Below are 130843 nucleotides of genomic sequence, written 5' to 3'. Positions count from 1 at the left end.
AATAAACAAGATGATGATGTCTTGAGACAAGTTTTTTTTAAAGGTTAACAGTGAGGTGGCTGAGAGTTTTCTTCAGACCAGAAGGACTGCAGCTTCGACAGCTCCAGCTGACAGACATCAGCAGACCTGAAGGACGGCTGCAGATGTGAGCGTTGGGTTGTGAGAGGGAGCTCAGGTGTTGGTCAAACTCCCAGATGACTGAGAGGTTGGAATCAGGACTTTGTCAAGTCTGATCTTACTCAGCTCACTTTAAAACATGGTTGAGCCAGATTTATGTCTAAAGGCCATTTTTACAATGTTTTGGTCAAATTTCACGTCATAAACAGGAAAGTTTCATTGTTATCAGCCAGGAGGGCTCAAAGAGGAAACAAAGATGAGCAGGCAAACCATCAGGTAACAGAGGTCATCTGAGGCTTTGATGAGGCTCGACTACAGCAGCTTAACAGACACAGAGTTTCAGTTGGTGTCAGGAGGAGAGAAGGACTTCAGATAGATGAGTTTGATGAGGCCAGAGTGAGTTAAAACACTGGAGCTGAAGAGGCAGGACTTTGTTCAGGCTGTTTTCAACAAAGGAGGTTAACTATTGCACAGAGTTTCAGCAGACCAGAAGAACTGCAGCTTCTGTAGTTTCAGAGGTAAAAACTGGCTTTGTAGGAAGTGAAGGAGGTCGTAAACAGGAAGACAAACTGTCAGCTGACTGAGTGGGAGACAGGGCTTCAACCAGGTTGGTGTCAGTAGGGCAGGAAAACTACTGACCTCCATACAGTCAAGTGAGAGCTGTGTCTAATGAACCCAGATATTCAGTTACCAGTTAAGTCAGGCCATGGTCTACTTTTTTCAGCTGTTTCCACTGAAAGACCAACACAGATAGAAAGAAACACTGGAGATACATGACTGTGGTCAACATTTAGTTTTTTGCTTAAATTCAACTTTTTAAGAATTTGCTTCTCATATCAACTCCAGCAGAGTTTTCTTGTGGATCAAAGAGTGAGAAAGAGAGCAGCTTTAACTTGGCAGGGAGAAGTTTGAGGAGGCTGCAGTCAGAATATGAGGCAGGGCTTCATCCACGCTGACAGACTGAAAGACTGCAGCTCATGTGGTGGACAAGAGGTTCCAAACAGGTTCAGGTGAACAGTCAAATAATGGAGGAGGGGGAGGCAGGGCTTCAAGACGAACTACTGATCTACCACTGCAGATATAACGGAACAGCAGGAGAAACATTTGAAGGCATTCGATGCAAAGCCGAAGTGTTGGTGTGAAGTTTTGTCCCTGCAGTGGTCAGTGTGTAATCTGACAGGAGGGCAGGATGGAGCGATACATTACCAGCATCTAACAGGCAGGTCAGACCATGGTTTAGTTTGATGGGACCTTTGCAGCTTCAGGCTGAATCCATTTACAGGTGCAGTCATTATGTTTCAAGACTTGTGTTTGTCAGGAGTTTCCTTGCCTGAACTACATCAGAGCAGATTTTTATAGTTTCAGGAGGAAAGAAAAATGGTGTCATTTTCTGCCAGAAGATTGAGGATGGAGAGGCGGAAGTTGTTATTTTTCGACTTTTCACTGCAGAGGAGGACTGACACACTTATATCATCAGACAAGAAGGACTGCAGCTTCTGTGGTCGGAAACGCAAAAGGTGCTGCGTAGAAGGAGTTGAAGGAGGCCGTGAACAGTTTGTGGAAAACCATCAGATGACTGAGGAGTGAGAGGCTCTGTCCACGTTGGATGCAGACACAGTTGAGAGGTGGGAGGAAATTCTAGCATTAAAAATGTCCTCTATGGAGGAGGAAGTGCTGGAGGGATGAGGAGAGGTGTTTCCCTCTGTCCTGCAGAGGTCACTGAGCGTATCACAGCTGACTTTGGGCAAAGGTGGGGAACATCCTGGACATGTCACCAGGATCTTTTCCTCTTTTATCTCCTTTTTATTTTGTTTCCATCTCCCTCTTCTTTTCTTTTCTCTTCTCTTTTTTTTATTTTTTTTATTATTTTTTCTTTTATATCTTTGTTTTGTCTATTAGGAAGTCTTCTACTTGAGTCCCAAATGGACTCGCAGTTCATTTTGTCCCAAACTGTCTCTTTATGAACAAACATACCAGCAGCTGCAGCTGGAGTGGTAATAGAAAGAATAATAACACACAACAACAACAAATTCTGATCGTTTTAAAAGTGAGCAGTTATGAGATGGTCGGCTGATCCCATGTCGGAGGAGCTGCATGTCAGACACATTTCTTATCCTTGATGGCTACACTGCCATGTTTTAAACATATTTTAAGGGCTGGTAGGGTGTTGTGTTCAGGCTGAGCAGCTTATTTACATGTAACTTTAGTTTCAGTCAGGTCTGTCCATCCCCAATGTTCTCTGTTAAGATTTTACTTTCAGGGGAACATCCGACCCTGAAGAAGAGAGGCCGGTGATGCGGCGTGTCTCCCAGTCCCAGGTATCAATAATCATGCACCATCTAAAGTGAGGCACCCACCATGTCCTCCTCAAAGCTGCGTGTTGGACAATAATATCTGTCCTGTTTCATCTGTCAAATCAGGTCTTGTGTTCTTGTTCAAGAACAGGAGACATTGTGTTGCACACTGTGTCTGCTCACAGTGTCAACTCGGCCAAGTACTCGTGGCTGTGCCTGCCTTAGGTTGTCCCCAGTTTCTTCAGGGGGATCTTACCCGTCATCGGCGAACTAGTCTTCCATACTTGGCCTGCTTTGATTTTTCTTTCAAATATTCTAAATGTTTTATTTTAATCTTTCTATCTCCTGTCAAACCAGGTGTTTCTGCACATTGTACAAAAACACCAGTGACAGCGTTCATGCACACTGTGTCTGCTCACAGTGGCGACCAGGTCAAGTACTCGTGGCTGTGCCTGCCTTAGGTTGTCCCCAGTTTCTTCAGGGGATCTTACCCGTCGTAGGCGAACCAGTCTTCCATACTTGACCCTTCAGATGTGATATTACTCTATTTGGTGTCGTCTGAACAACCAGGAACATATCAACAGCAGCTTTGAGGAGAATCTGTGACGACCTGATCAGTGCATAATGAATACTTATGGGACTTAGGATTCTCCCCAGCAGCCTTACTTCCTTACTTCAGTGGTCGTATGTATCAAAGAGAGACATGTGCCTGGTTTTCTGTAATGCTTTTACATTCATTTGTTCTTATACGAGTATGTCATGTTGAAACATTACTTCACGTTCAGTTTACTTATCAAGAACATTTTCAAACATATAAGCAGGAATTGAACTACCAACCCTGAACCACATCCACCCCTGAACAGTGATGAGCTGGATTCAGGTCTCGATGGGTAAACAGGAGGAAAAAGCAGCAAGTTCCTTCCCATTGAAACTCCAACATGTGACTGACATGCAGGTTCCCTAACTGGACTCCAACTCGCTCTCTCAAAACTGATGTCGTAGTTTGTTATATATTTTTTTTCCACATACAGAAAACACTTTATCCCTGTAAATACTCCCTCAAATGTAATGTGTGGAAAACTGCTTGCCCGGTGTATCTAAGGGGCCCGAGTCCCTCCAATCGAGGCTCAGCCTGCGGACAGTGAAGCCTGTAACGGCCCCCGTCACACCAGGGCCCGGTCCTCTCTGGGTCGGGTTGTTTTGGACTGCAGCCGAAAGAGGATTTAAACTCCATCTAAGACTAAATACTGGCATGAGATCGACAGGCGACAAGAAAGTTGAAAAGAGAGTTCAAGAGGGCTTGAAATATATATATATATATATATATATATATATATATATTTATTTATTTTTTTTTTTTTTAAAAATTTCACTTTTGATGTTCACTTTTCAAAACACTTTAGTTTTAAATTTGCTCAAACTTTTTTCTACCTATTTTTCTGTCTGTCTTTCTGATTTTTTTTTTTTTTGTCTTTTTTTTTTTTTTTTTTTATAATTTTTTTAAAAATATTGTTTTCATTTCTCTTTTTAAAGTCAAGGTGAGGGTAGGTTAGGCTCTGTGCCCGGATTGGGCCGGTACTCACCGGTACACAGTACTGACAAGGTTGGGTGAAAGGACAGTTTGTAAGTTAGTCAGTTCAAATGTAGGATGTTAACAGGTGGTTGCAAATGAATTTCTAGGAGGTTGCTTAAGTTTTTTTGTTTTTTAAAATTTTTTAATTAATGTTACTCATTTACTATTTTCAATTTTTGCACCCGAGTGCGTGACCTTCTGAAAGTCTTCAGTTTTATTGTGAACCTGAACCTGCTACCTTTTGGCCTGGCGTCCACTTTTGTCCGTTCCCCAATTAGTCGTATTCCTCTGTGATACTGTCTCCGCCGTTTTTTAATCTTTTGGGTAGAACTGTCTTCTGAAAATAAGAGTACAAGAAAGATTAAATCTGGAGTCCAGTTGTAGATTTCACCAACAGGAAATATTAAACAGACCACAATTGTATAATTTGTTGTGTGTTAACAGAAAATGTGTCGGTCAGCTATCTTTGGGCTCAGCTCAGGTTTTCTGATATCACAGAACTGGCTCACTTTTAACTGAGGCAGATCACCGTGTCTCTTCAGGGCAGGCTTAGTTTAGATCTTATTGAGAACAATAATTGTTTAATTCATATCCAAATAGAAACAATTTGTTTTAGGGGGAGTTTAGAGTCACCTGTTGCTACCAAAAGAATGTCATTTCCTGGTAAGAAAGTCCAAAATTTAAGAAGTTTATTGAAACTTCATTTACAACTGATATCCAAATAGAAACAAACGATTTGTTTTAGGTGGACTTTAGATTTAGAAGTTTTAGAAGCTCCATTTTAATCTGCTGAGATCTACTCATGTTGTGAATTTAAAGTGAATTCACTTGATATCTTAAAACAAAATGTCAAAAAAAAAAAATCCAACCTATCAGATGTTATCATGAACAATTAAATGTGCCTGTATGAATACTTAAAGACACTTAATGTGAAAGTATGACAATTGATTTTCTTACCTCCAACTTCAATGTTGTGATCCTCCTCACGGCTCTTGTTGATGTCGTTGATGAGTTTCCTTCTCCTCCATTTCAACCACTGAAGGTAAACTCCTGTAGTCCAGCTAACATTTGGAGACTTGGACTGACTTCTGTCTGCCTCTTGTATGTGCTGACCGTTGGTCTCCTCGTCCTCTCTCTTTTGAATTTGTCCTTCCTCCTCCTGACCATTCATTTCTTTCTCCTCCTTCTCCAGTTTTTCTTTCTCCTTCCTCTCCCTTTTCTCACTTTCTTTCTTCTCCTTGTCCTCTCTTTCTCTCAACTTTTTGTCCCTCTTCTGCGTCTCCTCCTCTTTTTCCTGAATTTGTTTCTCCTTTTTCTCCGTCCTCTTCAATTCCTTCTTGGTCCTTTTCTCTCTTTTCCTTTCCTCCTCCAGTAATTCAATCTTCTTCATCTCCCTTTTCTCTCTTTCTATTTGCTCCTTCACTTGTCTTATTCCTCCCTTCTTCTCCCACTTCTTCCTTCTCTCTTCCTCCTTCTTCCATTGTTTGCTGTCTTTCATGAAACCTGTAGTGTTTAAAGGTGGGTGTTCAACAGATGAAGGGCTCTCACCCCTCTGAGTTGTTGAAAGTTGGCGCTTAACAGATGAAGGGCTCTCACCTCTCCGAGTTGTTGAAGGTTGGTGTTTAACAGATGAAGGGCTCTCACCCCTCTGAGTTGTTGAAGGTTGGTGTTCAACAGATGAAGGGCTCTCACCTCTCCGAGTTGTTGAAGGTTGGTGTTTAACAGATGAAGGGCTCTCACCTCTCCGAGTTGTTGAAGGTTGGTGTTTAACAGATGAAGGGCTCTCACCCCTCATAGTTGTTGAAAGTTGGTGTTTAACAGATGAAGGGCTCTCACCCCTTCGAGTTATTGAAGGTTGGTGTTTAACAGATGAAGGGCTCTCACCCCTTCGAGTTGTTGAAAGTTGGTGTTCAACAGATGAAGGGCTCTCACCCCTTCGAGTTGTTGAAGGTTGGTGTTCAACAGATGAAGGGCTCTCACCCCTCCGAGTTGTTGAAAGTTGGTGTTTAACAGATGAAGGGCTCTCACCCCTTCGAGTTGTTGAAGGTTGGTGTTCAACAGATGAAGGGCTCTCACCCCTCCGAGTTGTTGAAAGTTGGTGTTTAACAGATGAAGGGCTCTCACCCCTCCGAGTTGTTGAAGGTTGGTGTTTAACAGATGAAGGGCTCTCACCCCTCCGAGTTGTTGAAGGTTGGTGTTCAACAGATGAAGGGCTCTCACCCCTCCGAGTTGTTGAAAGTTGGTGTTTAACAGATGAAGGGCTCTCACCCCTTCGAGTTGTTGAAGGTTGGTGTTTAACAGATGAAGGGCTCTCACCCCTCCGAGTTGTTGAAGGTTGGTGTTTAACAGACGAAGGGCTCTCACCCCTCCGAGTTGTTGAAGGTTGGTGTTTAACAGACGAAGGGCTCTCACCCCTCCGAGTTGTTGAAAGTTGGTGTTTAACACATGAAGGGCTCTCACCCCTCCGAGTTGTTGAAGGTTGGTGTTTAACAGATGAAGGGCTCTCACCCCTCCGAGTTGTTGAAGGTTGGTGTTTAACACATGAAGGGCTCTCACCCCTCCGAGTTGTTGAAGGTTGGTGTTTAACAGATGAAGGGCTCTCACCCCTCCAAGTTGTTGAAAGTTGGTGTTTAACACATGAAGGGCTCTCACCCCTCCAAGTTGTTGAAGGTTGGTGTTTAACAGATGAAGTGCTCTCACCCCTCTGAGTTGTTGAAGGTTGGTATTCAACAGATGAAGGGCTCTCACCCCTTTGTCTGAGCCTCTTCAGGATGTTAAAAGGGCTGATGGTGTTGGTGCCTCCACGAGACAAAGAGCTCCCATCCCTTTGTCCGTGCACCTCACAGATCATGGAACAGCTGGTAGCACATGAAGAACGGCTCTCACCCCTTCTTCCATGCTCCTTCCAGATCTGGGGAGGGTCGAGGTCTCCAGGAGATGAAGGGCTCTCACCCCTCCGAGTTGTTGAAGGTTGGTGTTCAACAGACGAAGGGCTCTCACCTCTCCGAGTTGTTGAAGGTTGGTGTTTAACAGACAAAGGGCTCTCACCCCTCCGAGTTGTTGAAGGTTGGTGTTCAACAGATGAAGGGCTCTCACCCCTCCGAGTTGTTGAAGGTTGGTGTTTAACACATGAAGTGCTCTCACCCCTCCGAGTTGTTGAAGGTTGGTATTCAACAGATGAAGGGCTCTCACCACTTCGTCTGAGCCTCTCCAGGATGTTAGAAGGGCTGATGGTGTTGGTGCCTCCACGAGACAAAGGGCTCCCATCCCTTTGTTCGTGCACCTCCCAGATCATGGAAGAACTGGTAGCACAAGAAGAACGGCTCTCACCCCTTCTTCCATGCTCCTTCCAGATCTGGTGAGGGTCGAGGTCTCCAGGAGATGAAGGGCTCTCACCCCTCCGAGTTGTTGTAGGTTGGTGTTCAACAGACAAAGGGCTCTCACACGTCCGAGTGAGGTCCCGCCAAGTTGTTGAAGGTTGGTGTTTAACAGACAAAGGGCTCTCACCCCTCCGAGTTGTTGAAGGTTGGTGTTTAACACATGAAGGGCTCTTACCCCTCCAAGTTGTTGAAGGTTGGTGTTTAACACATGAAGGGCTCTCACCCCTCCAAGTTGTTGAAGGTTGGTGTTCAACAGATGAAGGGCTCTCACCCCTCTGAGTTGTTGAAGGTTGGTGTTTAACACATGAAGGGCTCTCACCCCTCCGAGTTGTTGTAGGTTGGTGTTCAACAGACAGAGGGCTCTCACCCCTCCGAGTGAGGTCCCGCCAAGTTGTTGAAGGTTGGTGTTTGACAGACGAAGGGCTCTCACCCCTCCGAGGCGTTGAAGGTTGGTGTTCAACAGACGAAGGGCTCTCACCCCTCCGAGTTGTTGAAGGTTGGTGTTTAACACATAAAGGGCTCTCACCCCTACGAGTTGTTGAAGGTTGGTATTCAACAGATGAAGGGCTCTCACCCCTCCAAGTTGTTGAAGGTTGGTGTTTAACACATAAAGGGCTCTCACCCCTACGAGTTGTTGAAGGTTGGTATTCAACAGATGAAGGGCTCTCACCCCTCTGAGTTGTTGAAGGTTGGTATTCAACACATGAAGGGCTCTCACCCCTCTGAGTTGTTGAAGGTTGGTATTCAATAGATGAAGGGCTCTCACCCCTTCGTCTGAGCCTCTCCAGGATGTTAGAAGGGCTGATGGTGTTGGTGCCTCCACGAGACAAAGGGCTCTCACCCCTTTGTTCGTGCACCTCCCAGATCATGGAAGAACTGGTAGCACAAGAAGAAGGGCTTTCACCCCTTCTTCCGTGCTCCTTCCAGATCTGGGGAGGGTCGAGGTCTCCAGGAGATGAAGGGCTCTCACCCCTCTGAGTTGTTGAAGGTTGGTGTTCAACAGATGAAGGGCTCTCTCCTCTACGAGTTGTTGAAGGTTGGTGTTTAACAGATGAAGGGCTCTCACCCCTCCGAGTGAGGTCCCTCCAAGTTGTTGAGGGTTGGTGTTCAACAGATAAAGGGCTCTCACCCCTACGAGTTGTTGAAGGTTGGTATTCAACAGATGAAGGGCTCTCACCCCTCTGAGTTGTTGAAGGTTGGTATTCAACACATGAAGGGCTCTCACCCCTCTGAGTTGTTGAAGGTTGGTATTCAACAGATGAAGGGCTCTCACCCCTTCGTCTGAGCCTCTCCAGGATGTTAGAAGGGCTGATGGTGTTGGTGCCTCCACGAGACAAAGGGCTCTCACCCCTTTGTTCGTGCACCTCCCAGATCATGGAAGAACTGGTAGCACAAGAAGAAGGGCTTTCACCCCTTCTTCCGTGCTCCTTCCAGATCTGGGGAGGGTCGAGGTCTCCAGGAGATGAAGGGCTCTCACCCCTCTGAGTTGTTGAAGGTTGGTGTTCAACAGATGAAGGGCTCTCTCCTCTACGAGTTGTTGATGGTTGGTGTTTAACAGATGAAGGGCTCTCACCCCTCCGAGTGAGGTCCCTCCAAGTTGTTGAGGGTTGGTGTTCAACAGATAAAGGGCTCTCACCCCTACGAGTTGTTGAAGGTTGGTTTTCAACAGATGAAGGGCTCTCACCCCTACGAGTTGTTGAAGGTTGGTATTCAACAGATGAAGGGCTCTCACCCCTTCGTCTGAGCCTCTTCAGGAAGTTAGAAGGGCTGATGGTGTTGGTGCCTCCACGAGACAAAGGGCTCCCATCCCTTTGTTCGTGCACCTCACAGATCATGGAAGAACTGGTAGCACAAGAAGAAGAGTTCTCACCCCTTCTTCCGTGCTCTTTCCAGATCTGAGGAGGGTCGAGGTCTCCAGGAGATGAAGGTGTCTCACCCGTCCGAGTTGTTGAAGGTTGGTGTTTAACACATGAAGGGCTCTCACCCCTCCAAGTTGTTGAAGGTTGGTGTTCAACAGACGAAGGGCTCTCACTCCTCCAAGTTGTTGAAGGTTGGTGTTCAACACATGAAGGGCTCTCACCCCTTCGTCTGAGCCTCTCCAGGATGTTAGAAGGGCTGATGGTGTTAGTGCCTCCATGAGACAAAGGGCTCTCCCCCCTCCAAGTTGTTGAAGGTTGGTGTTCAACAGATGAAGGGCTCTCACCCCTCCGAGGTGTTGAAGGTTGGTATCCAACAGATGAAGGCCTCTCACCCCTCCGAGGTGTTGAAGGTTGGTATCCAACAGATAAAGGGCTCTCACCCCTCCGAGGTGTTGAAGGTTGGTATCCAACAGATGAAGGGCTCTCACCCCTACGAGTTGTTGAAGGTTGGTATTCAACAGATGAAGGGCTCTCACCCCTACGAGTTGTTGAAGGTTGGTGTTCAACAGATGAAGGGCTCTCACCCCTACGAGTTGTTGAAGGTTGGTGTTCAACAGATGAAGGGCTCTCACCCCTACGAGTTGTTGAAGGTTGGTATTCAACAGATGAAGGGCTCTCACCCCTACGAGTTGTTGAAGGTTGGTGTTCAACAGATGAAGGGCTCTCACCCCTACGAGTTGTTGAAGGTTGGTATTCAACAGATGAAGGGCTCTCACCCCTACGAGTTGTTGAAGGTTGGTGTTCAACAGATGAAGGGCTCTCACCCCTACGAGTTGTTGAAGGTTGGTGTTCAACAGACGAAGGGCTCTCACCCCTACAAGTTGTTGAAGGTTGGTGTTCAACAGATGAAGGGCTCTCACCCCTCTGAGTTGTTGAAGGTTGGTGTTCAACAGATGAAGGGCTCTCACCCCTCTGAGTTGTTGAAGGTTGGTGTTCAACAGATGAAGGGCTCTCACCCCTCCGAGGCGTTGAAGGTTGGTGTTCAACAGACGAAGGGCTCTCACCCCTCCGAGTTGTTGTAGGTTGGGTTTCAACAGACGAAGGGCTCTCACCCCTCTGAGTTGTTGAAGGTTGGTGTTCAACAGATGAAGGGCTCTCACCCCTCCGAGGCGTTGAAGGTTGGTGTTCAACAGACGAAGGGCTCTCACCCCTCTGAGTTGTTGAAGGTTGGTGTTCAACAGATGAAGGGCTCTCACCCCTTCCTCTGAGCCTCTTCAGGATGTTAAAAGGGCTGATGGTGTTGGGGCCTCCACGAGACAAAGAGCTCCCATCCCTTTGTCCGTGCGCCTCCCAGATCATGGAAGAACTGGTAGCACAAGAAGAACGGCTCTCACCCCTTCTTCCGTGCTCCTTCCCAATCTGGGGAGGGTCGAGGTCTCCAAGAGATGGTTTCTCATCCCTTCCATCGTACGTCTTAAAAGAAGAGTAGATGTCTCCTGAAGACAGAGGTCTTAAAAAGGAACGTAGTCTACGATGCATGCTCTCTTGTTGTAACTGCACACACAAACACACACAGAAATCAGTGCTCTGATATTCATTATTTTTCATACAGCACACAGAGAAAATTATTTTTTTCTTTACTGACTTCCTACTTTGACTAAACTTTATAAATGTACTCAAAATAACTGAGCAGAATTACTCTGGTCACTGCTTTTTATTACACTGCACATTAAGAACAAAAATATTCATTCAGTCAACTTATTTTTAAATAAAAAGCTGCCGTGTGTTCTAAAAATAGATTTCACAAACAGTTAACTCAGACTCTGAGTAAACTAAACCAGAGATATAAAACTGATCACAGTTAGTTTAATAAACTCTGAGCAGGTTCTCTCTGAATTAAGTTCAACTTTGACCGGACTGTTGTGCCAGATTAACCAATAAAGTCACGGCTGCTTCGTGTTTATAAATGCGTGATTCATTATTTTAGCTTTTTTTGGTCATTTTTATCATTGTCATTTCATGTTTAAGTTATTTTCCCACAACTGGACATCAAACTGCTGTATAGTTAGCTCTCAGCATCCACTTCTAGTAAACAATATTTATTTATTTCCCTGCATCAGAGAAATGACATCATGTTGTTTTTCAGAGTCGAGTGCTGATTCACTTCAATTACATTACATTTTTATCCATGTTGTGTCAAATCAAAACAAAAGTCATCTCAGAGATCTTTACATAGTGAAGTCCTTCCAACAGAACCACATTATCAAAGTCAAGTCAAAGTCAACTTTAATGTTAATCCACCATATGTACAAGAAAGATAGAGATTAAAATATTGTTTCTCACAGTCCCACGTGTGCAAAATAAAAAGATAAAACCTGAAAAGTATAAATATGTAACAATAAAAACAATAAAACAGACAAGAACCACAGTGATGCTTAATATATATATATATATATATATAGTGATGCGCAATATATAACACTACTATGTAGTGCAAACACGGGTCCATAGTGTAAAAGTTCAGAGTTCAGCATCCTGACAGCTTCATGATTATCATCATTATAGAGAGGAAGCCAGCTATTCAACAATTTACACCTTCAGTGCATTTACACCTCCTCACACCAACAGATTCACATCTTACTTCAATGTTGTTTGAAGTTAAATAATGAAAAAAGTCATTTACTTGTGAAAGTAATGCTGGAAAATAAATGTAGTCTTTACACAACACAACACAGAACAACTAAACAGAAAGGTTGAAGAACAAATGAGTTTGATCTCAGCAGAAAAGCACAAGATGTCTTACCTTGTCAAAGGTTGATTTGTGGAATGTGGTTGGAATTCTATCCTCCTGCAGAGAATGAACATGGTCCATTGTGATGTCATCGTCGTCATGGACAGCAGAACTGAAATATTCTCAAACTGATGTCACTCAATTAAAAAAACAAAAACAAAAAAAAAACACACTCATTCTCTTTCACACCAAAACTTATCCTGCAAGTCCAGGAATTTAACAACCGACCGTCTGGTCCCAAGCTGCCCCCTCTATCGTCCGGACCCTCATTAGTGCTGTTCATTCTGCAGCAGTGGTGTAGCACCATCATCTGGAACCTGTACATGCAAGCAGCCAGAACAGTACTGCTCAGTAGTTTAGTGTCGGGGTCTTTGAGGCCGCTGGACCCAGAAACAACAGGCATTTGCTGTTTTACGTAAAGGAACAAACCTTCCTCTGCGTCAGTTTTCATTTTACAGTTTATTTTTAGACATAAAAGACACAATTTCTAAACCACAAGAGAGTTGACCTGATGCTCTGCAACCTTAGAAAAACAGCTTCTTGCAGCTTTTATATCGGGCCAGGTTTCATTTACAGCTTCAGTTGAGTTTCCAGCAGAACTTGTCAGGTTTTGGTGTGCGCCCTGTGGATGGATGCACTGATGGTCAACAGTTTCAGAGGGTACATTTCATTGCAGAAAAGCCAAAGACGACAGTTTTACTACTGACAGCAGCCTCCGAATGCACTGCAGCCACCAGACGTTTGACTCAGGGCTGTTATCCTCGTCTTTTTAAACTGAGGAGGAAAACCTACTTTCTACAATATAACCAACAACTGAACATGAGTTCAGATGATTTCTCAGGGAGTTATTCAAAAAAAACATTACAGGAAATGATCCCTTCACTTTAAGAAGAAATAGAGAATTAAACATTACAGATCAATGATTGTTTTTTCATTAAAACCCTTTACACTTCATTTATCAGGTCATTACAAATGTACAAACATGTTTCCCAAAAAGTTGGGACGCTTTGTAAAACCAGAATATGATGATTTGCAAATCACGGAAATCCATATTTAACTTGAAATAGACCAAAGACAACATGCTGGAACTGAGAAATGTTATTGATTTATGAAAAAGCTAATCTAATTTTCAATTTGATGCTAGCAAGATGTTGCAAAAGGGTTGGGACACGGGCAACACAAGACTGGAAAAGTTTGACCATCCAGCTTGTTATCGGCACACAGCTGAAAAGATAGCACCTGTAATTGTAGGAGGGTGCATTAGTAAACATGGCAGGGGTAGCTCGCATGTTTGGGAAGGAACCATCAATGCTGAATGATGTATTCAGGTTTTGGAGCAACATATGCTGCCACCCAGACAATGTCTCTTTCAGGGAAGGTTTTGCTCATTTCAGCAAAACAACATCAAACCACATTCGACACGTATTTCAGCAGCATGGCTTCGTAGTAGAAGAGTCCCGGTGCTAAACTGGCCTCCTGCGGTCTGACCTGTCCCCCATTTAAAACATTTAGTGAATCAAGAAACTAAAACTACGACAAAGGAGACCCCGAACTGTTGAGCGGCTGAAATCCTGTCAGACAAGGATGGGACAACATTTCACATTCAAACCTCCAGTAACTGGTCTCCTCAGTTCCCAAATGTTTACAGAGTGTTGTTAAAAGAAGAGGTGATGCAACACAGTGCATGCCTGTTTCAACTGACATCAAAATCAAAATAGCATCTCTGTTTCATAAAACAATAACATTTATCAGTTTCAGCATTTGATGTTGTCTTTGGTCTATTTTCAATAAAATATGTGTTTATGTGATTTACAAATCATTACACTCCATTTTTACTTACATTTTACAGAGCGTCCTGACTTTAGCTAACGACATCATGTAACTTGTAGAAAACATCTATTGACTTTGTATTTAATGAGACAAGTCGAATGGGAGTGTGTTGGAGCCAGAGTGTTTTTGGAGCCAGCCCCTTGTGGCCCTCACCGGTATTGCAGTTTAAGTCACTTCCTCACTGGCCTCACTTTTCAGACCTGGAAAGTACATTCACTTTTATATTATTTTCATACAGTGTTAGAGAAGTCACACAGAGCAGGAGAAATAGAGGCTGATTAGGAAAAGAGCCTAAGAAAAATACACTTCAAGTCCCATTGAAATCAAATATTTCAGCGTGTGCAGCAGAATCTTGTCATGAATAAATGTATTAATGCTTATGTACGTACGTGGTCACTGGTTAGAGACACCCTCCTTTTCTAGTTTCAACATGAAGTTTCACAGTTCAGATATAATGGACATCTATTGAAGACACTGTTCAAAGCTCAAAGCTGTGGGAATAGTTACGTGGCAAAAATTTGGCTAGAACCAGAAGAAGAGGTTTGACAAATAGTAAGTGTGCCTCGAGTGGCATGCTGTTTGGCTGACGTCACTCTGAACTGGACTCTGATGGAAATGTCACGACCCGGCTCAAAACGCCGTGTCAAAAACGGAGGAAACGCAGGTGGAAGGCAAAACAATAATGAGATGATTTAAACTAAAAACAAGTTGACCCAAAAACTAACGGAAAATACACGAGGTCAGCAGTGACCTTTGTTTGGTACGGATGGCTGAGTGGTGTGATGTGCAGCTGTGCTGAGTGACATGACAAAACATGCGTGGGGAAAGAAGAGTTCCACTCGGTCCGAGGAAAGGCAGAGTTTGATGAGGCCAGGCGTCTCCAATCAGACTGATGGACAGCTTCTGCCACCTAAGACATAGAGCTGGAGCAGACTAGAACATGAAACAGGAAGACCATCACAGAAACTATATCATGAACAGAGTCATTTTTTTATGTGTTTGCTTTTTGTTTTTTTCCTTGTCTGACATCCGTGTTTAAAACGAGGCACACAAATGTTCCCGAATCTCCCGAACGACGTGCTTTCATCCACCTCTTCACATTCAAGAGCTACGCAGTTTAAAAACGAGTCCTTTTATTTTCACCAGTTAAAACAAACAGTATCATACATTTTTTCTTCTCTTAGTTTCCCCAAATTATTTCAAAAACATGTTCCACCTCACGTCTTTCTAAAGATTTTAGAAACCAGTGGGAGCATGCTGAAGAGGATTTTGGAACGTCACTTCTGAGCAGCTGGAAATCGACTTTGAGAAATTGAATCAAATCCAGGCAAATACAAATCAGGAATGTCCAGGTTTATCATTTTCATAGCTTCCTCATGGCATCTTTGAACAGTGGGAGAAGGGACAAGTGCAAAGGGCTTATAACACCAGCAAATACTATACAGATAATACAACATATCAGTCATGATGCATCCGTGTGCTGCAGAAACCTTGTTTGTCCATATTGTGACAGTTGGTGTTATTTCCAACATGTGGAAACTAGTTTTACACCTGTGGGACAAAGACAAACTACTGCTGATGAATACACTGATAAATATCAAAAATGCATAGATGTTAGAAAATAAGGATTCAGTTTCAATTTCAGCTTCTTGTTGTTTAACAGCACTTCGGCAGTGACGCTTTCTGCAGGACACACTGTCACACGGCTGTTCTGTGCTTCTCATAATTTCTCCATTAAAAAAAGCACAAAACGTGCTTCTTTTTACCTGGAAATAAAACCGTTTCCTGTGACTGATGTACCACCGCCAGCACAGTGCCATGAAGTCGAATGTTACTCTTGACGCCACTGGAAATACGAAGGACTACAAGTGCAACTTGTATTTTAATGAAATCTACAGATCCTATTCCCAAATGCATTTAGTAACACTTTTAATGAAAAATGTTGTTTTAGAGCTCAGCGAAGGTCTCAACACTTTGGCACCCAGGAAAGGCAAAAGCAAGAAGTAAATATTGTGATTCAAAAAAGTTTCAGAGGCTCCAGTTTTTACCGCTCAGACTGGAGGCTTTCTGTTTACTGCATCCTTCAGCTTCAGACTCACCACCATCATGAATCTCTCCATGTTGTCTTAGCGTTGTGCTTGGTCCGGCTCTTTCTCACATCACTCCTTGACGTCACTGCTCGCTGGTGACTGAGCCTTCTACTATTTACTGTGAAGTGATGTCTCAGTGAGAACACGCGTGGTGGACTAATAACACACTAACTATCACCATCACTATCTAGTTTGCCGTCTGCACCGAGTGGTGAATAAGTGAACGACACAGACAGACAGCTCGAATGCCACTCATGTTCAATCAATGTAAAGCAACGAGACGTTCAAGGACCGAACCGACTTTTTGGATCGTGGAAGTAAATCCAGCTCAGCGTCAGCAGTGACAAGTATTTAGTTTTGGACAATTTGCCAAAATAACCAAATAAAAAATAAACTGTATTAGTGTTCAAGATCACATCATTTTCATGAGTTGTTTTTTGAACCGGATATTTGTCTTTGATCGTTAAACATAACTCCTCCTGTAAACCCAAAAGGAATCAAAAATAAAGGGGTCGCAGTCAAATGTCATCTGGCAGCTGGAACAGCTGTTGTCTTTACACTGGAATGGTTTAGTAGATTTCATGACTTCCTAATACATTAAAGAAACACTCACTCACTCACTCACTCACTCTCACACACACACACACACACACACACACACACACACACACACACACACACACACACACACACACACACACACACCACTCAGGTTTGTATGAGCTCGCCATCAGCTGATAAAAGCCCATTTTGTCTGTATTCATCAGTTTCAGAGTTGTATCACATTATTTAGGAAGCGTCTCGTTCGGTGTGATCGTCTCTTTTGTGCAAAGACCTGAGTGATGTGCTGCCGGCTTTGTTCACTGCAGCGTTCAGGACTGATGCAGCGTCTGTGAGGTGCAGATCGGTCTTTGTGGGGAGCTTTTGTTTCAGCCAGCCGCCGACCGAAGGACGGAGTCGCAGGACGTTGTCCTCCAGTCAGTGCTGAAAAAAAAACACAGGGACAAGGGGATAAGGGGGGGGGGAGTAAGAGGACAATCAATTTCTTTCTGTAAAAAAACGTTGTCCACTATTCAAAGTTCTTCCTCTCCAAGTATCAAAGTGTCCCGTCATGGCAGCTCTCGGTGCGAATGGGAAACAGTGTAAAGTACTTTGAGGCTGCAGAAGTGATGAAGCGCTCCGTATTTCCAGACCATTTAACACACTGTAACAGATTTATGAATTCTCGTGGGTCCCCCATCTTTTGTTAAAAAACTGTAACTCTACAAAAACATTGTCATCTCCTGGATTCGAACCTCGTCATCCCACGCGTCAGTCTGTGACTAAGGCCACCTAACGACCCCTCCTGCTTTTCAATACTGGCAAAAACTGACCTCGGTCACATGATCCCACGTCACATGATATTTAGGTCTGTGTAACTTTCACACTTTCAAAAGGTGTAACTTTGACGCCTAGGATTTGCCGTCATCATGCCCTCATGCTTCACGCTTTTAGTGGTCAGGATGTTCTGCACGGTGCAGACGGTGTTTTAATGTCCAAAATACAGAAATGAATACTTAGACACGGCAGGTTTGAAATTCAGTGAATAAGTAATGGAGCCACACAGTGTGACAACATGCAGCTTTAACGCAGCTATAATGCTGTTATTGACCCCCTCTAGCAATGAAATCAAAATAATAAACATTCTCCCTCTGTGTTTTACTCCGTGTCGGAAAAGCTCGGTAACTATGTGCTATAAACTTTGACATCACCGTTCCTATCCCATCAGCCTATCCCAGAAAAACAGACAGATGCATGCTCTCATTCACACCTACGGACAACGTAGAATCACCAATGAACCAAACATGCATGTTTTTGGATGGTTGGAGGCAGCAGGAGTACAAGGAGAAAACCCACTCCAATCCAAAGAGAGACACCCTCTCGCCCCCCTCCCCCCATCTGAGGTGGATTGTAAGGTGGTGAGGGCCACCTGGTGGCAGAGAGGAGAACAGTCAGTGGATTTCATGAGGTTGAAGGATACAGCGGTGCTCACAGCAGCCGCAGTGTGAAAGGTGGTAACTTTTAAGTGCTACCACCGGACATACGTAGTAGCTTGTTACGCTGACAGTGAACTGCTGTCAATCATCTTGAAGCTAACAGCATGTGACTGGTTAGCCTCATAAACCACATACAAAAAAGATTTGGTTAGACAGTCACTAAGAATGAGCCAAGACCAAACCCACCACTCCTTCAATGGATTAAGTACCAGACCTATAAGTGGATTACACATAGCAGGGCTGGGTATTGTTTCAAAATGATCAATACCCAAAATGATCAATACCCATAATTTGATTTTCATAACACTTCCTGGAGGACTTTTTTTTTTTTTAAACCAATGTTACAAAAACCCATTTGACAAAAATAAAATTAGAACAAATCTTTAGTTTTAGTTATTTTCTGTAGCTACAATTTACAGATATCCCCTGAACACCTCCCATACATGTCTCCAGTCCCCACTCAGGCAGGCATGTGGACAGAAAGGAGTTTGAAAAGAGTGACATAAGGTGTTAAATCTATTCAAGTTGAAACTAAGTGGTTTTAACAGGGCAGCCGGCCCAAGCAGAGATTATACAAGTGAGAACTGATTACTGTGTAAATGTAACAGAAGTTGTGCTGTTACAACAGAAACATGTTGGTGTGGTTGGAGCTTAAATATTCAACAATGTATAAAAAAAAATGTCACAGTAGAAAGTGTTGAATCAATTTGGTCAGCCCCATTAAAGTGATAAAGTATGGAACAGCACCACACACTGTAAAAGTGTTCGTAGCTTCCGGGTCGGAAAAATGAGGCGGATGTGGAAGCGCCTTAAGCTGCGATACCACCGAGTGCCACTACAGGTGGGGGGGGTTGTCTGTTTGATTGACAGGCCTGTAGTGCAGTCAGGTTACAGCTATCGGTGGGCGGGACGTAGCATCCTCGGGTTCCTGAGGGTCTGAGATCGACCTGCTCTGTGTTATACTTTAAACATACATAAGGTGGCTTCACGAACACTATGTTCTTTTGAAAGTTTTTCGAGCACAGGATAGAGGGAGGAAAATGGGGGTCGGAAAACAAACTTTTATTATCCCTAGTCGCTGCCGTTTTCCTTTACGGAACCCTACAGAATTTCTTAAGACTTCCGTCTCAAAGGCTGACACTTCAGCTAAGTATTTATGGGATTATCTTTCTCTCAAGTCACATAATCTTGACACATCCTTCGCCAGCTCTCTAATCCCCTCACTGACTCGAGCATCATGAACACACACAGTGACAAAACTCCCAGCATGCAGCTGGGATAAACACATGCAGAAAAACTCATTTACACAAGCATTTGAACGGCATTCATCCCTGACAGAAACGGTTAGACCCACACCTTCTACGCTTCCGCCCTCATCTCTCCCACATGTGCCGCCTCGGAGCGTCTCACTTGGCAAAGCTTCGAACATTGACTAATCTACTGTCATGAATTAACATATGAAAGAGCTCTGAATTTAAACTGCTGCTGCCGCTCTGCTAAATATTGTGACCCCTGACTGGAAAAGCAGCTTTGGGAGTAAAAGTAGTGACAACATGAGCTGCAAAATGAGAAGCAGGATTATGTTAGAGCGCGTGCGTGCGTGCGTGCGCATGCGTGTGCGTGCGCGTGCGTTCTGCAGTAGAGATATCAGGCTGCAGGGATATTTTAAAGTGATCACAGTTGGGAGTGTTTTAAGCCCGTGTGAACACTTGACCCCGCAAAACGCTTCGAAATCCCAAAAACCGTTGCAAACCAAAATTTCGTGCAAATGGGTTCCCATTTCCTCCACGTGGATCATTTTCAAAATGTCGACGTTGTGGTACCAGTTTGTTTCTGATTGACAAAAGGACGGGGAAATGAGCACGGACACTACAGCTCTGGGATTTGTACCTTCACTTCGAACGACAGTCCCACTGATTTCTGAAGCTTCGCAGTCATTAGTTGATGATCATTAGTTTTGCAGGTAAATTGGTCCAAACTTTGAGGGCGTAATCCATCCAACAGGTGTTGGACAGAGAAAGGGGACCAACTGACGGACAGAAATTCCCTTCTGGAAGGCCACACGACCAGTGTTGCTAAAAATAGCTCCCATGTAGACCTATTTCAAACTCTGCTTGCTATAGCCCTTATGAATCATTCATTTTCTTCAAGACTGTTAACGTGCACAGTATTGTCCTCAGTATATGTCCTGTATAGATTCGCAGGTCCCAATTCCTACAATGTAGCCCCCCACTAAACTTATCTATCAGCTGATTTACAGTTTGCAGTTGCTTTTATCCAACTTTTCATCTTTTGTCTATTTGCTTATTGCTGATTAACTTGGAACGTGTCTCGAGCTGGAAAATCTCAGGTTATCCAGAGGCAGCTGGATTCTTCACCTCTCATCTGAAAGGCTTATTCAGAGGTGACATTCAGACACCTTCAGAGTCGTTTGGGTCACCTGTGAGTGTCCCCCCCCCCCCCCCCCCACTCAGTCTGTTACAGCTGAACAAGCCTTTCAGATAAGAGCTGGAACGTCGTAAAGAAACTGGGATAAGACGGAGACTGGCCATGACCCGAATGAACGAGAATCTTCACAGATGTATGGAGCTGGCAGTTAGACCGAGATGTGTAAAGGGAACAACAGATGAAGCACACAGTTGTAAACTGGATTCTCTGAACTGTGCTGAATGTGTTGAAATGTGAGCTTCCAGATACGAGCTGCTTTATTGCTTTCTCCCCCACAAAGTAACACACCAACAAGAGCTCACATCAGGAAGAGCAATGCGCCGCTGCTGGAGGAGTTTGTGCAGCTCACACACATCTGTGGTGATAAAACAAATCAATTATTCAAATAATAATGAACTAAAACAAGTTTTTTATGGCTTATTAAATCTAATCTCCTGTTTTGATGATGAATAAATCATAGCTATGAAAAACAAAGTGAAGTAATTAGTGCCTCCACTGAACATCGAGGCCCATTGGAGAGCCGAGTGCTCTTTTCCCGCACGGAGGCCCAAAACAACGGGAATCAAAATGAGGACAACTGGCGATAAAAGAAGACAATACACGCAGACAGTAAGTCGTGTACACACAGAGTAAAGGAGGGAATGAGACACAAATACAGGCGGTTTAAGTATGACAGGCGAGATGGATCTGAGAGGAGGAGGCTGCTCTGGGAATTTACTTCCATAACATGAATTTTTGAAAGGGTGGGGGAAGGTAGCGAGGGAAGGAGGGGGCCGACGGCGTGGAAGAGGATGCGGCGCTGAGTGGAGATGGATGGAGGATATTTATATGCTGCCATCCCACTGGACGGCCTCTCCGTGCACTCAGAGAGGATAAAGAGAACATTAGCCGAGGAAGAAGCTTCTTCGCTGCTTTCCCTCAGCAACACACGGGTCTTTAAGTACTCTCAGAGCAACGACGTGGCTTTTGAAATACAGGTTTTAGTCAATGCTGGTTTTTGTTATATGGTGAATGATTATCGTCCTTAAACTAAAACAATGACAAAGAAGAGCTCTGCGGTCATTTCCATCTGTTGCTTGGGAGAATTTCAGAGTCAACACCAACACCAGTGCAAAAGGACAATAAATCCAAACAACATGAAGCTCTAATGATTTATATTTGTTTCCTGAGGATTCCTATTTTTATTCTGGTCCAGTCCAGATGACGAGTGAGACATTTACGCTGCGTTCAGCTCGTCCACTCACTCACTCTCTACAGGGTTTTCTACTCACTACGGGGCGAAGAGCAGATGATACATTTCAGACAGTATTTCCATGTTCTGCTGCTCCGTTGATGCACCGTAGACACGTAAATATTGTTATTTTTAAGGAAGTACACGTTGGAATTGACTTCCTGTCACAGTGCACTTCTTCACAATGTTGGGAGGAAAGTCTTCAACACGTAACTGTATTTCCAACTTTCTTTGGCTGCGCTGCATCCACCTCCAGAGGCATGATGGGAACTGCAGCTGTAACCAGGCTAATTCTAATACTATTATGCTAATTCTTCAATATATTCCTATATATAGGAGAGGCTGTGGCTCAAACGGTAGAATGGGTTGCGCACTAATCGGAAGGTTGGTGGTTCAATCCCCAGCTCCTCCTGTCCACATGCCTAAGTGTCCTTGAGCAAGACACTGAACCTGAAAAAATTGCTCCCGATGGTGTACCGTCGGTGTGTTGTAAGTCGCTTCGGATAAAAGCGTCAGCTAAATGAAATGTAAAATAATGAATTCATTGTGAATGAACGTTAAATGTTTGAGGGAAACACTGCATATTGTTCGAACCTTCCAGAGAGTTCCTCAAATAAATCATGTCGTGAGCCACAGGTTGGAGACCCCAGCTTTAATGGGATATGCTGCAATGCAGGGAGGCTGTGGCTCAGACAGTAGAGTGGGTTGCACACTAATCAAAAGGTTGGTGGTTCAATCCCCAGCTCCTCCTGTCCACATGCCTAAGTGTCCTTGAGTAAGACACTGAACCCTAAGTTGCTCCCGATGGTGTACCATCAGTGTGTGAATGTTCTCCTGATGGCAGCACCTTGCATGGTGATCTGTCTCATTAGTGTGTGAATGGGAAAACCATGTTAAAGTGCTTTGAGACCAAAAGGTGATAAAGCGCTATACAAGTACGGACCATTTACCATGATGGTAACACGATCTATGTAGGGTAGACCTTTTGTCCGCTACATTTTGATGGGCCACATGATTAGTTCGTGTTGCACTACGTAAAAGATAAAATTTACAGTTGAGAATTCAAACAGCACTACAGAATGTGTCAGCAGGGAACTGACACTCAATATTCATACTTTATAAAAACACTCAGTTCAGGATCGTTACACCCACGTTCAATTTGACTGATCCAGCTGCTGTTTCTCAGACCAACAACTCAGCTGAAACACCTCCCACACACACAGACACGAATCGGCAGCTTGATGTTTTCATCTTGCCTGAAAATACTAAAATTAATATGGATTTATGAATCCGAGTCATGGACACACAGAGACGAAGTAAACAGACAGACTGGAGGGAAATAACAGAAACGTCTGACTTATAACAGAAATAGAACAATCACACACACACACACACGCACACGCACACGCACATAGCCATCTCACGCCTGTACTTTGTGTTTCTCGGCTCTGAGGTGAATAAATGATGTCTGACACCCAACAGGTGGGAGGTCCCCGTTCACAGCGTACCTGGGATCAGCGGCTCCTGGCGGCTCCCCGTTAGGCAGGTAGGTGCTTCCATGTGCTGACGAAGGCGGTGGGGATCAGTGAATAAGGCACGGTGGTGATGGAGTTCCAACTGTCTGACGTTGGGTCGTAACAGTCCAACGTTTTACACCGCTGCGTCCCAAAATACCCGCCGACCACGTACAGCTTATTTCCCGAGGCCACGGCGTGGCAGCTCATCCGCTTGGACGTCATGTCGCCCACTCGAGTCCACTGGTTGGTTTCACAGTCAAATCGATAAGCGGACGCAGCGGTGAACTCGGTGTCTCCGCCCATGATGAAGATCTGGCTCCCCAACACAGCAGCTGCCGTGTAGCGCCAAGGCTGCGGGCATTCGGCTGCAATATTCCAGCGGTTGCCCACTGGGTCGTAACACTGGACCTGGAAATAGAAGACAGGAAATGATGCAGCTGACACCCATCAGGTCCAGCTCCTCCACTGACTGTAGTAATGCCTTGTCTTCCAGATGACATACTTCCCTCAGTACACTAACAAATACTGATCTTACATGTCAGGACTCTTACTTGTGTAGAGCAGGAATTTTAACAGAACAGTGTTGTTTGAAAATCCCAAACTGCTGTTCTCCACTGACTAGAAATAACCTCATCGTGTGAACACATCATCCTCCAAAATATCTGCAGCTTTAATTATTTTATCCAGAAATCAACATGTTTTTCTGTCCTTTGTTTAACACACTCAATAAACACACTGATCCTTCTGTCCAGCAGCAGCAGTGAAAAAGAAACACTTTGTGTTCAGGAACAGCTGCAGCTCCTTAAATTTGAAGATTCTCTACGTCGGTGGCCCCGCCCCCTTCCTCTACGGAGCCAAGATGGGGACCGTTTAGAGTGGAAAGTGTCCAGAGTTTCTCACTTCTTTTTTGGAGCGTTTTGAGTGCATCATCCTGGTACTTGTAGTGTTCTGATGTTTCTGTACTGACAGTGTGAACACACTGATGCACTCAGAATAGTGAGAGTAAGTACACAAGTACAACATCTGGAACACAAGTACAACATCTGGAACACAGCATCGGTCTGTGGTCAAAGATATGAAATGAGGAACATTTCAGACTGTTCAGTAGGATGTGGAGCCTTTTCACTTTCCTCTGGATGTCTTTAGTACAACATTGAACATAAAAACACAAAGAACATTTAACAACAAGTGTTTCTTAAAGATGAAAACTCTCAGTCGAAGATGGACTCGTCACCTTAACACGACTGAAATGAACCCGTGTTGGTTCGGTCATTGTAACGTGTCAGTTCGTTCTATAGCGAGCTGCAGAAAGACGCCTTGTAAAGAAGGAGGGAGGTACGTGTGGAGATGCACCCACCTTGGAGGCCTTGTCTCGGTGTATGGTGGTTCCCCCGAAAACAAAGAGTTTGAGTTTGGCACTGACCACCGCTGCGTTACTGACTCCATCTCTTAGAGGAGCCATCATAGTCCATTTATTACTGAGAGGGTCGTACCGCTCCACCTGGAAAACACGACACGGCAGAAACACAGGATCCATGTTAAACACACGAAACACTTCAAATTCGGATTTTTAAAACGGAGTTGTATTTAAAAAAATAAAGACATTTTAAAACATGATGAGTTGGGTTTGTTTTAGAGGCCAAATCTATTTTACTGCATATGTACATGCACAAGGTTTGGATTGTTACATTACATGTACATGTACACAGTAATCCCCTTGGGGATTAATAAAGTAACTACCTAACCTACCCTAACCTAATACATGTATATACGTCATTTGATCTTTGGGGTATTTGAGCCTTTTTATGGACAGTTTTGTTGCAATACATTTGAACTGCATGTTTAAAAATATAAACTTGATTTGTATCAAATATTTGTTTTTTCTTCTTCTGTAGCAGTTTGATGGATTTCACATGACATAAATATATGGTTTCCGGTAGGAACATACATGAGTTTTGCATATAATCTGGTGTTTACATATAATCCTATGTGATTGGTGCATCTGCCACTGGAACATCAGGTGTGTCGAAGTCGGGGGCGGAGCCACCAGCTGCACTTCACATAAATCCAGACCGCCACATATCCTCAGATCTGCCATCTGCACGCTGCCATGTCATTACTGCATCACAGTTGGTGTTACTACCATCCAGCCTGATATATCCTCAGTGTTTCTGCTCTTGTTTTTGACTTTGCTGTGACTAACTGCATATGTACATGCACAAGGCACGTGGGCGGCACGGTGGTGCAGTGGTTAGCACTGTCACCTCACAGCAAAAAAGGTTCCGGGTTCGAATCCGGTCCTGGGCCTTTCTGTGCGGAGTTTGCATGTTCTCCCTGTGCTTGCGTGGTTTCTCTCCGGGTTCTCCGGCTTCCTCCCATCATCCAAAAACATGCACCTCAGGTCAGGTTACCTGGCGCCGCCCTAGTGGCAGCCTGCTGCAGCATCTCCCCCCTGAGAGCCCCCCTGCTGTAGTGAAGAAATTTCCCCTCGGGGATTAATAAAGTGTATAAAATCTAAAAAAAAAAAATCTAAGTTGATCCTTCATCTCCTCCTATAGTCCCGTCCTCTCTGACTCCGCCCGGCCTCAATGCCTGCTTGAGGCAGGTGAAAAAAATTATGGGATTTAATACTTACAAATTAAACCTTTAATGTGGCGAAGTTGAGTCAAAGTCAAACCAGCAGAAGAGATTTCTCCTCATAACATCAAATTACAAGCTGCACATACTTACATCCTGGTAATTAGGGTCCTAACTCTTCATTCATAGATAAATTAGTACACAGTAAAACTATTTTCACAAAGTCGTCAGTTATTTTCAAACCTGTTTTAGAGAGACAGATGGAGATGCAGGGAAAACTCCAGCAATGGCTGTGTGGCCTCCAACGACGTAAAGGCTGTTTTCCAACTCGGCTGAACCATGACCGAACCTGAAGAAGACACAGAAACACGGAACGTGTGTGTGAGAGACAACGACTAGACCTTTCATTCAACGCTGTGGTGTGTGGTGTGAGGCGCCACATCAGGATGTTTAAATTTCCATTTAAATGGTAAATGGTCTGTACTTGTATAGCGCTTTATCACCTTTCGGTCTCAAAGCGCTTTAACATGGTTTTCCCATTCATACACACTAATGAGACAGATCACCATGCAAGGTGCTGCCATCAGGAGCACATTCACACACTGGTGGTACACCATCAGGAACAACTTAGGGTTCAGTGTCTTGCTCAAGGACACTTAGGCATGTGGACAGGGGGATCTGGGGATTGAACCACCAACCTTTTGATTAGTGTGCAACCCACTCTACCGTCTGAGCCACAGCCTTCCTTTGGTTTGGACAAACTGCAGTGGGTCTGTAGCTGTTAAGTTTACATGTCATAGTACATCTTTAACTTAAAGACTGGGAAGTAAATTCAGAGACTTGCTTCAACACACATTTTAAATGTTAGAAAATAGTATCTGAAAGCACATCAAAGGACTGAAACATGTTATTCTGAATTGTGGAGTTAAACCATGAAACCGTTTCTCATCAGTTTTCAGGTCTGGAGGTTTTAGGCAGAGCTGAAATGGCAGCTCCCACATGCTGCTCTTAGAAGGTTTATTCAGATCAAGAAGCACAACAAAGGAACATTTAATCCTTCAGGTTATCAGAATAACTCAAATTCCAAATCACCAAACTCAGAGATACATAGCTTGAAAAACTCTAATGTGAAAAGAAACTACAGCCGTCAAACGAATGTTGTGAAGTCAAATCTTAAAGCTGCATAACATGGAAATACTCAAGTAACCTGAGTAAATGTACTCGATTACATTCCACCTCTGTCAGAAGCCCAGACATGTGATACAGGTCACAACACGCGTTATGTTACCTGTGTTTATATTTCTACTTTTTGTTTTTACCAATGTGCGCTGAATGCAGCAGAGTCCGAATATTCTGATACATTCTGGAACCGCCGACAATAAGAAACTCTGACAAACAATTTGCTTCTTGTGTCTGGTTGATGTGTGACCGCTGAACTTTGGTACACAGCAAACTCCAACCTCAGGAAAAACAATCCCTCTGATTGTTGTGCAATGAGCCAACATCCATTTGCTTTAGTTGCTTCACAATTTCTCAGTCTGAACATTCAGCTGCAGAGTTGCAATCTCATAAAAGGCATCAATGCGTCTGACAAGAAAGGTTAGAAAGATTCAGACTTCATCAGCTGCACACAGAACGTTATAATCACTTGTATGGATTTTACTCAAATGTAGGCTTTTACTCCAGTTTATACCACTTCACATGAATTGTTACTATTCTAAATGAATTCGTACAACTCTACATGAAACATGACGACACGTAGTGCCCAGAGTACCATGTCGCTCACCTGGCTATTAGCATGGGAGCTCCTTTAGACCACTCCTCGTGGACCGTGTCGTAGATCCAGACGTCTTTGGACACGCCGTTCTCCGATCCTCTTCCTCCCGTCACGTAAACCTTACAGCCGATGGCACACGCGCTGAACTCCTTCCTGGGGCTGGGCAGGTCAGCCTTCGGTATGATCTCCTTGGCTTTATGGTCAACCTAAAAAAAAAAATACAAAAAAAATAAAAACAGTCGGCAGACACACTGCGTGAACAAAAAGGAGAGCTCAGAATCCAAAACAAAATGTCCACAAATTCACAGATGGGATGAGGAGGTTGGGAAATAAATCCTCAGAACTTGTTTTCCTGATGTTCTTATGTGGTCAAAGAAGTGCAGCTCAATACTGAGCTCAGGAACAACAACAAAAACAAAGCGACGTGCACCTCAGTCTCATGAATGCATCTGTGTCTGTATTGCTTTAAACTGGGAGAACATGGGGACCAGTTAAAGTAGCCTTAGCGGCTGACGCTAGTTTAGTTTCTCTCCATAACTTGACGGTCAGCATCTTCTTCTTAAAGGAGTATTGATGTGTGTGCTTGAGGATGCAGAGTGTATAACACCGTAAGACCGTTAGAGAGGGTTTGAAGAAGAGACACACACACACACACACACACACAGAGATGAAGTATGCATGTCTTTCAGTGCTTCAGTCCAAACCCTGAGATGTTGTAGACTCTGGATTTGTTGTTATGGTTACTGGAGTGCATCTTCCACCTCGCTCACAGCTTCAGTTTTCTGATAACAGTCTGTGAACTCGGCTCATATAAGCATTTGCACAGCCACTGTAAAGGGCGGACCAATCAGTGACCGGTGTCGATTGATAAGCAAGTTTGTCCCACCCCTCCTTCACTGGGATTGGACGGCTGGTGACAGTGCAGCGTTAACATTTTTCAACTCTTGCTGAACGAAAACAAAAAATAAAATAAAATAAAATAAAATATTTTAAAGAAGAAGAAGATGCTGACCGTCAAGTTATGGAGAGAAACTAAACTAAACATTATTCTGCACTGAACGTTGCAATAAACGCTTTTAAAAATATGCTGTACTCAGGAAAAAACCCTTTGCTGGACACGGTAGGTAGTTGCAGCGGTGGCAGGGTGTCGGCCGGTTTTGGCGCCTGCTGATTGGTTGAAATTAACGGCCAGTAGGATGGAACGACTGCAAACAATTCTCTGGCGGGTCGCCTGACCCATATCCACTCATGAAATTGGGTCAGGTTCGCACGGAGCTACCAGGACGTCATAAATACAATAGGAATGACCGGATATCAAGATACAGAGAATTAGATCAGTGATTAAAGTGAAACTAATCCTTCTGCTAAACTCCTGCAGTCACTTTGTGAATGAAGACCTTTAGTTACGCTTTGGTTAACTCAGTCATGTTTTAACAACGGCTGCTCTCCACTAACTGAGCTGAACACATGATGTCAGGGGAACCAGCCGTGTCTATTATTTATTTTTTACCTGATATATCTTGTCACACATGAAGGTCTGGCCTCCCAGTATCAGCAGTGTGTGTCCTGCCTTGCGAGGTCGAGCGCAGGGGCTCGTTACCACTCCGTCATTCTGAAGGATTTTCTTCTTGCATTGCATCGCCTCCTCCACTATTGACCTGCAGAACAGAGATGAAACACGAGCCGAGAGATGATGACACGTCTGTTTATCTTCCTCGCAGAAAGCACTGCTGCTAACGTGACCGCATCTGCACAATACTTCTTTTTCTTTCTATTTGCAGTTCTGTCACATTACAACAAATGTGATCAACCAAAAGTCAAAAGTTAGTTTAAAGTTGAATTGAATTGAAACTGCATTCACTGTCCCTCTTCTTCTGATGTGCATTTATTAGCGTTCTTTGTTAATTACTCTTTGTTTACTCCACAGCTTCACCGTCTCTCGAGACATACTAGACTCTGAGCCTCTGCAGCAGTCTTAAAAATAATAATAATCCATTAATGGAAAAGAAGCAACGCTTTTATTCTCTTAGAGAAGAGCAGAGAGAGAACTAAGAAGACAGTAAAACTCTGCCAAGAAAAAAAGTTTCCCTCCTCCCACCGCTCAGTTGTTAGTTTGTCATGTCTGTCCAAACCACAGACTGAATAGAAAAGTGTTTGTAGCTTCCAGCTCTGAAAAATGAGGCCACTGTGGAAGTGCCTGAAGCTGCAATACCACCGAGTGCCACTGGAGGCTGGTTCCAAAAAGCCTGCGGCTCCATAGACTCCCATTCAGCTGGTCTCACAAAATTCAAAAAATATCTCCACCAGTTATCTCGGAGTTGTTAGCTAAAGTCGCTCCATTTCAGTTTTCTGGCCGTCCATCTGAATATAATCCCGTCAGTAATTCGAAAATAAGCTTCAAAAAGATGTGTTTTTGGGGGCGTATCTGTTTGATTGACAGGCCCGTGGTGCAGTCAGGTTACGGCTATCGGTGGGCGGGACGTAGAATCGAGGGGTTGTTGCAAATATGGATGTTGCTTGCAAAGAAGCTACAGATTCTTTAGAATCTAAAACTTCATGTTTTCTAATGTGAAACTGAGCAAAGTGAAAAAAAGGGAACACGCTGGAGACGTGAATCTCGTCGACACGGACTCATCAGAACCCACCTGCTCCTCTTGTCAGCCATAACCAACTCTTCACAAGCCACGGCCTCCAGCAGGCACTCCGACGGCAGCAGAGCCAACCGGATGCCCCGCAGCAGCTCCGGGACGTGAAGCCGTCGACCGTCCAGGTCGTAACGAACCCACCGCATCACCGAGTTAAACACCACCTGCCACAAGTCGGACTCGGTCAGTATTTCAGACGAAGCACTTGGACAGCTTCGTCATTGTTGGCTTTTATTACGATGGATAAAACTAAACTACCATGGTAATTGAATTCTGCCTTTTACCCTCGTGTTGTCTTTGAGTCAAAATGACCCGCAGCTGTGTTCAACCAAGTTCTATTTTATTTTCATATTTTTTGGGATGGCTGTGAGGATTTCTTTAAAGAATGATGACCAATGATCCCAAAAAATATAAAAATATAGAAATAAAATAGAACTTGGTTGAACACAGCTGCGGGTCATTTTGACCCGAGGACAACACCAGGGTTAAAAACTCACCTGTTCATCTTCGATCTCCAGCTCGTCGCTCAGAATCAGCTCCAGCAGTTTATCTTTAGACAGACTGTAGAAATCCTCCGACTCTCTGACCTACACAACAAACATGTTTGACAGCTGAACATTGACGACTTCTACATCTCCTGTGATCGTGCTGCTGTACTCGAGTGACGATGCGGAGATGAAGACTGAGAGGGTCCAACTGCAGGCTTTCATTTTGTACAATCACAATAACTTTAAAGTCACGCCAAAGACTTGGTCACAGATGATGAGTGAAGAGATGATGGGGACTGTAAAACAGTTTGCATCAGTCGCGCTCGGCAGCGGAAAATAAAATGCTTCACTCAGCCTTTTTTCTTTGTGAGCTGTGACGTCATCTCTTAAATCACACATGAAACAGATTCTGTTATTAAACCAAGCATTTTCCTTTTGAAACAAACACGCCAGCTTTGTTTTCAGTTTCTATATCCAACAGCAGTAAAATCTAAACGCAGGGTGTGTGTGTGTGTGTGTGTGTGTGTGTGTGTGTGTGTGTGTGCGCCTGAGGATCCTTCACCTCTCGAGGCTTCATCTCAAGGAATCTCTGCAGGACATTACTGAGAGTGAGCGGCTCTGCTCCATCATTTCTAATAAAGTTAAAAGGCTCCACAGGATTTCTTTGAAAAAAGATCTGACGGTTTTTAGTCCAGAGAGCTCGCGCTGCTGGGAACGAAAAAGTCATTACTTAATGTTGTCCAAACTGATTTCAAATATAAAATACTGTCGTAATGACACATTTTACTTCTACAGCAAGCCCAGTAGAAGAAAAGCTGCCTGGAGGATGGTGCAGGAACAGAAACTCATGAAACAGGAGGACTTAAAAAAAAAAAGAAAAAAAAAAGAGGAATGTTTGACCTACAATCACAAAGTTACCGTTTCCTCGTGGCACCTCGGGCAGCACCACCACACCCAGGTCATACAGACGCAGTCCAACTAAACACACAGCTTTGAAAGGAAAAGTTCCCTCCTCAGGAAGTAGACAAGAAAAATCTGTCGCAACAGAAAACACTTTCCCGCATGTAAAGCAGGAACGTTCGTCCTGATGCAAGTCGAACTTCTAGAGAAGAAGAGGCGCTTCTCACCGTCTCGTAGTGTAGGAGACACATCCTCCACGACAGCTCGTACAGCCTTTTACACTGGTGGGCGTCCGACAGCAGCATCATCCCCAGGCAGTTGGACGAATGCAGGTTTTTCTCTAAAAACTCTGCCGCTGCGTCGCGTATGTCGTGAAACTGCAACATGTCGCCCGCCTCCAACAACGACTCGGCGTTCTCCTCGTTTATGATGACTCGAGAGGAATAGGCAAAGTCCAGCAGGAGCTCCAGGACCTAGCAGAGTGGAGAATGAGACATTACAGCAAGAAGAACAAAGCAGAAAAACAGGAGTTGTGTTTTCACATAAAAACCACGGTGACACTTTCAATGTGAGGTTCAAAAACTGCTTCCATACAAGTGCATGACACAAAACTATCCTATTCTTTGAAATAAATAAATGAAATAACAAATTTCCCGGAGGACGAAAAACCTTTTGAGAAACTGAAGGACCTGAACTTCAAACTAAATTAGCTCCTGACGGACAGTTGCAGGTGCAGAAACTCGACTTGCTCTGATTTAAAGGAATGAACTTCTCTGCTCGGTCAAACAAAAGATCTGGAAGCTGCTTCAACTTGTGTACGACTCCATTCCTTCCTGGCGGTGCCACATGTGTTAATATTACAAAGAGGAAGAGACATTTCTGAACTTTAAAAGCAAAAAGGTGAGCCTCGAGTACGAGAGCGAGTTGAAAGTCAGCAGTGATGAGTCAGCAAAACACACCAACGAGACAAAATGACATTCTGAAGCAGGAGAAAGTGAAAAATCAAAGAGTCAGCAGATCATCTGCGCTGGAAAGAGGCACTGGAAAAAAAGGTTATTTAATTTAAACATATAAAAATGATGTGGTGGGCTTATATTTAATTCCCTTTTATTTTATTGCTCCAAAATGTTGCCAGTTAATATAAAACCAGGTATTTATTTTTAGCATTACACAAACTTTTCCAGTCTTTTGTTTCCCGTCCAAACCTTTATGTAATGTGTTGCTACCAAAAGTTTAAAATGAGCACATATTTTTCATAAAACAATCAAATTTCTAAGTTTCAACATTTGACATGTTGTCCTTGGTCTACTTTCAAAACCGTGAGTTTACAATGATTTACAAATTATCACATTGCTTTTATTTAAGTTTTCCACAGCGTCACAACTTCTTTGGGAAACGTAGTTGTATTTTTAGCTGCGTTTGTTTGTTTGTTTACATCCTCATTAGCCATTGCATAGCAGCAGCTACTCTTCCTGAGGTCTTTATAATTTACATAGTAATAATACAAAGAAACTTTATAACAACTCATTAAAAATACACAACCGGAACACATCGTTTCACCAACCAAATAAAAAAGTAAAAAGTAAATGCCACACAGACAAAGACAATACAAAGGCCTGCTTGATTGAATCTACCGTGATAAACTAGATAAATATCATCATTTAACAGAAGACGCCCAATGGGACGCTTGCACACCCCAGAAAGTGGTGCTCTTTAGCATCTTTTTAAAACTATATCGATTATTTTGTTGTGTATTTTGTTTGTTGCACATATTTTACTTATTGACAGTGTTTCCCATTTTAGTTACGTATTTCTGGATGTGCTTGTCCCATAATAATTGTGTGTAATAAAGGCATGTGTAACGGGGTTAATAACGCTTCCACCGCATAAAGAGGTGCGTTTTCTGAAATGGTGTTCTGTCCCTTTAAGAGACGTCAGCGGCTGCCGTGAGGGAACGACGCTCGCTGCCTCATTCCAGTTCAACCTGTACATGAACACGTTTATCTCAACGTGCACAATTTGCTTTGGAGTTTGTTCAGTTTTGTCCATATTTTTTTTATTGTGACTTTAATGCATACGCACCTACAAGAGTTTGGACGAGGACTTGTGTAACTGTAGTTTTGTATCCTCGTTAAGCGTCTTCTATTTCTAGCGCGATGCCTTTGTGAGGATCCACGTTCCACAGCAGCCACCGGACGCATTTGTGTTTTATGAAATTGTTGGCTGTAAGCCCTGTTCAACCTGCACACGAACGCCAATACAAATCAATCATTCCTGGTCTGTGGTGGTTTTTAAAACAGCCACAGTGCAGGATCACACTCGAACCCGTTTGGTAACGAGATGTCTTGGTCAGAGTTTGAACACAAACTTAAAACTCTCTTTCTACCACGTGCTGAAACGCAACTCGTCGAACAGCATCGACACAACAGGAAGACGGGCGGTCGGTGCCCGGGAGCAGCGGCCGTACCTCCGGGTGGATGCTGTCGCTGAAGTTGACGTCGCTGTCCAGGCTTTCTCGTAACCCTCCGCTGAACATGGCCTCGAAGTAGCGACTGCATGCGGCGAGGACTGCCCTGCAGGACGCGAAAACACACAGCCGGCCGTCAGGCAGCGGAACGTCTGCAGGTCGCGGCAGCAGTCGGTGTGAAAAGGTATTTGCAGAGAAGTGTGTGGCTGCGACTCGTTACCTACCTGTGGCAGGGGAAGGAGCGGTCGCCGGCCCACAGAGTGACGTCGGTGAACAGGCTCTGCTTCCTCATGGTGTTCAGGTGGGTCAGGACGCTGTCGGGATGCGACGGCTTGTGGAACAGCGAGATGTTCATGGAGCCCGTGCTGGTGCGGGATTTGCGGTTCTCGTGAACGGTCACCGACATGGCCGCTTTTGTTTGGCACTTCCGGGGAGTCGCAGGGGAAAAAAAAAAAAAAAAAAATCTCTCCTCCTGTTCAACGGCAACGAGGGCAGAGAGAGAGAGAGAGAGAGAGAGAGAGAGAGAAAATATGTCACATCGAACCAGCAGGGAATATTCACCGCGCATGCATGTATGCATTTTAAATGGTCGACAACATGCTTGATCTACTTTCACAGTTGAACCTGGAAATCAGGGCGCAAAAAAAAACCAAAACTAAACTCTTAAGACACATTGACATGAAAGAACGGAAACATTCAGCGGTGTCTCAACAGTGCAGGTACTCGCATGTTAAATACTGTCAGGAAGAAAAAAATGCATGACTAATACTCGTGAATCAAGACTCTGCCCTATTTACTCTCAATTATATAATTATTCGATTAAAACATTTCCATCAAGACAAGAGTTACACGCTCAATGAATATAGTGTCAAACCAAAGCCAACGTTTACAGAAACAGTCATTAAAAACTTCAACCCTTCTGGTTTCAAACATCATTTGCAGAGATGTTCCCTTCAAAACCTGAAAATATATATATATATATATATATATATAAATAAAAAAAAAGTTCGCTCTGAATGAATCCAATATTTTTCCTTTTGGTAATAAAGAGCTGTTAATGTTGCCCTGTAGAAAACGGGCTCTAAAGATCTAAAGTCTCCAAAGGTTTTACTCACATGGCAAAACGATGGATGCAGGAAGTTTTCTGTCTTCCATGTCTCCCTCACCTGTGTCTGATCACAGCGGATCATCTGGATTTAAAACTTTGTAGGATTCCTATCCGTCCATATACGTTCACATATTAATCAGGACACGGCAGTGCTATTCTAATTCCTCTGAACCTCTCTGGATGCGGATGTTTCAACTCTTTGACAAGCTATTAAAACCCTGCTGTGTTGTGTATCTACGGCGTCCAGATCCATCCGACCAGCCTGCACATGTACTTCACTGCTCACTCACCGAATGCACATGAACCAGATATCTACTGACACCGATGCATTTTCTAGATTTAATCATTACTGGCATCTGTATTGCCATTTAAATAATGCCAGTCCTTACTGAGATCTCTGACTGTGCTCAGGGACGGCAGGTTGGAAGTGTAAAAACGGAGCACAACACCCGACAGACGATTTTCCGAGCTCAGTGCTGACTGATGGAAACTGGAAGAAAACGGGTTTGATAAGTTCCACATCTTGAGACGAGAAATGAAGCACCTCTGTAAATGAAGAGAAGACCAGCATACAGTCTGATACCGAGTGCAGTCAGTGACGCAGTTGTGACGATCAGCTGTCACAAATCTACCTGCTGACTCATAAACAGGAACAGGAATCATCTTCACAGCACCGATTAGCAGGGATGCCGTTTCAGCAGCCTCAACTCGGCTTTTGTGTGTGTGTGTGTGTGTGTGTGTGTGTGTGTGTGTGTGTGTGTGTGTGTGTGTGTGTGTGTGCGCGCATCAATCTACATTTGCTGATGTGCAGTTTTAGAGCAGAGCCACAGCAGATCAGTCACAGGGTGTAAAGAGTATGCGTGTGTGCACGTGTGTGTGTGTGTGTGTGTGTGTGTGCGTGTGCTTGGACTGTGCTGTGAATGTACAACAATGGATGAGCACATGCATGTGCATTCAGCTGCTGTGGACAGCAGAGCGCCAGCTTATTCATGCTTTTATGCCGTCAGCCAATCACGTGGCAGCAGTGCTCCAGACTTCCTGTTTTAACTGGTTGCACTTGTGCACCAAATTTTCTCGTACAGATGCACCTACATTTTTCAACACGCCCCCTTGGTGCTGCAATAACCTATTTTCGCCTGGCGGCACTACTCCCATACACATTAGTAATTCAAAAAATAACTAATATATGTATGCAGTTAAACCCAAAAATATTCATACCCATGTAAGATTCATTTTTCAGTAAGTTTCATCATCTGTAAATGACTTAAACAAGTGACAAGAAGATTGGAAGAGATGTTAATAATAAATCCGAAAATGTCCATGTTTTTTGATACACTTTTTTACTGAAATAGCAATGTCCAAAATTCTCAGCGTTCTTATCAACTATAAATTGAGAACAGCTCATATGCAGTAGTTTTCTTGGCCATTGCAAGTCATGGTTCAAACTAAAACACTGAGTGAGGAGCCCAGTGTGGCTGCTTTACATTATGGACATGATATTTTTGTAGAAATGTAAAAAAAAAAAAACACAACCAAGAAAATAGTTTTCATTTATATTTCTAGCACAATGTCTTAACATCATGTTTCACTTGTTTTTTTGCTCAAATTCACTTGGCATTAAAAAATTAGACATGGGTATGAATGGTTTTGGGTTTAACTGTGTGTGTGTATCCTCTCTAATCATTCAAATAACAACAGGCAGCGCATAATAACAACAACAAAAACATGACACTGTACCATACGCTGCCGTAGTTAGACAAGTTTGTAAATATGGACACATTCTTGAGTGTATCAGCTAAAAGCTGGCAATTCAAAGAAGGTTGTACGCGCCGACAGAGCGGCTGCACGGGCACTCAGCGCGCTCAACACACAGGAACATCACGCACAAACTTTGGTTTGGTGTGTTTGTGCGCTGTTGTGTGTTCCTGCGTGTTGAACGTGAAAGGTTCCCTCTGTAGCGCGGAGTTCTCTCTGAACACCCGGTCCATCCATACTAGGACGTCGCCGAGGCGAGACGCAACACCTGTGTTTTGAAGGGACTGGGAGCTGACGCTCGCGAATCAAAATGACTTCACGATCGGCACTTCGCTTCCCCGAGAGCCAAAGATGGCCGTTTTTCTAGCCGACGTCCTTCTCCCCGAGATTCAGCTCCTGTTTCTCAGAGCGAACGCCTCGGCGTGGCGCCTCCATGTCAGCGATCACGTGTCGGGTCGGAGGCAGACATCCGTGCGTGGAGGTGAAGCTAGAAGCTGGGAGAGAGGCGGAGACAGAGAAGAGCTTTTTTTTTTTCTTTCTACTTTACGAGACACAGAACTGGAATTCAAGCTTCTCCAGCAGTCTGTGAAACAGTATTTGACTAAACGACGTTGGCAGTTGGTTGCAATAATGTCCGATACAATACTGGCAGCTTCCACGATTACTAAACTTGCTTTGCTGGTGATGAATATGAATTCAAATATAAACTTTTCATCTAACTGTGACACGTTTTGTACTAAATATAATATATCATTGCCAATAGAATTAGGAGTCCTGATCTCGTTCCACAAAGAGTCCCAGAGAAGCTGAGTGTCTGCGATAGCCGTCCCACGAGTCTCCGCTGTGACGAGCAGCTGATTGCAGTGCAGAACTGATCCAATTAGCTAAAAGATGAAACCGTCAGTCCGGCTCAACGCTGTAGAAACGCCCGGCAGCCCAGAGACACAGCTGGACGTCTTCAAATGGCTCCTTTCGTTAACTTAAATAAAAACAGCTGTGTTGTACCACTGTGTTAACCTCAATAAAAACAGAATGTGATTATCTGAGAATCATATAAACCCATGTTCAAATTCAAAATAGACCAAACGCAAAGTATCAAATGTTGAAACTGAGAAATGTTATTGTTTTCTGAAAAAAAAAAAAAAAAAAATGCTCATTTTGAATTTGACGGCAGCAACTTGCTTTCAGAAAAAAAGTCGGGCAACGAAAGACTGGAAAAGTTGTGTAACGTCCCCAAAAAAACTAACAACTGCTGGAACATCTCAGCTGGAACTGTAATCAAAGTCCTTGTTGATTAATAATTCCTGAATTGATGAAGTGAATATTTTGACATGCAAACTCTCATATACCAGGGGTCCTGCTGTCCCGCTGTCGGGGACCCCTGGTGGTGAAAATGGACGAATGAAAAAAACAAAACAAAAACAAAGAAAAGTTCATTAGTGCAACATAATTAAAATTAAATTAATCAACAAGCTGACAACAACTGGTACAACAAACTATTCTGACAGGAAGTGTTTGGATCACAAGAAGTACTCAACTGAAGCCTCAAACTGTTCCCAATGACAAATACACATACTGTTACACCGCCAGCTCGCACGCACACACACACACACACACACACACACACACACACACACACACACACACACACACCTATCTGGCAGTAGCACAGCTCACCAGTGGAATATCAACAGAGCCGCTGAATAGACGGAGTCCTTTAAAGAGACGAGCCTTGTTTACCCACAGCTAGCATAGCTGCACTGCTGAACCTGTTGCCCCGGGCCACTCAGAGAGTGTGTGTGACACTCAGAGTGTGTGTGTGACACTCAGAGAGTGTGTGTGAAAGAGAGAGAGTAAGTGATTTATTTCTGGAGAACATTTCAAACCGTTTTTAAGAAAGAAAACGCTGTTTCCCGTTTCCACTCGTGGACCAGAGGCCCGGACTCCACAAAATAAGATTTACGGTTATCGAGGCAACTTCAGGTTTAACTGGAGGTTTTCAGGACTACTAAACCGGTTCATTTCTTACCAGGATACATCGCCATGGTAACTGATGCTGCAGAGCATTTCAAGATTACATTTATGTTCAAGATAACAGATCGAAACGCACAAAAGCACTGATCAATCAGGTCTCTCTGAAAATGTCTTCACCAATCGGAGAAGATCTCGCGGAGCGAGACGGACCTCTGAGGACGACCTCTGAGGACGGACCTCTGAGGGGCGGGACGGACCTGGGAGGCTGTGGCTCAGACGGTAGAGTGGGTTGAACACTAATCGGAAGGTTGGTGGTTCAATCCCCAGCTCCTCCTGTCCACATGCCTAAGTGTCCTTGAGCAAGACACTGAACCCTAAGTTGTTCCCGATGGTGTGTGAATGTTCTCCCGATGGTGAACCATCGGTGTGTGAATGTTCTCCCGATGGCAGCACCTTGCATGGTGATCTGTCTCATTAGTGGGTGAATGGGAAAACCATGTTAAAGCGCTTTGAGACCGAAAGGTGATAAAACTATACAAGTACGGACCATTTACCTCTGAGGGGCGAGACGGACCTCTGAGGGGAGGTGCTGCTTTCAGATGGATTATCTCTTTAACTTCCTTCCTCGTATTTTTCAAACACGATAGTTTAGTTTGGTTCTGAATTATGTCGCTCTGATATCAGTACACCTGTCCGTGTTTGTGATTGGTCGGATGCTGCAAACTCCTTCTCTTGAATGTGAAACTCCGAGTTGACGTCGTTGTTAACCAGCTTTGTGTGACCGCTTAGTGCAACCTGGTTTGTTAGGTTGTGATCAAAAAGAGACGGCGAAGATTTGAAGTAAACGCTCGCACACTCTGAACGAACAAGGTCTGGTTTCAGCCGGCGGGAGGCAAAGCGCGGCGGGTTGGCTGATAAGAAGAGTAATCACAGTTTTAGTGAGCACATGTCGAACAGCGCTGACCGGCTCATCATGCACTTCAGAGTGCAGCGCGACACGCCGGTGCTAAAACCAGACATGAAGACCTGAAAAGAGCAGTGATCCACAGGGAAGCAGTCCGCAGTCCCTCTGCACCCTGACCGGAGACAAAGTCCTGCAGGCTTAGCAGAGGTCAGTCGAAGCAGCCCTGCAGCCCCGATTCACATGCTGCAGTCCATTCTGTAAACGCTGAGTCAGCTAACCTGGATAACAGCCAGCCACCGACGAGCACGTGAGGCAGAGGCAACTAAAAACCGAGTCATTCGGGGCTGTAGATCCAGTGACAACACCGTTCATTGACCTGATCCAGAAGACGCCCAGCAGTCAGCTGAGAGACGGAAATACAACTTACAAACACAGAAAACCGGGTCAGAGGTTTGGGGACCAATAGCCTCCCGATCTTCTGATCCCAAGTATTGCGACGAGAGTGGAAGCTGCTCTGAAATGACGGCAACATTTATCGTCTTTCCTTTCTGTCCGACGGCTTTACGTCACTGAGGTTTCCTTCTTCTTCTACAACATTAACGGTGCATGAAGACTCCAGCTACACAACCCTAACATTCACTTTAACAGCAGACACAGTCCATCCAGCAGCTCACACGGACTTAAACATACATTTTAACGCTTAAATCCAACATAGTTGCAGAGTTTACATTCATTCTTGTTTTTTCGAGTATCATGAAATATTTGGTGACTGATCTGAAATTTCAGTGCTGATGGAGATGAGGATCAGTGTTGGGCTGATCCAGGCTTATTTCAAATGATTGTTTATTGGCCAATAGAAACCCGATCTAAACGTGACCCTGTATTAATCGGACTCGGCTGTGTGCTGACTGCAGCCTGGCAAAGTTCAAAGAGCCACTTAGCTTTCCAAAATCCATTACTTCTCCTCGCCATTTCTCATAAGCAAAGATCAGAGGAGAAACATTCAGGAAGCAGCTTCCCAACTGAGCAGCTGATCGCTGCAGTTTAGGATAACTTAGCCGTCACTAATGAGCCCTGATTAACCTGATAATGGATCCAGATCTAATCGGGTTGATGTTGGTTTGTGTCTCTGGAGGTAAAGACGCATTACTCTGTAACACTGCTGTGTTTCTGTAACAGAGTTATCCTCTCCAGCAATCTCCAACTTTTCACATGTCAATAATTTAGGCTGATTGGCTCGATAGGTTTAAACCTGGACCTTTTGTAAATGAATCAACTGGCTCGTGAGAATAAGGGTTACTGACGAGTGTCTGGGCTGAGCATCGAGTATCGGGCAGGATGTCTCACTGTGTGGAAGAGACTGGGATCAGTCTTTTATGTGGAAGGTGCCCAACGGGCTCCGCAGCACCACCATTAAAAACAACCCTGCGTTCCAATATCAACACCATCGTACTATTTAGTACTCCAGAAAAATATTCATTACGTCCCGGTACATAGTATGTTAAACGTAGGATGCCAAAAGTACCAGGATGTCCTCCTACGTCCGCTCGTATTTTGCAGTCTGCAGGTCAGCATGCTACTACGGATATGACAAAGAGGGTCAAAGTTCAAGGCACATTTTTATGATGAAGTAGTATGTCCCCACTTGTACACATACTGCATCCAACAGTAGGTACTTTGTGAGTGTAGCTGCAGAACGTACGAAAAGTAAAAAAAAAAAAAGAAAAGAAAGAGTATGCGATTCAGAACGCAGGAAAAGTGTCTGGAGGGAGATGAGTGGAAGACTTTGGAGTACAAAGGTGTTTCTGAAACACATTTTTATGTAAATCTGTGTCTTCCTTTTCCTTAAAATCATGTCTCTGAACATTCACCATGTTGTGAGGATAATTGGACAAAAAGGATTCAGTGTTAGCAGCAGAAGACATAATGTTATGAAGTCCGGCGTTGGTTCTGAGGTACTGGGACTTCCTTCACAAAATGTTTGTGAATTCAACATCAGGTATTTAACGCCTGAACAGTTTATGATGTTGGATATGAACTTCACTGCTGTAATCATCAAAACAGAAGGAGCGGACTTCACCTCTCCTCTGATACGATGCAAAATACTCAACTCTGTTATGGTTCAAAGTAAAATGGTCGCCACAAAGCATTTCTGTGACGCTCCATTTCTATTTGATTTCTTTTGTGAGTGTTCACATTTTAACTTGACATTTCCACAGCACTTCAGCATTTTCATCAAATGTTCTCCGAGCCGCGTCCGACAAGTGTTTTAAGTGTGCACACCGAACGCAGCCCGGCCTCTCCAACGGTTTTACTTTCTCTGTAATGGCCTCGGAGGTTATGACATGTGGGATTTTCAAACGATCAATAATTCAGAGCATCTCAACACTTGATGCTTCACTGAAGGTCAGAGCCAAAAAAAGGTTCAGTTAAACGCGCTCCGGCGCACAAACACAAGCGGGAAAAAAACAAAACAACCCAAACTAACAGACTGACAAAATAGTAAAAGAGGCATCGAGTGCAGCCAGCAGGGATCACGTCTTCTCTCACAATCACACCAGTTCCTCCAAACGTGTTGGAATCACCGCTATACTGATAACGGAGCAATGATCCACCCACCTGCACGACACGGGCCTTAAAACAAACACACCCTTTGTGCCGTAGCTAACAGCAGGCTGTAAACACTGCAGCTGCTGCGTGACATTTTAATTACAGGTGAAGTAACCTGTGAAATTAGAGATCAGAAGGTAAAGCAGCGAGTTCTGATTGTTCAGGCAAACCGCTGCTTTAGAGAGTCGCTCCAAACCTTCGAGCCTGCGGTCCCGTGACATCCATGTAGCTCACACCAGCCACCATTTTCACAACCAAACATTTATTTTTTTATTTTTTTATACATGTCCAGAGTGTGAATGAAGAAATGAAGAAGACAGAAGAGAAGCAGCAGTAAAAGACACAAACATGGCGAAAGAAAAAGAAAGCTGCAAGTCATTTAAAGGAAAAGATGAAGGCCGAGCAGAAACAAAACCGATCCGGCAGTCAGCTGAGAGACAGAAATACAACTCACTAAATTCTTCTGAATCCTAATAACTCACAGGAGCAGAGGGGAAGATTTATCGTCTTTCCTTTCCGTCCGACGGCTGTTTACATCATTGAGGCAATAAAATATTACTCGTTTTCCATCGACAAGTCAACCGGGCTTTATGAGACACACAATGGTGGGGTCCAGTGGCCCCTGAGGGCCCCACTGAAGAGGATGAACACTTTATTTATTTTACCACTGACACACACACACACACACACTTTCCACTGCTGTACTTACTGATCTGCTTGTTTAGCTCAGACAACTAATCAATGGAGCGGTTGACTTCCTGAGGGCCGACAGTCTGTCACAGGACTTTTTCTCGCAGGAGAGTCTGCAGACTCTCATGTCCATAACAAGTGTTCAAAAACATGTACGGTGAATCAAATTAGGAACACGCAGAAAATAAAAAGACTACAGACGGAATCAAACACAGAAATAAATCATTTCCTTCATCAACCTGAAGGTTGGGTCAGTCAGTCAACGTCAAATCTGTGTGTGTGTGTGTGTGTGTGTGTGTGTGTGTGTGTGTGTGTGTGTGTGTGTGTGTAAGGTTTAAAGGTGTGTGCAGCTTAAATCACTTGCATGTCGATCCAACGTGAAATAATCACGGCTGCCCGGGAATACAAAAGGAGACCTGCACTGACTGACCGGAAATTAAAAAAAAAAAAGAACATTTGGAGTCTTTGTAAAGAGGTGTTGGGGAGAACCACTGGAAACCAGCTATCGGCCTTCCGGCTAATTAGTGAGGAACTTGCTCCCATTGAGGTGAACTGGTCCCACAACACCGGGTTGTGATCCGGGACTTGACGCCGGATGCTGAGCCGGCCTCGGGGCCACTACGGGACCGCTGCGCCCGGCTCGGAGCGGCTCGGAGCGGTCCGGGATTAAAAACAAAGAAAAAGGAAACAACTAAGTTGAGGTGGAAACGCTTTACTGTAAACAGGGCTGAGCTAAAGCTTTACACACACACACACACACACACACGCACGCACGCACACACACACACACACACACACACACACACACACACACACGCACACACACACACACAGTGTGGTCTGAGGAGCTGTAACTAACGCGGTAAGTTCGCTCCTTTCTGTGACAGACAGCTTCACTGCTTCTCTAACACGAACACACCAACTCTGTACTCACTTTTCAAACAGCTGCCGACGGGAAGTTGAATCCACAAAACGAACAGCGGCCGCTCCTTCATAAAAACATCACATTTCGGTGACAATAGCCCGAGTATTTCTGCTCATCGATGCCCGTCTGGCTGCCTGTGGTGGAAAGCCCTTAAACCTGCAGCGGCACCAACGGCCAATAGTTTCGGACTGAAAGTTGACTGGCGTTTTTCTGACCAATCAACGGCGACAGCCGAAAGCGGGCTGACCTCTCAGCCAATCACATTCATAATAGGCGGAGCTTTAAGGCATTTGTCGACGCGACAGACAGGTGATTGGTCCAACCGTCGTGGTTCTTTTTATTAAATAATAATAATTAAAACAAAACAAAACAAAAATCCCAAAACGCAAACCAGTGATTACATAGACATGTATACATACACGTATATATGTCTATGAGTGAATACATCATCTCAAAGTGGGCGGGACTTTGACGGTTGTGTCAGCCAATCAGCGAAAGCAGACCGTTGGAATTCATGCTGGCAAGAAAACAATGGCACGTTGACACTTGACACAAATGTGAAGACCGTCCTCCGGCTTTCGTCGCAGTGGTCACCGACTTAATATATGCAAACTGTAATTCATGCATTTCAAAAGCAGGAGGGATCTTTTCAAACATGACGGCCGTCATTATGCAAGATCTCGTCTTTCATCGATGCACAGTGGAACACACCCTGCACTTCTGCAAGGTATTCACGGTCTCAACTTTCGTGACAGTAAATCCCTGCTGTGAGTCTAAAAAAAGTATTTCTGAACCCGCATGCTTTCAAATCCAGGCACGGCCTACTGTATTTAAATATCAGAAATCTGTGCCATCAAATCAAATCAGTTCCCCTGAGAATTGTTGTATCATTGGCAGCAATATCCGGGTTTTAAACAGAGTCGGAAGAAGGGCTGGTGAAACTGAAGTTTATCTGCGGCTGGTTTAAATGCTGCAACTGTATTTAGTTCTTTTGGATTTATCGAAGGAAACTTAAAACATTCAGTTGACATGGTGGGTACATACAGAGCATCTCCAGCTGTCTCTGTAGTGCAAATAAGAAATGAGCTGACTTGCTCAGAGCTGCTGGTTTTATAGGAGCCTTTGATTTGAATTGGTTGACAGTGATTCAGTCTAAAAATCTCAATCTGTCCCAGTTGATAGATGAGCCAACCAGAGCTCATCTGAAGGATCCCTCAAATTCTGCCTTGAAAGATTTGATTCTGTCCAATAAGGACAAAATGACTGCGTCTGAAAGGGTTTGGGGTTGGATTTATTGCAAGAAAGGAAAGCTCTGGGTTGTCTTTTCCTCTGTGCAATACCAGATGGGCAGTTGTCATTGGAATATTTTACAAATTCATTACTTGCTATGCAACTTAAAAAAAAAAAAAAAAGTTGAGGGTGAAAGATTGATCAAGCCCCTGGCTCTCCAGTTATCAGTGATGTTCAAGGTGATTGACAGCAGCTGGGCTCTGGTGAGGCCTACCGGAAAACAGCCCATTAACTCCTTGAGAAAAGCAAAAGTCAATATTTTCTTTTACAGAGAATTATTCTCCGGCTCTTTTACAAATCCATCAAAATCCTGGAAAGCAGTTACTGTAAACTAAAATCAATATGCTATCTTTAACGATCATGGGACACCAGAGATTTTCTACTTTCAACAAACATTTTGCTGCTCCTGTGAATCTGTTTAATGGTGTACTCAAGATCGGCTTTAAATAATAAGCCTGAGGTGCCCTCCTTAAACTGTTCCTCTCAGTTCAACCAACAGGCCTTTACTTTAGGGGCCAAAAAAAGAATTACATAACACTGCATTGAGCGGGCATGGTTGAATATCTTAATTAGGACAATAATTGATGAGGATCAAAGGGCGTCAATTTCAAGTTTAAGTCTATTTAATACATTTGGTCAAAGCATTGTTAAATGATCCGTTTTCGAGCTGGGTTTTAATGGTTCAGATAACTGAACGGAGGGTCGGGGAAGGTAATCACAAAGGTGGGAAGATGAGGACAGGAAGCAATGACACCTGAAACGAGGGGCAAGATGAGTTTCCAAGAAAAACAGGAAACAAACATAAATGAGAGGAGAAGAAAACCAAAGATGAGTTGTGACAACTTGTTTTGTCTCATGAAACTGATTCCTTTAAACAGTCAATCACCATGATCAACCTGTACCACACAGCAAGACTTCCAGAGCAGGTTGCCCTCAGCCAATCAGATCAAAACCTGCTAATTACATCCATTATGCACACACAAATTATTATCTATATTACATGTCCCGTATACTGTTTGTGATTCTGATAATTAATAACTCCTCTTTCACATTAACACACTCGATTATTAGATCAGAAAATTCAGAGTCAAAGGAAGCAGCTGATAACCCGCCACACTTCCACGAGTGTCCAAAGATAAAAGACAGAGTGGTGACAGGGGACAATGGCACTTTTACTTGTAGTGTTGTTCCATTGCTGTATTTTGTAATGAGACGCCACAGACGACTCAGTGTGGAGTCAGTCATAAAGTTTGAACCGCCTCCAGATTAAAAGAGCCACACAACACGCATCACATGATAAAACGGCATCGTTATTTATTGAAGGGAGAAAATTACTGTACATTTCCAAATCAGGAAGAGGACAGATAAATAAAGCTTTATCATTTATTAAAAACCATCCAACTAAACAAAAAAAATCCACAGTCATCAATACTTTGGAAGCTCAAATTTGTACATAAAACATATTTACAAAATGTGTTGCTTTGCCCTTTTTTTTTTTTTTTTTTTCCTTTGTACATAAAATGAGAAAAATGATTTTTTTTTTGTACCTTGGGTTTTTTAGTACAAATACATTTCAACAAGCTCTGACATTCAGTGACAAAACTGTGAGGCCTAATGTGGGTGCAATTCCATCTGAATGGTGTCAGAAGAAATGCAGAGGGGAGGAGAGAAAGCAAAACTTCACTTCCTCCTGGGCTCAATGATCGGAGGCGTATTTTGGTCGAGGGATCCGAATTCGTAAGATTGTGCAGCGAACTGTGTGACAGAGCGGGAAACACGACAGAGAACGGACGCTCTCTCACCAAAACTCACTTGAGCTCATTAAAATGAAGGTTTGTTGAGGTTTGTACTGGACTGAAGGGTGGAGGTCACCCGGTTCTCTGAGGGTGACGCTGGTGCGCGTTGTTTGGCGTTAAAACTGATGTCCTCCACAGCAGCGCTGTGATTTCTGCTGAGAAAACCTCACTCGTGCCTTTAGTTAGAAGAAAATACAAAACAACACCACTGGTGTTGTTTCGTGAGGGTGATATTTGGTTTACGTATTTGGTCTTAAAGTTTCAAAATAAAACATTCCAAATTTTAAAGCATGTTCAGAAGAGTATTTGTGGCAAACGCACGAACAGAACCGATGTAATAAATTAATAACATCTTGGGTTTTTCTGATCAATTTTACAACATATCGCTGCTGTGGTGTGTGTGTGTGTGTGTGTGTGTTGGTGGGTGGGGTGGGGGGTACATCTATATATATTTCAGTCCAACTGAATATTGTAGTTATGGCACTATTTTAAGGAAGGGAAACAGTCCGAAATGCTCCTCACGCCTGTCTCACCGGTGCTGCTGAGTGTGTAAAAATCCTGGCTGCATGAGTTGACCTGTCCCACATGACGTCCAGTCCATGTCCAGTGTGCTGGTGCTAACGAGCTAATCGGCTACGTAGCTTAAAACTGACATTGGTGGTGCGTGGCACCCCGGTAGAGCTCCACCTGAAAGAAACAGCCGAGACGTGGCAACGGACGAGTCCGTGTGTTGAGGAGAAGGAGACATTAAGAAAGCTAAAGCACCTTGTTCTAAGTCTGTGGCTCTTTTTTTTAGTCAGTTAGTGTCTCCGCCCTTCCTGGTTAATGCACAGGCTGGGGGCGCTGTCGTAAAACCCCCAAAACCCAAAACTTGATCTACACATCAGGTTTGTTAGGCTGGAGCAGAGAAACACTGATGTATAATTACATATTAGTCTGATTTATGTTCTGGTAGAGCAACATCATGCGACTCTTGCTGAGCAGCAGGCCATGCATGAGTGGTGAGTACACAAAAACCCAAAATGTCAAGGCAAACCAGCGCCTGTGCTGCACACTCGTGTCAAGTCAGAGTACAACGGGAGGCAAGAAGACAAATTACAGCGAGTGCACTAAATGAACCTCCAAAACCTGGATTCCCTGCGGAAAGGCATCCGATGCAGGAGCCCTCGTTGCCGGGACGAGCAGGTTTCCTATCGTCGCCCGGAGACACCGACTCTAACAGCAAGACTGACGGCTCGGCGTTTGTCTCGCAGCCTTTTACTTCACGAAGCTCTTACCGGTGACAAAAAAAGCCAGTTCAAGATTTACTCTTCTCCATCATTATCACCTCTTCTTCCTTCTTCTTCCTCCGTCGACGTCTACATTGTACAAATTACACAGTGCAAGAAGAAGCCGATCTCCTTGTTACGAGTCCGTATACCATCAAAATCTTATCGATATGCGTGTGTTACTTTAACGTACAATACAACGTGACGTTGCTGTGAGGCTGCGTGAGACTGGAAACACTCACAAACACGATGCTGCTGAAGGAACTCTGATGGGAAACGCTTTGTTTCCGACTCAGGAGACCGGAGAACTAACGGTGAGAGTGAAAGGAGAGGAAGTGCACTGAATCACAGATGCTTTCAGTGTCAGTGCGAATCCGCTCCTCTCGGCACAACGTCCAACATCAAACTTACTTCGTCTGGCCACTGACTGTCGATCTGCGGATGGACTTCGCTCGGTGCTTCGCTCTCACATAAGTGTTTCCAGAGCTGTGGTAGATTTATGAAATGTGTGTTTGTTTTCTTGTTTTTCTTTTGTGTTTCTGCTGTTTGTACACACAGAGACACACGTGAGCACACCGTCTTTTTTTACTCTGCAGCTACAGTCCCAAAGTATGTACGGTTGCGTGCGTGTATACAGCTGGGACATACTACTTCATCACAAAAAATGCTCCTTGACCTTTGACCCTCTCGGTCCTATCTGTTGCGATCTGTAGCGCGGCATTTGAACTAAAAGGAAAAAGGATGCGATTTACTACGAGAACGCTTCTTTTTAATGTCTCTTCTTCTTCCTTTTGTGAATTGCCACCTGGCGGAGCATCAGCGCCACCAACTCTCTCTGCAGCTCAGTCGACGCGACGCATCACATGCAGAGCAGCCAGAGAAGCATGCCGGCCTGCAGGCTGTAAAATGCGACCGGATGTCGTGGTACATCCTGGTACTTTTGGCGTACTGCATTTCACACACTGTGCACTGGGACATACTGAATCTTTTTTTTCTGCAACACTAAACAGTCTGGAAGCGCAGGAATTGGAACGTACACGTGTTTTACCGGTGCCTGGTAGTTAACGTGTTCGTCCTCTCCTCATTTTGTTGTCTTACCGCCACCCTCTGGCAGTAGTTATGCATTTAAACCAGGCGCTAGTAAAAACAAAGGCAAAATATATTTTAAAAGCAAGATTTTTTTTGGATGATTTAATGACTATTTGAAAATTGGATCATCATGACCCATCCCTGGAATATATATATAGATTGATTTTCCTCTTTCTGGAGACATTGACTTGAACTGATTGTGTCTGGAAGTCTGTAGGACTTGATGAACGCTGACCTCAGCAACGCTGTGTGGACAGTGAGAAACAGTGGACCGCTCCAGGGCTTACTGCCTGTTGTAAGCAAACACCGTGTCCAGTGGTATCTGTTACTCCCTCGTTTGTCTTCTCTGTCAGTTAAAAAAATCTGGCGTTAAAGCAAATGCAGAGACACGCGTCATACGTTTGATTCCTCGAGTTGCTCCGCCGAGGACACGGACTGTGAAACCGTTTGCAGAAACTCAGGAGTCGTGATCACAACCCGCAATTCAAAGTAATCAGTCATCAGAAATACGTGAAAGAAATGGCACTTGGTATGAGTTCATGTTAAAGCTACAGTTAGAAGAGCGGAGATCTGATTTGAAGCACCACGTCTGACGTCTGTCGGACTTACAGTTCTTGTTTGATGCTTCTTGGCTTTCTACCACATCTCTAACTGCTGGAAGGTTGTCGGGGTATTCTTGGCACACTTGTTGATTAACGCCCACGTATCGGCTCGACGGGACTTCACCTGGTGTCTCCGGAGGACGTTTTTTTTTTTTTACCGCTGGGACACTTTCAGGTGAGTCGGTCTGTGATCGTGAGCTGGCCTCTCATCCACGATGGTGGGGACAGTGTCCAGCAGACGGACTGTGTACGTCTCCTTTTCCATCCAAAGAGAAAGTTAAGAGACACCCTGGGTCTCGCTCGCTGCACTGGCCGATCGTCTGGTCAGAAGTTCATGTGCCTTAATCAGATTGTCAGCAGAAGAAGATGTCTCCCTCATTCTGAGGATCCAACATCACTGTACATTTATTTTCTGAAAAGAAACACAGAGAAAGAAATAATAATTAGCCAACAAATAGTCCGGCATGTAAATACGTACACAAACAGATTCAGTACATATTAAGTGAGCTTTCTGCAGGTAGGTGGGTTTGTTTACCTTTGGACAGAGCTGAGCTAGCTGCATCCCCCCGTTTCCAGTTTTTATGCAAAGCTAAGCTAAGCTAAGCTAAGCATAGCCTGACGTAGTGCCGTTCAGCATTCACCTCACAGACGTAAGAGTGGCTCGATCCAAACCGGTTTGGTGCAGGCTTTACTGCTGACGCCACACCGGTCTGCCTGTCAATCTCACGCTCCTTCTTACCCTCACTCGTAAACAGGTCATACATCCAAAGACAGCATTCCACCGGTTTCAGGCAGAGCATCGCGGCCTCAGACTTGGAGGTGCCGACCCGCATCCCAGCTGCTTCAAATTCGTCTGCAGACCACCCCAGTGGATGATGAAGGTCACGGTCTGATGAGGCCAACAGGACGCCATCCTGAGACCCCCAAACCTGATATCCTCCTCCCCCTGCTATGCCTAGTGATCCGGTCCATGAAGGTCACGCACACACACACACCCCCACCCCAAATCCCCCCCAAGGGACCCGGTCATAGGCCGGACGGGCGAACTCACGACCTCTCTTGTAAAGAGGGTAAAGAGTTGTTCCACCGTTCTGCAGGAAGGAATCTGTTCCTCCTGAATCGGATGTCCGACAGTCGTCGCAGCCTCCTTCCCAGCACCCTGGCATAAGCTTTCCCCGGGAGGCTAAGTAGTGTGATACCCCGACAGTTGTAGCACACTCTCCAGTCCCCTGTTTTTCAAAATGGGACCGCTGATACCGCTCCACCGCCCGCACCAGCTTCGGCTCTTTCCCTGCTAGCAAGGTGACGTCCCTAGAACTAGTCTTTACCGCCGGCGATCGGATTGTTTGGGCCCCCGGCCTGGTCTGCCACCCGGCTTGCAATGGTGGCACCATGTTGCCTGTTTGGGGTGAACCTGACCGGAGCCCGGAGCAAAGGCCCAGACACCAGACACTCGCTGGCGAGCTCCCCTCCCAGGTGTGGCTCCACGAGGGTGGCCTGGTTTCCCGATTCTGAGCGAGGTGGCTTCAGTCCGCCGGCTGCTTATGTTGAACCACTCTGAGTCGGGCCTCTCCTCTGGGACCAATTTGCCTTGGAAGAACCTGCCTGGGGCTGATTCTTCCGACAACACAGCTCACCGCATCACCTAGACACTCCAACCCCTCCACCACGTAAAGGTGCCCATTTTCACATTAAGAAAATTTTAAGTCACTTTTATTTATATCGCGCCAAACAAATGAGGAGCAACAGCTGGAAGGAAAAAAAATAATCTTTTAATCTGTTACACTAAAAGAGATAGAAAGTGCACCTGTCTGTGTCTTCTCCCCTCCTTTTCCTTTCTTCTTCTTGTCTTTCTTCTCTTTGGGTTTGGCCAGTTGGAGCAGTTTGGTGGGGAGCTGGGACTCCTTCTCTGCACCCTGAAGCTTCGAGGAGGAGGAGGAAGAGAAGAAGGGGTTGAAGTTCTTGCCCATTCTCTTGGAACCGATGCGGAGGAAGGACTCTTTGGCCGGGGCAGAGGAAGACAGCTCCACCTGCAGCACAGTCACAAACTTAAGAGTTGTATTGGGACAGCCTACTGAACTGCACCAAACACATGTGGAGGACTTATTTTTATTTATTTATTTTTTTTTACCTCTTTTTGCTGCTCTGCTGCTTCTTCCAGAGATCCGGAGCTGTGGAACCTCAGCGAGTCTTCTGAGGTGGTGGAAGGAGTCCGCTGCAACATCCGAAGCTGCTCTGACTGGAACAATCAAAAATAATACAAAGCGATGTGAGAAAGAATCAAAGGAAATTCTAGTTTGTTTCAACCTGCCCTATTTCTCATCAATATGGCTGTCATGGCTCTGTGTGTCTTGAAAACTTTGCACAATCCACCGCTGAGGTTTCAATATTGTCCCGTAGCGATCATTAATATCATGAACTGCAGTAATTCAGAAGTCATGTCTTCAGGATTTATTTTGTCCTTACAGACAAACGCTGTACTTCCTGAAACACACTGGGTCTGGGCCTCGTCTGTTGTTCCGGGCAGTGAGGCTGCCCTGCTGTAACCGAGTTAAACCGGCTGTCCTCATCATAACGGACCACCTGACAGCATTCTGCCTCCGGCCACGACTGACCAGCATTAAAACCCTGATGACAAAAACTGAATGAAACAAAATGAAGTGGATTGTCAACAACATCTGAGGATAATTCTCTCCATCCCTCACTGAGATTTAATCCTCCACAGTTCTACAGTCTGATTCTCTACACACAGACACAACCTTATGAAGTGTGTCGGAAATAAACAGTTTATCTTCGATAGATATGACATTCTGCTGCAACAGCCTTCTCCACCCTCCCCGCTGTTTTTAGATGGGTACACGACATGGGAGGTGTGTGAGCCCGACTCCTCTCACTGTTGCCCAAACGGCTTCTCATCGTGTGGACTATGTCAATGTGTGTGTGTGTGTGTGTGTAGAAGACCTGAACCTGTACTAATATCATCCCCTTATCAGTCCCTCCAGGAAATCAAACCTTGCAATATTGCAATAATTAATGCAAATTCAAGCAAACTATATTTGCGGGAGCTGGCAATTTTTTTTTAATTCCTGTGATTTTTCAGCAAAAAATGTCGTCAGCAGAAGCTGTGCTGAAAGTATTAAAGCCATAAAGTAAGTCTTTTAAAACAAAACTCACTTTATTAACAAAGATAACTCCTCATTTACAATCAGAAAGGCTCTTCTCACGGAAACGACGGAGTTTGTGAGAAATGTGGTCAATGGAAGTGATTACATATTACTGAATGTTAAAATAGTTTTATACACACGTTAAGTTGTGAGATTGCACTTTGTTTTCGTGCATCCGGCAGGTCTATGTGTTGAATTAACAAATTAAACAGCATCTAAAGCTCTTAATTTGTCAGCTGATGTAGTCGTTGTTTCTATGTTACAGTCACAGACCGTCTGTTCTGGAAAGCTGCGGCACTTTCAGGATCTTTTTTTGCAACTTTTAGCCCAATTGTTTTCTAAATTCAATAAATTTGAGCTAAAATATTTGTGATGTGCAGCATGATCATTATCACAGGTAGTGATTACATATTTATTCCTTTTTTAAGTAGTGTTTAAAAAAAAAAAAAAAAATCACATTTTTCTTTCTCGATTTACAACTTTTTCTAATTCCAGCAAAGAGCTCAACTTTAAACTGAGAAAATTACACCAACATTTTTTTGAAAATCTGCCGCAAAATCAAACATTTATGATCGCAACAATCACAAAAAAACCTCATGCTGGAGGGACTGCCTTATCTTGAGCCCTGGCTTCTATTCAAAGCCTAGTGCAGCTGCTTGCTTCATAAATGGACTCTTCACAGGAGAAGCTCCCCCGGACTCTGACCTGGTCCCTCCTCGCGTCCAGCCTCTCGGTGTCTCTCCTCAGAGCCTCCTTGTCTCTCTCCAGCCTTCTCTGTGCCTCCCTCAGCCTCTCCAGCTCTCTCTGGTACTCCTCTTTCCTCCTGTGCATCATCTCCGTCTCCTCCATCAGCTCCTGACGCCTCCTCCTGGTCTCCTCCTCCTCCTCCCTCAGCCTCTCATCCCGTTCTGCCAGTTCTTTCTCCTTGAACTCCCACTCCCTCTCTCTCCTCCTCTTTTCATCCTGGTGTGCAGCCTGCTGTTTCTGAAACAAACCACAAAAGGTGAGGAGATATTATCTCGACTGGAAGACGTTGTGTACTGGATTAACATGCGTGAGGTATACAGGATATATTTCAAATGAGATGAGTGTCAGCCGTGATTCACGATGTGAAAAGAAGCTTGAGTGGTGAGGACGCAGCAGTGAGAGTTAACCTGCAGGCTGGCCGCCTCCTGTCGCTGCCTCTCCAGACTCCTGTGTTTCTCCTGCTCGATGATGGAGGAGGGGCGGGAGGACGACGAGGACGAGAGCGAGGAGGAGGATGAATGTCTGGAGGAGTTGGTGGCGAGCCGCTCGTTCAGGGCCTGCCTCTGGTCCTCGATGAACGAATCCTGCTGGACCACCACAGCCTGGAGGGCAGAGGACGGAGGTTTGAGAGGAAGAGCGAACACAGCGTTGGACCCAAAATCTCTGTACTGACTGTAAACGGCATGCAGGTGTGTTTGTGGTACCTGCAGTGAAACCAGCAGGCCGTGAAGATGTGTCACACTGTACTGGACCTGCTGGAGAAACGCAGCATCGCACACAGTCAGTACAGTACAGTTTCAACTATTTTAAGACCCAGCATCCATCTGACCTGGACCGGTTCACTTTCGATTTAGACGAGTAGATTTTCACTCAATACTTCATCCAGGTCAGAAATCAGACACGTTACTACAGTAACCCTGCAGCTAAACAACGAAACGATGTTTCAGTGTCACATTCGAAGAACGACATCTTTGCTGACTGAAGTGATTCTCTCTTCATTTGTGGAGTCTTTAAATACTTTACCTGCACTCTCATCTGCTTTTCCTGCCATGGCTGCTGCCATATTGATTATGTAGAGGTGTGGTTTTATGTCAGTTTTAGAACACAGATGTGATCACAGGATGTCAGTGAACGCAGCACACACACTTACTTCAGTGTTCCTCTTCAGCATCATCTGTAAGCTGGCAGTAGCTCCCTGAGACACACACACACACACACACACACACACACACACACACGCAAAGTTCATATTAATACTTTATTGACGGTAACTGATTAAAAGTCGGAAGATCAATAATTTGTATCAACGAACATGTAAGAGTACTAACATAAAAGTACTAATGTGTAAAAATACTAGAAATGTCAAAGTACTCCACATATCAGAGTACTAGCATGTAAGAGTACTATATGTGAGTGTACTCCAGGAAGGACGTCCTCTGGACCACAGCGTCTCTCAACACTCGTCTGATCACTTCTTTCATCACTTTAACACAGTCTGTAGTTCTGAAACTGACTTCCTGATCCGACAGATAATTGTTTAGGAGGTGATTCACTGTTGATTCATTGGTTGTAAAAATGTCTTAAAGAAATGAATAATACATTCATGTGAAGGGTCACGAGTAAGAAGATATAACACAAATACAAACTGCAAAGGTTCATGACACACAAACACACACACACACACCTTCTTCAACACGCTGTCTGACTCAGTCCTGCGGAGGTCCAGTGACTCGTCTCCCTCCTCCTTCTCTCCATCTGAAGGATTGAAGGGGTTTACAGGTGAGTCATGTGTTGACACAGCAGGTGATCAGAAACCAGCCGGTGGGATAAAACTGACTGGATTATACCTGCTGTCAGCTCAAAAGACACTGCAAGGTTTAAAAACGGATATATGTAACCAGAGGAAGGAGCGTGTGTGTATGTGTGTGCGTGTGTTTGTCTCACTCTTGCTGCTGTTCATCTGATGACTGTCAAAGCCTCCAAACGTCTCCGCTCGCCTGGGCAGACACACCGGTCCAACACCGCCCCCTGTCAGGCCACCGGCAGCACTGCAGCCTGCTCCACCGACGCCGCTGCTCACCAAAGCGTGCAGGGCCTCCACTGAGAGAGAGACAATATCATACACACGTCATCTCTGACAAACACACAATATATGATAACACCTCAGACCACCTCTCACCTTCTCTCAGGGCATCAGTCATGATTGGCTCCCCCTTTGTGACATCATCAGGCGTGGCCTTGAATAACATCCGCTCCCTGACCGGCGGGTTTGTGTCGTCGGTCGTGGGGCCACAGTCGCCCAGCTCTCTGAAGATGTGGACCTTCTCCTCCAATAACGAGACGATCTGCTCATCCTTCCTGCGGAGAAGCTCTGGAATGAAAGACACGTGAACGGATGAGCAACGTGAACACAAAGACGTCATCCGTCCAGTCCGACAGAGGGAGGCCGGTCACCTCGGATCTCCTTCGCTCTGTTTTCCTGCTGCCTCCTGTCTTCTTCCGTCTCACTGGGGACTCCTTCGTCTTCGTCTTTCTCTCTGTCAGCACACAAACACAACAGCAGTGTGATTTTCAAATTCTATTTTTTAAGTGTCCTGTTGTCAGTGAGCTGCTGCTTCGATCTCTCGTGGGGACAAGCTAAGAGCACGTGAGCATCAGCAGCAGAGAGAGAGGACACCGTCCTTCGTCATGGAGAAGACGCGGGTCAGTGGAATTTAACAGCACGGTGCTGCTGTACTCATATTGTGAACGTTTTAGCTGCCTCTATTCATCTCATCTTTACAGGGACGGCTCCGGATACTCGTCACTATCAACAAGTTTCTTTTCAGCCACTGTGAAGCAACAGGAGGCGACATCCTATCGTAACCACGACCGCCGCTCGCTTTCAGTCCTGAGAGTTCGATGCACGTTCACGCTGGACAACGGTGTTTCCTGCCAGTGTGCGCTATCTTTGAACATGATGTGTGTCTGTTCCTCACATGCAGTGCATGGCCTCCAGCACGATGGCCCTCCACGTGTTGCGCTCCTCCTTGCTGCTGGCCAACACCTCCACCATCTCTGGCTTCGCGATGCCAGCTGTGATCAGAAACAGACCTGCAGGAGACACAACCTGAGTCACTGACTTTTACCAATACAGACACCGTTCGCTGTGGATGAGTCACATGCTGTGTTCCAGATGTTGTACTTGTGTTCCAGATGTTGTACTTGTGTACTAACTCTCTCTACTCTGAGTGCATCAGTGTGTTCACACTGTCAGTACAGAAACATCCGAACACTACAAGTACCAGGATGAATCACTCAGAACGGTCCAAAAGAGAAGTGTCGCCATATTGGCTACGTAGAGGAAGGGGGCGGGGTCATAAAGAATTTTCAGATTAAGGCGTCAGAGGAAGCTGCAGCTGTTCCTGGACAGAAGAATCAGTGTGTTTATTGAGTGTTAAACAGAGGACACAAAAACACGTTGATTTCTGGGTAAAATAATTAAAGCTTTTGGAGGGTGACGTGTTCACATGATGAAGTTATTTCCTGTCAGATTTGAAACAACACTACTCTGTTAAAATTCCTGCTCTATACAAATAAGGTCCTCACAAGTAAGATCACTCTTTGTTAGTGTACTGAGGGAAGTACGTCATTTAGAACACAGCAAGATTGTCTGAAAATCCAGCCGCAGCGACGTTCAAGCTGAACGCGCAGCTGTAACGCTGCGTACAGACGGAGAGGGAAATCACAAAACAAACGCAACAAGGTGAGAAAAGAAAGAAGACTGACCTCGCTCCTCGTTGGCCACTTCTCTGACTATCAGACTGTGTAAAGACACGACTGTGGAGCGCTGGTCCTGAGGACAAGATGGTCCGAATCAAACTCCATCTCCATGGCAGCAGATATTATGCACCGACTGGAAAATGTGTGTCTTTAAATGCACCACTTACCAACGAGGCAAAGACATATTTCTGGTCCTTCTCCTGCAGGAAGACCAACACGTCAGACAGCAGCATGGCGTGGACGTCTGCAACACAAACAGAAGATGATGCTGCCGGCTGTCCGAGGAGACGTGAACACTGCAGAACAGAACAGAAGATGTGTCTGAAGACGGAAACGGGGGACAACCTTTGAGTCGTCCCGCGGAGTTCTTCAGCTGCAGCGCTCCGTCGTGCAGCAGCTTCCTCCCTCGGATCAGGTCCTCTTTGGCAAACATCTGCCCGCTCTTCATCCTCATGATGGACTTACTGTCGGTGCGACTGGAGATCACAGAGATCACACGGAGGCTCAGAGAGGTGCACTGGTGGAACAGCTGATCGTTCCGCTTCACTGCGGAAACTCTTGTTGTTCATGCAACTGGAAACGTGCGATGGACAGAAGGGCTGATTGTACACAGTCCCGTTCTGATTCTCATTTATTCATGGTCTTATTTTTCATTTGAGTGTGGAGCATGTGAGGACTTTATGCAACACCTCACATTTTCTTAGCTGTCCAAATATTTGAAAATGGAAAATATGCAGAAATGGACAGGAGAAAAAAAAATACCAAGGAAACTCAATCAAAAGGTAAATAAGGAAGTGGGAGCTCCTCCCCAATCAGAGCTGTACATGTTACAGTGTCAGAGCCTCACATGGCCCAAGGAGCTCCTCTACATTCATGACGTGTCTGGTTTGTAGTCGGACTGAAGTACCTGTAAACTTCCCTCAGCCTCTGCTTCTTCTCCTGCTCGTTGACCTTACAGTCCACAGCCAGGATCAGCTCCTTCACGCAGCGCAGAGCCTCAGAGACGCAGCTGTGGTCTTCATCGGTGTCTGTCAGAGCACAGAACTTCATCATCTGACGCCGTCACAATCATCAATTTACTTAAATTCCAGATATCTGTTTTGCAAAAAATGTCGTCAGCAGAAGCTGTGCTGAAAGTTTTCTAAGTTCAATAAATACATTTAAATAAAAGGTTAGAACTAGTTATTTCTGTGATGTGCAGAACGATTATACTCACAGGAAGTGATTACATATTTATTCCTTTATTAGTTAGTGTTGCCATTTTTTTCTAATTCCCGCAAATTAACGCTAAAAAACGTTTAAATTTTTTTTAAGAAAATCCGCACGCAAAATATTATTTTTTTTTTTATCACAACAGTCACCAAAAAAACTCCGTGAAATCCTGGAGGAACTGCTTTACATGCTGAGGAGCCGTTCTTCATCTCTACCTTTAGTGTGCTGAAGAATCCTCTGGATCAGAACGGGATATTTGGTGATCCTCTGAGTCACCAGCAGAATGCACTCTGGGATACTGAGCCTCCGCACAATGCTGCTGCTCATGATCCTCTGCACACACAGACACACACAGGTCACGCAAAAAAAACATCACGGCGCCGTGCGGAGGGGAGCGGCCGAGAGGGGGGTGCTCACCTTAATCACGGCCTGGAAGCGTTTGTCTTTGGCATGCAGGTCTTTGTAAAGACTGACGGCCTCGTTGTGGCGACTGCAGAACTTCCCGTAAACTTTCTTCATACGATCAGAGCTGCAGCCTGAAAACTGAAGTTAAGAACACGAAGAAATGACATTTTTAGTTGGAATCAAACTTATTCAAATTCGAAGCAGATTCCCATAAAATCGACTGTGAATATTTCCCCTCGAACACCGGAGGATCCAACCTCAAGAACAGACATTTACTGAGCACATTCATACTCCACGCAGCTTGTAATACACAGCCAGGTTAAAAAGTCAAATTAAACTCCGGGGGCCGTATTTGAAAAGATTCTTTGAAATCCTCTCAGAGGAAACTTGTCAGCAACTCTGACTGAGGAAAGAACAGAAACCACGATCTTAGGGAGGAAGTGTGGGTGACCCCGTTGCTAGGTGACACATCCTTTAAAAAGATGTGATTGGGTGATGATTATTTTTTGGCTGTGATTCTTTTAGCCTGACTGCTGCTGAGGGTCGAAGACTAACATGCATGTCCTGCTGGGTGTAGCGGTCGAGCCACTGTAGGATTGAAAGCGTTTACCAGCACCTGCTCCCCGACTCACAAACGGTGGTGAATATTTCCTGAGGAGAACACCGCTCTGCGTAGCGCGTCTCGAACTGGGACGTCCCGTGTGTCGTTGCTCACCTGGTTGACCAGCATGCCTCCGATGCGGCAGATGTACAAGCTGCTGCTGTTCTGTCCCATTGCTGATGACGCTCTCTTTCTCTCCAGCAGCAGCGTGAGGAAGTGTGTGTGCATTTCCACCAGCTCGTCTAAAACAGGGAAGATCTGCAGAAGAAGGTTTGATAAAAATGGCCTTTAATGTGCGCGTTTTAGTCATCATTAGAGGAATTGGTGCTGCAGGTGGAGCAACTCATTAACGACCTTGTCCAGAGTTTGGGTGTCGAGCTGCAGCTCCTTCTGAAGGCTTTTATAATAAACCTCCGACATGATCTTCAGCGTCCTCAAATGGTGGACCTCCGTCTGGTACAACTCTGTGGAGAGAGACGGCACTCTGATCTTCGTGTGTGGACGTGACGGTAGCCTGTACATCTAACATTCATCTTAAAACAGATTTTTACCATAAATTACGTCCTGTCTCTTGATTTCATCTTTCTTCAGCATCTTCAAGAACTTTTTATCCACCATGCCGCTCCAAGAATCTGCTTCCAGATCTCTGATGTCACATTCAAACTCTCCCATCAGCTGGCTGTCAATCATCTCAGTACCTACACACGATCGATCAGCTTTGTCAGTAAAACACTCTCCAGTTTTTCTACATGTTTTCACTGTGTGTGTGTGTGTGTGTGTGTGTGTGTGTGTGTGTGTGTGTGTGAGTGTGTGTGTGTAATGAGTACGCTACCTTCATCAGTGAGGGACTCCGTCGAGGCGTTTACTTTGCTGCCCTGATGCAGAGAGTCGGTGGACTGGGACAGAAACTTCAGGCCTTTCAGTGGAACATCATCCAACCTACATGAACAAAACCACAAAGATTTAGAAGATTTGATTGGTTTCGTTTCCTACAAATATGAACATAACTGTTATTAATATTGAACAGCGGATATGCAGGCTGCTTGATACTGGGAAGAGGTTTAATGACAGAAGACAAAAACCTGCGTCTTGTAAACACCAAACACTAGCATTAATTAAATGTCAATGTGAACAAAAAACACTGATCCAATATAGTAAATCAGGTGTTGGAACGATGTTGAGGAGTGAGCAGAAATAAATTATTCACAATTAAAGCTCCCGATGTGATTCATTTATTAACAACACTGATGAAGAGCAATGTGCTCCAAACGTCACTGATGTTGTGGTGTTAATAAATAGACTGATGTTGTGGTGTTAATAAATAAACTGATGTTGTGGTGTTAATAAATAGACTGATGTTGTGGTGTTAATAAATAGACTGATGTTGTGGTGTTAATAAATAGACTGATGTTGTGGTGTTAATAAATAGACTGATGTTGTGGTGTCAATAAATAGACTGATGTTGTGGTGTTAATAAATAAACCGCATCGAGAGATTTAAGTGTGAATAATTTACTTTCCAATCATTAATTAAATGACCAAAGCTGCTGTGTGTAAACTTCTTTAACCTTTTGTCTGTAAGTGACACAGTGTCACCCTAAGTGGTCTCACAGCTGGTAGATTACTACACCAGAGGAGTAGATGAACATGTTTTTGAATTGTTACCTGTTTATGTTTAATTTAATAACAATTAATTTGTAGTTAACCTGAGTGTCTTATTATATTTAATGGTTGGAGATCGGCTGCTGTGTCATAAGGCGCACTAGCTGACTCATTCACATCAAATTAATAGACAAGAGTCATCTTCATTTTTATAGGATTAACTGAATCAGAAGGTTGCATTAAAAAAAAAATCTTGGTTTAATTGTTTATGTAAGTGTGATTTAATATGGAGAACATCCACCAAAGCTGTCTGCGGGATTTTGGATAGGTCTGTTCATGTGAGCTCTCTGCTCGTTGTCCTGCACTCAGACCTGGTCTGAGTTGATGGAGGTGCAGATGTAAGTTCTCCTCAAAATTGACACCAAAATTGCAATATACTGGGACGTCTTTACCAACACAGCTGTTGCAGCGTCCCGCCCATCTTCCCTCAGTACATTAACAAATAGTGCTCTTACATGTTAGGACTCTTGTGTAGAGCAGGAATTTTGACAGTGATAGTGTTGTTTCAAGTGCTCTGCACTGACAGGAAATGAAGTGCAATTTGTTGCTTTAACGGCGTTAAAGTTCACGACGTGCATAAAGCCACGTATGTCAGCCGAGTCACTTCCTCACCCGGCGATGTTGCTGGTGGAGATGCTCTTTGCCAGGTTGCTGTGTGAGTTGAAGATGCTGGGGTGTCTCCGTGGAAACATCACAGGAATCTGGTCATCAGGGGTGGTCGCCGTAGACCATCGCTCCCGTGACGATGACAAAGACGCCAATGGCAGTGACGATGCTGAGGACGTAGCTGGATATAAACATCAAAACAGAAAATATAGATTTCTATTTGAACACTCACTGAGCCTGATGTGTGTTCAACAACAGATCTGTGGCACGCTCACGCGGCCCTTCAAAACACAGACTTCTACACCTACACCTACTTCTATGGCAACATCAGTAGATGACCTAAAATTTACAGGGCTGTGTCAACGAATGACTTCAGTTCAGTCAACGCTCTGGGACAGTGCATCAATCTGATCAGGAGCTGGATGCTCCAGAACCTCCTTCAATTAAACAAGAACAAAACTGAAGTTATTGTCTTTGGGCCCAATGAAGAAAGTCTCACCTCAACTATCTGTCAGTAATCAGTACTAATCAAGTTAAAACCACAGCTTTCTACCTACCACCTTAAAAATACTTCACAATAAGAGAGGACTGAGAGAAACTGGTACATTGTTTTATCTGAAGTAGGCCTGACTAATACAACATCCTCTTCTCAGGTTACCGGTGGAGTGTAATATGAATTTACAGTCAGTTATTGCCTGGATAAAAACAACACGGGGCAGGAAATGTTATATGTCAAAAAGGCAATCTTTGTCTCACAAACATGTTCCACAAGTGTTTGTGAGTTTGTTTGTGTTCTTACATTTACTCCTCATGTTAACGGCTGACCCAGGACCAGCTTCTGGCACCAGTGCTTGCTGCTGGTGACAAAGACAGGACATTGTTCGGTGAAAGGTAAAAGTTAAAGTAGCCTCCATCTAATTTTGATCTTTGACAGCGTACAGTATGTTGACTGTGAGGCCTGAGGACTCATGTTGATCAATAATAACGCCAAGTTTTGAGTGAGTTTTACTAAAAAGTAGCCAATTTTGTAAAAAGCAGCAAACTGATTTTGGATTTTCATGTCATCACACATGCAGCTGTTGATCACAACTGATTATAACGTTAATCTGAGTCCATCTAAATCCTGAACATATCGAAGTGAATAAATGATTCAGCTGAGATTTCAGTTTCATTTATTCCACAGTCAAATGAAACATGATGATTTTAGAGATATGAATGCAGAAACAATGAAGACCTACCTTTGTTTTGCTCTTTGCACACACAGACAGACTCTCTGTGCAGCTCTTATGGACATGGACTCCACAATCTGCAAACACACACACACACACACACACACACGCACGCACGCACACACACACACGCACGCACGCACACACACACACACACACAGAGAGTGATGCAACAGACTGTAACACTAATGGAGAAGTTAGCAGTGGGCCGCTCTTCTCATTCTGCTATTTATGGAACAAACACACACACACACACACACACACACACACACACACACACACACACACACACACACACACCTCGAGTCTTCATGTTAAAACACACACGTCAGTGGAAACTGTGAAAGCGTAGGCCTCTGTCTGGGTTTGACTATTCTGTGTTCAAAATCTTCTTCAGATCTTAAACACTCAGAGCTCCAATCATCTGTTTTGTACATCAGTGACACAACATAAACTTTCTGCACTTTCATTCACACAACAAAACTCAACCGCACACTCAGGTCTCTCATTTCAAGTCTGAAACTCTCCAAACAAACAACTGAACCCAAAACAGTTCGGTCTGTAAAGAGTCAGTTAAAAGGAGAGTTTCCATTGTCTTCCGGTCATCAAAGCCCAAAGCAGCCCTGAGTGTGGACGAGCCACAGAGCTCCATTGTTCTATGAACACACACTGCAGTGTGAGCCACAAAGTGACACAAATCATGTCCACACTTTCTACACTCACTGTGGAAGGACAGATGAGAGGAGCTCCAAACTGCTGCAGCAGACACTCCTGTTTTTGCATTCATCAATGAACTACTACATTTAGCATTTTCCTGCAGCTACGGCAAAAATGCAGCAAGTCATGACTGCAGAGTTGATAAGTGAAAAAATGGAATTAAAGAGAAGAGACACAGAGGTGATCACAGAAGAGGAATTAAAGGGAGAAAAAGGAAGGAGGCAGGAGAAGACAAGAGTGAACGCTGTGAGTCTTACTGTTGCAGAGGAAGGTCTCCTTGTTGTGCAGAAGTTTGGTGCAGTGGTGACAGGCTGTGGAAGCGGGAGGACTGATGGGGATGAAGAGGTGACCACTGGCACTCTTCTTCTCTCTCTCTTTACTCTCTCGTTTACTCTCTGCTTTCCTTTCCTTCTCCTTCTCCTGAAAGCCATAAAAAAATTTAAAAAAAAGAAGAAGACAGATCATCCACTGAGAAAACAAACTTGATGAAATAACTGAGTGGGAATATCTGACTGTGTCTCATCAAATGGTTTCAATACCTGACAATGCAAAGCTTTTATTATATTGATGAAAGAGAGACAGACGCAGAGATCCGCTGCGGGAAGGAAACAAGCGACATTGTCCGAGTTCCGCTCAGCCATCACCATCTTGGTATTTTAGAGCCAGAAGTGACCATATTAGGACGAGAGGGGGAGGAGCCAGCGGACAAACCAGAGGACACTATGCCCCGCCCATCTGAAAGTAAAACCTACCCTGCGGTCCGAATCGCATACTATTTCTTTTTACTTTTAGTACGTACTGCAGCTTCCCTTAAAAAGCATGTACTGTTGCATGTAGTATGTTCTCCTCCTCCTCCTCCTCCTCCTCCTCCCTTGTTTTGGGGGCGGAGCATCAGCGCCACCAACCGTTTCGGCGGCTCAGTCGATGTGACGTCTCTTCCGCCGTGCAAAAGATTGTGGGTCAGAACAGCTGGAGTAGACATGCTGACCTGCAGACTGCAAAGTACCACCGGCTGTAGTAGAACATCCTGGTACTTTTGGCATCCTACATCTAACATACTATGTATTTGGACATTCTACAATCTTTTTCTGGTGTACTAAATAGTATGGAAGTATGGATACTGGAATCCACGGCTGTCAATGAAACAGACAGGCCCCCACACAGAGCTCTGTTTGAGGCCTGATATCTAATCAATGCTGGAATCACTGATCAGAAGGAGGGACATTAGAGAATGACTCCATAATTTGGACTTCGTATTTCATGAGACAAGTTGAATGGGAGTCTACGGAGCTGAAGGCTTTTTGGAGCCGACCTCCAGTCGGTCATATTGCAGTTTATGGTACTTCCACATTAATGTTTACACAACAACAGTTATACAAGTATAAATATCACACACACTTCCTACCTCATCTGATTTAGTTTCTCCTCTCCACCTCATAGAGCGACTGAACCTCTTACACAGCATGGCTGCAACCGTCCTCCTGTCTCTGGTAACCGTCCCTTGGCTGTCCGTCTCTCTGCTCACTGTCTCTCTGAACTTTGTCTATCTGTCCGTGTGTCCATCTGTCATCCTCCGTGTGAAGTCATGTCTGTCTCTGTCTGAGTTTGGATTCAGTGTATTTTGTTTAACCTGCGGCTGGCTCATCATTTCAGAGCAGGAAGTGAGCACACACAGATGTGGGCACACACAGATGCGCGTGCATGGGCACACACACACACACACACACACACACACACACACACACACACACACACACACACACACACACACACACACACGCACACACTTCCTCTTTCACACTGTAAAGTTTTGCAGAGTTGTTGCACAGTTGCACAGAAACCAACACAGCATGTGATGACATGACAAAAGCAATCTTATTTCATTGGTCATAATTAAAAATATTGTTATACAAAGATGTTGTTTTCTATTTTTGGTGTTTTTCTTCTCGATTTTCCATCTTTGAACACTTAATTTCCTTTAAGATGGCTTTAGACTGCGCAGTTAATCTTCTCTTCTTTTGTGTCAATATTTCAATATTTGCTTTCACTTCAGTTTTATTGTGTTTCGTTTCTTCTTTTTTTGTTGTTGTTTGCTGGGCTGGGGTCGGCAGGAATTAGGATGCATCAGTGAAATGCAGCCCCTGACATGAAGCTATCTTAAATTGCTTCTTAATGACAGCAGGACATGTGCGGGGACATACAGCCTCAATAAACATGCTTCTGTTTTACATGTGAAGTGCATTCATGGAGTCATATGGACAGACTGACAGTTCATTAATTGCAGTGATGTCATCCTGCATCATCAGCACTGCAGACCGATCTCCACGTGTTTACTGTTCATCTTCTCTCTAACTGATCAGAGCAGTTTTAGAGAGAAACAGTGACCCCCACACAACACTGGAGTGGGTTCGGGACACGGTTCTGACTGTCCTGAAGTTGCCCAACCAGATTTAAACACAGAAGAAGAACTGCAGAGAGACCTGAAGACGGTGGTTCTCACACATACACACACGCACACACACACGCACACACACACACTTCTATCCAATTTGACAAAGCCTGACAGAATCTGCCGGGTAGATAAACTGTCCAAATCCAGCCTGCAAGGGCTGAACCTGCTGAAAGGAGCTTCTACAAAGTACTGAAGGTTCTGAAGCTTTAAACATCACTCAAAATCAAAGAAGGACCGTTGTGACGTGTCTACATAACATCTGATGAAAGCGACGCTGTGCCGCTGATTTCGGTGCCGTGCTCGTTTCACAGCTGACTCTAAACTTCGGGACTCCCCTCGCGGTTTCTCACCTTTCCTTTCTTGCTCATCTTGCTGCGGAGGTAGCTGAACGTCCGGCTGATTTTAGGCCCTCCTTTTCCCTCAGTGTCCGTCCGCAGAGGCCCCGGCTCTTCCTCGGAAATACTGCAAAGAAGCAACTGTCAGGTCACTTGGCTCATTTTTTGTAATTTAATTACTAATTTAATTTAGTTTCGGTTAGTGGGGACCATCACAATACATCCATCTCGTTACTCCCACTGAATTAAAGTACACACAGTAACATCACAGTTAGTGGTCTGATGGAAAAATAATTACTGCGTGACAAACAAAAACCCAGAACTATAATGGGCTGTGTTCCAAATGAAGTACTTAGGTAGTATTCTGACATGTTAGTACTGTTACAAATTAGTACTCTGACATCTTAGTTTTCTGACATCTTTGTATTCTGACATGTTAGTCACTCATTTGGTACAGAGCACCGGTGTCCTGCACTGAGTTACAGCGAATCAGTAAATATTCTGGAAAGGTATCAGCTGCTGGTTTAGTCAATTTGCCTTCCTACCTGTATCCCAGTGAGCCAGAGTTACAGGTGAACGAGCTGCCCCCTACAGGATGCAAAGAGATGACATGATAAGACAAAGGATCGGCTCTTCATGTGGCCGCAGCGTGAGGTTAAAGGCTGAATTAAAGAGGTTAACACAAAGCTGAGTAATACACAGAGAGGAAGACATGTGGGCTCGAGACTATTACCAGTTATCCAAAAAGAAAAAAGAACATGAGATAACTACGAGACTACAAAACCATTAATACAGCCAGGCCAAAAAACACGAGTACAGTGCCATCCAGCAGGTAGAGGACATTTTAAACTTCTTGTGTTTTAATTGGGAGTTTCAGTGGATTCATTCCTGCAGATCTCTGTACTTTATGTGTACTTCATGTCTCTTTATGTGTCTGTACTTTGAACTAATCCTCTCACCCACAGGCACCCTCAGTGAAACAGTGAGGTTTGAAGGACTGAAGGTAATCCATAATTAAGGTGTGGCTAGTATAATTACTTTTTTTTTATTTTCAGTTAAAGGACCGCCATATTGTATTTTATAATGGTCATCAGTGAAATGTTTTAAAGGCTGGTCAGAGGTCAGTTGTCAGGTGTTCAGACTGAGGACATTAAAACATCTTTTAGTTTATTCTTCTGCGGACAGACAAAGCTCTCCGGGTCTGCAGCTCCAGAAACAGGCTGGGGGGGTGGTGGGGTCGTTACAGGACACCAGACTGACACAAGAAACACTCATTATACTTACTCCCTCCCTCCTCCTTCTCCTCTTCCTCATCATCACTGGAGGAAAGGCCAATAGGAAAGAGGCGTCTAGTTTTGGGGAGGAGCGGGGAGATACTGAGAGAGAAGCGGATTCGTCGCTTTGATTGAGGAAATCCACCCACTAAAAGGTATCAAAGGGGGCGGCGGGATGAACACATGAACAGATGGGTTGATGTGGGCGGCGGGATGAACACATGAACAGATGGGTTGATGTGGGCAGCGGGATGAACACATGAACAAGAACCTTCATCTTTCTGAACGAAGTTCAAGAATGTTTATCTTGAAATGAAACAACAGGAGACGAGAGCAGAACGGACTCTTTAACAGAAACTCACCGTCGACATCGCGCTGACTGATGGTTACCATGGAGATGGATTTGGTGAGAGTCGGATGATGAAACATGGTGGAACAGCTGCTGGTCACTGACACAACCTGATGTGACGTCTGACAACACACACACACACATGAACACGAGGCAGAAATAACACGTTCATACAGAAATCAACCTGATAGTCCACACACACACACGCACACGCGCACACATACATACACACCTGGCTATCCATGCTGCTGCTGTCTCCCTCCTGCTCCTCCTCGGTCAGCGACACCAGAGAGCCCCTCTCCTGGCTGTCTGGGTAGGAACTCCTGCCGGCGTCCTGCCCCTCCGGATCACTGCGGCTGGAGGACTGAGTCTGGACCGCGGGCCTCTCTGTCTCCAGACCCTCCAGACTGAAGCTGGGTGAAAAGAGACATTAACGTGTACCTCTGCTGTTCTGAATGTGCTTGTCTTGACGATGCTCATCTGTGCTCTACTGTTGACCCGCGCTGGTTACCTTCTGCTGTCCATGTGCGCCTGGTCAGGACGAGGCAGGTTGGACGGACACCAGCTCATACTGCAGAGACGGAGAGATGAAGGATGGAGAGACGTTGGATCGAAGAGGTGTCGAATGAGAGGGATTAAACATGATATTCTCATGATGGCAGCGATGTGTCCGTTCATGTCGTGGACGAAGGTGAGCCTGAGCTGTGAGACGACTCGATGCAGACTCATGTTTGTCTCCAGTGTTAATCAGCTGGACCTGACACAGCACCACATTACAATGACTTAAAGAGGACTTTTATATAGATGCTGTGTCGAGCTGCTGCTTCCATTCCATTAATTACTTTTCCACTGGGCACCGTGCATGAGCCAGGGAGTGTGTGTCTGTGTGTGCGTGTGTGTGTGTGTGTGTGTGTGTGTGTGCGTCTAGACTGTCATGTGAGCAGAATGAGGCTGGACAGACCACAGAATCACTGCAGCCCGGTAACGAAAGACAAGAAAGCAAACTCTTCCCAAACACTGGGCCTGATATTACGCTCTCAGAACGTTCCTTCACACTGACGCAGTTTAACATGCCATCAGGACAAGAATGCAGCCATGTAATGAAACAGAGGGAAGCGTGGGTGAAGCGGGGGACGGATGGATGGTGTACCTTCTCCTGTGGAGGGGCGGCTTGGCTCTCTTCACCTCTCCGGACAGGCTCTTCGGTGAGCTGAAAGAAGGGACAGATGGACGGTCAGTGGGAGGACAAGGAGGGACAGACGGTCAGATTCTCAGAGCGGAACGGGAGATGCTGGTCTGCTGATTCTATTCTGTTCACAGAGGCTTGAAATACTTCCTCAGGATGTTCTCCTGCTAGTGTCGGACAAACACTGGTGTGGGTGTCTGTGAAACATCTGGTTAAAGCACCTCCTCACCTGCTGACCTGCTCATGGAGCCAGCTGTGGATGAGTCCTGATGTTTTACACGATCGTGTTCATGTCAAAGCAACACGTTGTTCCCGAATGAGTCGTTTGCTCCCTCAGAAACTGGAATGAAGCCGACGTTGTCACGTGCTGAGGTTTCTCGTGTCATTTTATGCCCATTTCTTACGAGAACTTGAGTTGAGTTTTGATTGTAAATCACTTTTCTGTTCATGTTTTCTAGAGAAATTTGCGCATGCTAATGCTCACACAACACAAACAAACTGAGGGGCCACTCCCACCACACTCTAAGATCAGAAAGTATCACATGAGGACGTTTTGGAGGACGAACGTGGAGCGGAGCCACCAGAGAAGACTGCAGTGATGTGAGGGGAGCTGAGACCTGAGAGGATTGTATTTGTAGAGATCGAGGGATGACATGCTGGCAGATAGGGCTCTTTGAAGCCTGACCAGTTCTATGTGTTGCCGTGAGGCCTGGATGTTGTCTTTCAGGGTGCTGAAACTCAGTACCTGCGCTGTGTGCCGTCACTTTGTGCAGCGGTGCTGCTCCGGCCCGGCTCCCAGCTGTGACGACGAAACGGAGACAGGGAACGGATGGAGGCGCGCAGCATGGCTGACGACACAGGACTCTTTAGAAGCTGATCTTTATTCTCTTCTTCGTCTCCTGCTCCTTCTGTCTCTCCTCCTCCTTGGATTTAAAATAGAAATATTGACATATGAGCCTGTTATTCTTTGTGACATTTAGAAAAAAAATCCTTGATTAAAATCATGAAAATGAACACTTAATCCCAGACTACGAGTGACCCACACATCACCATCCATTCTAGATAAATACAATGAGGAAGAATGTACTGAGACCTTCAGAGGAATTTATTTTTTACGAACTTCCAGATAATCAATGCTTGATGTTCTCTCACTGCAGAAATAGCAGAAAACTTTAAGACAGAAGATGCAGAGAATACACTGTAAGATACATCTGAACTAAGTTTGTGTATAACATTTGCAGATATACCAAAATAAAATATGGAAAAAGAATATGTACGCATAGAATAAGTACAAATAACAACACGCAAATGAAAGCACATCGTACCTGAACACATCCGTGTTATATGTTACAGATATAAAGCATGATTGGATGCATTTCGTTGTCAGCAGGATATGGATTAAACTGTAAGACCTCATTTTTAAACCTTATTTCATTTGAATTATAGGAGTTATAAAACTTTACACTGATTTCCAACAACGTTTTACGAGAGTTGGGATGCTGTGTAAAATGTAAATAAACAGAATTTGCTGCCACCAAATTCAAAATGAGCAAATATTTTTATAAAACAAAATTTCAACATTGTTTATGTTTTCTTTGGTCTATTTTAAATTAAATATGGGTTTACATGATTTACAAATCATCACATTCTGTTTTTATTTCCATTTTACACATGTGTCCCAACTCTTTAAAAAAAAAAACAGGGTTGTCATAGCAACACTGCATCAGTGACACATCTTTGATTTGGATTTTAGTTCACATTCATTAACACGTTTCTTTTTCCTGCTGTCAGACTGACGTTATTTCCTATCATTTCAGAGAGGATGGGAATGTGCACACAACGCGAAAGAGCTTCTAAGCAGCCACTAAAAAGTTACTAAAGAGTTGCTAAAGATCTAATAAAATGACTGCCAAAGAGCCACTAAAGAGCCACTAAAGAGCCACTAAAGATCCAGGTCATCACATGAAACAATTCCTGTCAACAAAATTCCTGAATTTCTCCTGAAAAACTAGAACAGTTTCTGTTAGAAAACATAAAAGTGTGTGCTTTACCTCGGTCCTCTGTTTCTGACTGCCAAGACAGTCTGGAGCTCGGAGGGGCCACAGTGTCGGCTGTGCCCGCTGACAAAGCCCCCTCGCTGGGATGGAAAGCTCCCTGCATCAGTGCACCATCAGTGGAGGACCGGGAGACGTGAAGCTGTCTGTCCCTCTGTCCGACACAGGGGGGAGGACATTCAGGCTGGAGGGGAAAAGAAGAGACATGAGGAAAAAAACGTTCCTGTGTGTGCACTATTACAAATATTTCCATCCTGTTTTATTCAAGGTCACCTAAAGAGCACATAAAGCCTCGTATTCACGCTGGGCATTATGGCCCTAAAATGATGTCACGATATTTCAGGGTAGTTCTTGACCCTAGAAAAATATTTTATCATAAATTTCAAGATTATACAATTGCAATAAGTGTTATAGTTTTTCATGTCAGCGTAAAGGAAACAGTTTACCCTCAAATATTAAAGTTCTGTCAGAGTGAGATTCTTGTTGGCGCTGAACATAAAATACACACATCCCGTGTGTCATATCGTCCAGATGCTGCCATTATCACGATATGACTTTGAAAATGACAGTGAGAGTGACACGATATGGCAGACCTCTTCCTGCTGTATTAATCCCATCATTTGTTTTAAATGTTGAGTATTGGAGTGCGATTTGAAAGGATCCTGTAAGACAGAGCAACTAAAAGACTGAGTCAATAATGGTGTGAATGTCTTTGTGTTGAACTTGAATGCGTGTCACTGACTGACATTTAATGTTAATGGCATCATGTTTGAATTCTACCTCATACCTTTTCTTTTTGTCTGAAGTTGTGCAACACTTTGGTCAACGTGTGTTGAGTTCAAGTGTTACACACATAAATTGACTTGACTGGATCTTGAAGTTACACCATTGGTCAGCCAAATGCCGTAACTTCCTGTATCTGTTTCAAATTAATCTAGTGTTTCATACCCGGTCCAGCCACCTGTTCTCGTTTATGGTGTCATCACAGTGTTGTATTTGATCCAGAATAAATGAATGAGCATCATGTGTAGACAACAGACCAGTCTCCTGATCTGATTCAATCACACACGTGTTTTATTTTGGAAGAAGTACATGAACAAACATTTATATATTTTACTGAGTGTGTGTGTTAGTACCTTTTTAAATACACCATCATCCCGTTCAGCACCGACTGTCAGATCGTCTTTGGCCGCTGTGTGCAACAAACACATCGACACACAGTCCCCTCCGTCTGGAAGGACATCTGGAGAGACGTAAAGGGGGCGGGGCATGTCAGAGACAGCAGCATGTCACAGTGCAGGAAGTTTACATCACCTCATATCATTCAAACCTCAGAGAAACGTGTGTGTGTGTGTGTGTGTGTGTGTTTGTGTCTCAATGTGTTTGTGTGTGTGTCTGAGTGTGTGTGTGTGCGTGCGTGCGTGTGTGTCTTTTGGTGTGTGCTTATGTGTATTTGTGTGTGTGTCTGAGTGTGTCTGGTGCGTGCGTGTGTGTGTGTGTGTGTGTGTGTGTGTGTGTGTGTGTGTGTCTGAGTGTGTCTGGTGTGTGTGTGTGTGTGTCTGTGTGTGTGTGTGAGTCAGCAGGTCTACTAAACATGATGTCACGGCTGCAGCATCACAGCTGAATGAACGTTACAGCAGACGGTGAACAGCCGTGACCTCTGACGTTTTTCTCTTTCAGGAGATCATGAGTTGGTCTGATCAGCAGCTACAATGAGCTTTCATTCGATGCACACGTTATCTTTCTTAACACACTAACAATAAAATTATTAGTTGGGTACATATCAGGTAAAAAAAAAAAAAAAAAAAAAAAAAATGTTGTTTACCATCTTCATCAAATTCAATTCTAGGATTTTTCCACATTTTTCCTCACATGGACCGTTTTCTCAGGTTCCAAAACACAAACCTCGAACTCTGTCGTGTGTCCATGAAAACAGTCCATCAAATGTCTGCTTGAGATGAGGCGACTCGTTTATCCTTTAGAAACAAACTGAAGGAACTCGTGTGGGTCTCTGTAACGTTGTCAGGTTGTGTTGTGAGGACGTCACTGTGTAAAGTGCCCTGAGATGCTTTGTCTTGTGAACTCTGGTCTGTATGTGTGTTTGTCGGTTTGGTTTCTTTTCAACCCGGTGGATGGACAGTTGGACAGTCTTACCTGTACACGGTGTTACTGCGCTGAGTTCAGCAGCGGCCTGGACCGGGTAGAAAACATTCCTCTCCCTCTGGATCTAACAAACACAGACACAAAGGCAGAAAAGGAGGAACGATGAGGGACAGGCCAAAGGAACTGATTGGAGTACGAGATTTGTGCTTTAAAACATTCTCTTTGAGTTGAACCGTAAAGTTTCTGTTGCAGTACAAAGATGCACCGTCTGGTTCTGCGTGCGAGCGTTCTCCGAGTCACATCAATATTCAATATGATGTCGTCACACACCCCCGGTTCCACATGTGACTTTTGTGTGCAACGGTTGTGTGTGTAATTTACATGTCTGAGCTAAGTAAACATGGACCAGAGAAAACCGCCATACGCACAATCGCACACACAGTAACACACACTGATACACACTCATGGCTCACAAGGAAACGATTGTTCCACCCCCAAAAAACCAGACACAAGCCCGTCCAGTGTGAAGTCACAGGGACGTAGGAAGACTTCTCTACCAGCCTGCAATTTGCAATTCTTCGCTTATTCAGGCAGCTGCTGGTTGGAATTGTTCTCAACGTTTTCCCTTCAGTACCGCCCTGAACCCTCCACCCTCGGACTCCTACGTCTGTGGGAAAGAAAGTGGCATCCCAATTAAAACCCGTCCTTTTCTCAAAAGACACGTGAGCGGCACCTAGCAGAGATTTCTGAGCAGTGCACTCACTGAAGCGTAGATATTTAAATTCAGGTATATAACAGCTCAATACAGTTTGTCAGCGTCCTTATCTGTGCATTATAGGCATAGACTGTATATAAAAGTGGACGTAGCTTCGGCCGATGTGGAAGTCCCTTAAGCTGCAATACCGCCGAGTGCCACTAGAGGTTGGTTCCAAAAAGCGCCAGTTTCCATAGACTCCCATTCAACGTCTCATGAAATTCTCAGTCAATAACATTTTTCCAAAAGTTTTCTGTATGTCATTAGCTGAATTCACTCTACCAGATTAGTGATCTGGCCACCCATCTGGTAATATTCCCATCATGAATTAAAATATAGCTTCAAAAGAGTTTTTGGGGGCGTGTCTGTTTGATTGACAGGTCTGTGGTGTAGTCAGGTTACACCTATCGGTGGGCGGGACATAGTTTTGCCAGGTGTCCAATCAGCTCAATCAGATCCTTGGATTGAATTACATATTCAACAGGTGTGGATTGAATCAGTTTGTAATTTAATGAATGTTAAACTAGGGGTATTATGGAAAGCATACCTGTAATGGTGGACAGGAGAATAATGTTATTTTGAAGACAGGATTAGAAGAAATGTTGGAAGTCCTTAGCAACATTATTTATTTGCCTCTTTGGTTTTATGCAATGTTGTTTTGTGTTCTTGGCTTTATATATAAATAATTATGTATAAAAATCCTGATTATATCGAGGCTGCACTTTTAAATATTTGACTTTCATACATCACCTTGAAGTAGTTTTCAAGAATCCTTATTGAAAAATGTAAGTCGTTAAACCCACGAGAGAAAAGTGAGGAAGCATAAAAACTGCCATTAACCATTAAAAATACAGTTTATTGCAGATGGCCTTTCCCACCAGTATTCTGATCATAGGTACAATTCCTGAATGGCATCCTTTTGTTTTGAAGGGACATGACAGACAGGACATCTGTCCTCTGATCCCACGACTCAGTGAAATATATACATGTTGGATAATAACAGTGTGTTTGAGCTAATGGATTTAAAGATCTCGCCACTGCTTTCTTGTGTAAGTCCTGGAGGCCGGGCCGTCACAGTGACCTCATATTTAGCTGTTTGATTGTGGATCAGTGAAGCCAATAACTCCTTTGTCCCTGCATCCCCTTGTCTCAATGGATCTGTTGTCCCAACTCCATGCTGCCTGCACTGTCTATTATCAGCATCCAGCAGAAAAAAAAGAGGTCTGCACAAAAGAGCGCCTCTCCAACACGTAGGAGACAACAGGCAGCATTTATCACGCTGCACTCAAGCAGCACATGCTGGATGTCTGTGTGAAGAGTGCAGACTTGGCGAACTCTCTTTTTAATTCACCAAAATGACCATGAATGGAAATGTTTCTGACCCTGCTCTTACCGGAATCTCTGCAAACATGGAACAATAATAGAAAAACTAAATATTTTGCATCAAAATGCTCTTGAGATTTCTCAAAGGATTTTTTTAATGTTTTACAGCCCCGTTTCCAAAAAAGTTGGGACGCTGTGTAAAATCGAATTAAAAACAGAATGTAATGATATAATAATAATAATATAAACCCATATTTAATTACAAGTAGACCAAAGACAACATCAAATGTTGAAACTGAAAAGTTGTATTCAGTTTTCAGGCTCCTCTCCTGTGGAACCAACCAGCGCCCAGTTGGTGTTGGAGGGGCAGAAACCCTCTCTAGCTTTAAGATTAGACTCAAAACGTTCCTTTTTGATAAAGCCTATAGTTAGGGCTGGCTCAGGTAGACCTGAACCAACCCTTAGTTATGCTGTTATAGGCATACGCTGCTGGGGGACCTCGTTATGCACTGAGCTTCTTTCCTCTCAACTCTCTATAACTCATCTCACCATCACATCTCATTAACTTCATGCTTCTTCTCTCCCATAGCTTTTTCTTATTGTCTGTTGTCTCCATTCAGTTTCCTCGCTTGTGTAGTTTCTCTTCTTTCTTTTGCAGATGTCCCGTCATGGAGCTGCATGTCTCTGATTGTCGTCTCCACCAACAGTTCTTCTCTTCTATCTCTATGCTGTCCTTTTCTTTCTCTGCTCTCCTCTCACCCCAACCGGTCGAGGCAGATGGCCGCCCACCTCTGAGCCTGGTTCTGTCGGAGGTTTCTTCCTGTTAAGAGGGAGTTTTTTCTTCCCTCTGTTGGAGGTTTTTCTCCCTTAAAGAGGAGTTTTTTTCCCTCGTAGCTTATGTGGGAATTGTTGAATTGTTGGGTTTCTCTGTATCATGCTGTAAAGCTCTGCAACGTTTCCAAAAAAGTTGGGACACAACTTTTTTAGAACCGGAGTTGTACACGATAAAAAACAGAATTTGTTTTAATGCAACCTTCGGATTCAGTAAATCAAATCATATAAGAAACTGAAGCTGACTCTTGTCGACTGAATTGGATCTGAATGAGTCAGTTGAAGTGCGTCATGACGCAGCAGCAGATCTCAGCAATACAATATAAAAGACACTCAGGTTAACTACAAATCAATTGCAGTTAAAGTACATATAAAGAGGTCACAATTCAAAAGTCTTTTCACCTGCTTGTCTGGTTTAATAATCTACCAGCTGTGTGATACCACAGAGTTTTGGATCAATCATTTATTTAATAATGATTGTAAAGTAAATCTTTCACACTCAAAGCTCCCGATGAAGTTTATTTATGAACACCACAACATCAGTGACGTTTGGAGCACATTGCTCTTCATCAGTGTTGTTAACAAATGAATCTCATCGGGAGCTTTAAGTGTGAATAATTTACTTCTGCTCACTCCTCAACGTTGTTCCAGCACCTGATTTCACCATGTTGGGTTGAGTGTTACCCAAGAATAAGGAAAAAAGCCCCTTGCATTGTTCCAAAATGCAAATATGCTTGGATCTGCGCTGGGCCTGGATTGCGGGGTACAAAAAAAGGTGCCCACAGCTCTGCATGTAAAAGCTCTGCATGAATACCAAGAAGACAAAAAAAACCAAACAGATAAAACTGAAAGAAACACATTTACTACATGAGAAAATAATCAGGAATGAAATTTCTTTTTAAATCCCTTCATCTAAAAACATAGTAAATATGACTTCTTCCAGATGACGTTAAGCTTATCTTTGAATATGCACAGATTAGTTTTTTTTTATAGTGCTGTAGATGAGAAAAATGATCTGTTGCAGAACCTGGAATAAAAGTCTTAGGAGGACAGACTGCAGCGTCCAAAGATCTATTGCTTGAGAGAGCAGCCGGTTCTGTTCAGTGCCATCATGGGACCCCCTGGAACCGCTTAGATCTGTATTCAGAACAGGAGTCATCATAGCTTTTTCAAACACTTCAGTAATAAACATTTGACAGCTGAGATGCCGTGTGTCATGTTTGGTTCTTTTTGACCTGTAGATGCTGGAGGAAGGGAGGACGTCCCATTGGGTCAACACACTTCCTCCTTCATGAGTTTCTCTCTCGTCCCCGCTGGGAGGAGTTGAGATGTGAGTGTGGGAAGCTCAGCGAACCGGGAAGCACCCACTGTCAACATTTTACTTCCTGTTTGCATCACCCAGAGCATGATGGAAACTGTAGTTCCAAAACTCTCAAAGCGTTTCTCCAAAATAGAAAGAATAAAAAATGACAAAACTGGAATGAATAAGAGAACTAAATTGTCTTTTTTTTTGGTACATTTCATGACAAGTCTCACGCGACTCTCCTCCAATCTACTCAAAGACAGATGTTTACTGTGTGCTGAAACCACTGGGAGCGTGCAGCCAAACACCCTCGCGTTTCATTTAATGTTGCTTCCATAAAAACTCATCCACGGCTCGGACGGTTCCACAGAACCAAATACAACAGACGAGTCCCTCAGTTCGGACTGAAAGGGAATCAGAGCTGGAAAAAAATCTCACATTTCACACGCAGCAGCCTGAGCGGAGAGGCTGCACATACAATCACTGTTTCCACGACTGTACTGAGGTTCTGTTTCGTCAATCCAGCCCGAGCCAAAGTCCAAAAGGGGTGGAACAAACACAGTAAACAAACAAAGACAACAACACAGATTTGGCACAGATACACAACAAATACAATTTGAAGCTTCAAACTAACTGACAGCACTGGTCTCTCTCTCTCTCTCTCTCTCACACACACACACACACACACACACACACACTCTCCTACCTTAATGAGCACCACATCCACAGTTGTCTCTCCTCTGGCACAGAAGCTGTACCTCCGTCTGTGTCTCTCATACATGCTGCAGCCGAGGGTTGATCGATGTGTGCGTTAATACACGGTGTGTGTGCGTGTGTGTGTTAATACACACAGCGACTGTGAGCCCGTGTGCGGGTCGAACCTCAGCGATCACAGCGTCTTCCACTCCCTATCATGTGAACAGCTGAGGGTGGAGTTCCCCAAAAAAAAAAAAAAAAAACGTCCGCCGAAAGAGACGTCAACGGCAGAAATCAACTCTCCCGCACAAAGACCGAACCAACAAGATCAAAATGCTGACGACAAACTTAAAGCAGAAGTCCTAAACGTCCACAGTCTGAAATGTAATCCGTGAACGTCAACGGATCTGCGTCCTTCTCGCTGCAGCTGGAAAATGAGCCCTTCTGCCCACATCTGTTCGGAGCAGCGGCCCCTCCCTCCATCCCTGCTTTCCACTCTCTTCCCTTCTCCTTCAGGGCCTCCATTCCTCCCTCTCTCCGAGTCTCTCAGGACTCCTCCCTTCACATCTGCCCTTCACTTTGAAACTGACTCCTTCTCATCCATTCACTCTGCTGCCGCTGCCCCACATCACAGGGATCACGGAGCTCCACGACATGAGAGCCAGAGGAAACTCTTATTTGCTGGAGCAGCAGAGGAAGCGTGGAATTTCTTTCTAATGATGTTATAACAGCGGCGTGATTATTATATATGCTCCATTTATAATAGACTGTTACACCCACATGTATGATCAAAGGTATCCTCTCAGCCGCTGGCACACCTACTGTGTGAGGCGGGTTTTGGACCAAAGGGTCGTGAGTTTGAATCTGTGGAGTGGCAGGGAGAAAAGTGGGCAGAGTGAACAATCAGCGCCTCCCAGTGTTCAGGCAAATGACACGTTATAGATGGTATTCATGATGTCAGAGGAGTCAGTGTGTGTGATGTCAGAGGAGTCCGTGTGTGTGTGTGTGTGTGTGTGTGTGTGTGTGATGTCAGAGGAGTCCGTGTGTGTGTGTGTGTGTGTGTGTGTGTGTGTGTGTGTGTGTGTGTGTGTGATGTCAGAGGAGTCCGTGTGTGTGTGTGTGTGTGTGTGTGTGTGTGTGTGTGTGTGTGTGTGTGTGTGTGTGATGTCAGAGGAGTCAGTGTGTGTGTTTTCTTGGTTTTCATCCTCTCTCTGGTTTCCTATTTTCACATTCTGGTCAGAATATTTTTGTATTTTGCGCTTTGGCACTACAGTTCCCATAATGCTTTGGGTGTGCCTTGGAAAATGAAGCTGCCTCACTGTGCACTCAGTCAGGGAAAGACAACAAATTTTTGCCTTGTGGCCCCTGAGCAGGCTAATCTGGGCCCGACAAAATCCCTCTCAGCAAGCACAGTACACTGTGTTTGTTTGCGTCTGTCTGTGTCTGTCTGTGTCTGTCAGTATGTGTGTGTGTGTGTGTGTGTGTGTGTGTGTGTGTGTGTGTGTGTGTGTGTGTGTGTGTGTGTGTGTGTGTGTGTGTGTGTGGTTTGGGTGGAGCTCAGCCATGTGAATACTTGTCAGTAAACCTGAGTCACTCGCACACACTGCTCCGAGGATGTAGACGCTGCTGATGGCTTCAGACGATGAAAAGCCTTTCTTCATATGTTAAAGTGTAAACGGCCGTTACTCACTGACTGGAACTTATAGCTAATAAGTGCAAACAATTGGCAGCACACAAACACAGCAGTCACCATGGTAGCAGCCAAACATTATCCAGCTGTGACGCTGTGGAGAGCAGACATCTGGAAACACTTATACCTGCTCAGACCACAGGGTGGCAGCAAAGCTGAACCCTGCTGAGGTCCCACACACACACACACACACACACACACACACACACACACACACACACACACACACACTACCTGCCACTAATACATGACATAACACACTGATAATGACACACTGTATCTACAATCAGAACCTGCCACCCCCCATCAGGCTCGATGTGGTCTTAGCATCAGAGCAGCTAACCTGCTAATATAGCCAGGAACAGGAATCAACTCCAGAGAGGAAATATTGGAGCCAGATAGCTCCAATCTTTTACAGATAACATGAACTCTTAATGATCCATGAAAAATAAAAATCAAAGTTCCACTGTGAGCCTTCTAATCACTGACAGATACAGAAAAAAAAATGAACCACTAACCCCAACATCTGGATCAGAATACAGAGGCTTAACTGGGCCGTCAAACATTCGATTGTTTGACTGTCTGTCTTGAATTCAGTAGGAAGAGGAATTTCAGAATAAAGTAGTCTCTGCCACCTATTTGTACCGCCCTCCTCCTTCCTCCCCTCATTACGTCATACAGCCCAGGTCCCGGTCCAGGTCCCGGTCCAGGTCCAGGCCTCAACGTTCCCATACCTCTTACTGTGACCTGCAGCTCCAGGAGACCAACGACTGCGTCATTAGGAGACATTAGAGAAGGATTTATGTGTCTGACCCTGGCTCTGACCCGGTCTGATGTAACCCCAGGAGTAATGTTCATGCGGTCTGTAGGGGGAGTGTGTAGGCCGCATCACGGGACCTGCGAGTTGGCATTTAGCTCTGCTCCTATCTGGAGCCTCGGCGGTGGAAGTGGACTCTTATCTGTGGGCCACTTTCCACTGCTTGTATTTGAACGGCAGCCTCTGGCACGGTTATTTTAAGAGGGAGGCAGTTACATCAGTCGGCTCCCGACAGGAAGTGCCAGACAGAACGTCCAACAGGGCCCTCACACAATCACATCTGGCCAGCGGCTTCACATAGTGTCTGGTCAGGTGGAAACATAAGCTCACCTGCAGAGTGTGTGTGCTGTCCGAGTCTCTCGTTTCTTTTTCTTCTTCTGCTGGGAACGGCTCTGCTTCTTCTGCAAAGAACAGTTAGAGAACATCATTACAGTCAGCTGGAGCTAACAGGGCAGGTGGTGAATCGATACACGTCAGCAAAAACAATGTTTGGTGGGAAGAAACAGGCCAATAAGTGGAACAACTGTTCTGTAACCGAGGTGGAGGATCTGAAAGTCAGGAAGAGTCACATGTGATGGTTAGGGAAGTTTCCTCCTCACTGGGTTTCTCACAAGCAATGTGGTGGTTACAGTCTTATTACTCCTGAGAGACAAATAGACAAATGAACAAAAATAAGATCCAAGTCGTGATTATGTGGAATTACTCTTTAATCCGTATAACTAAAGAGGGATCCCGCACATCCTCAGCTCTTAAAAAACAGGACAGCGTGTAGAACAGGAATCGTTTTCGGTTCTGAGGATGACTCCCGGTCTGGACTGAAACCATGGTAACGGTGGGATGAAGAGTTGTGTAACTCGTGCTTAAATTAAAGCACGTCATAAACAGCATCATTTTTAACAGTGAACAACACAGACCCAAACCATAGGAGCTAACACACACACACACACATACACCACACACAGACAGACAGACAGACAGACAGACAGACAGACAGACACACACACACACACACACACACACACACACACACACCACAACCATATCTCAGCCCACTTCCAGTTTCACTGTCAACTGTTAAGTTTTGATGACATCATCAGGTTGCCTGGATACAGTGCCCAATACAAATAGTGGATCTGGATCAACAATTCTCTCTCTCTCTCTCTCTCTCTCTCTCACACACACACACACACACACACTCACACACAGACACACACCCAGTTTTAATGACATTAGTCTGCGGTGTCTCTGAACTTGCCTCGACTCACTGTTAACAATGGAGGGTGAAATAAAAAGGTCACTAAATGTCAGACTAAATAAATCTCACACCATCCTGTATCAGGTTGTGTCTCTGGTTGTGCCTCTGAATTTGTGTCTCGTGGCGTAAATGAGACATGAGGACGAAGAGCGGAAAGTTTGAAGACAGGGCAAGGAGAGGACAAGGAGAGGACGAAGAGAGGACAAGGACAGGACGAGGAGAGGCAGCAGCAATTACAAAAAGAAAGCAGGTTTGTAATATCTAAAAGATTTTGAAGTCGTGCTTAATGTTTAATAATCCCCAGCGTAAGATGAGATAAAGTGGTGGATTGTTGCCATGACAGTGACCTGCTGTAGTTTTACTGGTGGGTCATCGTCTTCCATTTATCTGTTTCATATTTTCTCATAATTAGTCAGCTCAACCCAAAGAAGAGGTGGAAGGAAGAGAAATAAAAGATCAGAGTGAGAGAAGAGGGTTGCATGTGATGTGTGCGGAGACGGAAAGACAGTGGATTTTAAAAGAGGTTTTTACCAGTCTGGGATGTGTCCTCCGTCCCTGCTTCTCTTTTCATCTTTTTCCTCTCCGTCTCCTCCCGTCCATCAGCTGTCCTCTGTCCTTCAATCACACCGTCCACATCATCCACAGCGACACACTCCGAACCCTCTCTGGGATTTGTTACAAGCTTTACGTTGGCTGACGACTGGTCTGACGGGACTTCACCTGTCTCCACGTTCACAGGGGCAGTGAGCTTCTCTGGAACGGGGTCAGCCGCGTCGTCCGAGTCATCGTGGGTAACAGGAAGTGCCGAACCGAGAGACGTCGGCGGAGCTGGAATGTCCTCTTCCCGTGGTGTCCTCAGCTGCTGCGGAGGGCCGTCCTGCTCTCTGGCCGGACGGTCCGACGTGAGATCTCTTTCGCGGCTCTCGCTGTCCTCCGGTGCCGTCCCTCCGGTCTGAGCGCCGATCCCATCACACACCTCACTCTTTTGAAAATGTGAACCCGATCGCTGTCCGTCTCCCTCTCTCTGACACACGGCCCGGTCTCTGGGCTCCCTCCGGTGTCCCGGCATGGCATCGTCCTGAGAGGCAGAACCGGGGAAGAATTCGTCTGAGGCCTCTGGATCCCGTCCCGGAACGACGACGGGACGGGGACGGTGGCTCTCTTCTCGCGGCAGGATGTCAGTGTGCGTGCGACCACCGCGGTCATCCCGAGCTGGAGTCGCTTCGTTTTCCTCCAGCGCGGGTTTCCGACAAACGTTCAGTGAACATGCGCCAAATGTGTTTTGAGCGGTTTCCGTTTGAACTTCCTTGTTGTCTCGTCGTGGTGAACCGGGAGCCGCTGCCTCCGTCCGTACCGACTCCTCCGACATCTCAACGCGAGCTCGTTCCCTGGAGCTGCTCTGATTGGTGGGTTCAGTTTGTGAGAGAGGTGAAGGTTGGGTTTCTGTTTCATTTGCCACACCGGTGTCCTTTGCCACCTCTGTGCCAGCACACTCTTCTTCCCCTGACTGCCTGCCTGCTCCCTGTTGGCTCAGCTCCAGGCTAGCCACGGCTGATGCTATCGCTACCGCTACAACTGCTACCGCCGTAGCAACCAAGTCTTTGTTGCAGCTCTGCTCTTTTTTTCCATCTGAGGAAGGAAAGTCCTCATCCTCCTCCGGTTTCCCTCTCTCCACGGAGCATAACTCATCGCCATGCGCCATCCTACTGTCGTTTTCGTCGCTCTTCCTCTCCCAGCTTCTTTTCTTACCCACTTCCTCTTCACCCACCCACAGCTCAAGTCGCTTTTCCTCCCGCCGCTGCCGATCTCTCGGCGTCTCAGAGGGCGGACAATGCTCTAAATATTCTCCCGCGGTTGTCTCAGCACTTCCTTCCCGTATTTGAAGCTCTGAAACATCTGCTCCGTCTTCAAACGGCAAACCGAAAGCTTCTGTGGGATCCACAGACATGACGTCCACAGACTGTTGGGAATTCTGTTCGGGAAAGTCCACGCGAAACAAATCCTCCGTGAGATCTGTCGAGTCTGAATGTTGGACAGGAAGTTTCTTTAGACAATCGGATTTCACCAGATCTGTCGGGTCCACGGATGCTACAGTTTTACCAGCGAGAGCGACCGGACCGTCGGGCCCCTTTGATTCCAGGTCGAAAGGTTTGAGTACATCCGCTGCCGTCGGTTGGACGGTTGAACTTTCCTCACCGTCTACCTTTCTGATGTCCATTTCTGAAACCTCGACGGTAGAATCCGGGTTAAAGTCATCAAGTCCGTGAGAGTCGATGGTGTCATCCTCCGTTAGGTCCTTTGTTTCTGGTATCTGTGAATCTTCCGTCACATCTGCTCTCATGTGGTCCATCGGACCGAGCTCCGGAGTAGAAAACACACAATCTGAGTTGGTTCTGTCGGCGTTAGGTCCGTGAGCGTCCTCGGTGCGGACCTCCGCCGGGCAGGGGAGGTGCATGTCGGCTTCCTCTCTTTTATCCCCGGCTGCCGACTCTGTCCTCGACTGAGCGCTGAGGTTTGTCACTGGCTCTCTCTGTATCTCCGTCTGGCTCGGAGATTCTAGACTGGAACCGGAGCTAAGTTTGGCCTCTGCACCTCCTCTCTTCCCCCTCTTCCTCCTCTTCTTCTTACTGACCGTCGCTCCTTTCTCGTCGCTCCCTGGCTTTTGCTCTCCGGCCTCTCCGACGGAGCTCGTTCTGCTGGAAGTCGTCTCTCGGTTGCTGACTCCTTGTCCGCCTCCCTCCACTCCTCCCTTCTTCCAATCTGACCTAACTTCCTCCTCTTGCTGTGATCTGTGTACTTCCCGTCTTTGTGCGTCTGACCCATGTGACAGTGCTGGCGGTGCTCCAGCAGCATGTGGCTGACTAAGAGCTGCAGCCGCTTGTGGAGAACTCGGACCCTGTTGGAACAGCTGTGAAGAAGTGAGACCTGCAGCTCTCTGCTCACTCGTTCCCTGCTGCAGCTGTTCCTGTTTTCCCTCCTCCGCTGTGTCGCCGTCGTACCAAAACGACTGGCAGTTTCCTTCCTTTTTGTTGGAGTCTTCGTTGGAGCTCTGGTCCAAGTTTTCATCTTGATACCAGATTGTTTTTGCCACACTTTCTGCTCCAGGAGCTGATGATCCCATCCGGCCTCCATCCCGCCGTAGCAGCGCTCTCCTGTGTTTTCTGTCTGCGTCTGGGGACTTGGAGCTCGTCCTCCTGGCAGGCGGAGGACTCTTGTCCGTAGATTTAGGCTGGCTCGGCTCGTCTGGGTCTGACTGGCTTTCCTGGGGATTCTGGGATTGGTCCTGACCCATGATTTCTGAAAGGGAGAAAGGGTTCGATTAAGGACTGCGAAATAAGAACTGAGGTCTATTACAGATTGACAGAACTTGTCAGAACTGTGGTCATTGTTTCTATCTCTGACTCATCATGAATCTGATCTGGAGACTTGCGCAGAGTTTGCCGGGGGAAGTGAGACAGGTGGAAGCTGAACCAGGTGGAGTGCTGTAACGCTGTGATGGATCCTCAGGAAATAATTTCAATGTTGCCGTTCTTCTTCTTTCTGTCGGATTGTCTGACTGCTACTGTGGGTTTTTCATTCAGGGCCACATCAATCCTAATTTATCTATATTTTTTTTTATAATAACCATAGGTCAAACACTAGCTCGCCAGCTATCATCCGCTTTCCAGTTCCCTCAACTCCCGAGTGTTTTTCTGTCTTTCAGCTCCCTGTTTTGATTTTACAGCCGATAATTAAACTACTTTGGTTTTAACATCAGTTCACTACAAGTACCAGGATAATGCACTCAAAACGGTCCAAAAGGACATGTGAAACATTGGACACTTTCCACCCTAAACGGTCGCCATCTTGGCTGCGTAGAGGAAGGCATCTAATTAAGGCGTCTGAGGAAGCTGCAGCTGTTCCTGAACACAAAAGTGTTTCTTTTTCACTGCTGCTGCCGGACAGAAGAATCAGTGTGTTTTTTGAGTGTGTTAAACAGAGGGCTAAAAAACATGTTGATTTCTGGGTAAAATAATTGAAGCTGCAGATATTTTGGAGGATGATGTGTTCATATGTTGAGGTTATTTCCAGTCAGTGGAGAACAGCAGTGCGTGATTTGAAACAACTAAACATCTGTTAAAAACTCCCACACTACACAAGTAAGAGTCCCGACATGGAAGAGCTCGATTTGTTGGTGTTCTGAGGGAAGTTTGTCATTTAGAATGCAGCATTAGAGACGAGCTGGAGAACACAGAGGAGCATTTAGCAGCTAACAGACACTGAATTCATCCAACATCATTTCACAGGAGAGAACCTGTTGCTCGGGAACTGCTGCATGTTGAAATAAACAACTGTTTACTGCAGGGCCTCACAACAACAACAACAAAAACAACAACAATATTAATAAAGGATGTGTCTGTGCGCATGTTTACTGCAGCGCCTCAATGAAAGCAGCTTCCAAGTGATCCTCCACATTTTAGTGCATCTGTTTGATTATTTTTCTTTACTGTCAGGAAAGTCGTGACTTTTCAAGATGAAATAATAACATATGAATTCAGAGTCACTACTGACCCAACATAAAGTTCATCGACAATAAATGGAGGCAGAAAACAGCAGCTCGGTGTTCCCGCCTTCTTCTCTGCATCATGAGATGCTTTTAAATCCGGGTATGTTCAACAGCAGGTACCATGTGCTTCGATCTCTGGTCTGTAGCATAAAATAACTACAAAGAAATGTGTCCTGCACACTGCCACGTCTTTCTCTACGTCCATGTTGGGTCCCACCCTGAATCTGCCGCCTCCCCTCTAAACCCTCTGAGACGTACCTGTGTTCTCTGCAGCTGAGTCCTCCTGCTCGGTTTGTGGATCCCTTCCTGTCTTCGGCACTCGTTCACACATCAACAGCTCAACTTCCCACTTCTCTTCTTCCTGTTTTTCTACAACGGGGGTCGTCAGCACAGTAACGGCCTCCCTGTCAGTATGTTTCCCATTACCACCTGATCCCGATGCTGGCTTTATGGGTAACGGAGTCCTGTGTGTTTCGGGACTACACTCATTCTCTGCGTCTCCTCTTTCACCAATCACAGATGTCGTCGCTCCGTCTTCAGACGAAACACTTCCTGTTGTCTTGCGGTCATGTGCAGTTCCCCTGCCGGCCTCTGGGGTGCTGCTGGTATTTCCGTGAGTTTCTTTCGTGGGTCTTGTGGTTTTGGTAATCCTCCTTTTGTTTTTCTTGCTCCAGACAGAAGGAGAGTTGGCAGCTGGTGCAGCCCTCTGTTCTCTTACGACTTCCTGGCTCTGACAAAGTCGCCCACCAGCAGAGGATGTGTGAGTGACAGCAGCCGAGTCCTCCCCCTGCCAGGGCCAACTTCCCTGTTCCTCTGTTGTTGTGCTGCAGTTGTCTGTGGTTACCACAGCGAGGCCTGCATCCTGCCCTAAGCGATACTGCGGCCCGCAGGCGGCGCTGAGCAGCTGCTGATCGATGGAGACGTGTGCCGGTACAAAATCAGACGTTTCCTGAAAGAGGGAAGAGAAATGTGAATGAAGAGCTGATGGAAAAATGTCACCGTGCATAAACTACCCCACATACTTATAATGTGTTGTGCTCATGCTGGTGTGAAAGCTGTCAAATAACCACAATAATCACATGAAAAGGTCCAACCAAACTCTGGTGGGACAGGAAATCAGCGTGGCACAAAAATAAGAGCAGAAAGTCACCAAATATAAGAGGAGAGCATCAGGAGCCTGATGCTGCGTTCCAGATGTTGTACTTGTGTTCCAGATGTTGTACTTGTGTTCCAGATGTTGTACTTGTGTACTTACTTGATTTGAAACGACTCTACTCTGTCAAAATTCAAGCACTACACAAGAAAGAGTCCACACATGTAAGAGCACTACTTATTAGTGTACTGAGGGAAGTTTGTCATTTAAAACACAGCATGAGTCTGTGTCACAGGAAGAGGTCAACAGTGACTCTTCTTCATCACTCTACGAGACAATTCACCCTCTCAAATATCAGTCAGCAAACCAAATTGGCCCGAGAACACTGCATGAACGTGGAAGCAGCGTTGTACGGACCATGTCCTAATTATTTACAGTCTGGTTGTGACACCTGTTGTCAGAAATGCAAACTGCAGTTTAACACCTGCAGACAGAAGAACAATAAAGAAAGATTTTAAACTCATAACTCACAGTGTTCCCAATCCAAATCTGACTTGTGTGGCATTTTACTTTATGAACATCAATCATCAGGATTCTCTTCCTATTTTTTTCCTGCACATTTTGAGGTCATTACAGCTCTGCGTGCATCAACATGTGAACGCCGGGTGTTTCCCAATGAACGTGAAAAAGAGCTCAAACAGGGGTGTGTTAGCCGAGTCGCTCATTAAAAAGGGAGTGAATCCCGGTGAGGAGTCACCGCGTCTGCAATATTACAGGAATATTGCATCAAGTAGAAATCCGGCATATTAAAAGTGTCTGTGTTTACTTACAAGCTTTATAATCCAAACTGTGTACACACACACACACACAACTATGCTCATTAAGATGAACACGATGATCAGGACGCCTTCCAGTTCACCGCCACAGGACTGATTCAGATAAGGGACAGGAACCAATGAGGTGACAGCGTGGAGACACACCTTTTGCAGCAGGAAGATGAAGAGGTGTCTCATGTCTCCCACTCAGAGACCGTCTGCTCACCTTTGTCTCTCGGTGACGGCGCATGCGTCTCCTCAGCGCGTCCACCTCTTCCTGCAAACAGCAGCCTCCTTTGCTGCCGCTGTCTGTCCCCCCGTCCCTCTGCAGGAGGACGGGACTCGTCAGGCTGTAGGTACCCAGACTGGCATGGTGGCGAAAATCTCCACCTCCTGGGTTGAAGCCAAACTTCTGCTCCGCCTCCGCCTGGACACCGGAGGACGTCTCGTACCTGCAGTGAGACAAAATGTCTCTGAGCAATACAGCAAATCAGAAAAATAGGACGCTCCAACACCTCCGTGAGTCACCTGTCCTCTCTGAGTCACCTGGCTGCAAGTTTCACTTCAAACTAAACAATGAGGAAGTAAGTGCTAACTGAAACTGTGTGAGAGGAAACATTAATGGAAAAAATAAAATGTTTAGAAAAATCAACACAACTACACACCACCTCACACCTGTGACACACACAGCTTTGTTTGGTGGAGGACATGGCATCACTCGTCCAGACTTCAGAACCACGCCCCTCTCAAATAAAGCCACGCCCCCAGATGGGAGGGGCTGAAACAGTGTTCTCAGAGGGCCCGATTCATGTTCACCAGCACAGATCTCAGAGCTCCTCTCACGTACTCACCTCACCCACCCACCCACCCACACACACACACACACACACACACACACACACACACACACACCTGGTATGTGTCTTCATGCACAGACTGCTGACATCATCACACACACCGCTGCTTTCTTAGGTATGTCTGTCATTAGTAGCTGCCAACACACACAAAGAGGCCACACACAGACACACATAAAGCAGTTTCTCTTCATTGTGATGACATTAGTGTTGTGAGTTTTTGTCTGTTGATTAAAACACAGAAAAGATATTTGTCACCGATGGGCGGTTGCCTCGTCTCCATAACAACAGGCCAAAATATCACCAGTTCTTGGACGGCTTTCTTTAGCTGCTAAATACTTCACTGTGTTCACCAGCTGATGACTGAATCTGAAGAACACTGAATGAACTCTGAGTTGAAAGACAGTAAAACAGTCTGCAGAGCTGAGGATGTTCTGTGGGCTGCAAGGTCCGAACAGCATCACAGGTATTCACAGAATCCGTCTGTAATAAACAAGTAAGTCGTGATTATTATCAAGACAACTCAGGAGAGTTTGACAAACCCTGATTGGCCACAACATCGAGGAGCATTGTTCCGAGAGACAAAGATGTGATCCCTCCCACTCCCAGACTGACTGTGAGACACACAGCAGGGAGCACCGAGTGTGAAGCGTTAGTGGTCAAGTAGAGCAAAAAAAATACAATAATATTCTGAGAAATCTCTGCAATAATAACAGACAGAGAAAACACAACCCTCCTCCTCCCCCTCAGCTTCCTGTCTCTCTGAAGTTGTGTCTCTGAATAAAAAGCAGCTGTGACTCTCCTGACTGTCAGCTCCTCTCATGTTCATCTGTCCTCATCCGTGTCCTCCACCCATCTTTTGACATTCCTGTCCCCACCGAGGGGAACAGTAGAAGGGGGCGGCGCTAACGCAATGATAATCCCTTCTGTCTCCACTGCTACAACACACACATTAGTACACAGTGGACATGATGATGCACGGTTTGAACAGCGGCATGTTTGCAACACTGGATTTCTGATCAAAGACTTACTGTGCTAGTGCTTCTATACATTAGACTCTTTGGTGGAGAGCATCCGCAGCACGAGCAGGCAGGATACCTCCACAGTCCACTGCAGACTGTGTGCAGTCAGTTAAGAGTTTTGTTTTCAAAGTACAAAACTGTGTCGTATATTTCCAGCCAGATGATAAACAGGCAGTTTTGTAGGACAGTTTGAAGCCTCATCAGCTTCTTAAGTTCTTATAATGCTAATAACCACACAGCGGTGGAGTGAGGAGGACGTCCCTCTGACGGCACCGAGTTCGGAGGAAGTCCCTTTGACTGGAGCGAGCTCGGAGGAGGAGGTACTTCATGGGAACAACGATCCAAAGCAGACACTTCTGCATACGCAGTGTTGGACCTACGTGCAGGTGTGTCCCCTCGTTTGGGACGTCGACTGGAGGACACGTCGGTGACTGCCGTCCCAGACGGACCTTCTGCCACGGCATCCAGAAAGGGAAGCCTTTTGCACCGCATGCTTGGCATTCAAGTGGTTAAGTCGTAAAAACACTGTTGCTAGGCAACGGCAACGCAGACAACATCTAGAAGCCAAAGAGGCCAACAATTTAGCAAGCTAATGGGAACATAATGCAGGAAAAAAAATAAGAAATTGGTACATGAACCCGACCTGGTAGCGGCTGTTGGCTGGCGATGGAAACCATCATGTGTCTCCAAATGATGCCGTACAGCCAGCTTTAAGATGACTAATAATATTCTGGTGGTCAAACAAGTAGCTTTGTCTTAAAGAAACTGTTTGATCTAAAGAAACTGTGACACTCACTGTGTGAGGAGCTCCACCAGCTGCTGGTGTCCCCTGGTCTTCGCTGCACACGCCGGGGTCTGACCCCGAGTGTTGGTCCGCCTCAGGGCCTCCTTCGCCCCCGGCTGCTGCAGGAGGAGCGACGCCACCGTCTTCAGACCGTGACTGGCTGCCAAGTGCAGCAGGCCTGAGAGCTGCTGGCACTCGGACACACCTGGAAGGACGAAACGGAGAGGAGAGAGGTGAGGTGAGACTCAGCTGATAACAGTGTGAAGAGAGTTAGACACATATGGTGGTACAAATCAGACAGATTATGATTGAAACATGGCTGCCAGCTTGTCACGGGGCCAGAAAACATGAAATGAAATTGAAATATGATCGGTTGTCTCATGCACTTGTTACAACAGGTCACGCATGGTTTGCTAATGATGAATTACTTGGAAAACTTTAAGGACGTGTGTGGAAATCTGCTGATGATTTAGGGTCAGATTTATAAAGAAATATTAACAGTTCTAAAGGGTTCACTTTTGAGCACGACTTTATGCAGTTTTAAATTTGGTCTTCCTTACCATCACTTCTAGTTTCCATTTCAGCTAAAGAAATCCTCTTTCTGGTTTTTTCACACATCACCACTGATTCTAAACTTTCAGCCTCATCCACCATTCACATGAGATGCAGCCAGTCAGCTGCCTGTTAGCGTCAGACCATGATGTTAACAGCGGAGGGAAACATCCAGCTGCTGACTGATGAATTCATGTTACCTCCACGATACTGAGACTCAAACAGAGGCCGTGAATCATTCAGCAGCAGGAGAAGTCAAATCCACGCATGCACTCACTGATCTGGGACCAGCAGCACTTCACTTCACTTCTAACAGCTGCTCATCTGTGCAGGTGTGATCGTATTTGAGGTTGAACGTGAGGCAAAATGTTAAAGCACTTTGAGACCACTAAGGAGGCTTTAAGCATTGTGGAAGTACAGACTAGTCTGTGGCCAACCTTCTCCGGAGCGTTCACCTCATTCACAGACGGTCAGCTATGTGAAGGTTTGAACTTTTGTTTCACATACACTTCCATCACTTTTCATGCGAACAGCAGACTGCGACACTCTGAGCTGAGTTCTTCTTGCAGAGGCTGTCTGTTATCTCCATATTTAAACCACATCACCTGGAAATCCTGTCTTGGAGCTAAACTTCACTGTGTCATCATTCTGTGGATATCAGAGTGTCATGTGATCCTGTTGTTTATGTGAGCGGACACGGTTTTCTCCTGTTATATATAAAAATGCACTTCTGAAATGTAGAAGCACAAAAAAAAGCTCTGTGGACTCTGGTTTCTAAAAAAAAACATCGTCTCGCTCGGTTGATGGCACAGCAGCGAACTCACCGGGGTGGCTGTCCCGCAGAGAGGACCCGTCCGCTGAGGGTGGTGCTGGTGCGGTCCAGTGCGGTGGCAGGCGGAGGTGTTTCAGGGCGAGGGCCAGCCGCTCATCCAGCCTCTCACATTCTTTCAGCGGAATCTAACACAAACACAGAGAGGTCGTCTCGTCACTACTGGACTGCTGTGATGCACTTTTTACTGGCCGCCCAAAGAAAACAACAGAGTGACTTCAGCTCATCCCAAAACCCGGCAGCTCGGCTATGAACCGGAACCAAGACGAGAACACATCAGTCCAGTTCCAGCTGCTCTGCACTGTTTACCTGAAACACAGGATTGATATAAGGTCCTCCTCCTCACATACAAAGCTCTTAATGGGCTTGGACCGAGTTACATCTCTAACTCTCTGGTGAACTATGAGCCTTCAAGAACACTGAGATCATCTGCTGCTGGTTTATTGAAGGTTCCCAGCAAACAGCTGTAAGAAAATTGGGGATTCAGCTTTTGTCAACTACGCTCCAAAGCTGTGGAACAAACTACCTGTTTGTTAGATATCAGGGAAGCTTAAAACATCATTGTCTGTAATTGTCTTGCTGTAACCCCCTTTAAGTTGCATTTCTTGTATGAAAGGTGCTATACAAATAAAGGTAATGTTATTATTATTATTATTACTTGTCTCTGTGTCTCTTCAGGAAAACAGTAGTTAAGTTATGCGACACCTCGTTCATAGAAACTCTAATCCAGTATTCTTAACATCAAACCACTGAATGAAGCAGAATGAACTGGACCTCCTGTACAACTTGCATAAAAACATTTTGAATTCAATGAAAAACAACGCAACATTAAGAGCCTTTACGACACCTGCCACTCACCTGCTCATCGTCCAGTAGTAATGCTTCCTGTGGGGTGGTGCTGTCGAGCAGGAAGTGGGCCATGTCCAGAGCCAGGTCCTACAGCGGACACACACGGTGACACTGCAGTCATCATTGTGAAAAGCTCAGAAGGTCTTTGTGATAACGGTGAGGAGCTCATCATTATGACCTGCATGCGTTCTGACAGCTGAGCCGTGACCTACAGTGTTGTTGTTCATGAATCAGTTCTTGCTGTCACGTTACTTACAGACGTGGAAGGATCTGTTGGTACCTTCCATGAAAAACAAATCTGAAATCTGACAAAAGTAATCAGCCTCCATCATTGTTTATTCATATTTTAAAAAAAAATTGACTTTGATTTTTGATTCACCCAAATATTTTAAATAATAAAACAAATGCAAATAACAATATTGACGGGACCCTGAACTTAATATTTAGTTTTACAACCTTCACTCACTAGAAACAGCAGGTCAGCAAGTAGTTTGGTCCACTCTTTGAGAACAAACTGCTCCAGCTGTCTGAGGTTTGAAGCCTGTCTCCTCCAGACGACATGTTTCAGCTCTTTCCACATATGTTTAAAAGGATTCAGATCAGGACTCATAGAAAGCCACTTCAGAGCAGTCCGATCCATTCTGGCTGCTTTAAGCTGTGTGTTTTGGCCGATGACCTGTGACTGAGGCGGCGCTTTGTGACACTGGGCATCAAGTTTCGCTGCAGAATGCCGTGATATTCTTGAGATTTCATTGAGCTGCACAGATTCAAAGAATCTTGTGTCAGACGCAGCAAAGCAGCTCTAAAACAGAACCGAACCTCCTCCATGTTTCACAGCAGGTACCGTGTTCTTTTCTTGGAGAATTTCATCTTTTCTTGTGACCACTTCTCTCCATTTAAACAGGCTCAATGACTGACTACAAGACTAAACACACATGTGGTACTAATTAAAGCAAACAGTTTAAAATATCACTGGCAGACCAACGGCTGCAGGTCCACATCAGACTACCAATTTTAATTTCATCACTTTACAGAAGGAACGAAGCATTTTCAACAAATTCATCCACGGCTGTGTATGTCTGGTGAGCACACACACACACACACACACACACACACACACACACACACACACACACACACACACACACACACACACACACACACACACTGTAAACAGTCCCAACATGACACAGCAGCAGTTTAATAGTTTAATGCAGTGGTAGGACGACGCTGTTACCTGGACAAAGCAGAAGGTCTCCTGTGAGTGCGTGTCCACTGGTCCACCGGGCCGAGCCAAACATAACGTCACCAAGACCTGCTCACACACATTGTGGGCTACATACACACACACACACACACACACACACACACACACACACACACACACACACACACACACACACACACACACATTCATAGAACAATTAAATAAAACTATATAAAATTATATGACCTATAAATAAATAAATACGCAAGGAAACATCTAAGAAAATAAATAATTAAATTATAAATTATTACAAATAATAACTTGTAAGCTAATTACAAGTTACAATAACAAGTAAGCATAATTAAAATAACAACTAATTTTTTAATACAACCTTCTGCTTCATTTAATCATAAAAAAATGAAGCTGTCTCTTTATTGAATTGGATGAACAATTTACACACTGTAGTTTAAGGTTGGAATTTAATTAATGGTTGGAAAGTAAATTATTCACACTCAAAACTCAAGGTGCAGTCTATTTATTAACACCACAACATCAGTCTATTTATGAACACCACAACATCAGTCTATTTATTAACACCACAACATCAGTCTATTTATTAACACCACAACATCAGTGACGTTTGGAGCACATTGCTCTTCATCAGTGTTGTTAATAAATGAATCGCATCGGGAGCTTTAAGTGTGAATAATTTACTTCTGCTCACTCCTCAACATCGTTCCAGCACCTGATTTCACTGTATTGGATGAGTCTTCTTTGTTTACCATGATATTTCATTCATGCCCATGTTTGATGTTTATAAGATGCAGGTTTTGGTCTTTTAACATTGAACCTCTTCCTTCACTGGGCAGCGGTTCTCATAATGCCAGGGAAGAGTTATTTATAATATTAGTTACCTCTTCACCATTTCATGTATTCTCACCGGATCATGGAGTAAATACTTGCAGCAGCTTTATTCTATGAGCAGACTGCAGCAGCACCGCTGTGTAAGTTTCATGTTAACAGACAAACTTTCATCCAGCTGTAAAGTTCTGACTGAAATTATTATTATTTATTTTTTTAAACCACTGAGAAATAAAATATCGGTTCAAGAACATCAAGTTGTTTCAGTTATACAACCACAAAGGAGGACCAGTCGGGTGTGTGTGTGTGTGTGTGTGTGTGTGTGTGTGTGTGTGTGTGTGTGTGTGTGTGTGTGTGTGTGTGTGTGTGTGTGTGTGTGTGTGTGTGTGTGTGTGTGTGTGTGTGTGTGTGTGTGTTGTACCTGGACACACGGCCTGCAGTGTGACGTGGCTGACTCGCAGTGTGCTGCTCACATGTCTTTGGGTGGATCCTGAGAAAACAAGATAAAACTCCATGTCCTCCTCCTCTTCTTCTTCCTCAGCACAGCGCACATCGTCATCATCGAGCTGAACAGTCAGCACGCACTCTCCCTGAGAGGAGACGCAGATACACGCATGAGCATCCAGACATCCTGAACCTGAATCCTGACGGCCTCAGGGGTTCGGGACAGGAAGGGTCGTCGTTCAGGAGGCAAAGTAAGAACTTCATGAAGTCAGAAACAAAAATGTATTTAAAAGAATTTGTAGAAAGATGAAAAACCAGGAGGAAGGAAAACTCACCTCAGTCATTCAGTGACTTAAAATGAATTCACATTTCAGTTTGACAAACTGAACAACATTTTTACAAACGTAATGTTGAGACAGTAAGACAAAGAGCCTGCTGCAGCTCTGCCACCGCGGCATGAACGCTTCTGAGGCCTGACGACACGGTTCACAGCCAAGCGGCTACCAAAAGGGACGTCACCCGTTGGTTTGTGAACGTTATGAAGCCTCGAGTTCAGAATTTGTCCGTCACCATCTTGCTAGTTCGGAGTGGTTTGGAGCAGGAAGTGACCATATTTGGACAAGCTGGGGGAGGAGCGAGTGGTGGATCTGACTGATCTGATTGGAAACCCGCCAATACTACGTCCCGCCCTCCGATAGCCGTAACCTGACTGCAACACAGCCCTGTCAATCAAACAGACACGCCCCCAAAAACACAACTGTTTGAAGCTTATTTTATTAATAAATAACGCAATTATTTTCAGATGGACTGCCAGAAAAGAAGGATTGACTTTAGCTAACAAGACCGAGATAACCATTTGAGAAATTTTATTGACTTAGAATTTTATGAGAGAAGTTGAATGGGAGTTTATGGAGCCGGAGGCTATTTTGAGCCAATCTCTAGTGGCACTCGCTGGTATTGCAGCTAAAAGCTCTTCGGCATCGGCCTCATTTTTCAAAGTGACGTCCACTTTTATATACAGTCTATGGTCACAGCCCTCAGAGCTGGAACTGTTCCCACCCGGACCTGGAGGACCTGCTCCTGTGCATGAAACTGACTTCAGTTCAGTGGACCGGATGAGCCGTCCTCATATCTCATAGAACAGAGTCAGTGGAAACAGAAAGTTGAGCTCTACCTGCTGAGTCAGCACAGAACCACATGTGAGGATATCAAGGCGAAACACTAAAACAGCTGAGAGGACAGACAACAACACACCGGATCAAACCGACGGGTGCAATCATCACACAGCACATACTATCAGTGGTCCAAACCGTCCGATCACTCACACTCTCATTAGAAGTTAGAATGTGTCGCCTGGAATAGAGTTAGCCTTCAGTCTGCCCTCATTCACACTTCGGTTCATTGGAGGACTCGGTGATTAACACGGAGCTGTTTGCCCTGCACATGTGCACAGTTTAACGCTTCCACAACACAGGAACCGTCCAACTGTACGCCGAGGTGTCTGATATTTCAACACGTCGATGGTGTGAGCCGCGTGTCACCTCTGATACGGGTGTGTCTACGTGAGTGGCAGCTGTCACCCTTGCACAACTCCACACAGACCATGTGTTTGATCTGAACAAAACAATATGAAAGAGGTGCACGGAGCCCACAGAGAGCGGCGGTGTCTGTACATGTCCCTGGTGGGTCTGTCCTGCCCCCTCGGAGACACACACTCCTCTTACTGAACATACAGTTAAAAGCCTGTTAATGGCCACACCCACACAAACACAGGCTAACAATAGCACACTGGAATGTCTGAGATCACACACACACACACACACACACACACACACACACACACACACACACACACACACACACACACACACACACAGGTCGGAGAGGATGAGCACACGGATTCCAGAGAGACACCATGTTCGAGGTGTGTTTCCTGAAACATGACGGATGAGTGCAGGCCTTTGGAGCAGAGCTCCAACCAGCCCGTACAACTGAAAAGACACCCCACTGAAACAGAAAAGGTTTTACCAAGCAGCAGCCAACCAGTCGTTGGTGTGTGAACTGTCGCTCTGAAGCCTCCATTTCAGTATTTCAGCCGTCGCCATCTTTCTATTTTGGAGGCAGAAGTGACCATATTTGGACGAGCTGGGGAGGAGCCAGCGGTAGGTCTGACTCAATGTGACTGGAGGGACCTGATGATACTACGCCCCGCCCACCTATAAACTAAAACCTGCCTGCACCACAGACCTGTCAATCAAACAGACGCGCCCCCCCAAACATACCGCTTTTTGAGGCCTAATATTTGATTAATGAGGGATTATTTTCAGATGGACCGCCAGAAAACGAATAAGAAGGAGTGACTTTCAAAAAATGTATTGACTTTGTGTTTCATGAAAGAAGGTAAATGAAAGTCTACGGAGCCAGAGGTTTTTGGAGCCAGCACTCGCTAGTGGCACTCGCTGGTACTGCAGCTTATGGCACATTTTTCAGACCCCAAAGCTTCATTCACTTTTATAAACAGTCTGTGGTTTTTCCTTTGAACTAAAAAGAAAACTAAAATAGCGTATTTAACAGTGCACTTTGGAATCAATGCGGAATTATTATTTTGTTTGATTATTACTAGTTTAATATTCAGTTATTGTTTGTTTATTATACACTTATTATTAGATTATTATTCAGTTATTAGAATAAAAGTGATTGTGGTCGTGTTGTAGCAACATGTTGTTAGCATTGACTGCTAACAAAAAGCAGCTGACTCCCTCATTGGCAGCAGATAATATCTATAAATTACAGTCCAAAGAGATGCTGTGTGCACGTGAAGCATCAGAAAGGTTGGTTGTCTCCTCAGAGAGCAGAAGAGGACAGTTATACATTCATTCACACTGCGACAAACAGCGTCCCGGAGCTCATTGTGATTCTGTGGGAGGACAACAGATACTTACATAGAGTGGAGCCTGTTGGGGGTTCAGCTTCATGGTGCTGGTCTCTAGAAGAGAAAGACACAGGAAAGAGATGTGAGCGTTCATTATACAGGACAGAATATGTCAATCATAATTCCAGACAGTGAACTCAGTGGTGCTGCCTGCAATAGAATGAATGGAAATACTTAATAGACCTCCATAACATTACGATGAATTAAACGACCTACTCTCCGACAGTCATTCATCAACTGACGACAATGCAGAAATAACAAAACAAAAAAAACCTGACAGCCTTCTTTCCACTGAACAACTGAACATTGTTCTGCAGCTGAGTACATCAGCTGTCACACATGTTGTCAGAGACAGAGCAGCCAAACCCTTTAACGTGTGTGTGTGTGTGTGTGTGTGTGTGTGTGTGTGTGTGTGTGTGTGTGTGTGTGTGAGAGAGAGAGAGAGAGAGAGAGAGAGTGGGAGGCAGACTGTAAAGGGCTTTGAGATGAAAAAGTAGAAGTGCAGACCATTTAATATTCCTCTTTGGCTCTCAGAGTGACCTCGGTCCCAGCCCTTATCTAAAAAAACCAAAACAACAATGTTCCACTCACTCACAGGGAGAACCACTGCAGTTTCCTCAGATGAATTATTTGTTTTCCATGCTCTCCTCCACCCTGACGAATGCTTTAAAGCACTCGGCTCCTTAACTTCTCAATTTTACCGGAAAACAAAACAAAACAGCAAAAAGCTGAATCTAAATAACCACGTTACAAAATGGAAAATCACATGGCGGCCTGGAAGCATGAAACTCTCTCCACGACTTCTTAAAATCAACTCAAATATTTTATCAAGTGGACCCATAAAACAACAACGACGGTAGCCGGTGGCTGGAATTAAAATCACTTCATCATCACCGGCAACTTGTAGCTTCACCCAACATCCATATTTCAACCTGCACAGCACCTGACTTCTTATCGTCATGGAAACAAAAGGGAGGAGCTCATCTCCATCACCAACTCCAACATAACCAGATCGCATCATTCCATACTCTCAGAGCAGTTCTTTTTACTTTCAACCATTAATATCCATTAATAAGTTTGCAATAAACAAACGACAACACACGACAACTTTGTGAGTTTGGGAAGAAAAAAACGTTCTACTATCTTCCTTACGAGGGTAGATCGATAAGTTCTGAGATTCCTGCTCATGTGCGCGCACAAGTGTGGGACTCAGCCATCATTAACACACCTGTACTTTTCCTCCAATGACAGTTCAGGGACTGAGGATGGAGATCATCTCAATCTGGAGCAAAGGATTCTTACGCGCGACTATCCGTGGTGTTACTGTACAGGTGCTCAGACCGACAAAAATGAGACCCGATTTCACCAAATGGGTGACATTTAATAGACCTATAACAAGTAAAAACAACATTATATTGCATATTATATGAAATTCAATTCCAATTATATTGTCATTGAGAAGGCGGCGTGATATTTTCTAGTAATGAGTTGGGTGCGATGTCATGCTGATTTGAGTACGTTCCAAATGTTCAGCCGACCAATCAGATCTCTGGGTCGGAACTACTTGTTGTATAATCATGCATATCATACATGCTATGATGCAGTGAGCTGAAAAGCCTGACGGATTCTTAATCTCAGCTTTAAGACAGTGAGGGCAGGTTGAGGCATCACGTCACATCCTCGAAGTCAGCGGTGTGTAGAACCGGCACCCTGTTCAAAGCAAAGTCTTAATTACATGTCATGTCACCAAGACACAGAGCCAGGCTCACCACCAGCTCCAGGCCGGCTACGTGCACCGATGTGGTCGACCCATTCATAAGCAGGAAACAGGAAGTCCGAGGGTAACAGAGGAGCCTTACAAGGCCTCACACACTCGGAGGACAAAACAAGGCTTCCTCACACACACACACACACACACACACACACACACACACACACACGCGCTGACTGTCTGATAGACAGACAGACCCCAGCAGACAGACACTCGCCTGTTCGAGCTGCTTATACATGAATCTGAGGAAGCTTTTAACATCACATGACGTATTTAAACAAGCTATAAAGCATTCTGCTGGCTGCAGAGAGAGGACCCTCCTCACCGCGATGTAATCCCACTAACACTGTTGTCCACATCTCAGAAATATGCAACACAGTATTATTATACAGCTGGTGTCTGCCTACATTATCATGTGATGAATTTTAGCAATGATTAATGGACAGACACGGAGCTCTCAGTATTTTGTCATCCACCCACGTCAGTGATGATCCACGAGTAGGTCCGGAGCCGCCGGAGCGCACGGCAACGACGCTCCGCCATGTTTTCTTTTTCTCCAAGTGAGTAAATCATGTTTTCATTGTTCTTGATCCGGTTGAAATTCATGAACATATTTGATGTGCTTGAAGATCTCAAATGTGTTTTATTCAAGCGAGACCATCAAAACAAATGGTCAAATTTATCATAATTATATTGAAGATATAATTAGTGATTAATCTCTGCTGTCAAAATCACTGCGTCAATACAAACTCAAACACTCCCTGTATCATTTCAAATTAAAAGCCCTCAAACTTTTCATCAGACAGAAACCTCTCATTTTGTAAAAAGGCTTTTATTGTGAAAGATGTGACTGAAGTTGGATGAATAATCCAGAACAACCGTTGAAAACAGTTGAATTCTTTTGTTAATTTTATTACATTGAAGTGTTTGAAACATACATTGTAATGTGATGTATATATCATTGCCCCCCCCCATGTGCACACGTATCACATGCACACCTGGTACTTCAACAAATAGCACCACACCCCCAAACACGAGGACCCCATTTAGGCTGTCCATGAACCTGCCTTGACAAAGCTGCTAACAAACTGCAGCAGTCATAGATACTCAGAAAAATCACTTCAATTTCATTTTATTTATCACAACATCTCAGTGCACGTGATACGATAAAGTCCGTACAACACAACCTTTGAACATCAGAGGCAGCCGACAGCCACATCAGATGATTCAGATTTTGTTCTCTAAACAAAAGAAGGCTGCACGTCAAGAGTACTCCGATCTGTGTTGACTGAACACATTCAGTCCTGTGTTTGAACAGCAGACTGCTTATGTTGCCAGTAAGTGTGCGAAGAAGTTCACTCAATAAAGACGTTGAGATCAGCATCAGATGCTCTTGTCCTTCTGGCTGTCTGGCGGTAGAGATAATCCTCGACCCCCCAGTGACATCCATGCAAGTAAAAAGTGTGCGTGTGTCTGAGTGTACATCTGTGTGTGTGTGTGTGTGTGTGTGTGTGTGTGTGTGTGTGTGTGTGTGTGTGTGTGTGTCTGCTCTTCAGCCCACAGCAGGGGTTTTGTTGGAGATCAATCTGTTTCCCCCTGACAGTCAGAGCCTGGAGAGAACAGCGACCACTTTCAGGCAGCAGCCTTGTGTTGATATGTGTTCATATCAAACAGTGGAACAGTTGGTTAAATCAGGACTGTTACTATTTGTTCAGCCCGGGTCTGACTCAGCTCCACCACTCACTGTCTGTCACTCATTGACTGTGCAGAAAAGTGTTCGTAGCTTCAAGGTCTGAAAAATGAGGCCGATGCAGTAAGCTGCAATACCACAGAGTGCCACTAGAGGTTGGCTTCAAAAAGCCTCTGGCTCCAAAGACTCCCATTCAACTAGTCTCATAAAATTCTACTTCAATATTTAGTTATTTTGGTTTGCTCCTTTTCTGGAGGTCCATCTGAAAATAATCCCGTCATTAATTTGAAAATAAGCTTCAAAAAGATGTGTTTTGGGCGCGTGTCTGTTTGATTGACAGGCCTGTGGTGCAGTCAGGTTACAGCTATCGGTGGGCGGTACTATTGCCGGGTTTCCGATCAGATCGGTCAGATCCACCGCTCGCTCCTCCCCCAGCTCGTCCAAATATGGTCACTTCCTGCTCCAAACCGCTCCGAACTAGCAAGATGGCAGCGGCCAAATTCTCGAGGCTTCATAACGGCCGTTCACAAACCAACGGGTGACGTCGCTGTTGGTTGCCGCTTGATCACTCACTGATACCCCTGACAAGGACACACCCCTGGTCCAATGTGGTCCAATGTGCCCTCGCCTTAGAGGCAGAGGAAGACGTGTGCTGTTGTTGTCTAGGAGAGAGTGTGATCTCCAGTGTGAGAGAATCTGCCCTGATCAGATCAGCAACTGGTCACTCGGAGTGCTGTCTGTATCAGTGGGTACACACAGTACACGGGGAATGTAACCCCCTCTGCTCCTCGAATACAAAAGGAGAGCAAAGACTCAAGAAGCCAAATGCTATCGAGCTCCAGGCTGTAGAGACAATCTGAAGCAGATGTGCCAAGTTTGAGCATAATGTGTCCTTGGAGCCGAGTGAACTCGGCACAAGAGGGTCGTATGAGCTATAGCTGCCAGGTAAACCTCATAGAGAAATGTCATATCTGTCATATCAAATGTGAGACGAGATTGCGGACCGGTGTCAAGAAACGCACGTCGAGACGGTGCATGCCAAGTGTCACTCCAATAAAGTCAACGATGACATGCAGATACAATACAGCTGCCAAATAAACCTTCTTCACTGGCACCTCCTGAAGAAACATAAAAACATCCACAGAGCCCTGATATCGGAGAACATCTCAGCCCTGACGCCGCTGCTCAAACAGCCCTCATTTATAGGCATAAAGGCCTAAAGTGCACTTGGCATTTCCCCCGACACAGCGAGCAGGCTGCACTGATCTGTGATCGGTGCTGGACCATCGGGCTCCCAGATATAAAGCCCAGAGTCTGGTGTTGACCAGAGCAGAGCAGTATCCTCCTGACACTCAAAAGTACAATAACCAGCACACGCCGCCACAAGTAACACTAATGACTATTTACGTTTTTCCAAGCACCAATAATAAGAAGACAAATTGAACAGTTGTTGTTTGGGGGTTTCAGTGAGGATGCAGGACATTAATCTGAACATTAATCCTGAGAGACATGGTTTATTCTTCTAGTTTGTGTTGACATTGCTCTGTCTCAGTGTGGACATGGTTTGACTCAAGCAGAGTAAAAGCAGACACATACTGCAGACAGCATTAATAGCTTTATCACCTCTGCATCTATATTCAGAACAGGCAGTAAAGAGACCCCTCTGGACTCTGAAGTCAAACATGTTTCATGGTGTCTTTTTATAAAACAAGCCTTGTCTGCTCTAAATATAGGAGGTAGCACAAACTAGAACAATCAGATGGTGAAGCAGTGAAGGAGAGATGGAAATATTTACAACCAAATTCAGAATATGAATGTGGTCTGCTGCACATACAGCACCGGCTGTTATCACTGCTGCTGCAGCTGATTTACTTTGAAGTGACACATACTCAGAAAAAATTAAGATAAAAACTATATGAGTATAAAGCCAACACCTGCAGCTCTGCCTCTGGGATCTGAGCGTGTAGGTTGTGAATGTCGTCAGTCAGAGAGGACAGACTTTGGGCCACGCTGCACTCAGCACTGCAAAGCAACTAGTTCACTGAAATGTTACTGGAATACAACTTCAGTTCTATGAGTACATACATTATGCTGGACATCGAAGAGTTACAGCTTTTGTTTCAACTAAGCTCACTAAAACCAGGTTCTCACTAAAACTAGGTCCTACTCCCTAAAACCAGGTACTCACTAAAACCAGGTCCTACTCACTAAAACCAGGTACTCACTAAAACCAGGTGCCAACAATCAGTGCCGAGCTGGACAACGACCTCATGGCTCCAGATGCACACAGTAAACACAACCCTGCAGTGGAGGGAAACCTCGAGGGAAACTTTGACAGAAACTTTGAGAGAAACTTTCCAAGATTGAGTCAACATCAAAGCGCTACTTGTACGTATTTGTAGCCGGCCACCCGCTACCCCTCTGAGAGGAGGGAACACACAGACATGTGGAGTCGTGGCTTTGCTTGTTTGAAAGTTGTACAGAAGATCATGACCACAGCTGAGGTTTTTCTTTTCTTAAGATTGTCAATTAAAAGACTCAGAAAACTTTTCAAACTGTCAGTACGAAGGCGCGGGCATCCTGACCGCAGTTAGTTTAGTGGTTTTATTGACATGATCCAGGCGGAGTCAACTTTGATGCCAGTTGGATCCCACTGTTAATAAATCTATTCAGTGGAGGGAAATAAGACTTAATCTTAGTTGAATATTCGATGATCTCAGATCTGTGAAATGTCCTGCTGTTTGTCATGTTCTGTCATAAAGAATAAAACGTAACTATCTGGTTTCCTGAAGTTTCACTGGGGAGAATAAAAATCTGTCTTTAAACCTGACTGGAGCAATAATTTGATATTTACAGTTATGATTATTAATACTGACTGATATAAAACTGTTTGTTCATATTGCCCACTTTCTGACGCCCCCAAAATATATATACCTCCTAGCTTAATTAATATCATAAATGTGCATTAACCACTGCTAGTTGACGAGGAGAAAGCCCTACTTGACGACATGAAACCTTGTGTTGTATTTGATTTCCTTTAGTTCACTTTGTGTAATGTTTGCTTTGATGTAGTTCTGTTATCTTTCTGATGTCGACAGGTAACCAACACGTCACTGCTTCAGATACCTGAAATCATAATAACGCAGCTCGCTTTGGATCTGTTGTTTCCTCCGTTCATACCTTCTCAGTGTTGTACGAGCATTTGGGGAAAAGAAATATCCTTTAATTATTGAACTAACTTCCTTACTCTGCATTTGAAGGGATGTGAGGATTAGCCTGGCCAGGGAATCGCTTGCAGTCGTCTCATCCTACCGGGTGTAGACCTCCGGGTAACTTTAACCAATCACCAAGTGCTCAAACCAGCAGACACTCAACCACCAACGGAGTCCACAAACGTTTTTTTTTTCCTGAGCACAGCGTGCTTTTTGAAAAATAGTTTTTAATGAACAGTTTGACAAAGCGCTGAACATTCAGTGTTTTTTTTTACCATGCTTTACCACCAACACTGGTCGCTGGTTGGTTCCAGTTGCTGATTGGTCCTGGTCGCTGATTGGGCCGCCCTTCAGTGTGGCTGAGCGAACGCTAATACGAACTAAAGATGGGAATTTCAAGCAAAACTACGATTCCAAATTTGCTCGATTCGTTTGATTTTTCTTTGAATAAACAGGGAAAATAAAGGAAGAAAGAAAGTCGCGTACTAATCAATTTTGGAGATTAAAACGACTATGATATTCAAAATTCGTGACCCATTCCTAATACGAACAGCGTTTCCAGAATAAAATCACAGTGAAGAAAAGTGAAGCTGTGATCGATGGTCTGGTGCTGATGTGGGATCTGCGGTTGGTTGTGGTTGCCAGCCTGACTGCAGCGTTTTTAAATAAATGGGACGGGGCTGCAAGGCTGAGACGAGACAGAAGACGTGAAAAAAACAAGGGTATTGATTAGAGCAGCGGTCTAACAAAGGCTGGAGACCGCTGGATCAGCCGTTCTGGACCCCTGCTTGACAGCACTGATTAGATGTTTGGCAGGTTTCCAACAGCAAGGTTTCTTTGAAGGTCAAACGTCAGGTTGCGGTCAAAGATGACACTAAGGTTTGGAGAAGATGGTGTAACGTTGGTAGCCAGATTATGGGATGGACTTTGTAGGACGATCTGGACCCCGGACTGATAAAACACTGAACAAACACTGCACACACACTGCTACAGGAACACTGCACAGACACTGCACACACACACACACACACACACACACACACACACACACACACACACACACACACACACACAGGGCTGCGGTGAGAGGAGCAGAGAGGGGGCATGTTTCCACAACTTGTTGTAATTATGTGTTATACAACTGAATGCTGACTCTGGCTGTTCTTTTACAGAGAAGTACAGCGCGAGGCGAACTCAGCTGGCCAGAAGTTATGTCTGGTATGGAAGGAATGACGCGGAGAAGGGGAAGCAGACTGAAAGAGAGAGGGAGAGAGTGGCAGGAAGCAGCGGAGGGCGCAGCAGCTGCTAATCCAAACCAACCTCCCGCTTTCAGCCGCGGCGCACAGCGGCCGTCTTCCTCTGCTGCACACGGAGCCGCTCTCGCCCTGCTTTCCACCGGCTGCACATTGAAGCGGCAGCAGGCCCGAGTCTTATCACAACAAGCCACCGCACCTCCAGCTGCATGTCCAAACTGCTGCCGGACAGAGCAGCTCGCCGCCTGCAGTCCTTCATCCTCACTTCAGCTGCTAAAGACTTCACCGGAGCTGCACGCTGTGTATTCTCTGTTCTAGTTGTACGTGTCAGTCGCTGCGCACAGACACAACACAACAGTCCAACACACAACTGTGCATGACTGCGTCTGGATGGAGGTGATGGAGGAATGAAACAACTCTGCCACTCGTCTGCCTCGGCGGATGTAAACCTGCCATCGGTTGTGTATTTCAGACGACGTTCTTCTCCTCTTCCTCTGTCTGTGTCACCATTTTTCTAAATCCCCGTCACAACAGGAAACTACAGCAGCCACCTCGAGCAGCAGCCTGCAGGCGGAAAATGTTCTGACAAAGATCACACAGTAGAGCACGTCTGATTGGTTCTTTTGGTCTGTTGCAGGAATTTAACCAGTTTAATACCAGGGCTCGCCTCCTCTCCTGCAAATGCACCAACGAAGGAGGTGATTACGCGAGTCTTTACGAGGTAGTAGTTAAATAAAGTAAAATAAAATTCTGTTTTTTTCCACTGGTTGCAAGTTTTGTCAATTCCTGCAAAAAAAAAGTAAAATCCCCCAAAATGTAGAAATTTCAAAACAATTAAAAAAAAAAAAAAAAATGCTGCTAAATCAAAACTTTTGATCACAATAGTCACAAAAAATTCCACAAAGTCTGGGAGCAACTTCATTCAACTTTTGTACAGAAGAACTTAATTTAACTTCGACTGAGGCTTCGTGACCGCTGTGGTTCCCTGATGAAAGATTCTTTCATTTGCATGCCTTCAAGACAGAGCCGAGGGTTCAGCTGCCCCTGAAATGAAACCAGGATGACTGACTGACATGATCGGTACTATGACCCGTGATACCCATCACTTCTAGAACACTGGACTTTTTCCAGGGTCCCGTGTTAAAAGAGTAATTTGTGACCAAGAAACACTCGGAGTGGACAGCCAAGTGTGCTCTACAGCAGTTTTCTTTTCGGACTCTGCGTGTTGTCCGTGTGTCTCGTCACTCGTCCTGCAGCTCGGGTTTGTTGGGTTCAGGTTAACAGCTCAAACACACGCAGTGATGGACGAGCCGAACTGGTGCAGGTGTGAATCTGGGTCACAGTGCGGTTGTGTCCGGCCCCTCCCACCCTGAACCAGTCCCTCCAGGAAATCGGCATCTTGCGATTGCAATAATTAACACAAATTCAAGCAATATTTGCAGGAGCTTGCAATTTTTCTAAATTCCTGCGATTTTTTTTCCCACAAAAAATGTGGGGAAAAAAAGTATTAACGGCATGAAGAAAGGCTTTTTCAAACAAAACTCGCTTCATTAAGGAAAATAACTCCTCATTTACAATCACAGAAAGGCTCTGCTCCTGTTGTCTCATCACCAAATGAAACTGCCCACCGAAGGAAACCGGAACCAGCGGAAAAATACGGACTGGACTTGCGGAAATGTGATCTTCACATTAAAATGTTTTAATTAAATGCTTTAAACAAAATATACGCACATTAAGTTGTGAGAGACATCACTTTGTTTTTGTGCGTTCAGCAGGTCTATGTGTTGAATGAACATGAATTAAACAGCATCTAAAGCTCTTATTTTGACAGCTGATGTAGTCCTTGTTTCTATATTACAGTCACAGACCGTCTGTTCTGGAAAGCTGCGGCACTTTCAGGATTTTTCTTGTCTTTTCTTGCTCTCTGTCTTTTAGCCCTGTGTTCTCTAAGTTCAGTAAATAAAAAAACGGTACAAAAATATTTCAGTGATGTGCAGAATAATTATTATCACAGGAAGTGATTACATATTTATTCATGTATCAGGTAGTGTTTAAAAAAAAAAAAAAATGCATTCTTCTTTCTCGATTGGATTTTTTTCAAATTCCATCAATGCATTTTATGCAAAAAAAAAACCTCACTTAAAACTCCACAAATTACATCATAATTTTTTTGAAAACCCGGCACAAAATCAAATATTTTTCATCGCAACAATCACAAAATAATCCTGTGAAATCTTGGAGGGACTGAACACATGAAGGCGTACTGAAGGTGAAGGGACATGAACCACAGTGTGAGCAGGTCTGACTGAGGCTTTCATGAGCCTTAAAGGAAATGGGTTTTTTGGTCAGTGACAGGGAAATGCAATAATCACGTCTTAAAGTTTCTCAGTCTGAACACGCAGCAGTAGTTTCACAGCCCAAACCGCATCTGTCAACTGTACGGAGAAAGTTCTTCATACGTGCACTGAGACATGTCGAGCTGTTTCCCCCCCTCAGACTCCTCTCAGTGAGAAACAGCTGCAGCGACACGCCGAGCTGGAGGCGCCTTCATGGGAACTGGAGTCGCAGCTCGTTGAAGAGAAGCTACGAGAAGAGATGCTGTTTGCGGCGTTTCCCTTCACCGCACCTGCGCATACAGACCGTACGTGCCCCCAAAAGGTCACCGGCACCGACGAAAAGCTCAACTCAGTTCAAACAAGGGGCTTCAGGCATGAACATGTTACACAATCTCAACACCTGTAACCCCCAAGTACTCAATCTGTTGGTACCTCCCACGAGAATAGGAAAAAAATGACTATTTTCTCTGAAATGATTTAAAACTGACAAAATTTATGAATTAATAAAAACATTGAAGGGACCCTGAACTTAATATTTAGTTTTACAACCTTCACTCACGGCAAACAGATGACTTGTGTGTCTGTCAGTGAGACTTCCTGGTCCACTCTTCCACAACAAACTGGCCTCAGGTTTGAAAGGCTGCCGTCTCCAGACTGTGTTTCAGCTCTTTCCACAGATGTTTGACAGGATTCAGATCAGGACTCGTAGGAGGTCACTTCAGAACAGTCCGAGGATTGATTCTGATCCGCTCTGGCTGCTTTCAGCTGTGTTGTTTTGGGCTCATTGACCTGTCGGAGGACCGATGACCTTTGTGACACTGGGCATCACGTTTCGCTGCAGAATGCCTTGATAGTCTTCAGATTTCATTGAGCCGCACAGATTCGAAACACCTTCTGTCAGACGGAGCCGACAACAGAACCGAAGCTGCTCGGAGATGCTCTTCCAGCCTTTACCGTTAACGTGCTGCTCCATCGTTTTCTTTCTGATCTCCTCAGACGGCTCTCTGCTTTGCCTTCTCTGCTCCGTGTTCAGTGTGCCGCACACCCTGGTACCAAACAGCACTGACCACTTTTCTCCCTTTAAACGGCCTTCACAGAATGTACTAACTAAAGAAAACTGAGACTACTGAATTTAATTTCATCACTTTACAGGAGAAATGAAGCTTTATTTCAACGAGCTGTAAAAAAAATAAAAAATACCAACATTCCCACGACTGCGGTCCTACAAGCAGTTGGAAAAAAAAAAAAGCGCAGAGCTCAGAAGACACGGTGTCTGAGTGAGAGACGGATCGTGACTCAACAGTAAAACATCCAGCGCTGTTCCCCCCACATACCACCGCCGACTGCTGTGTGACAGAGGCAGAGACGACCGCAGCAGAAAACAGGCTGCGGGTCTCCGAGTACTTTTGCCTTTTAAAGCGCTCAAGAGATGCGAGATAACGGAGGGCTATAAATAAAGGAGTGTTTGACAGCCAACATGTTCTCAGGGTTTCATCCCTCTTCTGAGGAAATAAAGAAAAATTGTGATTTCTTCCTCTCGGCGTGGAGAAGCTCCGTTCATTTTTCTCATTCCCAGATTTCCACACTTGATCTGAAACGGCTGGAAAAAGGAGCTGCGGGAGGAACTCGTCCGAGTTCAGACTGAACGGCGTGGAAGCAGACGCTCGCGGTCCGAAACAGAACGTCCACCAGGTGACGTCACTGGTGGGCCTGAAGGTGTGTGAGCGCTGTGAGCTCACCTCGCTGCTGCTCTCCGAGAACCTCAAATACTGATCCAAACGGACGCTGACACGTCACATCAATACTAATATAACAGGGACATAATGTCCAGACAGGCCTCGACTGAGTGACTAAAACACTGAATTTGATCGTGACGCTGTCAGAGAAACCGGATTTGATGTGGACCGAGTTACATCCAGGTGAAAACCTGATCCACTTTATTAGCTCAGTACCACTCAGCAACCAACAGTGACGTCACCCATTATGAAGCCTCAGAGTTTGGCTGGTGCCGTCTTCCCAGCTCAGAGCCAGAAGTGACCATATATGGGCGAGCTGGGGAGGAGCCAGCGGGGAATCTGACTCTATCTGATTGGAGACCCGGTGATACTACCTCCCGCCCACCGATAGCAGAGACCTGAATGTACCACGGGCCTGTCAATCAAACATACATGCCCCCAAAAATATGTCTTCTTCAAACCTAATATCTGATTAATGATCGAATTATTTTCAGATGGACCGCCAGAAAACTAATAAGAAGGAGAGACTTTAGCTAACAACACCGAGATAACTGGTGGAAAATATTTACTGACTTTGTATTTCATGACACAAGTTGAATGGGAGTCTAGGGAGTCGGAGGCGTTTTGGAGCCGATCTCTAGTGGCCCTCGGTGGTATTGCAGTTTTAGTACTTCTGTATCAGCCCGTTAGCAGACCCGGAGACTTCGTACACGTTTATATACACCTGATGTAACCTTTGTATAAACAGTACACTGTACAGAGCAGACACGGGACGGGGAGGAAGGTCAAAGGTCTCCCTCAGACCGGACATAACGTTGGACATCACTGAGCTGTCATTAATACACCTGTGATTTACCTGCTGGTACACGTGTCTGCGTGAGAAAGGTCCGTTTAGCATTTGTAATGTGATTAAATACACACATCAACTGAAGAGGGAACGCTGAGTGAGACTGTTTGTCTGACTGTCTGTGTCCGTCTGTCTGTCTGACCGTCTCACTGACTGTCTGTCTGACCGTCTCACTGACTGTCTGTCCTCCTTCCTCCGGTCTGTGATCAGAGCGGCCGGTATGAATGGAATTAGACTGCAGCGCTGAACAAGCAGCCGAACTGTGAACTGAGAGAAAAGCAAACAGAAGCTCTACACAGTCAAACATGTGGAGGTTTGTTAAAACTGTCCATCCAGCAGTAGAAGAGGAGGCAGAGCCTTCATCTCTGAGGCCCTCTCCGGTGGAAACAGCCCCCAGTTCTGGTTCAGGAGACCCGTGGCCCGACTCCCTCTCTCTATTTTTAACATTCACACTTCCTGTTTGATAAAGTTTCTAGTTAGGTGACCCTGAACCATCCTGCAGGTCTGCTGCTGTCGGACCTCCCATGATGCACTGCAGCTCCTCTCTCTCTCTCGCTCTCTCTCTCTCTCTTGTATATGATATTGTGAGGACGTTACTGTGTTAACATGCTGCGATTTGGAGCTTTACAGATAAAACTGAAGTGATTCTCAGACACTAAATGAAGTGACAGCTGACAGGCTGTTTCAGTTGTACCCGTTTCCTCCCCTCACCTGAGTTTACATTCTGAAAACACCTGAACAGACCAAAGTGCTTCTGTTTCCTGACAGAGTGGCATGAAGTCCGCCATCCTGAGGTCAAAGGTCAGACAGCATGAGGCCTGTCAGAGGCTGGGAGAAGCTGATACGACCTCCAGAACATGAGGCTGTTCACTGACGTATCATCATCAGGAGTTCGGTGGCTCTTCGGATGAGTTTCCTCTGATACGGTCTCACGGGCTACAAGTTGGATCATTTACAGAAGCACAGTTTCAAATTAAAAGGCCTTTTTTTTCACATTAAAAGCCCACCAGCGTTTCAGACCCGGCCCAGCCTGAGACTGGGTTCTGACCTGGTTTTCTCCCAGACCCTCTGATGACTCCTGGAAATGATCTCGTGACTCCCAAGTTGAGATCCACTGATGTAACCACTGAGCCTTAGCCCGGAGATATTCCTGCTTTTGAGCCACTCGCTTGTTTGTGTCGTGAACGTTATCACCTACATACTTTCCTCTGTACTCTGCGTGTTACTGGGTGACTCCACTAGAGGGCGCACCAGATAAGAAGGATATAATTACAGATTCACCTGATGTCAACAATAAACACTGGGACTATTGAGGAGGGGAGAGGGGGGGGGGGTCGCCGTGCACAGACGTAACTATCTCGGACTCGTTTCCATTTAGTGTTGCAGGTCTCTGACCCTGTCACACCTCCATACCGCCCCTACAGGTCAGGTGTATGTTGCATATTGTGTACACGCTGCATTAATTTCTGTGCACGATTAACGCTCCAAATAGACGCAGGATAGGAGAGGCGGCCATCGTGATCAGCCATCCTGCAGATTAAAGCAAGTCCATCTACTGCAGCAGATTTCAGCCAGAAACTGGGAGCCAATGGACAGGTAGACAGGTAGCTGACCCCGCCCTCCGCTGACCCCGCCCTCCGCTGACCCCGCCTCCTCGAAGTTTGCATTGTTAACATAAAGTCCAACATCTGAGGTCTACACAGGCGGACAAAATAACAGAAACACATGGCACATCTTGTTAAACCTGTTATAAAGGCATCACAGGGCAGCGCAGTGTGACTGTGAGCTAATGTCGCTAAAAAAAATCACAGCTGCAGGCAAAAACACACACACACACACACACACACACACACACACATTACACACCAGAAGGAGCCCGAGGTTTCTGTACTATCTATAAGAAGCTTCTTCGGGGTTCGTCGTGTGCTCTGAAAGTGACGTGGACTTCACCAACAGTAAAAACAACCTCTCACGCCGAACCGCGGAGCCTCGCGGATCTCCGACACGAATAAAGTTACAAAGAGCCCCGATCGGCGGAGAGGAGGCGGAGGGAGGCCGGGAGGGAGCTGGAGGAGACCCGCCGTGACGGGCTCCGCAGTTTTGTTGGGAGTTCTTCTTACCTTGTTGCAGAGACTGGAGGCGGACAGAGTTGACTCCCTTCGGCGCGGTGTTCCTCTCACTTCGCTCCGGTCTCGTCCGGAGACAGTTTACAGCTCCTCTCTGCGCACTCGGGGCGACACACACACACACACACCACCCTGCTGCACGGCTCCATGGGGTTCACACACACACATCCTCAGATCCCGTCACGAGCTGAAGGTCCCGGGTCGGTGCTCACAGTCCCGCAGCTCCTCGCGTCAAGTTACACGAAAGGGACGCGCGACATTTCCGGTTAAATGTTTCAAGTCAAACCTGAAGTTATAGTGACGCACTGGAGGCGCAGACCGACGGACACGAGCAGAGTTAAAAGAGCTCCCGGTGCCCAGCACGGAGACTACCGAGCGGGTTTGTGGGAGCAGCCGCGGTTCGGTTGCTGGGTTACAACTTTATTTTGAAGGGGACAGGATGTTCCCTCTGGTGTTCTCCTGTCGAACCGATAACGATCATAATGAGTCGTTAGATCCTACCGTGACGTGTTTCCCTGTGATTCATCAGTTCACCTGTTTATTTCACGGTGAAGATCTCTGCTGTGGTGTGAATCTGGTGTGAACACGGTGATGGCTGGACTGGATCTGGTGGTCAGAAGAAGAAAGGATGACCTCTGGTGGACGGAGAGTCAAAGTACACCTTAAAGCACGGTGATGTTACAGGTTGTTACTTGTTTTCTGCAAAATGTGACCCTCCAGGTGATGAAGAGCCTTCTCACCTCAGGTGTGCAGCAGATCTCTCACAACCAGCACGTGTTTGATATGGAGAGAAGTTTGACTCAGCATAGATGGACGGACGGACGGACAGACAGATCCCACAAAGCCAAATTGTTTTGCTACAGCAGCATAGGTTAGAAACATAGAGTATACAAATCTACAGTATATACAAGTACAATAAAGTCAAATTCAGCAAAAATGGTCACACGTGCGTTTTAAATCCTCCTGTAAACGTCATCCAACGGGTTAACTGCAACTTTTTTTTCTCCCCCTTTATTTATCTCCATGTCGGCCTGTTGCGTTGAAATTGGTCCAGAAAAACCAAATGAAAGTTGTTTTTGCAGAAGCTCTTTGCAGCCGGTTCTTCTGACACCAGCAGGTGAACCGCAGGATCTGAGGAGCAGAACCACGCTGGACTTTGAAGGCAGCAGTCAGACGCTCTGACGGACTGATGTCACATGAACCGCCACAATAATGGCCTGCTTACAGTTGGAGGAGGAAGAGGAAGATGAAGCAATACACTGATGAACGCTATAGTTCAGTAACGTTTGGTTTTCTTATTGTTTTGAGGTGAGGGGTGGAATATGTGCGGCAGTAAATAGGAGGATGAGGTGTTTCCTCTGATCAGGACTGAAGGGTCAGAAGAGATGAGGGCAGTAAAACTCTGCAGGGTAACAGATTTAATACACCAGAGGGAAGCTGAAATGTCTCCCACCAAACAGACCAGTTCTTTCAATGTCAAAGAAAGTCGAATTTAAAAAATAAATTCTGTCTCTGTATCTTCAAATGTTGGGAATTCTATTCAAACCTTCCTAAAAATAAATGAGAAGAAGATTTACAGTGTTTGCACCGCTGAGTGTGACAGTGTCGCACTCCGACGTACGAGTTATAAGACCAAGATTTCATTTTCGGTCACTAACCCAACAAAAGAAAAAGACCACATATGACAACAAATAAGATGGACATGTCTCTCCTGACTCTTGCTTCCTGTTCAACGCTCTACCCTTTCAGAATAAGATGATGACATCACGGAGGGGTCAAATCGCCAAAGTGTTCACATGGCAATAAGTTACTTATTTGTTTGAAATATCTTCATCATCTGTCATTAGTTCTGTAGTAAAACGTCCCAGATATCTGACCTCATGACAGACACAGAGGTTCTGATCCGTTTGAAATCAGGAAGTGTGTCGTTGGTTCCTCGCATCGTGACAGGTCTGACTCACACTGGATTTCCCATCATGCAACACGCCGGTAACGGAGGACACGGACGGGGAACCACACGTCGCCCGCAGACCGAACACGCTTTCACCAGAGCATCACCATCATGCAGCCGGTACTATGAGCTCAGTAACCGGGCCGCCAATCCATCTCCGGTCTCATCAGGACATCTTCTTCACCGTCCTGCTGTCAAACACCGGATGTGCAAAGGACGTGTAACGAAGCCAGGATGGGGATCGAACCCCAGACTGACTCTGGGTCAGCCACAGAGAGGAGAGTCCTTCATGGTGGAAATGACAGATTTTACTTTTAATTTTGAACACAAAAACTTTCTAAAAACCTGTTTTACATTTACAGTAAGGTTTATTAAATTCAGGTTAATGCTATTTATCCATTTCAGAGTAAATCTACAACATGATCACTGAACTTCCTGTTTCTCTCTGCGGATACAAACTTAGTAATGACTGAATTATATGATTTGATCACGTGTTGCACCTTTAATAATAAAACACTGGAGGAATGCAGTGACTTTACACAGTTGAAGGTGTTTTCACCGCATCAGCAACAATACAACAATGTGATACTGCACGCAACACGTGTCTACAACATACACACATTGTGCACATACCGGTGTGTGCGTGTGCACATACCGGCGGCCGACGACGGCAGCTTCACACGGTTTGGGTCATCTGCACGTCTGACGGCTGCCTCACACTCACACACACAAACGCTAACTGTGTTACCATAGCGATGAAAAGAAAGAAAGAAGCCATCTTGTTGTTTTTTTTTCATAGCAACATGTAGCGGGTGAGCCCCCCCCCTCGCAGCTGCCGCAGCCGCTGGCAGTGTCGCAGCATGTTCAGGATCCCTTGGAAGCGTTTGTCCACCTTCGTCTGAGTGAATTCACGAATGTCGTCCTCCACCACGAAATACTGACCTGCAAGACATTTTTCAACAGGACAGTCAGTCTGTCAGTCTCAGGACCAGGACCAGGACCAGGACCAGGACCGAATTCAGAATGCAGCGAATGAAACACTTTAAAGGGCTTTAAAGACTCAGCATCAGCAGCAGCAGCAGAGCGGTCGCTGCACCCGACTGAGTGAGGATGTGCTCTCTCTCTTTATTGGCTGACAGGATAACAGCATGGTGTGGCGTGTTCCTAATAAAGTGCACCCTGAGTAACGACGTGTACCTTTGGTGTCTTTGGTCTCCTGCTCCTTGAAGCGCTGGTGCAGCTTGCGTGCGTGGTTGTTGAGCGTTCTGGCCGGCTGATGGAGGACCTTGTACTTGGCGGTGACGGCGGCGTTGATGCAGCTCACCGCGGCGTTCAGCTGGTCGTACGACACGCGTCCCTTCATGTACCTGAGGGACGCGCACACAGGACAGTTACTAACACCCTGCTGTTGGGAGAGTGTCTGAAGAACATCACGAGTGCGGGAGGACGACTCACTGAGGAATGTTCTCAAACTCCGGCACGGTGATGACCTCCATCTCTCTGATGAAGCTCCGGCTGCTCTTTCTGATGTTCTCCGTTTGGGCTCTCTGAACGTCTGCTGCGTCACTCCGGCTCGCGGCAGCTTCCTTCCCACTGAAACATGGGAGATCATGTATATGTATACACTCGTTTGCCAGTGATCAGTTTAAAAGGTGTGATCGAGCTTTGAAGATTCAATATGTGATCAAAGTTGAAAATACACTCATAGCGAGGCCGTACAGGATTTATTCTGTCATCTTAAGGCCTCGAAGTCCTGAAAATAACGGTGGATTCAGTGAAATATTGGTAAATTAGAGTGTTTTAAAATAAGTTAAATGCATTTAAATCAGTTCTCTGGAAGACATCAGCACAGTGGAGCGCTAGTAGGTTCAAGAACAGGTCAACAGTGAGCTTGACGGAGATGCACAGATGTGGTGATACAATGAAACATGACACCCCAAACAAAGCGTGGCCATCAGCGGATATAAAAGGCCTCCGTAAATCACAGTGGGAAGTTATGGATAAAAAGGGAGGTAGGAAAAAGGGATCTTGTTATGTAATCTGTCTAAATTTATCAAATTTACCACCTGTTGATTAAAGGCTGTTTGGAGAATCCGGAGACTACTGGTCCTACTGAAAGTTGTATTTTCTGACATGACAGCCAGTCAGGATTCAGACACCTGGGCAGGTGTGGAGGAGCTGCGAGGTGCTGAGTCACCCTGATCACTTCAACGCAGAGATGAACGAGCTGCTTCTGTTCTCAGAACAAACCCCCGCGTGGATTTACTGAAGTTAATCAACTCTTTGATCCCAACATGTCATCTGGAAACAGGACTGTCATTAACGTTCACTCAGCCACTCTGCAGGACGGACCAATCAGAGGCCGGAGTACGTACGTACGACGACAATAAAGTTGAGCGGGTTTTTTTTCTTCTAAATGTAGCTGCGGCGGTGGGAGAGTGTGGAAGCGTTCTGATTGGTTAAAGCTGCTCCAACAGTTTCATAATAAACCCGAGCCAATGCCCCCCCTCCCTCCATGGTGTTCTCACCTGCCCGGACCCTTCTTCCTGGGAATGTGTGCAGGGATGTTGTCCTTCATGTGCTGGACTCCCTCCAGATCCTCCTGGAAGAGCTCCTCAAGTTCCTGAAAGTCGGACAAACGGGTGTCATCAAGTGCAGTTTTACTTTTTAAGACGTGTTTCACTCAGAAGGATTTCTTTATTTACATTTCAACCTGCGGTGCACAGCGTCCGAAACATTTGGCCCAGAGCTGATTAAAGCAGCAGGTAAATGTCAGAGCGCTGCGCCGCACACTTCCACCAGCCCTCTGTTTGTAATTACTCTCACAACAGCAGGGGGAGACAAAAAAACCTCTGCATTGCTGCTTTAACACATCCTGTTTTGCATGTTCATGCTATAAAAATCTATGCAGAGCAACTGGTATGAAACACCTGCAGCAATCAGGCCATGCATGCAGCAGACTAACAGCTGTGGCTGAGAGCGCCTGGTGCACATCTGTAAGCAGCTGGATGATGAAGCGCTGATGTCATGCTGCACAACCTCCAGGCCTCCGCTTCACCTTCAGATGCTTCAGGTGCTCTCTCCGCTGGCCGAGACATTTTTCAAACTCATCCAGAAGTCGGTCGATTGCAAACAGCTCCTGTCCGAGTTTCTTCATCCTGTTTTGAGGCAGTTCTGAATGCGAAGGGGACAAAAGACGCACAACTGTAACTTTACATCAACATGAAACAGGAGAGACGCCTCCAGTCTGTTCTCATATACTTCATGTGTCGTACCGACAAGTGACAGGTCCAGCATGCGCTGTAAGGAGGTGATCCTGTCATGAAGGTGTTGGCTGACGTCCTCCAGGTCGCTCATCCTCCTGAAACGGGAGACCTTCAAACTTTAAAGCAGCAGAGACTTTGGAACAGTCACCAGGTTCGTTCATGGACCAAACTACATGAGAAGAACGGGAGGAAATACAGCGTTAATGCCTCAGTTACACAGTTATATCTAACTGTACAATTACAAACAACATAAACACAACTGATGAGGTCAGTGAAGTAAAGATGTCAGTGTTTGTCTATTCATTTGTTCATTTTGGCCTTTTGTTGCACTTTTACAGAGCACATACAGAGCTCCCATGATGCACTACTCCTCTCTCTCTCTCTCACTCCCAATGCGTTTACATGCCACCAGTTTCTGTCGTCTCTGCTGTAGTTTGTTCTTCTTCCTCTCTGTCTGCACCTTCCTGCAGGTATCTCTGCAGCTGCATGTTTCTGGTCTGTGCTTACTGACCCACCAACAGTTTATCATCTCTCTATGCTGTTCTTTTCTCTCCCCTCTCTCCACCCGGTCGAGGCAGACGTTCTCCACCGCTGAGTCTGCTTCTGTTCGATGGTTCTTCCTGTAAAAGGGAGTTTTTTCCTTCCAGCTGTGGCTCGTTGAGTTGTTTGGTTCCTCTCTGTGATGTTCTAAGGTTCTGTTGTCAGGACGTTTCTGTGTTTAGAGCCCCGAGATGACTTTGGTTTTGATTTCTATCTAAATTAAACTGAACTAGACTGAACCCAACAAAGACACCTTATTCATTGACAACTGGCGTCCGATGTGTTTGCTTAATAATGAGTATAAAATAGTTGCTCTAATATTGGCTTAAGGACTTGAGAAAGTGTTGAACTCGATTACTGAAGAAACACAATCAGATTTCATGACAGATAACATCAGACTAGTCCTCGATATTCTGGATTACTCAAAATCGATGGATGATAATGGCTTCATTTTATTCTTTGACTTCTATAAAGCTTTTGATACTGGGGAGTATCAGATTATTTGACAGTGTTTAATGAAATTTGGCTTTGGTCATTATTTTTCTACAGCTATTAAGACTCTGCAAAATAATACAGAGAATAATCCGAATTCCCCTCCTCAAAGCTCCTTTATATGGAACAACAAAGACATATTGTACAAACACAAATCTATATTTATGGATGATTGATTTCATCATAGTATTGTGTTGGTTGATCAGGTATTTAATAGGAATGCTCTTCTCTGTCAGAATACAATATCCCTGTAACATTTGGGGATTACGCAAAGGTTTTTGAAGCAATACCGTCTGGAATCTCCGCTACATAAGAGTTCAAGTAATGTGTTCCTTCCATTCAACACTGAAGCAAAAAGCATTGAAAACTATATCAGGTTAAATCTGGATCGCCTTTAGCGTTACAACGTCTTGTTTTGTTTTTCATCTTCCTTTCTGATGTATTTGTTTTTCTTGCAATTTTACTCTGATATAAATTCAAAAAAGCATCTTAAAATGTAAAAAAAAAAAAAAAAAAAAGATCAAACCGGATGTGTAACCGTGAACACAGACCGGTGTTGTGTTTATGTCTGTTCGCCACCGCTTTCTGAAGCCGTTAAAGACAGCCCGGGTCTCCGTTCTCCCGGTTCTCCGTTAGATCACATTAAAACCCCGCTCCGTCTCCTCCGTGTCCGGACACCACGTCGGTAGGTTTACCGGAGGTCACTTACCCGGGGCTGTGCTGTCGGTCTGCTCCGCTGTGTCCTCCGCTGCCTTCCCGGTTTATTTGAATTGAGTCGAAACGTCACGGAAAGCGCATGCGCCGTATCGCTGCTGCCTTCACAGAGTGTAGGAAAGATCACTATTCAATGGTGGTTGTCAAAAACAACTAACTGATGCGTATTGGCTCTCAGCTCACACAACCCGACACACAAACTACTTCCTGATCTTTTTCCAACTGAAAGAAGGACGGACAAATCTATCACATTCAAAAAATGAAATATGAAGGTTGGAGCTGGAGGCTCCAGGTCCTTTTTCACAGATGTGAGAAGCAGACGTCATGTAATAAATGGTGGAGACCGGGCAATGGATTAGGTTATGAAATATTCCTAAAAATGATAAACATGCACTGACTTGAGTTTCCAACAGGCAAACTCCCAAAAAATACTGTGGAATCATTAAAGGGACTCTCCTCGAACACAAACACACACATATACAGTAACCTATCATCATTTCATCCGGCCTCCATCTGCACAGGTGCAGACTTCTCTCCTTGAGGTATTCACAGATTGAATGAAAGCCGTGGTTCCCCACCTGGTGCGGTGACATTCACCTCTGACCTCTCTGCTGGTTCATTATACAACCAGGACCAGCTGACACCCTGACTGAGCAACATGGCAGTGACCAGTGATTGATACCTGCAACATCAACCAGCCATCTGCAGTAGCACCTACGCAGTCAAATTGTTAAAATATGAGTTCAAAAACAGGGTTAATTGAGACTAAATGGACGACACAGGAGAGAGCGCCACCACCAGGAGAGAGAGGAACTGTTAGTTAGATGGACATGAGAGGCCTTCAAAACCGAGATGAAAACATGAATCACTTCACTGTTAAAGTAACGTATTTAATTGATTCCCCACACAGTTGCACAACAGTTCATAACAGTGTCACAGATAAAAATGTTTTACTCATATTTTTGTCTGAAGCTCAAGAATTCTGCTCATTTTTCAGAGTTCATTTTTCAAAGTATTACTGCATTTGCAGTATGTGTAGAAAAAAAGAAATGGTCAGCTTGTTCACAGATGGCTCTTTGTACCTCTGGATCTGTGTGTGTCTGTTGCACAAGGTAATCCTCCTGCATCCACACATCAAAGTCGCACCGCTGCATCCAGCTGAGGAGCAGCTGTCCTTGCATTTGTTAGTAAAAACGCACAACTCCCTTTTAGTTTAGAGGACCCACATTCCAGTTGAACGAAGCCAAACTGGCGTTATTTTGTGAAGTCAAAGACAACGCCATCAGGAGAGGCAGTGAGTCAAAGGGTAGAGAAGCTCAATTTAATAGGAAAAAACCTCACATCCACAACCTTCGCTTTGATGAAATGATTTGTGGCAGAAAGTGCATTGGAAAATATCGATATACTAAATTCTAACGTGAGTCCTTTTGGCCAATTAAGTGCACACAAAGGAACTAATAGCATCAATTATTCACTGAAAACAACAAAGAGAGAAACCCTCTGTCATTAATGACTAAAATCAGGATGTTAAGATGCAGAGCCTTAGATCATTTCAAAGGATTCATGCTGAGCTAAATGCACTGTGGAGATGAATGGGTTAACTATCTATCAGCAGTATCTCTGTGTTGTGTGTCTGTCAATCACCACATGTAAGGCTCACACTAAATGTGCAATCAACAGTCCCCATTGGAAAGGAAGGTTGGTTCAGAGGTTTCTATCATCACACACATTAGACTGTTGGCCTCCTCTTCTTGTCTGGAATAAACCGGCTGACTGCCTTCAAGTTGTGCAGGATGTTTGGAGTGTTGTGTGTGTTTTATGTGCATCCACGTTAATGTTGGAGCTGGTTGAGATGCACTCACTGAACATTGTTGTGTATTTGCTTGGTTGGTTTATCTGGATGTTAATTTACGAGGTAACTGCTACCTGTTGCTCTGAAGTACTGTAGTGGAGTAAAAAATGGAGCTCTGGGGCTCAGTGGTGTCCTGGAAGTATGAAGGAGAATCTTTGCTGTGTTGTACTTGTGTTCCAGATGTTGTACTTGTGTACTAACACTCACTATTCTGAGTGCATCAGTGTGTTCACACTGTCCAGTACAGGAACATCAGAACACTACAAGTACCAGGATGATGCACTCAAAACAGTCCAAAAAAGAAGTGAGAAACTCTGGACACTTTCCACTCTAAACGATCGCCATCTTGCGTACTTACAGGAAGGTAATTATTTTCAAATTAAAGCTTCTGAGGAAGCTGCAGCTGTTCCTGAACACAAAGTGTTTCTTTTCCACTGCTGCTGCCGGACAGAAGAATCAGTGTTTATTGAGTGTGTTAAACAGTAGACACGAAAACATGTTGATTTCTGGGTAAAATAATTAAAGCTGCAGATATTTTGGAGGGTGATGTGTTCACATGATGAGGTTATTTCTAGTCAGTGGAGAACAGCAGTTTATGATTTGAAACAACACCACCTGCACTACACAATTAGGAATCCTGACATGTGTGAGTACTTTTGTTAGTGTACTGAGGAAACTATGTCAGTTGTTCAGCAGTTGGACAGTTGCATCTTGTCCTTTGGCAGTGGCTCAAAGAGGAGAAGACACCGGTGAAGGAAGGAAGTGAGACTGACTGACAGGAGTCGCTGCCATTATCGAGCTCACAGCTTAACTTTGTTAAGCCTGATCGCTTCATTGATGTCACTGATGTTGATATAAGTTTGATGACAGATAAGTGTTATTGTCTATTCGTGAACCTGCTGATAGATACTCTGAACATGTCACCTCTTGATATAGGCACGGTGGATTATGGTTGTCATGTCTATTTTGGGTGACACAAACACACACAACAACACACAACAACACACAACACCGCACAAACTAAAGTTACCGTGACCGCGTGAAGCCTCAGAGAGACGGAGACGTTTCCATGAATCATCCTCTGAATCCACTGCTGACGCAGGATCAGCTCATCTCTGCGTCTGTTCATCCAGAGGAACCGCTGCCTTTAATCCCTCAGCAGCAGCAGCAGCTCTGAGTGAAGAGAGGTGCAGTACAGCCCCGCCGGCAGCAGGGGGCGGTGTACATGCAGATGTCAGAGGTTACCAAAGCAGTCTGGAACCGGTCCCTCCTCCTGTTCTATGATGCTGCATAATCACCCCGTGCAGGACGTCAGACTGATCAGACTTGCAGAAACAGGCACCGGAAGTCTTTCCAGTTGGACTCAAGACGTGGTCATCAGATGGTGAAATGTGCTGACTGAACAAACCTGTCTCCTAAAATCACATTTATATTTGGCTAACTTGCAACAGCATTTATAATCTGAACGAAACATGATGAGCATGTTTTCTATTAACTTCACAAAGTGCTGATGTCCAAAGTTTATAACAATTTAGCGAGAAATTCAAGTTATTTCCAGGAGATGGATGTTGTGCAGGAGGTGGCAACAAGCTGAGCTGCTCCTCCAACTTCCAGACATCGTCCAGCTTTTATTGCAGGCTCACAGGTCAATCAATCAAGAAAATATACATAAACACCAATCAGGCACATTAAAACCACTGAGAGGTGAAGTAACAACATGTTGATGTATTACGCAGCAAGTGAACAGTGTGTTTTTTTTAAAGTTGATGTGTTGGAAGCAGGGAAATGAGGGCTGTTTTAAAACTCTGTTTCACAGATGTGTCTGCATTTTTGTTCATCAAAAACAAGTTGGCTGCACCTACATGCGCTCCCAGCACACAGAACTGAGACCTAAATTTGTGCTACGCCTGGATTGAGTTTAAAATAGTGCCCGCTGTGTTTCTCAGAAAGATCTCAATCATCTTCCCAGAAGACACACATCTCTCCGACTCTGCTGTTGGTATATGAGTGGGAATGTTGAGAGGACTGCTGTGCTGAGGAGGTGCTGGGTGAAGGAGAACTGCTCCTTGGCACGCAACAGGATGGTATCACATACCTGTAAAAGATACATCAGCTTTAATTTGCAATAAAGTTATTTTCAGTCGAGTTTATGTCCAAGTCGTGTATCAGATTACTCAGGTTTTTTCACCATTATTCTTCAATGCAATTTCCATACACTGCTCCTGATCTTTAACTCGTTCATGTAGTTAAAATCAGCAGTGGCTCGCCGGGGCTGATCAAATAATCTGCCTTTACAGATTAAGTTAAAGGATGCTGACTGACTGACTTTTATGACAGGGAGGCTGTTGCTCAGTCGGTAGAGTGGGTTGCACACTAATCGGAAGGTTGGTGGTTCGATCCCCAGCTCCTCCTGTCCACATGCCTAAGTGTCCTTGAGCAAGACACTGAACCCTAAGTTGCTCCCGATGGTGTACCATCAGTATGTTGTAAGTCGCTTTGGATAAAAGCGCCAGCTAAAAGAAATGTAATGACATAAATTGAATCACACCTGCTTCCTGCACTGCTCTGAACCTGACATGCAGCAGGTGGAGGGGATGTATGTTCTGCATGTATTTGACACTTATTACTGGATGCATTCCACATTTGAACACACAATGAAAAATGTGCAGTTTGTTACTATAATCATTATTCATGTTTTTTTCTGTGTGTCTTTAAAGCATCCTGATGGGAAGAAGGAAGAAGTATGAAATGCACTTTCCACCCTAAAAGGTTGCCATCTTGGCTGCGTAGAGGAATTTTCACATTAAGGTGTCTGAGGAAGCTGCAGCGGGTCAAAATTTCTGCACTACACTGGCAAGAGTCCAACGGTCTTTATTCAGTCTTCAACATCCACATGCAGGGCTGTCTGTGAACACAGGGGGCAGTAGTGTACCCTCTGCCTGTCTTCAGGAATAACTGTCCTCGGCATTTGCCATTTGGCATTCCGTGTGCTCATGACTGCCTTGTTATCAGAGCCATTTTGGGGAGTCAGATTTGAGCCGACTCCCTGCTGAGTTCTAAAGCAGGGGTTCGCTGGCGTTGTTCCTTCTTTCCTTCCTCTTCCTTTGGACCTAAAATGTGACACCAGCTAGGAGTCATGAAGGGTCACAAGAGGCACGCAGCCTCACGAGCATTCAGAGGATACACATGGGCCGTGTGTTTGTCTCCAGTACAGACCCCCGAGGTTGTGAGGGGCTGCAGGGGAAAGCTGAGTCCAGAGGTTTGCCTCTTAACATACAAACATGGAGGATGCAATCCTTTAATTTACACACGCCGCCGAGGACCCGGGATTGGTTTTAACTTTGGTGGTGACATTTCTGAAGGCCATTATGCACAGATGTGTGTGTGTGTGTGTGTGTGTGTGTGTGTGTGTGTGTGTGTGTGTGTGTGTGTGTGTGTGTGTGTGTGTGTGTGTGTGTGTGTGCAGGGCGGTACAGTGATGCAGTGGTCCAGGGTGAAGTTTGGAACCAGCAGGACTTCAGAGGCCTGACGTCTTTCCTCCCGACTGAAGCCTCATCAACGCGGTCCAGGAGACCCCGTCCCCCTTAGAGGCTACACACATCACACTCATTGGAAATTATGTTATTGTTCATGCGATCTCATCACATCTAACGCAGCTCATTACACTCATGCCAACGTTCTTTATATTATCATCTGACAACGCTCCCGTCTTCCTGGGTTTCTTGTGCCCTTTAAGGCTCCCAGTAGGGCACCCGTACTTCATCATGAACAATCATCCTACACATGTTCTTTGTTCTGATGTTCCCCAATAGTGACACAGACAATCCACACACTACATACAATTACAATACTACCCACCTGTCACATCACAGTCTGATCAGAGTGTGTGCAGCTGCTGTGTGTGCAGGCAGTCAAATGCTGAATGAATAAGGAAGCTAACCGCTGTCAAAGTGCAAAACAACGGTCCTCTTTGGAAACACACCTGCAGATGGAACACTTTCCATTTCAGTGCCATGTAGGGTCAATTTTAATACACAACAACAACACACACGTAAACTCAGGAGCAAATGTGTAGACATACTTATTAATGTCATGTTCGTGAATTGATCTTAATAATAATAAAAAATAACAGATCTGGTTATTCCCCATAAAAAAACCTCCCTAGTACAAAAAGCTAAATGATGACAGGTGTGATGAAGCGCACTGGTTCTGCTGTACACATCTGTTACGTACTTTTGGACTTCTTCTCATAAATCAAACATAATTATTGAGCTGTATTTGCCTCACTTTATGTTTTTTTCTGTTCCTTTTTAGTTTTTGACTGTTATGCAATATGACAAATGTGTAAATTGTTCAGCAATGGATCTGATCCTGATTCAGAGTCTGAGCCTATGAGCCACAGTTCAGGGGAAAGAACACCCGGTTCAGGAAGTCTGAAAAAGTGTAAAAAGACACACCTGTGCTGAAGATGAAGAATTACCATGAAGCTGAGTGCTTCTGCGCTCATATAAAGAGTTTTGTGCGTTTGTTTTTTTTAATGCATGAATGTACAGATTCTTTGACAAATCCAGTTTTCACTTCCAGATTTACATTTCTTTAATAAAATACTTGTAAAACTGATAACACACTCCTAAAGTGTGCACACAGATCAACACACACTTTTACCGACTTCTCTTCACTGCTCCCATCAACGTGAGCAGAGAAACATTGTTAGGCGCCACATGGTTTGAACCTGAAGTGTATGTGTGTGAGGTGTGTGTGTGTGAGTGAGTGAGTGTGTGTGTGTGTGTGTGTGTGTGTGTGTGTGTGTGTTTGAAGTGTGTGTATTAGAGCCGGGCTATGCGCCTGGAGAGGAGCTTGGGTTTCAGGCCTTTTATAAAATGCTATTTCAGCCATGTTTGGCATGTGAAGTGCCGAGACGATTAATGCAGGCTCAAGTTGTGCGTTCAGGGATGATAGATAGCTGCACGTCAGAGAAGCTGCTGTCCAGCCAGCGTGGACCAGCGCTCACTTTCAGCCCAGAGCTGAGCCCAGTGGAACATTTAACCAGCTGTGGACAAACAAAAGGACACAGACAACATGTCTTCTCATGTGTCTCCTGAAGGACCCCAACAAGGAAACAGTTCACTTCAAAAGGCTTCATGAGACGCACGGACACACTTTAAACCAACACAATGAAATGCTGCCATGAAATTATTATGTGATGCAAACAATAACAAACAACACAGTTCATATTTAAAGTTCCAGGCTGCTTCATTTTGTTTGAACCAATAAAAACACATGACACACTGTTGTATTTTATTAGTGCATTAGTTGAATACAGTCTACAATACTAATTCTGTATATCACACCCACCCGTTGGTTTGTGAACAGCCGTTATGAAGCCTCGAGTTCGGATTTTGGCCGGCGCCATCTTGCTAGTTAGGAGCAGTTTAGAGCAGGAAGTGACCATATTTGGACGAGCCGGGGAGGATTGAGCAGTCGGATTTGATTCGATCTGAATGGAAACCCGGCGATCCGATAGCCGTAACCTGACTGCACCACAGGCCCCTGAGGATTCCATAATGCACAACTCTCTGGATTAAAGATCATGGAAGTTTAACCCTCGTGTTGTCCTTGGATCAAAATGACCCGCAGCTGTGTTCAACCAAGTTCTATTTTATTTTCATATTTTTTGGGATCATTGGTGACAAGGAGGCTGTGAGGGTTTCTTTAAAGAATGATCACCAATGATCCCAAAAAATATAAAAATATAGAAATAAAATAGAACTTGGTTGAACACAGCTGTGGGTCATTTTGACCCGAGGACAACACGAGGGTTAAGAACAACAAGAGGATCTGGTTGTTTTCTCCCAAGAAAATAACTGAGCTGTGAGGATAAAGCAGCGATCCACATAGATCTCCAAATATGTATAGGAGGAACACACACACACACACACACACACACACACACACACACACACACACACACACACACACACACACACACACACACACACACACACACACACACACACACATGCATCCAGGCTGTGGCCATGAAACTTCATAGAAAGTTTGAAAACATCACTATGAATATTTGATTTTATCTCTGCCTCCTGAATCCTACTCGCTGAGTAACCTGGTGTTGACTGACCCTGATACGCTCCACAGTCGTTCCATCCATCTGGGCGTCGACCTCGGGTTTATTTAGTAACTAGTGATGCAGCTTTAACCAATCAGAACACAGAAACTGTGCAACCGCTGCAACGACAGAACAAAATGCTGTACTACAATGTGATTAACGTGAGACACCGACACCGGTCTGTGAATAGTCCACCGATGCTGGTCTTTGATTGGTCCGGCCTTCAGAGCGCCTGAGAGAACGTTAACAGTTTCCAGACTGTAATGACTGAGCAACAGTGTGGTAGAGCCGGGTGAACACACTGGATCCTTAAATAATGGATTATGATCCTCATTTGTACTGAACATGACTTGCTGCTGACACTTCACCATGTATGTTTTGGACACATATACATACTGCGTTCCTAACTGTGTTCAAAGTTGGCTCACACACCGTCTTATTTGATCCACTTGACCACGATCCAGATGAAGTGATGAAGCTGAGTATTTTCACTCAGGACTGAGTTACACTAAAAGCTATTTCAGGCACCATCAACTGTCCCCCTAATGAACTGTGCAAATGAAAGAGGACAAGGAGGACACCTAAACTAATCTTCACCTTTATCTGTCAACCATTTTAACACTTAGATCAGTAAACATACCTGGTAATACTTCATGATCATAAACACTCAGTATGGAAATAATTGATAAGCTCATCTGAAATAGATACAAATCTTAACCTTAATTGTACATTTTCACATGCTGTTCACAGACACGTTTCCTCTCATGCTGTCCAGTCAAACCAAGTGGTTCAACTGAAGGAATAAAATGAAAAGGTCTCCACCCTTTTGAAAACCCTGCACAACATACAGTACACATTTCATAAGAGACATTGTTGCTCAGCAACCATGTTACCCTGAACACTGTGTTCAGTGGAAGGAATTATTTTTACTGCTCAGTAACTTTAGCCCACTGAGAGCTACTGGAAGCCAGCAGTAGGTAACAGTTTCTGTGTTGGAAATATCCTCAATGCAGCTCGTAGTGTTACATCCTTCTGTAAACCCCAAAATTATCTCTATAAGACAAACGTATTTTGAATGTTGAGGCACAAGTAGTAACATGCAGTATTCGAATGTTTACAACGGATCCTTTGGTCTGACAGTCCTATAACAATCTCTGAATTTATCTCCAGATTTACCATTCATCTTGATTTCAGACTGAAACTTGGCATCAGATCTGTACCTGTTGAGCCAAACTGTGTGCAGCGGGCAACAAGATACAAGGCCAGAGCATGATTCACATACCGAGATGATGTTCTTTTAAGCCTAGGAGATGACAAGTATGTCTCAGTATGACTCTCTATCTCTGCAGCTGGACTTCTGAAAATCCAAACATAACATGCTACGACTGTAACAAAGACAGTCGTTGGTGTTTCAACGATTCCACGGCACTAAAATCTTTTTTGTGTTGATAAGAGACACACGAGAAAGGCATTAGGCTTCCAGCTGGGCAATACCACACAGTGTGTTAGAGATAATTGGTCCGATATAATCTGAACTCTGTGCAAACAGGGACTGTCAGAGTAGGAGCACATCTGTCACTGCTTTTAG

The 130843-nt window shown here is 44.9% G+C and overlaps 3 protein-coding genes across 6 annotated transcripts; all 3 read right to left on the bottom strand.

The window, feature by feature from the left end:
* Positions 1-14866: 14866 nt before the first annotated feature.
* enc2 (ectodermal-neural cortex 2) lies at positions 14867-44123 on the bottom strand. The gene is made up of 12 exons (XM_069163103.1): positions 43996-44123; positions 34245-34492; positions 34021-34126; positions 31781-32026; positions 30663-30752; positions 30166-30329; positions 29031-29178; positions 27530-27726; positions 25987-26092; positions 24524-24667; positions 23158-23574; positions 14867-16918 (listed from the first exon to the last, which is right to left on the bottom strand). The coding sequence occupies exons 2-11, from the start codon at positions 34424-34426 to the stop codon at positions 23188-23190; spliced, it is 1770 nt and encodes a 589-aa protein (XP_069019204.1). The 5' UTR covers positions 34427-34492; positions 43996-44123; the 3' UTR covers positions 14867-16918; positions 23158-23187.
* A 2442-nt stretch (positions 44124-46565) lies between these two features.
* Positions 46566-114547, bottom strand: LOC138205766 (A-kinase anchor protein 13-like). Of its 2 annotated transcripts, none has more exons than XM_069161982.1 (47): positions 114311-114547; positions 99356-99399; positions 96391-96559; positions 95139-95236; positions 93911-93988; positions 93048-93180; positions 91684-91876; positions 89238-89463; positions 87362-88052; positions 83089-85854; positions 81633-81703; positions 73940-74012; positions 72922-73028; positions 71783-71969; positions 70477-70654; positions 69696-69755; positions 69057-69116; positions 68778-68958; positions 68559-68667; positions 67468-67510; positions 66938-67049; positions 64393-64555; positions 63428-63495; positions 62989-63046; positions 62196-62370; positions 60755-60861; positions 60474-60620; positions 60277-60386; positions 60037-60180; positions 59334-59459; positions 59132-59249; positions 58612-58732; positions 58050-58180; positions 57872-57948; positions 57711-57777; positions 56921-57035; positions 56397-56479; positions 56122-56313; positions 55887-56042; positions 55627-55697; positions 55093-55137; positions 54647-54697; positions 54350-54544; positions 53901-54179; positions 52163-52270; positions 51839-52061; positions 46566-50443 (listed from the first exon to the last, which is right to left on the bottom strand). In XM_069161982.1, the coding sequence occupies exons 2-47, from the start codon at positions 99386-99388 to the stop codon at positions 50385-50387; spliced, it is 8757 nt and encodes a 2918-aa protein (XP_069018083.1). In that variant the 5' UTR covers positions 99389-99399; positions 114311-114547; the 3' UTR covers positions 46566-50384. The 2 variants fall into 2 exon arrangements, with proteins under 2 accessions (XP_069018083.1, XP_069018084.1); XM_069161983.1 differs by having other exon boundaries at positions 62989-63043.
* A 2069-nt stretch (positions 114548-116616) lies between these two features.
* Positions 116617-124266, bottom strand: ska1 (spindle and kinetochore associated complex subunit 1). Of its 3 annotated transcripts, none has more exons than XM_069163531.1 (7): positions 124162-124266; positions 119543-119628; positions 119326-119441; positions 118796-118890; positions 117723-117860; positions 117465-117634; positions 116617-117209 (listed from the first exon to the last, which is right to left on the bottom strand). In XM_069163531.1, exons 2-7 carry the CDS (start codon positions 119622-119624, stop codon positions 117061-117063), a joined length of 750 nt encoding a protein of 249 aa, XP_069019632.1. In that variant the 5' UTR covers positions 119625-119628; positions 124162-124266; the 3' UTR covers positions 116617-117060. The 3 variants fall into 3 exon arrangements, with proteins under 3 accessions (XP_069019632.1, XP_069019631.1, XP_069019630.1); XM_069163530.1 differs by lacking the exon at positions 124162-124266 and adding an exon at positions 121275-121312; XM_069163529.1 differs by lacking the exon at positions 124162-124266 and adding an exon at positions 121275-121311 and having other exon boundaries at positions 119543-119702.
* Between the last annotated feature and the right edge of the window lie 6577 nt (positions 124267-130843).

This window comes from Embiotoca jacksoni, unplaced genomic scaffold (genome assembly GCF_022577435.1).
Source record: "Embiotoca jacksoni isolate LCO1_2020_lvr unplaced genomic scaffold, fEmbJac1.0.p SCAF_3, whole genome shotgun sequence".
Lineage (NCBI taxonomy): Eukaryota > Metazoa > Chordata > Actinopteri > Embiotocidae > Embiotoca > Embiotoca jacksoni.
Note: the sequence above shows the minus strand (reverse complement) of the source record. Positions and strands in the feature narration are given on the sequence as shown.

Coding starts and splice junctions, on each gene's coding strand:
- LOC138205766 (XM_069161982.1), bottom strand. CDS start 99,388: ATGAAGCTGAACCCCCAACAGGCTCCACTCTAT. Junction 85,855..87,361: donor CTCAGCTGCAGAGAACACAG/GTACGTCTCAGA, acceptor TCTCCCTTTCAG/AAATCATGGGTCAGGACCAA. Junction 63,047..63,427: donor GTGCAAAGAGCAAAACAAAG/GTAGGTCTTCAT, acceptor CTTTGTCACCAG/CAGCAAGCACTGGTGCCAGA.
- enc2 (XM_069163103.1), bottom strand. CDS start 34,426: ATGTCGGTGACCGTTCACGAGAACCGCAAATCCCGCACCAGCACGGGC. Junction 30,753..31,780: donor GTCTCCTACACTACGAGACG/GTGAGAAGCGCC, acceptor TTTGTTGTGTAG/GTCAGAGAGTCGGAGGATTT. Junction 24,668..25,986: donor CATCTGTCTCTCTAAAACAG/GTTTGAAAATAA, acceptor CGTGTTTTCCAG/GTGGAGCGGTACGACCCTCT.
- ska1 (XM_069163531.1), bottom strand. CDS start 119,624: ATGAGCGACCTGGAGGACGTCAGCCAACACCTTCATGACAGGATCACC. Junction 119,442..119,542: donor GCTGGACCTGTCACTTGTCG/GTACGACACATG, acceptor CTTCGCATTCAG/AACTGCCTCAAAACAGGATG. Junction 117,210..117,464: donor GGAGACCAAAGACACCAAAG/GTACACGTCGTT, acceptor AATGTCTTGCAG/GTCAGTATTTCGTGGTGGAG.